General features: G+C 41.0%; 1 protein-coding gene across 1 annotated transcript; it reads left to right on the top strand.

Moving 5' to 3' along the window:
• The first annotated feature begins 36228 nt into the window (after positions 1-36228).
• On the top strand, positions 36229-88022 carry KIT (KIT proto-oncogene, receptor tyrosine kinase). The gene is made up of 21 exons (XM_085223142.1): positions 36229-36436; positions 53703-53942; positions 57445-57723; positions 60990-61126; positions 63252-63411; positions 66246-66435; positions 66834-66949; positions 71342-71456; positions 72516-72709; positions 73742-73848; positions 73938-74064; positions 74324-74428; positions 74514-74624; positions 76287-76437; positions 78192-78280; positions 78618-78745; positions 81554-81676; positions 83784-83895; positions 83982-84081; positions 84682-84787; positions 85844-88022. The coding sequence occupies exons 1-21, from the start codon at positions 36370-36372 to the stop codon at positions 85967-85969; spliced, it is 2883 nt and encodes a 960-aa protein (XP_085079268.1). The 5' UTR covers positions 36229-36369; the 3' UTR covers positions 85970-88022.
• The last annotated feature ends 49528 nt before the right edge of the window (positions 88023-137550 follow it).

The raw sequence follows: 137550 nt of genomic DNA, 5'->3' as shown, positions 1-137550 counted from the left end.
AACTGTACATGGTCACTGGGAAACAGGGTTCTTGCAAAAGCTCATTGTGGCTTTCAGCAGGCTTCAAACTAGAAGATATATATGTAGTAAGATCCAGATGCAGTAAATCTATGATCAGCTTGGTGAGCTTTGAAATATGCGGACTTTAAAGGTGAAAGTGGTTAACTACCAGAAAACCCTGTCAGATCTGGTGGATCCAATCTTAAGAATTATTATTATTTTTTACCAAAAGTGACAGTTTTCTGAAACTGTTCCTCTAGTTCAAGCAAGAACTGACTTGAAAAGATTTGGCAGTTGGTCTGCTAGGTTATACAAGACACCAGGCTAGTTGATCACAACTGATCTTTGCTACTCTACTATTAATGGAGAGAATACCTAGCTATTATCTGGATACTTATATTTACCACGGGTTAGACAGGTTCCCCTTTGCACTCTGTGTGCTGATATATGAACCTGAGGCACGTAAATATGTGATGTCATGCTTCTATTTTCCTGAAAATCCATCAGCATTTCCTTTTGAACATCCTTCCCTGAAGGTAGATGTCTTTCATCTGCCACCAATTACAACGTACACGTTTGATTCAGTTCTTACTGGTCGAAGTTGTTCGCATTTAATTACAACAGGGGAAGATTTTCTCTCCTGCCTCAACATGTCTAGCTTACTCTGTTTCCTCAAATTCAATTCCAGTTTACTCAAATCCTGTTACATAACATATTTCTTCCTTCAATATGAAGTCACAACAAAAAACATTATTGAAGAGCTCATGGCAGTCTTTAATTGAATAAAAACCGCAGGCAGATTTTTAAATGTAATATGCTGCCCACTTTTGTATTTCTTCTCTCAGCTATATACTGAAATGTCTATGTGAGTACAGGTAACTGTGTTGTAGCTGAATTTGCTACAAACTAACTGATCAGGAGTCCATGCTTCATCATAGGAGTCTGCAAGGAATTTCCTGAATATGAAAGATACCATATCAGCCCACATTTATCATCGTAGTGAAATCTGATCATGATATTTTTAGATGCTCTTTTTTTTTTTTTTTTTTGGTCATATAATCCTGAAGTTTGTTGCATGAAACATTACTTTTTTCCTCTTCAATTCCCCAAATGACACATTTCCTCACATTATAAACCATCCTGCCCATTTCCACATTAGTTATTCAAGTTTTTTTTATCTACACGCTGTGGTACGGTTCCAGGTGATGTGATAGTTTCTGCAGACACATATTCAAAGCCGTATTTCCATCACAATGCTATTTGCTTGATCCAAATTGTTAATTATGACATGTTAAAGCAGAGTTTAGGAATTAGATCAAATCCATAGTTCATTTAGTCAAAAATCCTGGTTTTATAAATGGTCACCATGGTGTATAGAAAAGCAATGAAAATCTCCAGCAGATAATAATGAGGTAACCAACTCATCTTATTAGTTATCACTACTCAGTGTTGGTATAAATTGCAGGACACAGAGTAGGAAGGGATGCCTGAACCATTTAATTAGCTTTCTGACAATCACACAATCACATTCAGAAAAGAACAGAGTTCCATCTTGAAATCATTTTCCTCTTTCTCAGCAGCTCAGCTGCTTCTTCATCTCTTTAAGCATTTTCACTGGGTGCATCCACCCCAGGTCTAGAGAAATTGCAGAGTTTGATATGAAGTCTCTGACTGTTCTCATTTACTTTATGTTACTTGGTTTCCTACAGGGGTTTTGATGCCTGAAGAGCCCTTCCTTCCATGTACATGACCTGTAGGCTGGAGCTGCCTTGAGATGCCTTGAGATGATCACTGTCTCTCTCCAAATGTCTTCTATCTGCATAGTGGATGAGTGCACAGGGTTTGGTCCAGGAAATGTTGAGGAGCCAATCTTGATCTTTGCTTTACTGTCACAACTTTCTTTCTTACCTGTTCCACTTTCTTCCAGGCAGCTAGAAAATATTTTCCTGTTTCTTTTAATATCCTCTACAGGTCTGATTCAGCTTGAGTTTTGGCAATATTCCTTTTATTGAATACAGATTTCATTGCTGATCAAATCTTTTTGCAATACTTCTGACCTCTCTGCTGGTCTTAATGACTTCTGAGATGCTGACTCAGTTTGCTTAGTCTGGAGTCCTTCCTAAAAGATTTTCTTTTACTTAGGATAAAAGTTCCAGATGTACAGCAACTTTGGCTAAAATATATTTCTTTCCATTCATGTCATTTACTTCTTCAGATGGTTGAATTTGTTTCATTACACGAGTGCCCTTTCATAATCGAAAAACTTTTAAGTCTTTCACTGAATTTAAGCTGAGTCAGGTTGCAATCGTGAACCACTTTATAACTAGAAAATATAGAGCATACACTACATTTTTTAATAACTTCTCTATTATCTAAGCACCATTACTGAGCAAAACTCTATGATATCCCTAGAGCCCATTTCTGCCTTCCTTGCCCCATTATCAGAGGCCAAGACTCCCTGCATTGCACTCCTCAAAGGCATCCTGTGATTCCTCTCTGCTTTTCCCAGAAAACCCTGCCTACATGCCTGATCACAAAATCTGGTGAAGAATCTGCTGTACCTCCCTCTAGCCATAAACTGGTAGCATTTGGTCTCTAATCTATATGTAGGAAATCAGGTAGCACATTTCCCACACATGCTTGCTGTGACCTGTACTCACATACTGACCTGAGTGTGCTAGGTTTGTGAAGCTACTGGAACCACCTTTTTCTCCCAGTAAACATCCCCATAAATCCCCAAACATCCCCTTATCCAGGCTTTTCCTGCTTATTTCCCACAGTCAGTTGGTTGTACATACACTCAGGCACAGCCTTTCGCAGCATGGTTGAAGCCCAGGCTGGGAATGAGTGCTCTAGCTGCTAGACAATGCAGAATGGCACAGTGTTTTTATCTTATTTCCTGATGCATATAGTAAGTCCCTACGGAAGATTGTGATTCCAAAGATGATGTCTCATCATTAGCAAATTAGATGCTATAATCTGCTTCTAAATGAATCTTCTTAGGAGGGCATTACTCAGGGTCAGATTAAAATTAAGTGAGAGAAAGACTGATTAAAATGCAAGGTGAGCTTCCGTTATGTGCCTTTGGTGGGTGCAACACAAAACCCTTGAAAGGGTAAAGGCTATTTTAATCTACTTTATTTATTTATTTATTTTTAAATGTGACAGTTTGGTTTGCTCTGCAACTGCCTTTAAATTACAATGCTTTACAGATCCTACAGTAAGGTGCATCTCCTCCTCTCCTTTGGGCCCCAACTTTTGGACCTGTGGGAGACAAGGGATTTCTTCTGCTGTTTGAGACTGTGCCTAGAGCAGAAAAAGATCTTAATAACTGCAGGGGGGTTGATGGCTGTTGCAAGCACTTGTCCTGGGGCTACAATAAGCAAAATGAGCCCTTCTTATGCTCTTCCAGCCACGCTACCACTATCATGCAGGGTTATGGGAAGCTGGGCTAGCCAAAGGTTTTGGCTGTATTGGTGGTGTTTCTTTTAAAATACAACATCCCAAGTTAGATGACACATTCTTGAACTTATTAGCCTATTTGTTGAGTCTTGGTCTGGCTTCTGAGAGGGAAACAAGCCAAGCTAGACCAAAGAGTCTTCCAGAAGCTGGTTGAACCTCACCAGAGACCCATCTTCTTCTCCAGGGGCATCACATGACCACTTCTGTGCTCCTTGACCCTGATCAACCTCTATTTATCTTTTATAATCTTGGATTAACTCTGTCTGGATGCGATGACTGGGATGCCATGCTGATGCTGTTAGGGTAATATGGAACACTATAAATGGGCCAGTAAAATAGTATTTGCTTTTCATTTTGACTAAAATAAATGACTTAGTGAGCCGTTGCATTTCAAAGCTTTGCTACAGCAGATCAAAACCGTCCTGCTAATTAACTGCCATGTTAATTAATTAGACGTGTTTGGCTGCAGAGTATTTATTTTTCTCATGCTTTACAAATGGCATTAGCATTTCTAGTTCCTTGTCTCATATCTGCTATGACTGAGCATGAAGGGAGTTCGCGATAAATAGCATTTTAAACCATTCTTTCACACACTCCTTTCTGCTCCTGCCCCCTCCACTAGCTTGTAAGCTTCTCCTCCATGATCTCCATCCACTCAACCTCAAGGCCACTGAGACAGCCTCACATATACGGCCAAACAGCCCTTCCCCACATCTTGAAAACATTCTCCTTTATACGGGATTGTTTGCAAAGTGCTCTCATATCGGTCACTATGCAGTGAACACTGCAAAGCAGAGGGACCAGCCTTCTTTTTTCAGGTGGGTAAACTGAGGCATGGAGTAGTTGCCTGTGATTATACAACAGAGAACATTTGCCACCATAAGTGCTGTTACTTTCTTCCTCAACACAACAACATGTGAGGCACCAATTCCCATCTCAGCACTAAACCCTATGCTTCGGTTTTACTGTTTCTGTTCCATCCCAAAAGAAAGATCCTCCATAGTCTTAGTAACTGGAGAGGAAGTTGCTCTTCCTCACCATCAGGTCCACACAGGGCTCCCCGAGTCAATTAGTGGTGTCTTCTTGAAAGGCCTCCTAATCTAATTAGGTGTCTCTCATGAACCTACCAACAAAGGCTACATGGACTTGCACAGAACAAAGACCATTTGGTTGTTTTCCTGTTCAGGGTTTTTAATTTCAGAGCTCCAGATTCGCTGGGAGATACATGACATTTTCATGCCAGCGAAGCATGATCCAGTTCCTACTATAGTTCCATAAAAAGGCTCCTGCTGACATTTGGCTTTAACTCAAGGCCTACAGCTTTATCAGAAAGCCCTGCTGTCTGCCCAGTTTTGGAGTCTAATTCACACACTCAGGAAAACAAGGGACAGCTACAAGACACTAATGAAATCAGACAGGTATATCAATAATCCAGATTAGGTCTTTTTAGGCAAATCTTTGGCACAATGGGCTGTACCACAATAGATTCTTTCCTTTTCTCTGAACACTCTGGAAAACAGGTTTAAATTATGGCTGATTTTGTAGACATTATAACAGCATTAGCGTTTATTTCCAGACTTTCCAGGATAATTTGGTCTCCAGGCTGGTCTGGTAGTGAAATGAGATGTTGGTAAGCAAAAGCAAGGTCTCACCAGGAAATACTGAGTATTACTTATTAGGAGAAATAACATAAATGCAGTATTTTCTTCTCAGAGTCTGCTGGAAGTATTTTACCTTCACTGGGAGGTCACAATATCTTCTGCTGTTTCTCCTGTCTTGCTTTTAAGTGTAGATTTGAATTAGGTAGAAATTTATTGTGTTAGTAAAAGTCATTATGTAGGGTAAGATAGTAGTAGATGTAATGTGCATGTGTGTATCAGAAACCTCTCTACAGAACTATTTGAAGCATAAAATTAAAAAAAAAACACAGGGATATTAACCAGCAGGATAGATGAAGACAGGTTCAGATGAGCCTCATGAAAGCAACAAACAAATGGAGAGGGACAAAGCAGGCTGAACACAACCAGAATCTTGAGACAGTAAGAACTACGGACTTCTGAAGGACACACTTTAGGCAGACTGTAAACCAACTCCAGGAATACACAGCTATATTCTGTCAGCTAAGTGAAAAATGACTGGGGTGTCAAAAGCCTTTTTTTTTTGGATACATTTTCATGATATATTTTTGTGAATATATGGAGGAAGTCAATTGCAGAAGATAGGAAGACATCTTTCATGATCAGTTAATAAAAGGTCCAGGATGAACGAGCTTTCTTTGGTAAACAACTGGTAGAAGTTATGGGCTACTCTACTCTGATCTCCAGTGGTATGCAAATAACTCCACTAATGTCAGTGGGCTAAATTAGCAAGAATGTAAGAATTAGTGCTTTGAGAATGATTCCCTGTTTCCCAGTCCTACTACACTTCAGTAGTGGTTCAGGATCTAGTGAGATGAAATGAGCAGCATGGATGTAGATGTGTCTTAGTATTAAGTACCTGCTAATTTTATTCAGGAAAATGACCCTTGCTGCTCTTAGTCCAACTGTGATTTGCATAATCTCAGCTAAGTGAATAAGAAGTGTCTTTTAAGAAAAAGACTATACCATAAAGAACTGAGAACAGGAAAGGGCATTAAATTATTCTGAATTGCCAGTTGCTTTTGCTTATATTTCCTCTTTCCAGGGACATCTCACTACAGCTTGGTGAAAGAAATAGAGGAAAGGGAGGAAGATGAAGAAACAAGAAGTAAGCAGTATGTTTGAAGGAGAAATAACATAAATGAAGACTGAAGAACTACAAGGGAAAAAAAAAAAAAAAGAAATACCCTTAAGAGCAAGCATTGGTTACAGAAAAGTGACGTTTATGGCATCATAATTGGATAGAGAACTTTTTTCTAGGAAAAACAAAATTATTTAAGCCCCACTGTAAAGCCATATTTTTGTTTCGATGTGTTTCCTGATTTGCAGAGCGTTAATGCCCTTCTATCATCCTACTATGCCCTGTCTCCTTCCCTAAGATGCGGTCACTAGCAGCAAGCAAAACTACACAAGTACTAGAAACTGTCAGAAAAAAAGAAACTTGAAATCAAGGACTGTACTCACCCTGCCTTGACTTCACCGAAGTCAGAATCATCCAGGAAATAAAACTACTGAACAGAGCACAACTCTTCATATATCTTTGGTGCTCATACATCAACAAGGTTGTTTTCTCTAGAATTTACATATGGCAGAATATCTACAAGAAGCAGGGACAAGGAAATTAGCTAGTTTCAAAGTGTTTGAGGTTGAGGTGAAAAGGAGCGCCCCTATCTCAAGGCTGCAAATGAGAGCAGCAGGTGATTTTCACCATCACTGGCAAACAGTTTTTTGTTAATGAAATGTTGCTATTTCTCTTTTGCCTGCATTCTTTCAAAAGGTAAAGGCAGGGCATATTAGGAAGTTGTACTCTCATTTAGTCATAACAAGTCCATCTTTAAAAAACCTAGAGATCTTGCTTCCTTATTTCAATGTGTTCTACAGCATCTAAGAACTCACTAATTCTAATTCTCACTCAAAATTATTCATTGTCACTATACTCCCATTTGCCTTTGTGCCAGTGTTTCCATCTTCTTAAATGTTTCTTTATTTTTTTAATCAATACCTGGTGATAAGCCATTTAATAGATTTTATACAGAGCAATCATACCCCCATTTTCTAGCCTAACTCACACATACTCTTTTATTCTGTTCTTGTGGGATGAGTACTACATTTACTTTTTTTTTTTTTTAATAACCATTCTTTGTACTTCTTCCTCTTAGAATTCACATTATTTTAGAATGGACAAGTGCAGATCAGATTGTTACAGTCAGCTGTAGAACAGTATAAGCAAGTCTCCACCTCCTATAAACAGTGAGATGATGCACCCCGCAGTTGCTTCTGTATTTTCTGGCTATATTTGATTTATCCCATTGATCCCATGACTGCCTAAATACCCAGAACATCCTTTTGCTCCTCTCTAGCCTGGCAGTTTTGCTTTTGTGTGTCCAGTCATTTCATCAAGGATGACATGAGGCGTAAGCATACTGTGTCATTGAGTTAGCTTCTTTCATCCCAGTCATCTGCCGGGCTCTGAAAAGTTCAGTCCAGGCTGTACCTCTCACAAAGGTCACAGATAGTTCCCATTTCCCAGAGCCATACACAGAGGGATCACATATGAGAAGGCAATTCCTGCTGTCTGTTCCAGTCCTATTTTACTGAGTCTTCTCCTAGTGCTTTTCCAGGGGTTGCACAGCAAGTTCTGTCTGAGAAGTTATTTTAAACTTACCTGATTTTTAAAAAATTATTATTTCTTTATATATATATTTTGACTACTAGATTATTTTGGTGCTCGACATGGAGCTACCACAGTGAGCTCCACCTCCTGCACTTGTATGCATTGTCCTCCAGTGAAAATTTTCTGTCCATCTGAGCAGTCTTGTTCCTGGCCTGTCTTTGTGGCTTTGGGTCTTAATGCAATTCAAAGAGGAGTTCTGTTATTCCAAGTGAAAAATGTCTGTTATGGGAAACCATGAAGGTCAAAGAGGCTTTGTTTAACTTCCACAAGGGCAGAACTGCAAATTTGGGAAAAAGTGCAATCCCTTTACTCAAAATACTATACTGAGCCTTATGTACTTACAGAAGATCTGATATAGGATCACGAAGAACCCAATACATTGCAGTGTTGGGCTCTACCAGTCTTTTTAGAAGTTGTGCTGCCACTCAAGATGCTGCTGGGGAAGTCTGAGAGTTTGGGAATGAGAACTATTACTAGACTAAGAAAGATGAAGAAGTTCTTGACTGTAAGATGCTAACAAGGAGTTACCTGCTGGTAGAACCTTCTACGCACTACCTGAATCACGCTGCCTGATAATACTTTCACAGAAGTGTCCCATTTACACTGGCAGTGTTCACATTATTTAAAAAACAAAAGCATGCTATCTTTGTGCTCCTGAATCTGCAAGTGATAGATGTTTGCTTGTTGAAATATTTTTGAGAATATTTTCTGTTACCATTCTTCACACAGACGGTGGCGAAGCTCTAGAACAGGTTGCCCAAGGAGGTTGTGGATGCCCCATCCCCAAAGGCATTCGAGGCCGGGCTGGATGTGGCTCTGGGCAACCTGGTCTAATGCTTGGTGACCCTGCACATAGCAGGGGGATTGAAACTAGATGATCATTGTGGTCCTTTTCAACCCAGGCCATCCTATGATTCTATGATTCCTTTCTCCAGCTGTTCTGCTACCATGTTTATTTAACATAAGAGGTGAAGATTCTTAAAAAATAAAGGATAACTATCACACTTTGGGAGATGTCCAGCACTGTTTCTAGGACTGTTATTTAGACTAAGTCTCAGGTGTCTAGTCTAATCCTAGTGAAAGTTGACGAAAATTCAGACCTAGCTGATGTAACAGTGCCAACATACCAGGTGGGTATGTTGTAGTTAACAGCACACGTGGGGGGAGTTGCAAATTTTGAGTAAGGAAATGAGCTTAAGTTTCTTCATCATGAATCACTGTTAGAAGTAACCTATGCAGGTCACAGTCAGAAATGCAAATCTCAAAGCAATAGTTGCTATCTGTTTTTATAATGTTTTCTTTACTCAACCATTGGAAAATCAGTAATGATAGAATGAAAATAACAATGCTATCCACATGAAGCAATGCCAAGCATGAGTTTTAGGGAAGACAATGAGCATGTTGGGAAGGTCATTTTGAAAGGAACTTGTGGATGGAAAAGGCCATTTATGACATCTAGAGTACCTGCCAGATCAGAAATTAGTCCATTGGTGTGGACTCAGATCAAATGTAGATGTTCACAGTGACAATATCTGTATTTGAGCTCGTTGTTTAGTATATTCATTGGAAGAAAAGAAGTAGGGTGTATGATTCATTTAATCCAAAAGCAGATGTCTACAATACAGATGAATTATCCTCTAAAAATGCTGGTTTTCTCTATTGACTCTTAAGCATTCTTAAATTGGTAGCCAGGAGGCACACATCTGTATTGTAGATACAAAGACGTATGAGATGATCTTATCCAGGTGCCTGTAGCTCAGTAACAGTTTGGAAAACCTGGAATAGTTACTGCTGTTTAACAAATAATCCTTTGTACTGTCTATCTTGTGAACAATAGGCTATGGGACTTGTGCAGGATCTTTCCTGTTTCACCTTTTCCTATAAAGGGACAGATGTATCACTGAGGCATAATGGGAAAGATAATCCACCACAAGAGAAATCCAAGCTGAAAAAACACAAGCTGTAGATGAACAAGTGTCCAAATGCTACATACATGTACATGCTTTTATCACAGGTATGGAAAAGGAAGCCACTACTGTGAACAAATTGGAGTTCAAGGAGACAGACTAACTCCAGCATCTTCAACCCTACAAGGGATCCATGCTCACAAGTCCAGAGGTAGGATCCAGGTCCTGGTATTTTCAGTACGGGCACTTTCTTTTATAGTTGCATCAAACCCTGAAGGTGTTACCATCCTTGGTTTCCATGTGCTACCTATTGAGGAGGGAATTCCAAAACTGGGGGCTCACAAATAATCTGCTGAAAACAGACAAACCAACACTGATCTACTAGCAGCTATGAAAACATAGGGTTCCTGTTATTTACTATCCTCCTTTTTCTGCTCTTTGAGGCTTGTAGTATATGCGTGGCACATATTTAAGCTTTTATCTACAGCCATTAGGACTGGAACTTTTTAAAATGAATGCTGAGATTCTCACATAATGACAAGAGCTGGGGAAAACATCAAATATCATGAGACATGTGAAAAACATCTTAAGTTGGCAGCACTGCACATAAAAAGAGAGTGCTCTTGCCTTGAAGAGCTACAGTCCAAACACATGAGACAGAATGGTAGAAAGTAGCATTACCACAATTTTACAAACACAGCAAGATTAAAGAAGAACTTGTCAAAGGTGAAACTGAGCAAAAATCTGTCTATCTAAAGGCTAGAGTCCTTGCTATAGGGATATATTTCTTCTTCGGTATAGTTTTAGTTGTCATAAAGAAAATAAAATATTTTGAATGCTGCCAGAGGACTGTTTTCCTTCTTAAAGCAGGCAAATTATGTCATTGTTGTGACAAATCATACTAACATATTGCTTCAGTGGGCCATAAGCTTCATAAACAGCTATTCTTGCAGTATGGGTTATTCATATTTTTCAGTGAAACCAATGAAAGCAACGTTATAGCACGCAGTGAAAGTAATTTTGAAATAGATCCAGTGCGTATTTCTCAGATTATTTGTGTGGGTGTATGAAAAAGCAAACAAAATCGTATGCTCTGCAATGCCTCAAAGCATCAGGAAGGTGACAAGCTGTGAACCTTCTTGCACTGCTCTGCAGAATATGGTCTAAACACTGACCAGAGCAATGCACGTAATAAGCCATTTTTACCCACGGAAGTGACAGCATCATTTTCCCTGAGGGGTTAATTCCTTTCAGTTTGCCGAATTATTTTAATCAGAAACTTAGCCAGTTCTCAGCTGTAGCTTATTTTGACAGTCAGTGACAACACAGTGTTCCTTCATGTTGTGGAAACATTGATTATGGTGGCTATAGAGATGAGATAAAGCTATATGTACTTGTTCTGTACATATAATACTGTATTATTTAATGAGTCATTGAAATTAATAACTGTCGTGTTCTTATCTTACATTGCAGTTGAGAAGCACATTGGTTACAGCCAACAGTAAGTTGAAAAGCTGGTTGTTTTGTTAATAGATCTGTTGCACTTGTGAGCTGTACAGTCATCACTCAGTCCCTGGAATTTTACTGTCTTCGTATTCTTAAACAATCTTGTAATATCCAGAGGCTATTTTTTAATTACTTGATTATACCCTACTTCAAGCCAATAGAAGTGAATATTTCTGTGTTAGTATTAACATAATTCAATAAATCATATTTTAATTTATTTGGTGGTAGTTGCATGGAATAATAATTGATTAGCATGGCAGCATATGCCATTTTTGTCAATGACTGACTTGAAAAATAAAACCAATACTGAAGTGAGACTTCATGCTTTAATTCTTTTAAAATCTCACAACATTTTACTGATTAATGGTATTAAAATAAAGCTACTGAATTAAACACAACTTAATTCTAATTATACTGTAGCACCTCCTGACACTTACTGCTTTGGCTTTTGTCACACTCTAACCCTATTCCATTTAAGTTTTTATTTTAAGTACGAAACAATGAGTGTGTGAACTAGTTGATAATTGTGTGAGTGTGTGTGTGTGAGTGTGAAAACTACTTGATAATTTCATTATTCTTCTTTTTCTTTGCTCCTCCTGTAAAATTGTCTCCAAAATCTCAGGGTGACTGTGGAAAAGCCAGCGCTGGTAAGACACAGCATGAGATGTAGAGGGCCTGGAGTCCATCAAATACTTGATCTTGGCGACACTTAGTTTACTTCGCTGGCTTTATTCAAGGAAAGCAGATCTTTTGAAACATGCCATTGCCATATCTGTCCCTTACTCATGAATCACAGAATCACAGAATCACAGAATCACAGAAACACCAAGGTTGGAAAAGACCTACAATGAGCAAGACTCATGACTCTACACTACATTCCCTGATAAAAGCACATGCGCAGAAAGACTTTAAAAATAATAGAGCACTTTTAAGTTCTTTTTGAGGTTGGATTTGTCTTTTTTTTTTTCAAACTTAATGGCCAAATGCCTTCGCAAATCACTTGTTCAGTTGCCATAGATAAATATCATAAAAATGTTCAAGGGTATATGGATGTTTCACACCAGTTTTCATATCCCTCCTAATTTTCTCAGCTCAGAACTATTTCCATCTCTCTGTCCCTCAAGCAACACTCCGGTCAGTCAGGAAATCTCATTGTTACAAAGTAGGCCAAAGAATTCACTTCTCTAGAAGTCAATCTGATTGATTTTTCTTTCTGTGTTTATTGATTACAAACTTCAAAGAACATTGCTATTGTCATAGTTGCCTCAATAAGAGAAAGCACAAGGGAGATATAATAACTGTCTTCAGGTATGTAAGAAGGACGACAACAAACTTTTCTTCTCATCCCTGGTGGATGAGGCAAAAAGGTTTAAGAGGCTAAACTGCAACAATAGCAACTTATGTACACAGAATCATAGAATGGCCTGGGTTGAAAAGAACCACAATGATCATCTTGTTCCAACCCATCTGCTATGTGCAGTCACCAACCACCAGACCAGGCTTCTCAGAGCCACATCCAACCTGGCCTTGAAAGCCTCCAAGGATGGGGCATCCACCACCTCCTTGGGCAACCTGTTCCAGTGTGTCACCACCCTCCGTGTGAAAAACTTCCTTCTAATAATACTCGTCCTAATAAAACTTCCTCCTAATGTTGGGCAACAGGAAAACTGTTCTCAGTGATGAGATGATTGAAGACATTGCTAATGGAAATAAAGGTTCCTTAGGTCTGGTGGTCTTCAAAATGCATCTGCACAAATGTTTCTGGCAGCTTAGAGGCTGCTGACATTGCTGGGCACAGGCAGGGCGGTTAAGTTACCTTCCTGTACTGGTCAGTGCTACTGGTCAGTCAGAAAAAAACAACACCTTTAGATGATTCAGTGTACTGCAAATAAATATCATGAGTTAATGAAATGATAAAAATAATTATGTTAATTAAGCAGTACCAGTCAGTGCAACTTTTCCCAAAGGAGACTTTTGCCCACAGCACGAAACAGAGCATCTTCAAATGTAGCATCTTCCTATCAAGTCACACGGGTACAGGACAAGGAATCTAATGAAAGTCTCCTTTCATGGTCTGCCAGATAAGAGCAATGCCACTTCCCATGTCCATCCCAATCCTGCATGACCCCAGGGCCCTTTCTGTCTTCTTCACATTGCAGTGGGAAGACCTTGTACCTACGTGTTTTGTGGCATCCACGCAGCTTCATGGGCAGCCTTCGCCTGCTCCTTCTCCAAGCCAAGCACAGAGCTTTCCCACATCTCCAGCACTGATATTTTCCTGTGTTACACCACAGGTTGAATGTCTTCATATTCAAGGTGCTGGCAGTAAAAGCAGCTGAGACTCAGGCAGTTTGGTGGCTGTTGTCAGACGTCTCAGCACTGCGTGCTGAAATGACATCTCGTCATCACATGCAGACAGGAAGCAGCAAGCAGGCGAAAGAGAAAATATAACAAAAAGGATTTCTGTGCCTGCCAAGGGAACAGTCCATGTGCAAAATCCTGGCTGCTGAAAAGGTAGGCAGCAGAATCAGAAATGACAGCTTGGGATTTTCAGTACTTGCTTTTAATCTAAATTTTCATGATGTAACTATTAACTAATAAAATGTAGGTGAATGCAGACGTCACATAAATATCCTTACAGGTTTCCACCAATTAGCTTTTTCTATCTGGCAATTTGTACATCTACTTCTGCATTCATGCATCTTGATTTCAGCAAGCTCTATCACACTGCAAGCACATCACGTTTTCTCTCTGTTTTTCAATGGATTTTTTTTTTTAAACAAGAAAAATGTGCAAATTAAAATTAACTCCTTTTTTAACTTACAAGTGGAATAAAAATTATCAACATTGTTCTCCATTCATTTCTCCTCTGGATCTAAATTCACATTCTTTTGCTCTTAAAAAAAAATTCCATACATTTATTTTGTGACAGTAGTAAACTGCAGCACTTAGAGAAGACCTTCTGTTTTCTCTTTTAATATAGATCCTGCTCCCAGTAAGAGTTATGCATAAGCAAAATGGAAGTCATGATAGGTTTTGTGGTTAAAAATTCCTCCAGATTTTAAGCACTAAATTGATCATAGGCTGAAAACTACAGAAATGAAAATCTCACGAGTGTTATCAAACTTACAGCTTTCCAAAAAATGTCGCCTTCTTTTGAAGCAGCCAATCTTCGAAAAAAAATTCAATGTAGAATTCCATTTTCCTGACGAGAAGGATTTGGAATTTTACATTTGTCAACTGCCTAACTGGTTCCTTAGGCACATTAGGAAATAATTGCTTTTAGTCACAGATGTTGGGAAGTTTGGCGAGGAATAAGCCATCCCGCAGAAAGCACTCTATGCACTGTGACTCAAGACTTCTATCTGAGGAATGCTTTGTGGTGTTTCATTGCTTTCTCCTGTATCTCTTATTTTACTTCGTGATTCTTTTCATCCATAGTAATTAATCTACGTGAATATGCAAGTCCTTTAGTAACAGCTGGAAGACAGAAACTCTTTACAGAAGAGGAGCACATCAAACTAGTGTGGGACCATGGGCAATGCCTACAGCAGCAACAATGTAGTGCGCTATAGGTGAAGGGTGATGCAAATTAGTTTTGGGGCAGAGGAGCTGACATTCATAATACAAACAGTTATGGAGGTTTTACTTCAGACTAGTTCTGATCTGGCCCATTCCCTCATCTATAGCTGGGTTCCAAGAGGTGTGTTTCTGTCCCAGAGGAAACAAGTCTGTGCTCTCCAACACTGCTACAGAAAGCATGCTGAACTGAGAAGTTCAGCTCTAAAGGGCACTCCTGATATGAATGGAAACACTTGCTTGGCAGCACCCTGAACTGGGCTTGGTAACCTCAATGAAGAAGTCATTACACCATAATAGAATCATAAAATCATTCAGGTTTGAAACACCATTAAGATCATCTAGTCCATCCATCAACCCATCACTGCCATACTGCTCAACCGTGTCACTCAGTGCCACATCTAGCTTTTTCTTGAAAACCTCCAGCTCTGGGGATTCCACCACTTCCAAAGAGTCCTGTGGCAATATATGCCATCCTGTCTAAAGTCCTCCTTCTTCCAGTCTAAGCTGAGTGTTGCTGGAGTTGACTAGTGCATTTATCCTGGCAGTTACAGTACAGGTAAACTAAGTGATCTCTCACTGGCATAATTAAGGGGTTTGGTTTCATCTCCAGTCTCCAGTGACATTCATGTCAGTACGAAGCAGGTGTCAAAGTATCTTCATGGACCTCAGATGTGGACCTCCTCAGTGGGATAGGTGGCAGCAGGCAGTTCTTAGAGTACTGGAGATATGACTGCCCTAAACCTGGGCTTTTCAGGCCTGTGGAAAGTGGAATCAGCTTCACATTTCCAACATTCATTTTGGCAACTCTCAGGCAAGAAGCAATAGCTTTTTACAGTGTGACTATCTGATTATTCCTGTTCTTTGGACTATGGTTATTTCTCATGGGATCACCCACACTAGGAAAAATAGGCATTCAGCTGAGGTGGAGAGATGGCTGCTCCATCTGCCAGTGAATGAAACTAGCAAGCAGTAAGACCAATTTTCTTTCACTTGGAAATGTCTGTACAGGATTCTAACAGGGATTCCTTCACTTTTTCTTAATTTGCAGGTCTGATGACCCTACATCTACATGAATGCACTTGCAGGCTTATTCCCATTCCCTTCAGTACCAGTGTGACTGCACTAATCTCCAATACTTTCTCGGACAGTGGGGAAATGCAGCCCTTCTGCCTCAAATTAAATGCATCCTCCATAGATAAAGCAGCCACTGCAGCTTCCTGCATGGAGCCCAAAATTTTCATCCTATTTAATAATCAGATACTGTAAAATGGCATTTTAAATGTATTCACAGCTTTCAAACATCTGGTGCACATTACTGATGTGCAGTAGATGACTAAGTTCTATTTATTTTGGAGCATAATGCCACAGTCTGGCTATTTAAGAGAGAATATATCACAAAGAACATCCCAAACAAAGGCTTATTGGTGAACTTACCTGCCACTGCCCTTTATTCATCTGTTGAAATAGTATGTGTACGTTTGCATTACTTGAGCTACTCAGCAGCAATCAAAGCCATCAGGATTCTGCTATCATTGGTTTTTGCCTCATTTATAAAAAAAATAATAAAATTTACATAGGTGTGCAATACAGAACTTTCTTGTGTTTCAAAACCGCTGGCAAAGGAGAAGCATTTAGTCATTTTTTAAGCTAATAACTATTTACATATATTTTGGCTAAGCAATTTAAATACTTTTTTTTTTTGTTTCAGTCTGAACAGTTTATGGAAAAATAATGGTACCATGTCTTCTCCCTTTATTTTAATTGATTTTGTAATTGATTAATTGAATTTGTGTGTGTTTTAAAGATGCATTTTAATCTGAATGGGCATTTCAGTGAGCAGGTACTAGGTCTATGGATATCTGCATTTGGGGGTTGAGATGAAAGAGTTTGCTTGTATCAGCAACCCAGCATTCATGCCATACAGAACAGTGAACACATAGAGCCTTGAAAACAATAATAGTATGTAAGTCATCATTCCTAGCTTTACTACTAGAAGAATCTCAAAAAGGAAAAAAAAACAGAAACAACTTCAGTAAAAGATAAAAAACTGCTTGTGTGGTATCAGATCAGAAGAATAGCCATACAGTTTGAGCATGCAACAATGCTCAGTAGTCTCGTTTCACAAAGTCATTATTTAAATTTGACAGATTTGTTTTCCACAAACTAATTTGGATTGAAATCAGTTTTATTTCTATCCTTAAAAATCAAGTCCTATACTCCTGATCCAATAATTTGTTTTACTACTATATAGTGCTGACACATTTGTAATATCTAAGCTTTCTGATACAAGTTTTTAAAATACTGACACACCATTCACTTTCTTCCAGTCTTCTGGAAATGACTGGAAGATTTCCAGCACACTTAAAATCACTATTTCTGCTCCCCGTTTCTCTTCAGTCAGCTGTCTTAAAAATCACAGGTGCAGTTACCCAGACCTGCTGATTTGAGATGTTTAATCTTTGTAGCTGCTGTTTAACTTCTTCTGGCTCCATGCTTGGAATGACAGTCATTCAGAGCTGCAATATCACTATAGTTAAAATAGTACAAATTTGTACACATCCTGGACCAAAGTTTTATCAGTTGTAGCCCAGTAGAAGGATTAGCACTATATCTGAGAGCTTAGACTGGGCTAATACACTGATCTACAGCATATACATACATCTTAAAAGTGAGCTTGTCTTTCATTTTTATGAAAAATAAGCTTTTTGCTGTGAAAGCTGAAAGAAAATCCTATGAATGTGAAATGGATGTGTGTCTGAAGCTGAAGGGAGCCATGGACAACTGCTTGGAGAAGCTGGGGGTGCTTCAGTCCATCACAGTCAGATGTGAGCTCTGATGATGAGGGACACTAATCCTTATATCACAATGGGTAATGACCTTGCCCTGGAAGAGGAGACCACTTTACTTTTGTCACTGTGTTACAACAAATATCTCCCTGATGTATTCCATGAAAATAAGCCATAGGAGAGTCGTGGCCCTACCATGACCTTAACCCCAAGCCCTGTGGCCCAAAGACTGATCCCTCTATGATGTCTCCACACCTATCACTGACACTGTGACTCTGAGTAGACAGAGCTGAACAATTTCAAATGTCATTTAAATGCAAATTAAAATGGAAAAAGACTGATTTGATCTGGAGGGGACACCTCACTATCCTTTAACCTAATTAATAGTGCTGTTTCCACCCTCTCTTCCCATTTGCCTTTGTAGGTATGTTTTACCTACATGAGGAGGTGAGGACATGAGTAACCTTGCACAATGTTGTCTTTGCCTCTCCAGTCACACTGCCCATGTGTCTATTTGCAGTACCAACTAGGAGCCAGAAAATATCCAGACCAGGGACATATTCAGATTTCTAGACAGAGACAAATAGCTTCTGCCCTGGCACTGCTCAAATATAACTGCAAGCTGGCATTTCAACAGCTAACACCCCCCACAAGCACTGCTTTATCTGCATGCAAGCAAGAAGAGTTCATTAAGTGTATGGGCTTAAGCATTATTATAGACAGCCAACACTTTGTTAATACCACAGTTTACGATGAGAAAAAAAAGTAAAACCACTCCAGGTCACAGTTCTGGTAATGATGAAAGTTGCATACTGTCAGTGGTATTTTAATTTAATGTGGTTTACTTCAAATACTTAATGCTGGGCAATACGTGTTGCATACAAAACCAAAAAATAGCTCCTTTTAATATTCAAGACAAGACATCTGACTTAAAAATTTCCCAACATACAGGTCATGCCATAGCATTTGCCTTTGAAGTGAAACATAACTACAGCTGATAGGGAATCCTTCGGTGGAGCAGTTTCTCATGAGAAAATGCAGACTCATAAGCATGGAAATTTTTCATGGAAATGTATAGGGTAAGAAAATAGTTTCTGACCAGGAGAGAAATTCTGGGACAGAGGCAGACTCTCAAATGTGGGTGAAGGGCTGACTGAGTGGAGGGGTAAGTGTCTCTCTGGTGGTATCGGTGATTTATCTCGGGCAATGAAGCAAAGTCAACTGCTCATTTGGCGATTGAAAATGACAGTTACATTGTTAGATACAGGTAAAGTTTTTCAGTACAGAACTGGCTGTAGGTGTTACTGATCAGGAGTGGGTAAATTTCTGGGTCTGACAAACGAATTCTGATGACAGTGAGTATTATCAAGCTTCCACAGTGGATAAGCTGTTGGTCTTCTCTTGGCTAAGAAAATTTACCATGCTGAATTATGTTTGTCACCTACAATAAAGGAGAAATGTTTTTCTTGTCCACTTTTGCAAGTTACTCAACTACATGCCACTGCAGCAGAAAGAGACTGTTCATTACAGAGCTTGAGAGTCTTAGACGAGAAGCACTGGAGTTGTGACTGAAGGTGTTTGTGGAGAGACCTAAAATTTAATATCACCAAAAGGGCTGTGGAAAAGGGGCAAGAACAAATATGCTATGATATTGTCACATCTCATGAGAGAAAGTTTATCCTTCAGCCAAGCTGCCCTTACACACTCTGGTTCAGCCATGGAGGTGGCTGAGCATTGGCAGCATGCCTGGGCTGCATCTGAGTGAATGAGACCATGAACATCCTAGCAGACATGCTGAATGATCTCTGAGAGATGGGGGATATGTCCTGCCAGCTCTGGGTGCTGGCATAGCTAAGGTGACAGCACCCTCACCAAGCTGGCAAGCCCACAGATCATCATTAAATGGTACCTGTGTAATAAGTCCCTTCTGATAAATGCTAGATCCACGGAAAAATCTGTCTGCAGACAGATTTGCCTTTTTTCAATCAAGGGTATTTGGAAAAAGAACATAAGTTTGCAACTTTACTGAATCTTGATCCTGACAACTCTCATTCATGACAAAATCAGAGGTAAAACATTGGTAACTTCCTTCATAGGCGGTTCTAATTTCATTGCTTAACAAATTTCAGACAAAGGTACTGGTAAATGCTTATCTACATTCAAAAATCACTCAGTCACAGAAAACTCTCCCTAATCCCTGAGACATTCCTGAGCATTATCCCTAATTGGAGCAGTGCATGTGGGCTTGCAGTGAAGTCACTAGGTAGGCAGAGGGGCACATGATGCTCCATGTCCTTCTACATCAAACTTGTCATGTATCTGAATGATGAGCCCTCAGATGTTCTAAAAACTCCAAACTGCTTCTGGAGGTCAAAGGGTCAGTCCCAAGTTTCAGAAATGGTTGACCCCTATGGCCTCTGTGCTTTACAATACAAGCGCGAAGGTATCGTTCCCTTAGCTTTCTTTCTCCTCCTTTTTTCTGGGAGGACACTTGTATAGAAGGACAGTGTTTGTTTTCTCATCTCTACAGACAAAGTGATGAGCCTTTTTCTCCAGATAAACCTCCTTAATTGCAGGTAGTTAGCATCAATCATTGCACCTCTATTAGAAGCAACTTACCCTTTACCTGGCACTGGGAAGACTTGCACTGTTGTATCCCAACAGTACCATCTCAGACTGTCAACCATTTTTATGACCTCTTGCCTTGTTTATTTACAATACAGAAGGAATGGATTAATTCTTCAAACATTTAAATGGTGAGGAATCTCTCTTTTATTCACTTAAACCATGATTGCTGCACTGCAATATGTTGCTGTTCAAAACAACTACACCTGAAAATACACATCTAATTTGACATGTTCACAATGAAGTGCACATAACTACAAAGCCATATATGTCTGAAGGTATAGCTGTTATATAGCTGTTACTGAAGGAAAATCCAAGCCTTATCGCCACAGGTTCTGGAGATCTAGAAAATGCTCAGTTGTACAGTGACATATTAGTGATTAATAGTATCTGCAATTCCAAAGAATCTTTAACACACTTCAAAGGGGGTAGCAAGAAAGGTCCTTTCTTTGAAAATTAGATTTTCTTTTCAGACATGTAGACAAAAACAGAGAAGTGTATGTCTAAAAACTTGGCACTTTGTGCATATTATTTATTTATTTGCTTGTACCATAAGTAATATCAATAAGAATACACACAGAATCAAGTAGACTAATCTGATGTGGGGGATCTTGAGATGGCAAGAAAAACAAATGAAAATAAGGCATGTGTCAATCAGAGACCTGAAGATGTTCCAAATAATAGAATCCCAGTAAGTCTAGATCTCCCAAAAGGTCAGGCAGTATCACCACGGCTGAATAGCAAACCATATTGCAATTGCTGGTATTGAACACTTACGGACTCTGTAAGCTTTAGAAAAGCCTTGAGCTCTTGTGTCAGGACTCCAGCTCTACAAAGAAGGAATGATCATTTCAGAAAGTTTTCCCCATGGAGGAGGAAAGGCCTTTTGGTTGTGAAAACACTAAAAATGTCCAGCTTGGTTATGCTTTAGGCTTTCAGTTTTCAATTTGCATTGCAATTTTTATGTCCAAGTCAATTTGGATTCATTTTGAAAGTAAGACTTTGTATGGTGCTCTATCAAATGTTGTTGTTATTTTAATTCAAATCACAAACTACCATGTTTTCCTCAGCTGCTTGTTTATCGAAAGAATTAAGAACCACAGAAGAAAAGCTATTAAGTTCCCCAAGTGAGTTTTGATTTGTATGAGAAAATGCTTGCAAAACTGTGTTGTTATTAAGCGCTGCTGAACGTGAAAAGGTAATGAAAAATTAAGTGACGTCTTCCTGATTTCAAATGTGTAACTCAATGACAAAGGGCACTTTGAGGACACATCATGCAGACAGTGGAGCTATGAGCTTGATATTAATCGTATTTTTTGCTGTCATGCTTCATGCCTGCTATATTGCTACATTATTTGCATTATGCAGTAAGCCACAGTCATAAACAAATATATCTGAAAATCTGTATAGAGAGGGCTTCAGGAACTCCTTGAAGACATAATTCATACTGCAACACTTAGAGGCATTGGAAAACTGCTGGTAACTGTTGGAAACACTTTTAACATTGCAGCAATTTCACTTTTCTCTCACCTTTTCCTTCACAACCACTTTCCTTTAATTGAACGTCTTATTATTTTAGAGTTGCTTGTAAAAAGCATTCTGCAAAACCACATTAGAAACGTTTCCTCCAAAACTATGTCTGCCAGAGACACACAACATACGCAGAGGGAAAGTTAATAAAATATTGCATATCTGAATCCAAAGGTTCACGTTTCTTATGTATATATATATTTTTTTTCTGCAGGAAATACGCTCTGCAGAATCCACCAGCCCCAGATGTATGACAGCTTAATAAGCAGGAAAATGTAGGAACCTGGAAGCTAACCAGACTCCCCTCAGGCCCTCATTTTTGTTGGAATGATTGCTGGGCTGAGGGCTGGCTGCCTTTCTTTCAGAGCTTGGAGGGCCAGGGCCAGCCTTGTGCAGCACCACACAGAGTAACCTGCACTCAACTCTGAGAGGGGCTGCTGGAAAGGGTCTCACCTCTCTAGTTTCTATGCAGGAATTATGGAAATTCTCTCAAAATGTGACCTTTGTGGCGCAGGAGTTAAGAGAAAAGTGAGGAAAGAGCCTGTGCAGTTTACACGCACGAGGTCATTACTTCTGCCCTTTTATGTATGGATCTATGCTCCTGTCACTGCCCGCAGTCCTGTTCTTTAAAATGACCCCATAAAACTCCAATCCACTTGAATAAATGGGATTCAAGCAACACACCTGCCTACAGGCTCCTCTATTTCACCTGGAGGAATACATGCAGTTACTTGCTTCCTTTCTTCCATCCCTAAAGCAGCAGTGCAAGAGGTGAGGACAGATAACAGTGGCCCACTTATAGCACAGTTCTGCTTTCCAGGCTTGAGTGAGCTTGCAGGGTCACCATGCCTGGCAGAAACTCAGCTGTTTTTGCTAATATTTGAGGTTGCAGTGGGATTCTCATGGGGGAACTCCTGCTGCTCCATCCCATGATATTAACAATGAAACAATGCTGCCAAAGTACATCAGCCAGAAGAGGATCTGCTAGAATCGTTATTTCTATAATCTGACATCAGTTTTAGTAAACTTTGTCTGTCTAATGTGCCCAGCGGGATTTTGCAGAGGTTAAATCCTTCTCACATACAACTGTGGCCTTGGCTTTTGCTTGCAATTTATAAAAATGTGACTAATACCACAGCTTCTTACTTAACAATCTCCTAAAAACATGAGCAGGAATCTCACCACTTACGTATATATTATATTGATGTAATTGTCATGTATATCATACTACCAAATTATCCCTTCTTCTTTTCATCTGATTTGTGTGTCGTCACTTTAAAATGTGTGCTGAGTTATTAGCATGCAACTTAATCTTTAGCACATTATCCGTGAGATTTAAACACCATGCATGCTCTTTTAATTCTGGTTATAGCTTCTGCGACATTTATACTTACTTTCCCTTTTTCCTATGCTGATAAGTTAACAATGCCCCCAAGCACTCTGCAGTTTATGTCTATGTGTTTGTTTCCATGGAATTACACATCACGTGCTACAAGGAAATATATTTATCTGGAGACTTAATAGCTGTTTTGTTTTGGGTTTTGGTTTTGTTTTTTATTTTTATCTTGCAGATATCAGTAAAACCAAATCTCTCCGTGTCCCTTTTACATTAAAAAAAAAAAAAAGCAATTCTCTTTCTGCTAATGATCATTTTTAGTGGTGTTTTCCATCCTCAATTTAATAGCCACCTCCTGTGTTTACAACTCCTTCCTCACAGAACAAAGCATCTCATCTAGGCTGAGTCATGACAGATTGTCCCTTTGCTAATGGGGGCTCTAGATACATGGCTGAGACATTTGCTTCAGAAATGGACTGCCTGAACCTAAATTCTTCCCACTTCAAAGCCTGGGGGTGACCAGATCAATTCACAAATATACCTTCCTTTTTTTCATTTCCTTACTGTGTCATCATCACATGAAACTTTTAAAGGGTTAGATCAGAAATAATTAGGAAAATCTTGTTTATAATGGAGTAGAGAAGCAAAAAAAAAAAAAAAAAAAATAATAATAATAAATAAAAAAAATCCTGAGAAAACTCCAACAACCAAGAGATGAAAGAAAGCAAAAGCAAATGGGTGATGTTTCTTCTGCTTAAAGGATAAGGAACAGGTCAAACAAAGCGGGCAATTCATGTGTGCCTGGGAAAGTTTTGCTAGGGTTTGCAGAGGCGCAGATTTGCTAGGAATATTGCAAACAGGACAAGTTACTTTCTCAAAGTTGGATGTACACCACAAGTCACTCTGGGGAGCAGTTCCTCCCATTCAGTTCTCAGGAGCATCCCACCCTGAACGCCCACAGACCTGTTCTTTTTTCTCAGCAGATGTAATAACCTGGGTAAAGCCATCATTGCTTTTAGCTTTTGACAGTTATTAATGAAGACACTGGTTTTGATGCCGGTGGCTGACGACTACAGCACGATGATTTTTAGGGGCAAAAACAAGGTATCTTTGTGACCAGACTGCTTATACCTACACTTGTCTAATTGAAATCAAGACTTGGTGCTAGGCATGGGCCAGCCCTTAGTGTGCCCAGCGACCCAAGACAGACCCGGGAAGAGATATATTTTGGCAGTAGAAGCTGCAGAGACCCCAAGTTCTCCAAGACCTGCAGTAATGTAAGAGGGAGTTGAATAATCCTGTGAGGCTTCCCATGAGTCACGGCTCATATTAGAGGTAAAGATCTAAGGCTTAATGTTAGACTCTAAACATCTAACTCCTTCTATAGCTAACCAAGCACAACCATGTGTCTCTCATTTAGCTCACATGCAGTCTTCAATCAGTGCTGACTACTGCCAGAGACATCAAAGTCCCAGATACTGTTGCCTTCCTCTGGGTCACAGGTAATGCTCCAGTTCCTTAACACCATGTGGGGTAGGAATTCAACACTGAATTCCGTATGTGGACCTTAATATCTTAGCATCATTCTGAAGACAGTACTTCAACAGGGGATGAATTTTTGACCTGAGTCATCAATGGCTGAGGAATCTTTCACAAACAATTTTGGAAGGGTTTTTAGCTAAATGCTATATAGCTAAATGGCTTTTAGCATTCTATGTTAGTGGAGTGGGAAAACTGTAGTGCTGTTTACAGCAAGAGACACTGGTCATATGTTGTTTCTTTGTCCAGGAAACCCAAGAAGTTGCTTTTCAAAACTCCAATTTTGCCACAGGCTGTGTTCTCAGAGAACAACGATGTATTTGAAGGAAAGTTATGTACATGCAATGTGTAGACCAGTAAAGGCATACTGTAAAGGAGCTTAGGCCCAGCACATAGTTTTGCAAAAGCAACTGGAACATCAGTCTGTCTACAAACTTAATATTCTAAAAGGAAAAAAATATTGTTGCTTCTTTTCTGCATACTTCTTCCATGTGTAAAAATGAAATGTGACTTATATAACTCTGTTGGTTTAAGCTCCTAATCACATTGTTTATCTGGGTCCAAAATTTTCACAGTAATAATAATGTCAAGGAAAGGTGAATAACACACAGCTCTCAGCAGCACAGTCATGCTAGCAAAGGCTGTTTGGCTAGCAAAATTGTTCTTGGTATTGCAGCATTGTTCAGCAAAGTGGAATAAGCTCTATTGGGAAATCATTTATTTTGGTGAAAGAGTTGGGGTTTTTTTTTGGCACATCTCTGCCAAAAAAAGGCACTTCTGGGGTAGACGAAGACTTTCCAGTGAATTCATTTCTCACAGAGATGTCTTACAATTCTGCATTGTACTTGCATGTCTTGATTCTAATGACATTCTAGTTAAAAGAAAAAAAACATTCCCTGCTGCCTGGTTTGATTTAGCACAGAAATTAGATACAGTTTGTTTAAAAAAGAGCTTTTAATTGTAGCTCAAAATAGAGTGAAATGGCATAAAAACTGATGTCATGGTCCAAAAATATGATTCTATTTTGAACATCTAAACAGTATCTTTTCTTATAAATGTTTAGATTATCATAAAAGTAAAAGAGAATCAGAAGAACAGTGAAACTGCTCTTTTATAGATTGGGAGAAATCTATAATAATTTGCTTAACAAAAAGATGCCCTCTAAAGATACACTTGCTTGTTAAAATTGAAATACCTCTTGTATCTGTTGCATTTTTGTCTAAAAAGGAGTTAGCAAACATTTTCCTTTTTATCCAGCTGCATTCAATCAAATAGTTCAAGAAAGCTATAAATGAATATAAATTAAAGTTGTCTGTGGAAAACATAGGCTGTGAATGTGAATTAAAGTTATCTGGAGAAAACGTAAAATATAGGTTGAGGATTTTCAAAAACACTATACCTGAGAATATACTAACATCTACCAGCTCAGATGATGCATTTCCAAGACAGTTTTAGTTATGACACTACTTAATGTAGCACCACGTAGACAGATCATAGAGCTGAGGGGACAGCTTTCTGGTAATATCCCCTACAAGGGTGGCCAAGCAGCACTGAACCAGCTGTTACAGGTTCTTTGGTGTATGTTGGAGCACAGTCAACAGCCAGCGCCAGGAAGAAATTGTTTTTGAAACATTTAATGCTGCCTGCCTGTTGTGCAGAGCTTTCTGAAGCCAGACCCTAGCTGCAGCTGTAGGAAAGGTAATCCAGTAGTGTTTCTAACTGCTAGGGGAGCCGTCTCCATATCCTCCTCTTCTCCTGCCCCAAAGGGCAAACAGCTGGGGAACTCTATGCACCATTGGCCATAGGTTACTCAGTGCAGATGAGATGGGAGGAACATTCCCTGTGTCTGCTTTCTCTGATAGAATTCCTGTGAAAGAGAAGCTGAAATTTATCTCAGACATCTTCAGTAGAAGGAAATTAAAAAGTGTGTGGGACCTGTCTTACTGAAGGAACTGAAAACTTTATCAGAGGCAGTGGCCAGATGCTGTCATATGGGGCTTTTGTGGATATGGAATGAGAGGACCTCTGCTACACACAGACTTTGTGCTATGTTCTCCAGCTGGGCAGTAGTGGGTGCTCCTAAATCCCAGTGCCATATGGCAACTGCAAGGCCCTTTTCATGTCCCACTGAGCAAGGGAACCCACAAAGCTGCATAAGGCTGTGCCATCCACAGCTGAAAGCTGTGAAGTGTTATGGAGGCCATGCAGCTGGTACTGGTGCAAGACTTGGATAAATCTGTGCTTATGATGAATTCACATCTAAATATTTTGTTAGCACCAATTCATATTTATACACAGAGGAAGCACCTTGTTGATCAACATTGTCCACTTTACTGTTCCACTTAAAGGACTGTTAACTCTTGAGACCAAACAACATATGCAACTTCCATCTCATTTCAGTCCCCTACAAGTGTGTTATTACCAAAACCAGCTGTTTAATTCTCTCTGTAAAGAAAGACATCTCTGGAGGATGGTTTGTTCCCTGCTGCAAGTTGGATAACTATCACCCCAGCAGTATCTGCATTTCTGCATTGGATACAGAGAGCCTCTAGCAGACACCCAAGCAAACCTCAGCCCCAGCTGGTTCTTTGCAAAGGGAATCCAATGTAGCTGACCACACAGCTGTACAACATGAATACAAAACAAATGGACATTTGACACACGGATCCAGGTCCCTATTATCACTCTGGGCACAGGCTGCAGCTTTCTATTTTACCAATAGCATCAGCCAACTATTAAAGCAAGGGCTGAGGGGTGTTGCTAGCTCTGGATATCTCCACTATTTGTTTGTGGAAGGATTTCTGAAGTGTTTGGAAAGGAACTTGAGATGCTAGTGTTCTTCCAGGCTTTCAGGGGTCAAAATGGCACATGCTTCATCATATGATCATGTAAGAGAAACTGAGAGACCATCTGTGAAAGAAGATGAAAGAGGAATTCTAAATATCGTTTACCACATTTTCTGTGCATTTCTGGTTATCAGTTGCACAGTGGTTGCACAGTGAGAATTATTAACACGGCATCAAAGTTCTACATATGAAATGGCCCAAGATTTAACCTCAGGTTGATACCCTGACTCATATTTAGCAAACAGCACCCTGTTAAATTTGTCTTTGAAAGGAGCTATCCTACCATGTTATTTGACTTCTTATCACCGTCATAAATCCTGTGCATGTCGCCATAGACTAATGAGTGGACATTTACCTCCACCACATCCTAATTGCTATACTAATTTCATTCCCGAGACCCCAAACAAATAATCCTCTTTCTGACACATGAACTTAGCCAGAAGCTGGGGGGAAGATCTTGGCTCTCTGAGGTGCAGCTGGACATGCAGCCTGCTCCTGAGCTGACATCTGTGTTAACAAAGGACCATATGTGGCCTTCACAGAGAGGTCGATGGCAGCAGAGACCACACACTTCACATATTGCACCTACATCTCGTGTAGCAGTGAATATAGGGATAAATGCAGGTGGCAGCGGCCTGGACTGGGCATGGTGCAATTGACCAACTGATATGTGGCAGGGGAGACAGCTCCCTGAAAAACAAGAGGTACAGCCTGAGGAGGAGGGATTGCCCCTGCTAAGTGCTCCGGCTGCTCGGGTGTCCACCTGAAATGGGGAAGTCTCCTGTAAATGCCTTCATGCCTGGCTTCAGACAGAGACATTGTGGCATTTCCTTTGGTATTAGCAGACTCAGTCCTGTGGAATAAAAAGGATTTACCCATGTGTGGGGCCAGATCTGGCAGTAAGCCAGCCCAGGATACTCCTCACTGCTTGTTCTTATCACTTGTACTCCCTCACTGTGGCAGCAGAAGTGTTTGCAAAAGCCACATAGCAAAACAGATCATGGGCTAGATTAAGGGCAAAAAGTAATCTTTTCTGTGGTTCCACATAATAGCTGTAGCAGCAAAACAAAAAACAAACAAATTGAAGTGCCATAGCAGGGACAGAAAGAGGGACAGAAGGGTCAGAACCTACTTAAACCTATTTTGCAGCCAGTGTCTCACAAACCAATGTGACAAACGCAGGCCTGAATGACAAGGTGTGGTTCAGAAAGGAGGCAAAGGCAGATGTTGTGCTATGAACTGTGCATGTTGGCTTCCAGGGGAGGCACATCCCCTCAGCAAGAAAGAGTAGAAGGCTCCTGAGGTGAAACAAAACCTGACTTTTACATTTGTGTCATTTACAACCAGGAGCAGATGGCAAAAGATGCTGTGTATTTCTGTGTGAACCCCAAGGAATCCCAAACCTCAGCTTTGCCAAGATACTTTACTGTCTCATACGAGTCCTATGTGCTGCCAGGTGACATGTGCTTCCTTCCCTGTGGCAGAGCACACTTTATAAGGAGTTTTGGCACCTAGGGTAGAGGAGGGAGGCTACTTCGTAAAAAATTCCTGCAAGTTTTAAGAGAGGTAGAAGGGAAGGCAGGGCTTTTATGCTGCAAGAACTAAGACCTGGTGAACTCTGAAGATGCACCTTGGTCCAAGCTCTGAAAATCATGTCCTGGTACAGTATCGTTCAAGTACATGAAACTGCACACAGGCATGGATCTGGTCTCATACAGAGCCACCAACTGGAATGAGCCAGCAGTGTTCTTGAATCTGGGAACAGAAACAAAATCAAGAGAGAACAAGATGAACACATCAGAAAAAATAGATGTGGTTCTTTAGAAGGTATCTTTTACAGTAATGTTGTTGTTTATGCCAGATACATACAGAAAAAAATGTGCAGAAACATCTGGATAAACATTGCACACTTGGGTAATGCATCATTTCAATATCGACTTCCAAAAAGAACTGAGATAAAATAGGAGATGTATCCTAAAACTCTTTTGATTGAATTTGAGTATACTAAACTGTTATGACCCCACTAAATCTTCTTAAATTCAGAACAGGAGGAGAAAAATGGAGAAGCGGCCATCCCATTTGACAGAATATTGCTTCCTAAGGTCCAAATTCACAAGCTTTCTAAAACTAGATGATTTCATTAATATCAGCAGGCTTCACAACACCTGTCTCACAGTGACAAATAACATTCTGATTTCTGGCCATCTTCATGAACAGAGTTTTTATTTCTGGTTATCCAGCCTGAACAAATTAAGCCATCACAATGCAAATTCATCAAGTGACAATTCCAGGCATCCTTCCCAGGATACTGGAATAGCCAACAGCCAATGAGGAGGTGATCAAAGGTTCCTGCAAAAACTCACTTGCATTGAATAACAGGCTGCACATGGAAATTTGTGAAGATGATGGAATCATCTCAATTTGAAAACTCTTATCAAAAAGACTGAAAAACAGTTCTCCAGGTGGAAAAATTTAAATTGAGGATTGGATGACAAATGTGGAGGGCATGACCTTCCAAATGGGGATGTACCCTCAGCTGCCCCTTAGTCCACCTGTGGCATGTATGTTTTTCTTGACATTTATCAGCACCGGGAGCTTGGATCATAATATATACTGCATTAGCAAAAATACAGAGCTGACAAAAAGCTCCAAAGGCCTCTGGCAGTACAAGATAGCTGTATGAAAATGAAATAAGACTGATAGGAAAATAATCTCTTAGAGACTTTTGGTTACCAAGAACTGTGAAGCTAGATTGCAACGAAAACATAAATATGTGGAAACATGTTGCACAGTGCTCTAGGACACTGAGGCACTGCCTTGCTTTGGGTTGAGCACAGAAGAGTGACAGTGTCTATGGGATATCCCTAAAGTATTTTAATTTCATAGGGGTTACTCAGAAAAAGTTGTGGAGGTGGAACAGAGAGAGGCAATGGAGAAGCTGCTTGCTCTGCGGATCCTTCATGCCATCACCTCAAAGACCAATATGGTAACTGAAAAGTACAGTGGTTTCTAATAAGCTCAGTTGTCCATGACTGTCTTGGGAACTTAAAAAAAAAAAAAAAAAAAAAAAAAAAACAGCAGAAATTGTTCAGCTCTGTAGAGAAAGCAGACAGGAAAAAGGCTTCTTGGTCTGTCTGTGAGAAATATTGAGCCAGTCACATGAACCAGCAGTCTACTATTTTGAGATCTTCCTTCTCCAAAAGACTTTGATGCTAATAAATACCCGTTGTTTTTAGGGACAGACACTGATATCCTTGTTCCAGACAAAGTGGTAGAGTGGTGACAAATCTGCCCTGGTGTGGCCATTGTGCCTGGCAGGGACAACACTGCGGTAGGATGGAGGCTTCCATGATCCTCCCCTTGCTAGAGTTGAGGCCTGAAGGCCAGGCATGTGAGAGAAGCACAGGCTGAGGGAACTGAGCACTGGGGTACAGCCCAGGTTTTGAACTCGTAAAAGTGAGCAAAGGGCAGCCGACACATTTCCCTAAAGTGCATGGGGATGTAAACAAAGTGAGATCTTTTGAATTTCGAAGATGCCTGACAAGGCTCAAAAGGATCCAAACAAGGTCTGACACAGCTCAATAGTGATAAATTAAAATATGGTAAATAAAGATACTTTGAGAAGTGATGCAACAAGCAAGCGATAAAACAAGCAAGCTTCTCAGTCCATCTACACAGGGAATGCAGAAATGACACCCTCCCTGTTCCCCAAAGCACACATTTTGACACATGTAATTGCAACCAATTGAGTCTTATTCTTCTTTCTAGGTCTGCATGCAGGTGGATGTGGCTTCTTACTCAACCCCCAAATTCATACAAAACACTATAGTTTAGCAAAAATGTCAAGGGAGTCAACTGGATCTCACGTGACTTTAATCATCTCAGAAATGCCTGACAGAGCTTCTCTACAGCCATTTATTTAGATTTCAGATACAGCTGAGAACTTTGAGAGAACATAGTAGGATTCTTTATGAACTGCAAAGCAAACTTAGTTCTTGTCACACGATGCAGAGCCTGGATACATTTTCAGCAACCGAGAAATTAATATCCTGTTCAGAACAGGCAGAGGGGGCAAGGAAAAGGCTCGCTGGGTTTGCAGGTCCAGCTCCCACTAATGGGAGGATGAGCAAGAACACAGAGTAACTAAATGAGAAAGAAGAAGGCTTTCGGGGAAAACAAACCACAGAATCATGGAAACATGGAATCGCAGAATGGCTTGGGTTGGAAGGGATATTAAAGTTCATCCAGTTTCAACCCCCTGTCATGGATGGGGTTGCCATCCACCAGCTCAAGCTACCCAGGGACCCATCCAACCTGACCCTGGGTGCCTCCCAGGATGGAGCATCACAGCTGCTCTGGGCAGCTGGTGCCTCACTGCACCCTGAATAAAAAATTTCCACTGAAGTTCTAATCTAAATCTTCCCTCTTCTCATTTAAAACCACTCCTTTGTTTTCTATGAGACATTTCTCTACAATTGTTTTGATATGTTAAGCTCACTCAAAAAAACATCCCAGAAGCAAAATGAAGTAAGACAAGAAAATACTTGAGAAGACAGAGTCACAGAATTGAAGAGATTGGAAGAGATCTCTGGAGATCTTCCAGCTCAACCCTCTGCTAAAGCAGGTTTCCTATGGCAGGTTGCACAGGAAAGCTTCTAGGCGGCATTTGAATATCTTCAGAGAGGGAGACTCCATAACCTCTCTGGGCAGTCTGTTTCAGAGCTCTGTCACTCTCAATGTAAAGAATTTTTTCCTCATGTACATATGGAACTTTCTACATTCCATTTTCTTTCCACTGCCCTTGTCCCATTGCTGGATACCACTAAAAAGAGCCTGGCCCATCCACTTAACACCCACCATTTTAGATATTTATAAGCATTGGTGGGATCCCCTCTCAGACCTTTCAAACTAAATTACTGCATGAAGTAACAGTACTTTTACAAACAAATGATGTAGTTGTAATTCTCAGCAGTGGCCTAGGCAAGTAAAGCAGTAAGTGATAAAGGCAATAACCATGCTTTGCAGTTCATAAAGACAAATCTCTTTTCTTAGTAAGACTGTGGGCTATAAAGTAACAAAAAATGTTATCAAGAAGATTAGAGCTTTTATTTTCCACTTAAGCTTATACTGATAAGACAGCTTTTACAATAGTGTGTTATGCATGTGATAATACAAGTTGTCTTTTAAAACAGAGTACATTTCAAGCTTCAATGATGATTGTATCTAGGCTCTTGACATTTGATGCTAGAAAACTCCTTAATTAATTGGGATAGCAGTGTTGATTTAAGATCACAGGCACAATGGGATTTAGTGAGCATTTTACAAAATTGGATTAAAAGGGAATAAGAGATACTTCCCACTTGCAAGACCCGATGCATTCAGTCTGAAGGCTCATATTCCTGAGGGGAATGAGATAAGGTGTCCACTTCATCTGCATTAATTTTAGAGTAATTCCTGCTAAAAATAACAGAAATTCATTCAGTTAAACTGTATGGAAGACATTAAAATCCTACTATACAGAGATAGTCTAAGTCTAAAGATATATGCCTCTCAACTCATCCCAGTTCTCTGCACACACTCATCCTTGTGTTCTAGTGTGAAGATCCAGAAGGCTGGAGTTTAGTAAAATTGAAGGCAGTAGGACATCCAGAAACCTCCAGCCTTCTAGAAAATCATTCCAGCTGGAATACACCTTGCTGTGCCAACAAGATAGACAGCAGCCTTCACATTATATTTTTAATTAATAAAAAAAGTCTTGGTAAATTCAGTTACACTTTTGTAGGCTAACATTAAGATATAGCAGAGTAATGAGTGCAGATGGCTGCACCATGGTCATATGACATCCCTGACAGCCAGGTTTCAGAACTGCTGTTCCAGATGAGCACAAGAAGCAGAAATTGAGCGGCTTTTCACTTTAAACAAGTTTAACAAACTTTTATGCCAATGATTAGACAGCTTTTACAACAGCATTGGTAAATCGATAGACATTTCTCATAATTTCTCAAAGCCTGCAGGAATCACAGATGAGTCAATTCTGGAACTGCCTGCTTTACTGGACATTCCACTTTATACAGGATAGCAGAGCTCCAGACTAAGATCTATTAATCTGCAATTTAGAGACAGAAAAGCATAGCCTTTATAGAATAACACATTATCACTGAGTTTATCAGGTGGGATTCAACTGGCATTGATTGACTATATCGGAAGGGCTTTTTCCTCTCTTCTCGTTGGATATGTCATGTAGTAGATAAAATAAATCCCATAGATTATTTATGCTATAAGTGTTTAGAATAAAAAGATTTTCATAGCCCTGCAAATAAACTGCTCAAAGCACTGGTTAATTTCCAAATGAATTTTCATTCAGGTACAAAGATAATGCAAGTCTTCATTAGGTCACCAATTGTTCAATGACACTAGCTTAGTCTCACCGATAGAATCGATCTATGAGATGTTTATCTCAGCGAGCAGCAACAGGGATATGTAAAAGCAATCTTGGGAATTGACTAGTTGGAGGATCTGGTCCCCAAACGTTCTATTACTTCAAGGATTTTAAACTGAAGCAAGCTTTCCAAAAAAGGGTTTCATATATTTCTCCAAGCTTACAATTTTTATCCACATCTGTGTCCATTCTCTGCACAGTTTGCAAATCTCTGTTTTTTCTCTAGCATGTCCACCTACTGCAAGGCGGTTCCAAGCAGGTAATGAGATGAGATGGTGCTCCCCCTCCTGACACACAGCCACAGTGTGTCTGAATGACTGAAGAGAGGAAGATGTGAGGCCGGCTGCAAATGCAGGCAAGACCCATGTTGCCTTCAACCCACATACTTTGGACAGGAGTAGAAAAAATACATAAGAAAGCCCTTTACTGTTTAAAAAACTTCCTTTCTCTTCTATAATGCAAGCAGAATATGGACAAGAGAACTTACATGTTTCAGTGCAATACACTGGGGTGATGGAAAGGTTGACTACATTATCATTAATTAAATTATTCATTAAATCATTATTAAAAAAATGAAGTGGCAAGTTTAAAGACGATCCACCTATGTCTCCCTCTTACTATAGCTATTTGTAGCCAGGCAAAATAAGTGGAGAATACTGCTGCCATTCTGATCTTTAGACATCTAACTTTCAGCTGATGCTCATGAAAATGAGGCACATGATGCAGGGCCACGCAAGCGGGGCTTCATGTGATCGGCGATGTGCAGGACAGCAAGGCAGGCCACTAACTGAAACAGCACTAATCAAGCAGAGCAGGGAGAAACCTGTCACAAAAACAACATCACGTGCTCCTTGATAATGCTTCAGTGGAAACCTCTTGTAGCATATTCTGCTCTGCTTTGGCACCCGCAAGAAATTAAACTACAAATGCCCTGGGAAGTTATTAAAAAAAAAGATACAAATCCCATTTTTTTCCCCTCTTACAAAAAGAAACCTGGAAAATCTGGAAAGCACTGAGATTTTAAGTGTTTTGGCCATTCTGTTTTCACTGCTCATTATTAATTTGATGAGGCAAGTACCTAGTGAGAAAGATGAGTTTAAAATGATGTTTGATTTTGAAACTGTCAGAGTGCTAACAAAAATGCACTCCGTTTTGCAGTGAGGGAAAGATTCACCCATCAAAAGAGACTGCTGTCAGAGATGAAAGAGAGCAAAGAAATGGAGAGAGCCATTTTAAACATATAAGACAAGACTTTCATCTAATGGGGGACCATATGGGACTACGCTATTAACCTTGAAAAAAATCTGACAATAGTGAAAAAGGAAAGAAGTTGAAGAGAAACAACACAAAAAAGGAATCATTTACCTTCAGTAACTTTTCTGATCTGTATTGCCACGTTTCACAACACCTACATCTATGTTTTTCCATGGGCAAAGGCTGTGTCATGTGCCCACTCCATCCTCCTGTACGCTGGAGGTGTGACAGCCTGCTTGATCCATCGCCACTTGTGCTTGCACATCTGACAGTGCACACCTGGGCAGCACACACCACATGTGTGGCACTGACGGCATAGCAGAGCCAAGGCACACGTTGCTGCAATTTTTAGGGTTTTTTTGTCTGCAGAGCTCTGCCTCTCTAGCTGCATATGCAAGTGCTCCTGGATCCTTCCTGACAGTTGTCTCACCCGTACTTAAAAAACTCCCTCTGCGGGATTCCACTACCTCCTCTGCTCGATGCATTTGTAGACTAAATTCTCCTTACTCTTTGCAAGTGCTTTCCTAACATTTAAGCTATTTCTTTTTCTTTTTGCTGGGAACTAAATGGATTACTTTTATCTTGCCCTTGAGGGACGTGAAAAACAATTGCTCGCAATCCTCTCTGTAAGAACCTTTTCCACGTTTAAGCTCCCTGTCAGCTTTCTCTTTTCCATACCAGTTCTTTCCATCTTTCCTTTTGTGTCACAGGACATGCCCTGCATCTCACTTCTGTACTCTGCCCGATCCATAGCGCCGGGTCAGCCCTTGGCGGGTCAAGTTCGCAATCCCGGCCGGGCAGAAGCGCCGTTTGGTGCTCACACGTCCACCGAGGCTCTGAGTGCGACATAAACCGCTCTGCACCCACCCTTTGGGGGATATTTCCTTTCCCCGAACCCTGCGCCCACCCCCACGCACGACGAAGCTTCCTCCCTTCTTTAAATATTTTTTTATTTGGGTGCGTAGGTGTGCGCGGGTGGTCGGGAGTGGGAGGTAGGATTAGGTTCCTTCTTTTCACCGCCCCCCCGCCCCGCTCACCACCCCTTCGGGGGGCAGCTCCTCACCTGCGCCCATCCCGGCGCGGCGGGGCGGGGGCCGCTCGGCGCGGCGCGGGGCGGGCGGCGGAGGCGGGGCCGCTGGTGGCGGCGGGGCCGGCAGTACTCCGCAGCCTCCCGCGGAGCTCGGGCATCTCTGCGCGCCGGGTGGTGCGAGCGGCAGCCGTGGCGCGGCGGGCTCAGGGGGGCGGCATGGAGGGCGCGCACCTCGCCTGGGAGTTGGCGCACGCCGTGCTGCTGCTGAGCCTCATCCCCGCAGGTGGGAGCCGCGGGCGGGCGCGGGGCAGCGGGGCCGGGGGAGGCTGCAGGGAGCGGCGGCGGGCCGGGGGGCGGCAGCCGGTTTCGCTGGACGCCCCGCGAGAAAAAAAAAAGAAAAAAAGGAAAAAAAAAAAAAAGAAAAAAAGAAAAAAGAAACTCCTTTGTTTGTACGGCGCGGGGCTGGAGGGGGGTCAGGAAGGTGCACACCCCCAGCTCTCCGAGCCGGGCTGTTTTGACAATAAACTATCTCTTAATCGGTACAAAATGTCCCCGTGGTGAAGTGCTGCTGGAACAATAGGCTGAGGGCGGCCGCCGCCGTCAGGTGTCCGCTCTGCCCGGCGGGGCCGAAGCGTGCCCGGGGCGCCGCGGGGGACGCGGGCTCAGCCCCGGCTCGGAGCGGAGCCGCGTCGCTTCGGCACCGCCGCCTCCAGGAGAAGGGCCACCCATCCCTTCAGGGGCACCGCGGGCAAAAAGTTTGGTGTGTCGGGTGATGGAGCCGGGGGTTCCCTTCCCTGCAGCCGGAGTTTCCCGCTCCTGAGTTCATTAAATGCAGCACGGGGCTGCGGCGCTGGAAGGGTTCGCACATGGCTTTTGGAGCAGCTGGTGACAGTGGGATCCGAGGAGCGCACGCGGCGCGTCAGAGCGGAGGACGAGCAAGGTGTATTTCTGTGCTGTTAGCTCAGCGAGAGCTGAGGAGGTGCGGAGGGATGCCGGGCGACCACTCGGGCCACGTTGCAGAGCTCAGCGCCGGGAGCCGACAGCGGCCGGCTTTGGTGTGAGCGCTTTGCCTGGGATAGTCGTGGAGCTATCAGCGTTTCCGTGAATATTTTGTTTGGGTAATGTTTCTGTTTTGCTTCTCTTTGTTGATGCTCGCAGCTAGAGCGTGATTGCTGACGGTTTGGGCTTTCCTGTTCAGAGTACCCACATGCAACTGCAACATGCTGTTTGGCCACAGCAAAGGAAATACCCATCAGTGGGTTATTCCTTGACATTTCTCTCTGGAATGTACTACTTTTGCTCATTAATACCCACCAACTTTCCTTACTTCAAGTACTTCTAGCTTGTGCATGAAGGTTTTCCTTCCTCTCACGGTTGCCAGTGGGAAGGAAAACTTGGGCAACTGTCAGTGTCTTGGAAGTCATGGGAGTACACAGGGGCAAAGAGGGACCTTCCTCTCCATGCTTCCTCTGCTTCTGGGTCAGATGCATACCTGTGGGAGATGTGTCACCTCGCAGCCACGTCAGACGAAGTAGTGTAGACAAAAATACATGGTGTTGCAGGTGGAGGGACTTGCAGAAGACAAGTGCCTCTGGGTAGATGCATGTAACATCTGTTTATCACACAGGTGTAGGATACTAGGGATAGCTTTGAGCTGCAGGAAGCATCACAGCGGATGCTTGTGTCCTGTTGTAGGACACCAGAAGTGACAGGCAGGGCAGAGCTGTGGGACTGCTCCTGTGTGTCCTTGCAGACACTTGAACTGGGTGAGCTCTCTCTGTCCTGTTGTTTACACACATACAAACTTATATTAAGTATCTTTTTTTGGCTTTTAGTCAAGAGCTTCTTCCTTTGGTTGCAGATAGGAAAGGAGGATGTAGAAAACAAAGCTTTAAGTAACTTCTCAGAGAGTAAACCATTCATCTCCTCTGTCCACAGCTCCTTCCTATTTTTTGTTTTCCTTGCATGTGCATCCATCTTTCCTTCCATTTAGGGATGCAGTTTTCTGAAATGATCTCTTCTGCGTTCCTCTCCTGTCCCCTCAGGGCTCTCCCTGTCTCCAGTGCTCCACCAGAGGCTGTGCGGTGTTTCCACCCGATGGCCATGGAAGACTGAGCACGGTTCCTTTCAGCATCCATCAATCTCCTCTTTTTGCAGTCAGCTGCAGAGTAGCAGGAGGCTCTCTCTGTGCCCAGAGGGAAGAATGTCTGTTTATATGCTTCCCATACCTGGCAGCTGGGAGGGAGGAAGACTGATGGAGAAAGATGGAACCTGGTGCGGGTTCTGATTGCTGTCACTCAGTCACTACCCTGACCCCCTCAGACTACCCAAAAATTCTGCCTTCCCTGCTCCCCCATTTCTATCTACCTTCCTCTCTCTCCTGCACATAAATGTGGCCTAAGGCCACTGCCAAGAGTAGAATGGCAATTTCAAGGATTGCTCAATACTTGACTCTTTTCCTTCCATTACAACCAGGAACCTTCTCCAAGCAAGTGCCTGACTGATTTTCTCTTAAGGCTTCATAACAAAGAGTGTGTTAAATTTGGCAAAGATTGAGGCACACATTTGCATCTAGTCAAAATACCATTTGCAGGGACTGAAGGCGTTCCCTGTGCTCTGTTTGAAGGTAGAGCCTCTTGCTGCCAGATGTGTGCAGCTGCACGTTGCTTGGGTAGTGCTGGCTCACCCCGGGCTTTCCACCAGAAACTGGTTGATTGTTGCCTTCTGGAACAACAGTGCTTCTTTGCAGGTGTGGATTGAATGCAGGATCCTTACTTGCCTCCAGCAGGGACATACTACACCGGGACACAGGTGGAATCATAAGGAATATGTCTTAAGCACATGTAAACAGCAGCCAGCGGCAGTGGATGGGACAGATCTCAGAAGAATCTCTGAGTCAAAGTCAGGAGTTTCTCATAGTTACAACTTGTCCTTTCTCTGTGTATTGTGAGAGGCTCTGATGATACCTCTGTGTTCTCTGCATTTCAGCCTGCTGTATTCTTAAATGCTTTGTTAGTGCAAGCTATTACAAAAATTTCTAAAGCATAGCTGTGGTTGTTGAGCTATATACCAAATATTGTGTGCTTGTAGTTTGAAGGAAAGCTTCTTTCCAGCCTGAACTTTCAGTGAACACTCCGGTGTAATCTGAAGGCAAGGAATAACAGATTCTGGATGAAACCAGTACTGCACAGTACCAAATTGTTTCAACAACATATATGTTTATCTACAATACATGACAACTGATCTAATCTGATAGCAATCTTGTAGAAGAGAGGCAGTAATTGCTCAAGGTTAAGGCACTTTTCAGCTGTTTTCTCTCTGTGCTCATGAAGATGAATGCCTCAGCAGAGATCAAGCGCTGCACATTGTCTTGCTCCACGTATGTGACACGCATTATTTTACAGATGTTGTTTTCTTTTTGGTGTAGTACAAACATCTTCCAGGATTTTGACTCATTTCCTTAAGTCTCTTTCAGCTGTTCAAAGAATGGCTGGAGGAAATGAGGTCTAATGTCCTAATGCATTGCATTTACTGTAAGAACCCTCTCCGTTTAAGTATAAAACATTGTCTTTTTGTAATTTCTTAATGCCCTTCTGAATATTCCCCTGCATGGGAAAAAAACTGTACTTGTTTCTGACCTTCAGAAACTCAGTGCCTGCTGTTGAATCTCTGACCTTAGAGCCTAAGATGTTTGCTGTGTGTTTTGTGAAAGAAGAGATCTGATGCAAAGACCAGGCTTATTAGAAAGAGGTGATCCATATTCAGTATGTTACATCTTTGGGACATTTATTAAAGCAAGTCTGAAGAGAATGCACATGCACAAGAAGAACTTGAGCACCAAATTTTCTTCTTCTATGTTACCTTACTGCAGAAGTGTTGTGCTTTGTTTTTTTTCAAGGAATTTTAGGAAACAAGAAGAGGTTCTCCAAAAGGTGCCTGACCCTCCATAACAGTGCAGCCTGCAAACAGGCACAAACGAACCCAGTTTTAGACATGTGAGCAGTCCTGCTGGTTTGTTGCCAGGCACAGTGGCAACTGAAGTGCATTGTTTGTCCACTGGCCAAGATTGCTGCAGTTAGTGATAAAGGCACAAGAGGAGTGTAGACATCTGTGTTTGAAGGGAGAAAGCAACTCCTGTTTTCTAGGCTATTCCAATTAGAAAGCACAGTAACTGTTAATCTCTCACTGGATTTACTCACGAGGATTGCACTGATTTATTCTGTAAACATGGGTTTTCAGATATACCTTTAAATGGATTTCTAATGTTCATTTTAATGTCACAACAGAATTGTTTTGTAGAGCATGTAGGGCCCTTGGTTATGTTATCTTTTATAGAAAAGAGGCACACAAATAACCGATGAGTTTCTAACATTGCTAACATGCCATGCAACTCCAAGGCTGCTCTGTATAGATCCTTCCTAGAGACCGTGACTAAAATAAAGCATCATCTAGTAGTGTTATCAGCGTCAGGGAGTTTTGTCACTGGGGGGATGACAACATTAAAAGTCTATGATTTGATATGTCATCTGACAGCTGAGTCCCTAATCATGTAATACAGTCATTAAATATCTGATCAGAGAGGAACTTGTAAGTCAGCTAGGCACTGACAGCTGTAAATCTGAGTGATAAAGAGGACATGTGGGCTGATTTAAAGTAAGAAGATGTGAAAAATCAAGGGAAATCAGATAGACATAACACATCTCTTGTACGTTCCTTGGAACCTTGACAAATGCCAGGTTAGTCCTATATTTCCTTTCTTTTTCCATCTGTCATTAACTTACGCCAAGAGTGCTCCTCCACTCACACTGGGTGACTGTGCATGTCATGAAGTGGACTTGCAAGAAAAGCTTTGTACAAAGCCACTCTGGAAGAAGAAATTAAACTAGCTGAATAGGACAGACACTTTACAAGTATCTCTGTCATGCAAAGTCTGCATGTTTGGGAGGGGGAGAAGCAATCTAGGTCAGTTGTGTGATAAGTCAGCGCTGTTTCGAGCATTCACAACCTAGGCCATTCAGAACCAAGGCTCCTGCTGAACAGCGTCATGAGATTTGAAAACTAGCGCTTGGCTCTCTTAATCTGTTTCTTTGTTCAGGATTTAATGGGTGCACCGATTTCACGGATGGAAGCCTTTGTCTTCAGCCCTCAGGACTGGAAACTTCATTCTTTGCTAGATAAACTCTGTGCATTACATCACATTAACCTAACTCCAGCAGTTGGGTTTCTAAGAAATGGAGCAGGTACTAGAAATCCCTGCAGAGCTGTAAGAGTGAGGCTGGAGAGGCTGCAGAGATCATCTGCTCTTTGCTGGGCTCAGATATGGTACATCTTGCCAGGCAGGCTCCAGCCTCATTTGCTCTAAGATAAACTTGTGGTAAAGATTTTCCCACCTGTTTTTGCTGCTGCTTAACTGATTGTTGAAGTTCAGAGCTTTTCTGCTGTCTAACATCTCCTTCCTTGCTGTTGCTTAATTCCTTTTTTTTTTCCTTTTTTTTTTTCTTCCATATTCTGGTAGACACAATGAACTGCTCATCACCTTCCTCTGGATAACAGCGTTTCACATATTGACAACTGATATCACTTCTTTGATTTTTCTACAGTAATCAAGTACAGCTTTTTTAGCCTCTTTTTTTTTTAATCTTCTTTTCTTTTAGTACATCTTCTGTAGCCCATCCTCCTCCTGTTGTCTTCAGCCTTCTTTAACTTGCTTGCATGTCCCCCATAGAGGATGTGTAAAGTCAACGCCTGATGCCAGATGAGCCATGTAGTGCTTCCAGGTTTAATGAGGTGGTTACCTCCCCTGTAGCATGCTGCCATTTGATTCAAGGCATTGCAAAGCAGATTTTAATCATGATTTAAATCAGCCAACAGTAAGCCTCGTTTTAACTGTTTTGCATTTGTACTTAATCATTTTGTAAAGAAAGGTTTAACCTCCTTTATTACCACTGAGAGTTTTAATTAAATATTGCCTTTGCACTTAATGTTATACTCAGTTTGATTAATCACTGTGCATGTATTTAAGCAATTATGTAGCTTCTTGTATATACACGTATTCTGATTCTTCACGTGTATGTTTTAGTATGAAGACAGAAAGTGTTGACATTTCTTATGTATTAGATAATTGATTTTTTACTTATGATTTGCACTGATTACAATGGAGGAAAACAGAATTCTGAAATGTTCTTCTGTTGAGATAAATAGCAGCACTTAGAAGCCAGCCAATTCCAAAGAAAAAACTCATTGAGAAATGTTTTGAAATAAAGAATTAATGTCTGAAAGCCCTATCTGTAGTCAAAACTGGCAGTCCCTAATCACTACACTGCAAAAATTTCAAAACTAGTCCATCTCATCCTTTTTATACTTAGAAAAGAAATGGGAAGAAGCATTCATGTTTATTTTTCAGCAGCTCATCCATGAATGGACAAGTTGCTTAATTGAGTTGTACTGCATGAACTGAAGTAAGGAAAATAGTTTCTCTGCACCTGCTAGGAAACTCTGAATGCCAAAGGCTGCTTGGTTCGTCACTGCAGCACAACCTGCCTGGAGGTGCTCAGCTGCTGGTTCCCATCAGTTCAGTTATCTGATTATCTTTAAAATGTTGGTGGCAGATGTAAAGCTTGAGTAATATTTTGCCTTTATTTTTTTTTTAATAGAACGTGTAAGTTGTAGTTTGTAGATTCAAAATTTGTTCAGAATATTTTTGATTCTAAAAGGAAAATATGCACTATAAATGCTGCACTGTCATTTTTAATGGAATATTAAAATACATATGCACTGTAATGTGATGATTCTGATGGAAATGAGTCTGTTTGCCTTAGAACTGTAGACGCTCCTCTGCACTAGCAGCTGGTGCTAATGCCTTCAGTTTCTGCTTCTCGGTGACTGCCCAGTTCTTTTCATTACTTTTGCTGCTCAACTCTCTGTTTGCTGTTTTATACAGCACAGAAGTTCTTTCTGGGCCTGGATGAGCATAACTTTTTAACATTGAAAAGAAATCAGATTATCTTCAACAAAATAAAAGCTTCCTTCCAGCAGTGTTCATAGTACCACAAGCTGTTGAAGTTTCCTATTCCATAGCACGTCTGACTTCCAGGTATTAAATATAAAATTACTGATTAAGCAGTAATGCTAATGCCATCATACCTAGGAGTTGGGGTGTGCAGCACAATAAAAGAGGTCGGATTGAAGGAGCAGAAGTAAACTCTGTTTTTCTCTTCTCCTCCCGTATACTAAATACCATCAAAAAAAAATGTCAAAATGGGATTCCCTGCTTAAGCAGGTACTCAGACCGTACTCACAGCGGGGTGCTATTTCGTCCATCAGTCTTTTCAAGAGCAGGAAGGAGGAGAACTTCTTCAGAACTTCTTCAGTAAGTACCTATCCACGTGTATGCCATGTGTGCAGTGCGTGGTAGGGCTGTGCTAATAACTAGGAAAGAAAGTACAAATCGCAGGCAAGATATATGTTAGGACTTCTGCTGACACTGGAGATAGAGTTAAATGGCTGAGTTATGTATCTCCTTGCCAGAAAAAGACTTGAGAAATGAAACTGGATTGTCAGAAATATATCCTAATCTCTGTACTCAAGGCATTTCCAAGACATTGTCACTGACAGATCTCACTGTGTGTCAGCATGATTACCCAGGGCTGAATTAGTTCACCTTGGAAATTCTGAAGAACCTGCCAAGGAATCAGAATCATTTGAGATGGAAGGGACCCCTAAAGGTCAACTAGTCCAATGCCGATCCTCCAGAAATCTTCCGAACTGCAGTATGTGTACATGAAAAATATCTGTGCCTTTTCTGTAAATTTGGTGGACATGTTTATTAATCTGAAATTCTTATTTATTGCTGTAATTTCTAGGAAAAAGTACTGAACTAAATATTTAGAGAAAGTAAAAAGCAGTGCTTCTCTTTGTGGTATTTAATGTGGTCCATCATAAGAACAATGATAACAGAATTATGCAATTATCGGTAAGTTTTCCTCCCTAGAGGCCTTGTGTAGATGATTACCAGTGCACCTTTTAATGAAATTGCTACTATTTGATAAAATTACTGCCAAGATTTGAAATAATTATAATTCGCATTGCCAAAAGTCTAACATCTCCTTCCTCAATTGAGCCTTTTCCAAATAGGCATTAGTTCAGATTGCAAAATGATTCGTTTTTCTTCAGTTTCTCATTTAACTCCATTATAACCACCTTTTCGATGGATTTCAGAAAACACACTTTCAAACCCATGTTATTCATTACAAGGAACATTCATTCAAAATGGAAGTTGAAACATACTGCACCTTTTAATGTAAATGTCAGCAAAAAGAAGTGAGAAGGAAAAGCTATTAAAGAAATAGGTTGGATGAGTGACAGCTGCATTTGAGTAACCTGTGCATTAGTGCACTTCTTTTAATTGTTCTCTATACGTACTTTATAATTTGTTTATTTATTTATCTAATTGCTGCAAAACTGTGGGAACAGCTGTTTAATAAGTAATTTTGGAAATCAGAGGGGGAAAAGGAAATACTTCTGTAGAAGTAAGAATCAGTCTAAATGTTTAAATCTCTGAGGCAAGCAATTACTCTTTTTTTTCCCCCCTGTAAATTCTACTTAAATGTGTGTACATACACTTTTATTTATCTTTCCTCTATAATTTTACTTTGGACAAGAATTAGCAGGTAGTTGTTCTAAGCTCAGCCCATTCTTTTTGTTCAGAAAACTGAACTCTGGTTTTGTTCATGCGCACATTGCCTGTAGCTTCCTCCTGTGGTAGGAAGTTTGGCTGCAGGAGACCGCAGAGTGTCAGAATAGGTCGTTGCCCATAGCACGGCAAGATGAGTGACCAGAGTGCTGTAGCACATACGGTACTCTTACAGACAGAAAAAGGCCCAAACCCATGAATTCTCAGAAAAATTCAGGCGTTGTCATTTGCAGCTATGGGAGGAGCTTGGTGTTTGGTGCTGCTGTGGTTTTTCTGTATGTGTGCTGGACTAGAGTTGTGTTTAGCTTCGTGTCTGCCTTTGCAAAATGCCTTTTTTGTCTGCACTAGCAGAGTAAGTCATGTCAGTCAGAAAGGACATGCTGCTTGGTGTCCTTTTTGCATGGCTTGAGTTTCCTTGCTTCAGCAAGGAAAAACAAAGCTGGGGAAGAGGAAGGTTCATCTCCTGCCTCTGGAAGGTGCAGGTACTTCCTCCAGCCTCCTGCCTCAAGCAAGCTATGCATTAGCTTCTAAACCAACTCTTGCACATTTGTGTTGTGGGTCATGTGCAGCACTTGGTCTGCTCAGCCTGCTTCTGAAATGAGAAAGCCAAGTGCAGTTAGGTGCATTTGCTAATTGCTGACCCTTCAACAGGACCTGCTGGCTTCTACCCACTGCTGGCTTATCCTGCCTGAAGCTCAAGTGAATGTTTCTCTCAGAGATCTGCAGGGGCTAGGGGATGAACTGGCCTTGTGTTCTTCCCTGCTGTGTGTTGCTACCTTGCCCCATGCTTGCTGTTTCTGCTTAACCATGTGTCATTCAGAAGGCAGGTGAGCTCTGTTTGACTGTAGCTGTCTGAGCTGTTCTCAGTGCTTTTATTTGACCTATGGAGCAATTCACAGAGCATGAGATATTTGGGGATGCAGATCTGTGTAAGAGCAATACCAAGACACAGAGTCACCTTCCTGTGGAATGTCACTGCAAAGGGAGGTGGCATGGCTGAGTGTTCTCCCAGCCCAGACCTCTCTGCTCCTGTGGTTCCTCACACTCCGGCCTCCATGGATGATAAAGACAACCTTTGTTCCAGGCTCCATCTATTTCCTCCCTGGAGTTTGCCTTGGCTGGCTCCACACTTGCTCTTTGTGTTGGGAGATACTCATTCCTCTGTCATGCTGCCTGTAGAAGTCTTTCTTGGTGGCTGCTTTGAGCACTAGAGAGGTGAGCACCAAACTCCTGCCCTCTCCAGTTCTCCACTGCTGCTCCCTTCCCCTTGGGATGAAGGGCTTGGGGCAATGGGAACGCTGTGTGAGGAGGCATACTCTCCTCTGCTTTTCTGCTTCTTAACTTGGAGCCTCAGATGATCCAAAGCTTCAGTGAGTATTTCCACACTGGAAATGTGGAGTATTCAAGAGAGTTCGGTGGTCTGCAGATGACACTCCGTCTGATGGGCTATAAGTAAAACACTTCGGTCTGCAGGGCAGTTTAGTCAGTCTAGACCCTAAAATACATGCTTGGTGACTGTTAAGTTAGCTTTCAGTCTCCAAGATGAAGATGGGGCAGGTCAGCATTTCTGTCAGCTAGGAGTTGTGTTCACATATGCTGAGGTTCATATATATGCAGGAAACAGTTGTGCCTTTGGTCTTTTTTGATCTATGTCTTTGAGGACACTAGCCTGGGTGCTGGCATGGATGGTTTCTTCTGCAGAGAGGCCATACTGCTGGCCTTGTTTTTCCCCGCAGCATAGCTGCAGTGGTGTGTGGTGTAGCTTTCAGATCAAATCATTGAAAATTGACATTTGCCGTTGCTAAACTTTACATCTAGCATAAGGGAGATTGTCTGTTTAGTGAAGCGGAACAAAACAAGTAAGCATATGATAGCATCTCTCCTTTGAAAAATCTGGGAGATTTATATACACCAGAGTAAATTAAATTTGCTTCAGTATGATTAACATGTAAGTTTTACACTTTGGTTTCTTTGGAGCATAAAATGAAAGGACAAAACAAATCTAATTGAAAAGGTCTTAAATTCAGCTTCACAATAGCACGCGTCAAGAGTGGAGCAGCTTTCAGAAATAAGAAACAGAGATGGGACAGCAATACTTTTCAGTCGGACCAACTGGTACTGCATAGAAAAAATGGACTTGTCTGTGACTTCTGCATGTGAGTTTGAATTGCTTTTGCTTCAGCTTGTCTTTCAGACCTGCAGGAGACTTGTTGATCTGAAAACATGCTCGTTGTTGCAGCAGCACTGGGCATGCAGAAAGAGGATATTACCTCTCTGCAAGCCATGCCTTGCTGATATCCCTAGACCACTGAATCTTCGACAGTGCTACTACTTTAACTGATAAAGCCTATCTCTTGTTTCTGCTCTCTTGTGTTGTTGCAGATGAGAAACTGAAAAATGCGGTGAGTGAGGTCTGTGCGATATCCCTTGAAACAAAGTCAGTGCCCAGAAAGATCAGGCATGAAAAGAGTAGTGTAATTGCATCCAGACTCTGCAATCTTACACAAAAGTCACTTTGTCCTTGAAGTTTAGATCCTCAGTGTGTTTGTCATGCAAAAACGTTAACTGGCACAGAAGTGAGGGCACTGTGTTCACTGGGCGATATTTGCACAACTTCTGGGGGACGACCAGTGACTGTAGAGGTTATGGAGGTCCACGTGGGGAAGAGGCAGAAGGCTAAGCACCCCTGTGCCCTTGCAGTGCCTCCAGCCCTGGGAAAGGCTGGGAGAAGGAACCTGCTCATGTGGGGTAGCAGTGTGTTCTGGGCTTAGCAGATCAGATGAGATGGGACATGGGTGGCAGGGGGGACCTGCCATCTCTGATTTCCTTTGAGTCCAGGAAGATCTGAGAGGTAGATATGGAGGGTTGGGAGCAGAGGACCCCAAGCTAGGCCATGCCTTGGCATACATCGTGGTGGTGATCGAGACAGCTTGGTCCATGCAGGGCCACCACAAGCCCAGGGAGACTGGCTGAGTCCCCAGGTCAATGTGGTGGCTCCTTAGCCAACAACCAATATGGTAGTAGAAACATAAAGAGAGATCCTTATACTTAGGTGTTGATATATGGTGGTTGTACTGTGAAGCTGTGTTGTTGGGCTGTGAAGCCTAAGTCCTGGAAGGTGTTGGAGATAAATTTAAAGTGAAACGGAGTGGGGCAAGGCATGTTTGGTGGGTTTTTTTTGTTGTTTTTTTTGTTGTTGTTGTTGTTGTTTTGCTTGTTTTTTGTTTGTTTTTTTTTTTTTTTTTGCTCTGAATGCAATCTGTTGTGTTATAAAGATACTACAAGCTTCTTGTTCTTTTTAATGTTTAGATAAGAGTTGGAAAAGAAAGCAGGGAGTAAGCTACTGGCCTAAGGTTATGGTAGAACTGGGAATAAAATCCACACTACCTGACTTTTCATCTTATCCCATGGCAGTCCCATGTCCTTATTTGCTCAGCAGCTGGAGACGATCTCCAGTCACTTATGAGTATGACGGAGTTGTGCACCTGATGTGCGTTTCCCTGCTATAGCAGTATTGTGGCTGAGGCCAAGAAAACTCCCAAATAAGCCACTTTTTTCCAGGATGGTACACTCCTTAGCCAAAGCTTTTTTGTTTGCACATCCCTTAATTGTTATAGGAGCATTCTGCTGTCCTTAATCATATCCCTGCAATTTGACCTGAATTTCCTATCAGTATTATCTAGAGCTGTTTCATTTCTAACTCCTCCAGCCTGGTTTTCCACATGTTCTTTCTGTATGCCAAAGTCACTAGTGCTATACTCCCCCTCATTCCTCATTCTCCCTTCAATTTTTAGGACTTAGGAAGCTTCTTGTAATATATTTATATATTCTGCTTCTTTTTTTCAGTTACACAGCCTGGTTCACAAGCGATTCCAGCATTGTAGTTTTCAGCTCTAATTTGTTAGTTTATAAAGAGAAGCTGGCCATAAAAGAAGTGCCTTTTCTAGTTGTAGGACACAGATTTAGAACTTCCAAAATGAGTCTTGGGCTGTCCAACTCTGAGTTCTGTGATTTATTTTATAGGTAATTATTTTTACTTTGTAAATTATTAAGTATTTGCTAGCACATTATAATTACCTGCTGGTTATTACCTGCTGCTTGCTCCTAAGGACAACTCCAGAGGACCATCCAGAGCCCCTCTGTGGTATTCTAGCTATGCAGCGCATGGGGAGGGTTGTATGTTTCATGGTGGAACCATGGCCAACAGCACAGTCATTTGCGCCCCCTAGCCCACAGGAGCCATGGGGGTAGGAGACAGAATGCCTAGCTTCTTGTCCTGCAGGGTCCCTGTGGTAAGGTGGGCTTCTCTGAGGCTGGGGCACTCAGCTGAATAGTGGGATTGTAGTTCATGTCCTGTTTGAAGATATAAGAAGGTAATGAGAGAGTGGAGACATGCCAGGATCTGCCCCATATCTGCAAATCTTCAATTGAAACATAGCTGTGAGTTCCTTTATCCTGTTACTCCAAGAGTTGGCAGTCCCACTGGTGACTGGCAAAGTCATGTTTCTTCCTTGGGTGAACATGGAGCCTCAGAAGGACGGCAGATTCCATGTCTCATCCCCAGCATATAGCCTGCAACAGACCTGTAGTGCAAGTTATTAGTGTTACCATCATGGTTGTACATTTATAATTGGTGTTATTGGAATGCAGAAGAGCAACAGTGAGCCTGAAGAACATCCTCATGCTGCAGGTGTGGTGCAAGTGGAGCAGTCTTAGACTGAGGCATTAGCAATCTGAGAAAGATCAAGAAATGGCAGATGGACATCTGTTCTGGGGATTAATACGTTGGATTACAAGTTGTTGGTTAAACTCCCTACTGCTACAGATTTCTGCTACTTAATTATTCCTCCAAACGGAAGATACAAAGTCATTCCCATCTTTCCAAGCATCTCTTTAAATCTCTTTTAAACATGGTTAATATTTAGGAACACAATAATAAATGCATCTGATGGTCCTTTCTTTTGCCACCTTTTGTTCTTAACGCTGCTGTATTTGCTTTTTTTGAAGATACCTTGTTTTTGGAAGGTGACTTTGGATTGTGGAAATATTTTTGCAGAAAGCATTAGTTAAATTTGTAAATTGTTTTGCAGAGAAAATGTAGGCTGCATAAAGGAGCCCATAAAAGATTTTCTTGAAATGTGTGTGGTGACTTTGACTGAAATACCATGGCTTATGTTTTTAGGATGCCATGGTGTGCTTAATCTGTTTTTTAACTTTCTTTCACCAATTCCAGTGTGTAGTGTATTTCTTTTGCTCCCAGACAGAGTTATGCTTTGCTTTGTTGTTTACAACCTGTAAAAACTACCCACCAACTTGCATAGATGGTCCTGGTAATAAAAATTGGAAAATTTGAACTCTTAACCTGAATGGTGATCAATGCTGAGGAAAAGAGTAGATAAAAGTCACAAATGTTACATGACAGTATGAAATAATGTGTTTTTTTTTTTATCTTTCTGGCAAATATTATTTCTAGAATGCTTGTTTATATATTCAGTTATGAGTTTGTGTAGAGGATTAGTGGACCTTATGTGGAAAATTTCTGGTGATGCTGGAAAAACAGGCACTGGTGGACTGGCTGCCTGTAGGGTTGTAAGTAAATACATAAATCAGAGGGAGATGGATAGAGAACAAGGACTCTCCCCAAAGCTCAGACCACAAAGGAATTAGACTGTAGTGGTCTGACCTTCCTTTGTTTCCTCGGATTTGTCAGGAAGAGGGGCAGTTACCTGAGCTGATCTCATCCAGTATGCACCTTAAGAACAACTAAAGCTGTGAGATAAGTGAATTAAGTCTGAACTACATAATCTTGTCCCAAGTAATTATCCGATTGTTCTGCTTGAGAGTCTGTTGTGGGCAGGAAAATTCAGCCTCTGAAATGAGCCCTAGAGAGTGATTAAAGACTCAAGTGGTGATGTTTTTTGAGAAATGTTTCTTTCGGACATGGATATCATGCATCAAGTCCAACTGTGCAATATTTTGCTACACATTAGAAGGGCACGAGGTCATGGTTACTGGTAGGATTAAAGACTGATCTTTGGAAGGGGCAGGTTTGTTGCTGCGGCACATCTCGGCATTTGTGCCCATCGCAGTGATGCGTGTAGTTTAGGCAGATCCACACTGCTTTTGTAGGTTGGTTAAGACTTCGTTCTGTGCAACACCTGCCTGTGGTCTGTCCCTTACCTCTGTGAACCTGTGGATTAAGTCTTACGTTTCACCTCCATGCACCCTTGTGCCCTAGGGCAGTGGGTTTGGGAAGGAAGAAAGCCCCATATCTAGCTGCACAGCACATTGCACTACAGACAGGTTGTGTGCGGACTGTTTGGAGCCTGCAATCACTGCATGTTGTTAATCTGCTGTATAAACACTCCTGGGAGAAGCGGAAGCAGAGGGAGCAGTTCAGCAAGCCAAGCTGGCTCAGTGTTTCCTCAGGGGCAAGTAAATGAGTTTACTCTCAGTATAGTTCTCGAGTTCCTTAAATAAAGTTATCACTTGCTCCACCGAGTGTGCTTCTCCGCTGACACATGTGGGAGATGCAGAGGCTGCAGTGAGACCTAGTGAAGGAACATCATTTGCGTGCACAGACATTTGGCTGCAGTGTTTCTGTTGCTGCGAGTGCATCTCTGTTCACATGGCCATGGTGTCATATTGAGATAGTAGTTGTTGAATGGGGAGTGTTAGGTGGAGATCCTGGTGGCCATCCCGGTGTTTTCTGAGAGGCTTCCAGTGGGTTTCTCCTAGCTCTTTTGATGAATGATGCTAGGAGTGGGTGATGGGCTGCCGCCTTGTGTATCAACCCTGGTGCTTTTGAATGAGGGCTGCCTCTGCATGGTGTGAGTGGGTGAAGCATTGGTGTTTGCATCACAGCTGCAGCATGAGGATGTTGTGCCAGAGAGGCTATACAGCACTGCACTTTGGCTGATTTGCACAGCTTGTGTCATCTGTCACTGGAGTACCGGACGCCCTGTGGGATACATCAGGGAAATCTTCTAAGGAGATCCCCATGAAGCACGTTCACAATGTTTCATGAGACCTTCTAAGAGGTCTTTGCCCTCTGCCTTTTCAGGTGCTGCGTGTTGCTGACTCTCATCTGAGGGGTTTGCAAACCAAAGGTCTTCATGCCTCTGTCTGCATCAGGCTGCTCTGCCCAGGGCAGTGGGCTCTTCCTGCTTTCCTACCTGCAAAGTCACTGCTGGCTCAGGACTGTTGCTCTGGAGGTGCTGGACTTCACACTCCTTGGTCTAGCTGCTGCATAACAGCTCACAGCTGCATTTTGAGGTTTCTGCAACATTCAGTTGCAGAAACGTATATGCAGGATTAGTGGACTTCACGTGGAAAATTTGTGGTGGCGCTGGAAAAATAACTGCTTGTTGGGTTGAGCTCTAATAAACAAATTTTAATCAGAAGAAGGTGAAGAGAGGGAACTCTCCAAAATCCAGTCTATGAAGGAATTAGATTGTGTTGGTCTGATCATCCTTTGCTTCCCACTCTGTTCTGGCTACCGGGATTGCCAGGAAGGGGGGCAGTTACCTGAGTTGGTCTCAATGCAGTATGCACTCTAAGAGCAACTAAAGCTGTGAGATAATTGAATTAAGTCTGGACTACATAATCTCATTCCAACTTATTATCTGATTGTTTTGCTTGAATATCTGTTGTCAACTGTATAGGCAGGAAAATTCAGCCTCTGAAATGAGCCCTAGATAATGCTTTTGAATTCAGCTAGTGTTTTCAGTGACTTAACTCTGCTACTAAATAGGGAGGTTGTACAGTTTTGCACAGTTGTATTTCACATGGGAGGGACATTAGCTGTACTTATTGTAAACTAAGGGTCATTTGTAGGACTAAAGAGCTGCTCTTGAAGGGGAAAGGCTTGTTCATTAACACTACCTCAATATTTGTTTACATCATTGTGATGTTTATGCAGGTCCATGCCAGTAAGAATTTATCTGATTTTTCAGCTATGAACTCTGTTTTGTACGTTCACTAACGCTTTCCTATCAGGGTATGCTAACACAGCGAACCCCTTTTTGATGGATCTAAATAATGGAGCCAGAGAAGCCTGAAAGTGCTTCTTTCTCCACGTACACATTGTAATCTGGGAGGTGACTGGGAGCTGTGAGTTGAGGCTGCTAATTTTGCACAGATTTATTTCTGGAGAACTCAAAAGTTGTGTTACTGTATATTCAAAGAAAGACACGGTAAGAGCTCACAGCTGTGATGCTAGGAGATGGGTGCCTCAGTGACAGTAATTCAGTAGTGTTGGAATGGAACACTAATGAAGGAAATTTTGCGTGGTTGGTTTGTTTGTTTGTTTGTTTGTCTGCTTAATAAATGACAAATTACTACCTCCACAAAAGAAATAAGCAAGTGTGGAAAGTATGTGACAGTGCCTTCATTACTGTGGACATTTCTAATTGAGTGGAGCTTCTGAGTGCATGAGAAAACAGCTAGAAATGATAACTGTTGAGCAAGGAAAGTTTAGTTCTTGGCAACATACTGAGTAAATGACAAAGAATGATTAAAAGTGCTGCCATGTAGAATCAGGCTCATATGTTCTTGAATTTAATTTTTAAATAGCTTGGGTCTGTTCCCATTCAGAAGCCAAACCATTGCAGAAACGGATACAGTTTTTTAAAGACCACTTTCCAACTGCAGTGGTTATTTAATGTGCAGAAGGTCATACAATGCAAAAGGAGTCTGTAGAATTGTACAGAATACTCTTGCAGCTTATTATTTTTAAAAATCAACTCCAAATATATTAACTATGTGTATATAAATAGCAATTTCATTGCTGAAAAAAAAAAAAACAACAGAAAAAGCATTGTGTTGACAGACGTATTTTCTGCTTTTGTTTTTTTAGGTGGTTCATTGCCTCATGAAGAATCCTCACTGGTTGTGAATAAGGGAGAGGAATTAAGGCTGAAGTGCAATGAGGACGGACCCGTGACTTGGAATTTCCAGAACTCGGATCCATCAGCAAAAACAAGGATTTCCAATGAGAAAGAGTGGCACACCAAAAATGCAACGATCAGAGACATAGGCAGATATGAGTGCAAAAGCAAAGGGAGTATTGTCAACTCTTTTTATGTTTTTGTTAAAGGTAAATATTAATGAATTATTTTTGCTTCTCCCACCCTTTCTCAATCCCAAAGTAACAGGACAATAAATGCTGGAAGAGAAAATGAATTTGAGGCAAAGGGAGAGAACACAGTCTGATAGGAGAAAACTTCTTCCCTGTCCAGCAGACAAAAAAGTCATTGCTTGCAGTGGCTTTTTCATTGCTTCGAAGTTCTGGAAGAATTTTGTTTTACATCATTGTTGTTTTGTGGTGAGATATAATACCAGAGCTCTTGATCTAGAAGCCAATCAAGTGACCTAAGTCAGTTGTGTGTGTCAGTTGTACTGTGAGGAAACAAACAGTATGTATGGAAATGTCTTTTTTAATTCCATGCCATCCATCAATATGGAGTCATGTGAGGTTTGGCTCCCGGCTTTTGATTTATTGAGGCAACTAAGAGATTTGGCTTTTTGAGGCTGCACTCTCAGGGTTAAGCCAGCAGGTAACAAATAATACCTCTGCATCTAGCTCCTGATCTACCTTCTGTCTGCTCAGAAACGTCTTGGGGAAAAATGCCTCTGCTCTGATATGCTTTCCCAATCCTTTATTACCCTTCCTTTTTGTCCAGCATTTTATTCAGGTTTCTTTTGCACTTTTGTTGGCTCTTGATCTGTGGCTTCATCAGCTGTCCTCAAGCTGCCAATTTACTGACAGCTCGGCATTCCTGGCATTCTCTTTTCCTGGTTTCCCTTTTTCTTTCTAAGCAAGACAGTTGTTTTGTATCTGCTTGACCTAGCTCTGGAAATGTTGAGGGAAAGAAGTTCTACAGCTTCCACTTGCTCAGAGATAGCATTCCTCATCCAACAGCATTTACCTCAGAGAGCTTCCCTTGAAACCTGCCAGTCCTTTAGGAATTCCTGCAAGGCTATTCTTCAAGGCAGGGAGATACAAGCACAGCATGGTGAAGAGTGTCTTCTCAAGGAGAGATATCTGATATACTGAGCATACAGCTTACACAACTGCATAGCCCCTGAGTTGTCCAAATAACCATGCAGCTACCATGGATGATTTTTCTTGACCTTTTGTGTTTCTCTTAGACTATGACCAAAGGAAATCTGGCATATATTTTACCCATACATGACATATGTTGTTGACTTTATCTTCCATGACTGTTTTATGAAGGTCATGGTAATTATACCAGACAGCTGTGATCATAGATACATTTGTGTCTTCCATTATGCCAGTGACTCCTTCACCTTAGCATAGCAGGCAGCCCTCCCACTGAGCATGGTTACCAAAGCATCAGAGAAGCTGTGTAGTCCTCATGCAATTCGTTGTTAACTTCTTTGTCTTAAGGGTGTGAAAAATGTTCAAGCTTCACTTTGTTGGTTTCTTGACAGTAAATAGGATGGCCACTGTAGTGATGGTTCAGTGACATCTCAGGACACCTTGAATGTGCCATGAGTTCAGATACTTGTGAGGCTCTGTAAGCACCCCATATGCTTTATGCTTGTAAAGCTGAAAATGAAGAGAAAACTGGACCAAGAGTAAAGCTCTAGAAGGAGACCCTCAGTCCTGCACAGCCCCAAGTGACACGGAAGATGGTGGCAGGTCTTTATCTCATAGCTGATCTAGATCTACTTGATCACAAGGATGCTACAGTGTTGACAGACTGTAGGCACATACCTCTTTCACCTCTCTGCTTCAGCAGAAGGTGGCTATATCGCATCTACACTAGCAGTTTGTGCCCCTGCCCAAGTAAGTTCAGTGAAGATCCAGCTAGTTAAACGCTTTCATAAGAGATCAGGTTGTCTGTTCTTGATTTCAAGTCTTTTGAGACATGGGCAATGTCTTACATGATAAGTGTGTAAGCACTTCCACATCTTGTGCTGGAAATCTGAGGTAAGCAAAGAAGGCACACACCCAAAGTATGCTTTGGGTGGTGAGCTGTGAAGAAGAGAACATGAATACAAGCAGCTTTATTTGTACCAGGATTCCCTATGGAGAATCCTTTCATGTCTTCTGAATGTAAGGTTTCCCTTCCAGGAGGAGATAGAAGATGGAAAGGGAACTTCTCAGTGAATCTGCTTAACCCCACAAAGCGTTTTCTGAAATTTCAGCTGTCTTTTTTGCAGTGTTCTGTGTTCAGGAACACCTGTTTTTTTTCCCCTAAGGAGCCATGCTTTCCATAGAGTGAAGATATCATGGCTCTGTTTGTACTGGGAAGGAAGTGGACTCCAAAGAAAGCAATCAGTTATGTCTCTGTGAGGAAGGACATCTAGAAGAACCGTCTAGTCCATGATCCACAAGCTTAGGAGTTATATCTATTCACAGCTTGTCGCTGTGTAAACCAGAGTGCAGAGTGTGACACTTCAGATCTCTTCAGACAGGCTTTGCGTTTCCATTTCTGTTTGTGGTCTCAATTCTCTAGCTGTAGACTAATGCTTCAAAGATTTTAGTTTGTGCGTTCTTCCAGTATCAAAAGAGACTAAATCTACATCCTTATTCTCCTAGAAAACAGCTTTTGTAGTTAACAAACTTTACCTAAACACAATGTGCTTTGTATTCAACCTGATACTTCTTGTCTTAAACCAGATTAATATTGTTTGTCATCTGAACTTGCTTCTCTAAGTCTTCTCAGTTAAATCATGGCTTGTTTGATCTGTAGCCACTCAAGATGTACAAGGCCAGTTTTGTGAAAACAAAAACTTTTTCCTCTGTTTCTACAGTTCTAATTCATGCTACCTTGTAGGGAGGGCAGATGAGAACTGAAACATGCTTTTACAGAGTGTTTGTCATCTCATCATCCTTTTTTGTTGTGTTTGCTATTAATGGTCAGGTTCTTAGCATCTCAAGGTCATCAGCTGTGTGCTTGGCCAAGATGAAATGCTTTAGAGAAGTTATCTTGGAAAGAATTACCTGACGATTTTTCAGTCAGATATGCTGTTTGTATGTCTAGGTTCTTCTATAGAGGCTAAAAATACCCCTGGTTTAGGGAGGAGAGAGAGAGAAATTGTTTGGTGCTTCCTCTGGTAGAAATGTGTGTTGATTTAGATTATGTATTTTACAGAAGTGAAAACCGTAATTTTGGTGTTTTTCAACTTCCATTTGCTCATAAATTTCTTTGGAATCCTCTTGTGGGCATGAAACTTTACAGCTCTGCCACAAGCTAAAAGCAAATTACTTTTAATGGTCTGTGAAAATCTGTTTACTGTTGGTGAGGGTGGACGGTGGGGGTTTGGAGCTAAACAAGGCAAAAAAAAGAAATAATTTCCATCTCCAAACAAAGAAGCAGTGGGATTATTTTTAGTGCACATTATTCTTTAGTGTGTCTGGTACTGAATGCTACTGCACATCTCCTGTTGTGCTGCTCTTTTAAGACAAAAGTTAATGTCTCTTGGAAAACTTCAATTAGGTAATACTGAGTTTTATTGGCTGAATGTAAAACTTTCTTTGAAGAAAGTGCCCAGTTGCATTGTTAGGATGATCAGAAATACCCTCTACAGTGTCAGCTTTTCTAACAGGTCTTTGTGTTTCCTCACAGATCCAAATGTGCTCTTCCTTGTTGATTCTCTGATCTATGGGAAAGAAGACAGTGACATCCTGCTGGTGTGCCCACTAACAGATCCAGATGTTTTAAATTTCACCCTGAGAAAATGTGATGGCAAACCTCTCCCCAGAAACATGACATTCATTCCCAATCCACAGAAGGGTATTATTATAAAGAATGTACAGAGGTCATTCAAGGGCTGCTACCAATGCTTGGCAAAGCATAATGGAGTTGAGAAAATATCAGAGCACATTTTCCTGAATGTGAGACCAGGTAACACCAGAGTTTTTTCTTCTTATAGGGCGCCTGATTTTCACCTTCCCTTCTTAGGAGCTGAAGGGAGGTGCTCTGATGAGAAACTTCCCCTTGTGTACTGACTTTCCCATGGGTGGTGATTCTTCTGGGGACATATGGAGTCTTCTACTCAAAGCCTAATGTGCTTCCGCACCAAGTGATGGCTTTGTGGCATGTCTGACTGCTGCAGGCAGCAGCTGTGTGAGGGCACATGTTGTCTTGTGAGACTTGGATTGTAGCTGCTCTGAGCATTTTGTTTGGCTACAGTCACTTCTATCTTATGTTTAAGGTGATTTCCAGATGTTCTTTTCACCATTTAAGAAATGTGGGTTGTGCTGTTTAACTTGGAGGACAAACCAGTGCCCTGAGGTTTGAACAGGCTTGTGCAGGCAAAGTGGAGATTTGTATGCCTGACTCATATGTCTGTTGCCCCAAGTGACAGCATGAAGAACCTGATGGCACTGAAGAAGGGAGATTAAGCAGATGCAGAGCTTGAGAGAGCACAGGGACATTGTTTATCTCTGTCTTCATGGTCGTGACAGCAACTGTGCTCCCAGATCATGAGTGGATTGTGTTGGCTGCTAGATGTACCACTGACCTCTGCAGACCTGTAGATTAAGCCTTACATTTCACCTTTGCATACCCTGGGACAGTGGGTTTGGGAAGGAGGAAATCCCTGTGCTTTGCTGCAGTGTTTGTGTGGAGAGTTTGGAGCTTGCAATCATGCTGTGTGTTTTTAATCTACTGTGTAAATACTCCCAGGGGAAGCAGAAGAAGTGGTTCAGTAAGCCAGGCTGGATCAACTACATGACTTTACTCTCCATGTAGTTCTTGAGCTCCTTAAATAAAGTTATCACTTGCTCCAGCTGAGCATGCATCTTCATTGACATGTGTGGGAGATGCAGAGGCTGCATTGAGGTCTAGTGTGGGAGCATCCCTTGTGTGCACAGACATTTTCTGCGCTGCTTCTGCTGCTGCAAGTGCATCTCTGTTCACATGGCCATGGTGTCACATTGAGATAGTAGTTGTTGAATGGGGAGTGTTCGGTGGAGATCCCAGTGGCCATCCCTGTGTTTTCTGAGAGGCTTCCAGTGGGTTTCTCCTAGCTTATTTGATGAATGGTGCTAGGAGTGGGTGATGGGCAGCCGCCTTGTGTATCAACCCTGGTGCTTGTGAATGAGGGCTGTCCTTCCAGCAGTGAGAAGAGGGGACATGGAGTTGTTTGCTTCATGGCTGTGGTGGTTTGACCTGTTTCAACCTGTGTTCCTCAGCTGTGGTTGGGCAGTAGGGGCTGTCTGAAGCCTGCACTTTGATATGGCAAATTGAAAAAGCCTTTTTCCTGGTTATTTGGAAATGAATACTGAGAATTTTAATGGATTTTAATGACTAATAAAAGATTTTAATTAAAGAGAACAAAAGTTTAATCTGTGCAGGCATCTCTGGCATTCTCCTTTGACTTAAAAAAAAGTCAGGTCCATTCTTTCTCTGGTGTTTATTCTGTACCAAATTTTTTTCTGTTTTTTCAGGGATGGCACAATTGACATGTCTCTGACATGGTAGAATGCAAGTTGTCCTATTGGTATATTTCACTTTTATGGGCTAGAAGCCTGTACTTGCTGGATCTAGTGGTGAATTCAGACAGCAGTGTGCTGGCTTGGAATCCGTTGCTGGCAGCCATCTGATGGTGCACAGCAGTAGGTGGCCTGCCTGCAGGACCCAGGCACCATGTTCCCCTTCTGGGAAGAAGTGTTTAGTGAATGGAAGCATCTGCTGGAGGCCACCAGCAGCAAAACAATGCCATGGTGTTGTCATCCTCACTGTTGTCATTATTGTGCTGTAATGCCAAATCCATAACAGTGAGAAGTCCCACTTTATCCTTATCTAAAGTTTACACTTTTAGTAGGCAGTACTTTTGTAGTCATAACCATGACACTTAAAGCCTCCAGCCTGAGCTTCTGGTGCTGAACGACAGGAGAGGGGCCCATGAAGCAGGGAACTGTGCTGCGTACTCAGACATACACTACCCTGTTACTCTGACACAGGGAGTGCTTACGTCTAGCCCTTTTCTAAACAATGAGGGGCTTTATGGCTTTTTTTTTTTGGTCCTTAGATGTTGCTGGCGGGTGAGAACACAGCATGCATTCGGCACTGGCTTCCTCGTGTCCCTTGGATACTGCTGGGGGGTGATTTTTTATGTGGGCATTTATATCTCAAGAGACCAAACATGGTTCTTTGTTCCCTCCCATAACTGCTTGCAGCAATATGAGGAAAACATTATTGTTAAAACATGAATGGACGCAAAACATGGCATTTTTCTAAGTTTTATATAATTTACTTAATACAACTACAAAGTCTGTGTCGGAGGCAGGAAGAAAGTCTGGAATGCCTTATCTGATACATTACAGTCACAATTTAAAAGTGAGTCTTCCTGCATAAAAGCCACAGTGAGAAGTTCACTTCTACCAGCACAAGCCTGGAGTCTCACAAGTGAGAAAAACTTAAAGAAAGTATTAAGAAAAGTAAATTGTGGAAGATCCAAAGAGGTAAAGAGCTTTGCTGGGATAAGAGACACGTAGTCCTCAAGTATACTTCAGTTATGACTGGGGTATAGCTAGCCCACAGGGTGACTTTTTCCTGAACAGACCCAAGTTGTGTAAGCACCTAACTTTCTGGTGACTGTGGTGTCACTGGCCATGGCTCTAGCTACCCCTGCTTCTGTGAATACTCATTGTGAGCAGAGGACATGGTGCTGTCAGAGGCAGGTGTGCTGAAAGCCTCGAGCTGCATGTGCCCTGCCTGGGGACAGAAGCTTCCAAGTAGGTCAACCTGCTTGCTATGGACCTGGCAGACAGTGCTTTGTGTCAGCTGCTCTATTTTATCTTTCAAAGCTGCAGTTAGTATAAGGCTGTGGTTTTTCGGTGACTGATCTTCACTGTGTTTTTAGAGTACAACATTTTAATTGCTGTCAAGGAATGAGTTGTCTCACTGATGGTTCAACATTTTCAAGTTTATCATGCGAGCTACTAAGCTCTAACAAGTATTACCTAACTTTAAATTTAATTTGAAGGGAGATTGAAGCAGAAATGTGCTTGTTGTGAAGAAACAAGTGTGTAATATGTTAAAGAAATTTGAATGCCTCTTGGAGACCTGAAATTTTATTGGAAAGTTAATGACTGTTGATTTTTATCCCCCTTTGGAAACTCTGAAGCTAATGAAAAGTAATGCACTTCTAAATTGTTTTCCAGTTCACAAAGCTCTTCCAGTCATTACCTTATCCAAAAGCTATGAGCTTCTCAAAGAAGGGGAAGAATTTGAAGTTACATGCATAATCATGGATGTGGATAGCAGCGTACAAGCTAGTTGGATTTCTTACAAAAGTGGGGTGAGTGCCTTTAGCCTTTAGTATGCTTCAGTGCAGTACACAAACTGTGAACGTTCATGTGCTTGCCTTGCATCACTGGCGTGCGGTGGATTTGCTGCCTTCCCGAAGGGAAACATACTACAGACTGGTGTGGTGAGCGTTCAATGACTGTCCCATGCCCATGTGGGCCTTCATGATCACTGAGCATGGTTAGAGGGCTACCATCAGCACTGGCTTCTCTTCACAAACAGAAACTAAAGTTTGGCTCTTCAATGTGAAGTTTAGGTGACCTCTGTTGGGCTGCCTAAATACAGAAGCACGGAGTGCCTACACATCACATTGCAATCAATGGGAGCTGCAAATATTAACACATGGACTGCAAATTACATATTCTAGTCGTTATCATTAACAGAAAATACCTGCTAATTAGCATGGGATTGTATGTGACAGGAATAGTAGTAAGCAGTCACAGGAATGATTAATTCATTTAAATTATATGGTGTGCCTCACTAATTAGGAAAGTCCTGAAAAATGAACTAGTGAACTGCCTGTAGTGATCACTGAAGTTGCTGCTGACATGATGGAATTAAATTATTGACAACTTAAATATGTCAGAGAGTTAGCTGCTGGCAGCACAGCTCTGCTGAAGACCATCAACAGTGAGGTCCCCTCCCCTGGTCACCTTGATGCTTGAAACACAGGGCTGGGTTTCAAAAAACTATCTGTAAGAGAGGGCCCAGAAAACATCAGGCACTGGTTTGTGCTTAAGGGCACCTTCTTGGGGTATGCACCTTCTGGGCATACCCCAAAATTTAAACGAATTAAAAGCCCTTGTGAAGACCTATTGGTAACTTCTGCCATATATGTTCCTACGCTAATTGGCTGAACCTTTACTGTTAATACCAGTGACTTGAACACATCATTTTCATTGTACATGTGCATGTAAAAAAAAAAGGCTTCTATGATTGTGTGGTGTTTGGATAAATAGCACAACCTCAGGCAAATAGCAAACTATGAGGCTCATTCCCTGGGGCCACGTATCTGGCACAGCTTCTCTCACTAAGTGCTTGTGGCGCTATAAATCCCATCACCCAGCTCTGAGGGCTAGGGGGGCACTAAGTGAACCAAAGGTAGCGTGGGACCTGCTAGATGGGGCTTCTGGTTCTTTGCCAAGGTCAACCGCAAGTCTTTCATTTGAGGACTGTCCTTCTTTTCTTGCTCCTCCCTCCGCCTTTTTGTGTTAGAATGTGACGAAACTGGAGTCTTATCTTAAGTTTTCATGCTTTTTCATTTTATGAGTAAAAGCCACGAAGAAAATATTTTTGGCTTAAAAAGTTTGACCTTTCTGTTCCTTCTGGTAAATAACAGGAGATGCTATTGTTTAAATACTGACTGTCGTCACATTAAATTTGGTACAGGAACAGAATACATAAAATTCATGTATGAAGAATCTCTCCTGAATAGGTTAAAGATAAGAAATTGAAAGGAGTTATCACCACTTTTGAAAACTGAGGACTTGCTGTAAGCGAACACTTCCACACAGAACAGATTTCTATTGGTGGTTCGTATAGCTCAGAAGGAATCAAAACTGTATAGAGAAAATAAAACTCAAACCATACTGTGTGATTCTGTGATTTGTACAAATAAAACCTTCTATCAGTTCCTCACCTTCATTGTCATTAAAAGTCCAGCCAGAGTGAGCTGGATCTGGCTTGGGCATGGCACCCTTTTCTCCACAGGACTGAAATATTTAAAGAAATCAGGCTTTCCGCTCTGTATTTTGGGCTGGTCTCTCTCAGGTGGGTTCTCTGGGTCTTTGTGGGACTGGAAGCACTCTATCTTGAAACATCAGATGGAAAAGCAGTGAAGTGCAGCATAGGTGTGCCCTAGAGTGGGGTTTGGAGTCGGGAAGAGCGAGGGGAAAGGGTAGAACTTGGGAAAGGACATTGTCTCTCAAAGACAGCTGATCACACTCTTGTTTTGCATGGAGAGATTCTAGTGACAGGTTTGTCATGATGGCTTATTATTCTGGTTTAAAGTTATGAATATTAATGTAGTGAAGTCATAATTACTTCTATTTTTAATTTATTGAGGAAAGATGCTGCATACACAATGTTTTAGATGTTAATTGTTTTTTTACCGACAGATTGTTACAAGCAAAAGCAGAAATGTGGGTGATTACGGATACGAAAGGAAATTAACATTGAACATCCGTTCAGTGGGAGTTAATGATTCTGGAGAATTCACTTGCCAAGCAGAGAACCCTTTTGGAAAAACCAATGCCACAGTAACCTTGAAAGCACTAGGTAAATAGTTCCTGTAGAAATCTTAACACTTCTAATTGTGGAAGGTGGAAAGTGAAGATACTGAATATATTTTCCTTCCTTTTCTCTTCTTTTCTCCAAACTTGAATGTGTAAGTTACTTCATTAAAAGGTTAATGCAGACTTGGTGCCATATGGGGGTGGTTCAGAAAGGGCTATGGAGTGTGCAGCTACTTCAATTTCTGCAGCCCTGTGCATGTTATTGGATTGCGATATTAGAACAACCACCCAACAGTGTACCCATCTCTCTGTTTTTTTCTTTCCTGGTTTAATTTAAAATTTAATCCAGTCTTAATGAAGCAAGTAATTTACGTTTGCCTAGTACTTTTCCTACGCTTTAGTAATTTGGCAGCACAAGTACAAAGCATATCTTCAGTACCTGCCTTCCAAGCATGGGAAATTTCACTGACATCGGCATGTCAATGTTTTTTTTATTCAGGAGGAGCTATATACGTATTTGTATTTAAAATAATGCTTTGGGGAACATTTAAGTGTGTATAGGCAGCATGAAATGTCTCTGGAGCTCGCCACCGTGGTAAATCCAGCATCCATCACTTCCCTAGGTTTGGGGATCCTCCACCCATTGTTTAACAGTGTCAGTTAGACCTCTGCTGCTGTGTATTAGCTCATATGGTATACAGCGCAATTCAAATTTTAAAGCTGCCAAAAAATACTAACTTGATTGACTAATTAAGGACATATGCTTGACAATTCTGACCAAGTCTGTGTAGTTGGTTAAAATAGTTTCAGTTCCTTAAGGACAAGACAACCAAGGGCAACTGAGACTGTAGCTGTGTGCCAGGCCTTGTATTCTCTTTCTTAGTAAATCTGTATTTCTGGAGACAAATACCCCCATAACGTTGCTTGATTTGCTTTCTCAAGTAGCCTAAAGAAAACAGAAGCACTTGTCTTCTGTGGATAGATCTCCAGCCTAGCTGCAGAATTCTGACTGCAGTTAACCTTGCTATACAATTTGAGGGGGTAGGGCTCATGACACATTTTCCTCTTTTTTTTTTTATTTAATATAAGAGACTAGATTCATATGTAAAAGAGTGAAACTGTATTAAGTATGAAAGAAAATCTTTTCCCCGAGGAGAATAATGTGAAAGCTTTTGTTACAAGAGGAGGGAAGTTCTTACCTAGAATTTTTAGGACTACTATGCATGCAAATATGGTTTTAAAAAGGATTGACTTTGGGAAGTCTGATGACTAAAATAAAGCATAGCATTGTAGAAAGCAGAAGATAAACCAACAAGTTTGTATTTAGTAAAATATAAAGTTCGTGCTTAGTAAAAAATAACAGAGAAAAGCTGGAATATTTTATTTTTGAGATACTTTTCTCCCCAAAAACCTCTCAAATTTGTCCTAAAGTAAAATAAACTCTGTCTCCTGGTTTCCTTTCACCATTCATTGTCAATTTAGCTGTATCTTTCTAAACCATGCCAGCTCCCAGCATCATGGGAAGTGATCTGTAGAACAAACTGGAGGGACCCTGGAATTGTCTCAGAATCTAAATCACTGTGGCTTTAGTGTTAGCCAAAAGGTTTCAGATAAATAAGGTTATGTTGGTACATTTCCTGGTTACTTTTTGAAACGATTGGTTTATCTAACCATAAACAGTTTCTAGAACAGTGTTTTGGACATTGACAGAACAGTAATAAATTTTTTTTGCAGGCTCTTGGATACCGTTTTGAATATGTGATTATACAGAAAACAGAAAAAAGGTCTCAAAGGGAATAAAAATCTTAAATTTCCAGATTTAAAACCACCTCTCTCTCCCCCTCTCTCTCTCCCTTTTTTTTCTTTTTTTTAATAATAGAAACTTTTATATCATACCTGCTTGCTGTGAGTATACATCTTCCTTTCTTAGAAACATCTGTCAAGTGCTCTGTCAGCTCCATATGGTCTCACCAAGGCCTGTTGCCTTCGGTTTTCATGAGCTTGGGTGCCCAGCTGGCCACAGCAGTTTGATCACCAGAAAGTGGGAAGAGGTAGTGATTTGAGATTGACTTGAGGCTAAATTCAAGCTTTCCCAGCTTTTTCAAGCTTTTTTCCTTATTACTGCAGTCTGTCTGTCAGACTGATAATTCCCATATGAATTTGTATAATAGGACTGAAAAAAATTGTCTTTCAAAGTGAGTAATCCTGAAGCTGATGAGTTCGTTAATGAAATTATAACCACTGCAGTAAGGATGCTGCTCCATGTGATATTTTGGAATGGAACTACACAGTGATAAATGGTATCCGCCAAAGAAAAGATTAAGACCCAGCAGTAGATGAACAGAAATGCCTTAGCTTAAGACAATTGCTATCCAGGCCTGTGGACTTAGTGCATTTTTCTCTAATTACAGTCTTTAATAGCTTCATTTGTAATGTCATTCTTAATTACAATTGAGAAAGAATCACTGAGTATTCTACTATGTTGTCATAAGTGATCAATTTATTTTGCTCTTTTTTTAGTATTTCTTTTGTGCCATACTGTTAGTGACTCTGATTTTTTGAAAAAATGTAAACACTGGAGTAGGATCAAGCACGTTTGCATTCTTCCAGAAGCATTTAAAGGCTATTTATCACCAAGAGATGGAATCCTTTATGTTAAAGCATGTGAGGTTGCTTTGTTCTGTGCCTCATTGTTACCATTGTTAGTGGTCTTTGTTTCAGCAGGTGAGGGCTCAAGTTATGCTTAGTAGATCAGGTTTCCTGTTTCACAGTTGAATGTGTGATCACTGATCTTGAAGTAGTGTAAGTGTGGTTAGAGTGCCAGCAATCTCCTAAATGGCCCTGAAATTGTTTTTCTTTTCCTATTATGGCTATCAGCTAAAGGATTTGTCCGTTTGTTTGCAACAATGAATACCACAATTGACATAAATGCAGGACAAAATGGAAATTTAACAGTTGAATATGAGGCGTATCCAAAACCGAAGGAAGAAGTCTGGATGTACATGAACGAAACATTACAGAATTCGTCAGACCATTATGTCAAGTTCAAGACTGTGGGCAATAACAGGTAATAAGAACGGCTTTAAGTGCTATTGATTTCACTTTGAAACAGCAAACTAGAGTCTGCTCCAAAAAAGATGAAAGTGGAGGTGGCAAGAAAATTGTTTCTGAAAGGTCTTGCCAAAATGAGGCTTACTGCAGTACCTGGTGTGAAGTCTGCCAGCCAAGGTGTGGAGTAGTGCTGAGCTGAGTGCACCATCTGAGGGACCAGCGTGCCTCCCAACTCACCTACATGATGCCATTGCTGCCTGTAAGCTAAAATAAGAATTCAGTTTGAACGCGGAGGCCCTGCACCATCACACAGTGTATGCAGAAGATGGTGCACTACTAATTTATGTCTTGGCTTTTTGTGCAGCAATTGATGGCAAGTTCTGAGCATTGCTAATGCTTTTTTTTTCTCTGCAGTTATACTAGCGAACTTCACCTTACCCGATTAAAAGGAACAGAGGGAGGCATTTACACATTTTTTGTGTCCAACTCAGATGCCAGCTCCTCTGTAACATTTAATGTCTATGTGAAAAGTAAGTGAACAGTCTGAAATATTTCATTATCACAGTAATTGTATTTTATACAACATAATGTATGCACAAGATGTCACAGTGTGGTTCAGCATATGAGAGGCTTTCTGAAGCGAAGCACATGCTGCAAAACTATTTAAATGTCAAGATATAAAAGTGCAGAGTACTTACACAAATCCACCTACTATCCAGTGTGACCTTACGTTCTGGCAATCATCCTCCAGAGGTTACTGGAGAGCAGACAGATAATTTATACAGGAACAAAAAAAAGTAGCACTTGGAAAGGTGGTCTCAAAAATGAGCCATGTACCATAAACCTTTGATAATTTAAGGTGGAGCAGGAGCTAGAAGGATTGCATACATATAATTTGCATTTTTGGCTGCCAAGTTAAGCTACTAATTTTCTTCAAGTTGTTTGAGTTGGATGTACAATTTGAAAATTGTAAGCAGAACCATTCATTTGTGCCTTTTGGCATCTAAATACTTCTTCATCATAATATAGATCTCCATTGTTTTAGAGAAATCTGCATAGCTTTACCAATGCACATGCTGTTGTCTTTATGTACTTGTAAAAAAAAAGGGATCAACCTCAGTTCCAAAAAGTATTCTTCAAGGCAAAAGTTAAACTTGAAAATGAGTTAAGTGAAACCTTCAGGAAGCTGCCCTTTATGGCAGAGCTATCCTGTTAGAGAATTTCTTACTCTCAGATATTGGCAGCTGCTAAAGGCAAAGACTAAGGATGGTACGCAAACTGGAGAAATTAATGCAAGGTAGATAGTGATGCCTTCAAGCCTGGGACAACAAAAAGTACAGGAAGTGTAGTATATGCTGCAAATATGTTGTTGCAATGCTTTAGCAGTAATAGGTCTTTCTCTGGGCGTGGGCTCATGCGGACGACCATTGAGACTTCCACATATTCACAAAATCCTAGATATTAATTTCTGAATTCTTCCCATTTGACAATGAATATCAGCATCTGAAACATCAGTGATGTATTTGCAGTGCTGTAGTTTGGGTCTAGAAATGTCATTTGTACTCCTTTTGGAACATGGCGTTTCTTCAGTTCTCCATAAATGCAGTCATTTGTGTTGTGCATTTCACTTCCCTAGTTATGATTTTTGAGTTGAGGGCACTGGCAACCTCAGCTATCCTTTGCCATGTTGAATGAGTGTGGATCACAATCAGAAGGGGGAATTTGACTGTTGTAGAGATTAATGGAGCTAAGTACTGAGCTAGTCGTTTACTTTCTGGGTAGAAATGGAAGAAATCACAGGTTGTCTGTGGAGCCATCAGTTCCCGGGAGGCTGGGTGATATTTCCCAACTTGCAGCATCATATATGTGCTGGGAGCAGGGCACTGTGGGCTCTTTTGGCTGCTCAGGAGCAATCTGGGCAAAATAACTTCAAAAAACGGCGGCAGTTTTGTCATCATCAGATGCCAGTTCTCAGTGTAGTTGATAAAGGCTGAAACCCCTTCAGGTCGTGGTCAGGGAACCACACTAGGAACAGCACGGTGAAGCATTATGGCCGTGGCAGGAGAGAGTGTGCATGACTTAGTTTTGAAAGGCTTGCCTGTGCAACCAGCAGCATTCAAGTATCATTCATTCTTGCTTCAACATGGAAGTTATCAACTTGGAAGTCTTGAAAGCAGTAAGATTCAGATAAAATGAAGAGATTGAAGCCACCTCAGCAGAGCCTACCAACGTTGTTGAAATGGATGGATTCGATGCACTTGGCTCAGAAGGAGTTTCTTTTGGTGTTTTGACTCAACTACTGCAAATATTTTTTCCTTTTGAAAAGGGAAATTGAAGCAGATTGATCCCTCGAAGAATATGTTTTTAGGAAAAATAACCTCTTTTCAGTAGCATGTAAGATGCTCATCACTTAGGTGTGAAACACAAACTGCAACAACAAAACATTATTTCAGATAGCAGAGTAACTGCAAAAGGTTAGTCAAGTGGGGGTGGGACAGATGCTGATTTAATCATGTGTCCTGATTTGGCCTTGCCACTGGGAACTGTGCATAAATAGCTGGGATCTAGCTTCTGCTGTTTACGAGTCTGGCTCAGGTATGTAATCAGCAGAAAGCAATCAAACAGGTAAAACAGGATTCATAATCAGGGGGATATCTTCATGTAAACACAAATCGATGCTGAAGCGTTTGCTGAAAGATGTGAAAAACCCTGTGCAGAAAGACTTTAAACACATTTAGCAATTGCATAGGCTAATCTGAAACAATACTAAATTGTTAAAGTGTAGTCAGTCATAGAGAGTGTTACACAAACTAGGGAGGGAAGGAAGGAGCTTTGAAATTAGGAGCCAAAGGGAAAATTACAACTTGACAAGCAGTATGCTGAACTGAGCTACAATTAAAAAATTGTACAAATCTCCAGAGTGGCAAGTTACCATGCATCTAGCAATTAGTGGAGGAATCTTCAAGCTGGTATCTGTGCTTAATGCAAAATAATATCTGGCTATAATTATAGTCAACAAAATACTATCTATGCAGTTGGGGATCGTGCTGCAGAGAAAAAACTGGTCACAGCGTTAGAGGTCATGTGAAGTTCGGCATTTTTCCTGTCGTTGCAATATGCGCTGAACAAATGGGGAGTCACTGTGGTGCTGTGGAAAGATTTGGTCCGGTCCAGAAAATGTGGCTGCAGAAGGAAATCTCTCTATGTGCTGATAGAAATTACCTATTAAATGTTAGTTTTTAAACATTTGCTTTTCTGTGCTAATTATGAAGAAATTGGTAATAAAAAGCAACTGAACCCACAATGTTGTTATACAGAGCACTGCGAATTGACCTCTTTCTCTCTGAAAGAGAATTGACCTCTTTCAAATCTTTGCTACATTCAGAATCAACACTGATAAGAACTGAAAATCAGAAATGGTGAAATGAGAAGTTCGGGGCATCTTTAAGAGAGGACTGCAGGTGCTGGGACATAGCACAAAATTCTGTGGTGCTGTGACACGCTACCTGACACACGTCATATACCTAAGCACACAGTTACAATTTCACAATTCAATCTTGTTGATAGGAGATAGGGAAGCTGAATTTCATATAATCCATGAATACTAAGACTATGTGAAATACTGCCTGCTATCGAAAAAGTTCTGCTCCAAATGAGTAATGTTGAAAACCCGTCTCAAAATTTTGCGACAGTGTTTGGTTCTGGGTGGTTTGCATAAGACACAGCATGCGGATTTAGAAATGAAAGAACATTTGGTTCTTGTAACATGACTCATGAGGAGATGCTACATTATTGAGAGTAGATGTGTGTTTTATTGCCTCCAATTTAATCAGCAAGTAGAATATTCATTAAAAATGGTGTGCAGTCTTGTCACATGGATTTTATCTGAAATAAATTGCTTTTTTCCACAGTTGTCAATAGAGTCTCACAAGTTCCTACAGTATTAGAAACTCATCTTAGATTTCTGTAAAGTTAACAGACTATTAATTTGTGCCAAGTGAGCAATATCTTGGCATATAGTCTGACTTTGCTATTGTTGTTTTGTTTTTTTTTTTTTAATTTGGAAGGAAGCTAATATAGCTGTGGCTTCGAATTCTAGTTCTTCAAGAAATAAATCATCCTAATATTCACCAGAGTCATGTAGGTGTTGTCCTTGCCTGAAGGCCTGTGACTTTGGGCTAATGACTGCAAAATCCACCTAATTGCTTTGTTTTCCCATCATACTTAACACAGCAGCTCTGAGCTGCATGCAGCACCAGCCCCAGTGCAGTGACAGGGAGTGCAGCATCATAGCATAGGGCACCAGCTGGCTGCCTTGCTGTGTAAACTACCAAAGCAATCAGAAATTACAGCTTGGGCAGCTAATATAGCCAGCCAAATATCGGCTTCCTCTACGTGCGGCATTTCAGATGGTGAGCCTGTTAGGCCAGTGTTTTACTGGGATACGTGCCCTCTGTGGGACAGGGATAGGCATCGGTTGCATTGCGCTGCAGTTTCTTTTCTGACTGTGGTGGTAATGTTTAATGGAGGGCAGATGCAGGAGAGGTGGAGTTTGACAGGTGTAGCACACACAGCTGTGGATAAACTGTCCTTGTTAGAAGCTGGTAAAGTTCCTCTGCAGGAACTGGAACTGCCTTCTTGTTTAAAACAAATACTTTGTTCTGTACAGCTCTTGGCTTTGCTCCTGTAGGATCTTTCATCTGATCAAAAACATTGAGGAGATAAAGTGCTCTGAAATCCAACGGAGGCATTCAGTGTAAGAACAGAGATTTTCACAGCTGGTCAGTGCTGCAGGACCGTGGGAAGCTCAGTTCCCCTGACTCTATGGGTAGTAACACACACAAGTTACTGGGGTGATGAGCATGTGGCAATGCAAATTCTGTGTTCCTTTAACGCAAGACTCTCATTTGTGTGTGTTGCAGCAAAACCGGAGATCCTTACCTTGGATATACTCAGCAATGGCATTCTTCAGTGTGTGGCAGCTGGATTCCCAGCCCCTACCATTTACTGGTATTTTTGCCCAGGAACTGAACAGAGGTGAGTTAAGTAACCAGAGTCTTCAAAACCTATTCTAGATACAACACACACTAACAAACAATTAAAAATTAAGACTGAAAAATGACTTGGTAGCAGTTACATTGCAACACTGTCTTTATCAGTTTAAGTATTGCATTATTTGCAGTGGTTTGAGGGGAAGGGAGCAGCATTTTGCTGTGGAAAAGTTAAAGCCGAACTTTCTCTCTGCTGCAGGCTAGCTAATGTTTATATCTGTTTGGCCTCAAATGACACACATTCTCTATCCAATTTCACAGAATGACAGTCACAGAATCACTTGTGAATACAGCTGTTATCTTTTGTCTTATTGTGTAATGATATAATTTTTTAAGACATAAAGTAATTAGATTTCTATTCACATGAAGCGTCTGACAAGTAAACAAGTCTGACATTATTATGTGTAAAGCCTGATGCCACATTTCCAAAAGGCCTGCAGAGTTCCACTGTGAAGTGAGCATCTGTGAAGCACATTTTCAGATTTTTGTTGGCTTGCACTGTGGTTGCAAATCTTAGACTAGCAAGTCATGGATCTCCCACCTGCATCGTTTCATTGGAACAGGTTGCCTAATGAAGTTGTGGTAGCCCCCTTGCTGAAAGCATTCAAGGCCGGGCTGCATGCAGCTTTGAGCAACCTGATCTAGTGGGAGGTGTCCCCGTCTACAGCAGAGGGTTTGGAATGAGATGATCTTAAAGGTCCCTTCCAACCCAAAGCATTCTATGATTCCATGATTCTATGCAGGTTTAATGGTTACAAAACCCATAGTGGACTTAAGAGTATGTACCCCTAGCCAGCAGCAAGTGCAGACCTCAGAGTGTCCGTACAGCTTGTTCCATCAATTTCACTCGCTACATGGAAGATAAAAAGGCATTGTGAGTGGGATAAGCTTTTAGGATAAGATCTTCAACTGAGTCTCATTGTGAAGCCGTGTTGTTTGAGTTGCTGGTGGTCTGCCTTTGGCTGCCTGCCATCCCAGCAGCACCAGTCATTCATTCCTGAGAAAGCAGTCTTCAGCAGGTAACTGACAGCATTGTTTTTCCCAGGTGCTTTGACTCACCAACGATATCCCCCATGGATGTGAAAGTCAGTTACACAAATTCATCGGTGCCATCCTTTGAGCGGATCCTGGTTGAGAGCACTGTTAATGCCAGCATGTTCAGGAGCACTGGTACCATCTGCTGTGAGGCATCCAGCAATGGTGACAAGAGCTCTGCTTTCTTCAACTTTGCTATTAAAGGTAATGTCTGGAGTGAATGCCGGTGCTGTCCACCTCTTGCTGTCATGCAAGAATTCATCTTTTAAGTGTGTTGCCTTTGCCACAATAAATTTTATGGTTGCGTGGCTGAATGTATGAGAATATATTACAATACGAGGTCTGCCTGTAAAAGCATCACCTTCTCCTTTCAGTTAATAATTTGTGGTAATAATCAGACTGCAGAGCAGTAGTTAGCTGGTTTTCTTCTGCCTGTGCAGTGTGATCTAGACCAGGGACGCACCACCTGCAGCATGGCACTGGTCTGCCTTCTCTCTATCATTTTTTCTTCTCCTGTCTTTGTTTGACTGTCTAGGTCCTAAACTCTAGGCCATGATCTCCTTCAAGATTTTTGTCTGGCTTTTATCACATCTCAGGAAAATGTGGTCTCAGCATTGACTGGAGAGTAAGGGCTCTGCTTTTGTAAAAGGAGTAACATACTGCAAAAGTACTCATGAGTTTTGTAGCAGTACTGGTGGGTTTGTAGGGAAAAAAAAAAGCACTAGAGCATAGATGACTCAAAATGTGTTTGTAAATCTCTGCTTGCTTTGGAAAAAATTGCATGTTCTGCTGATGCTTTTTTTCTCAAATACTCAGTTATAACATACAAATAAGCTACAGTCAGGGTAGAGCCATATTCCTTCTCGATCCTATACAACCTCTGCTTTCAAAGACTGGGTTGTAGAGATTGTTTTCGGAAGAGGAAAAGAGAAATTAGGATTTAGGAAAAGTCTCCTAACTAAGCTTCCTTCTTTGACTGTAAGCTAAGATTAGCTGATCTCAGTGTCATGCCTAGAGCTAAGGCTCTAGGGAAGCAAAGGATGTGGATTCTGTGCCAAGGCCTTCCTACTATATCCTAAAGATGGACTCTGATGGACTCAGAGCACTTCTGGGAAAGTGGAAACCTCAAACGATGTTACACAAGGAAGACTCAAGGAAAGCTTTTTCACTTGATTGTTTTTAGGGTATTTTTTCCTTTTCAGTATCTAGGCAAGATTTTCTCTGTTTTTTTTCTAGAGCAAATCCGTACCCACACCCTTTTCACACCTTTACTAATTGCGTTTGGGGTCGCCGCTGGACTGATGTGCATCATAGTCATGATCCTGGTGTACATATATTTGCAGGTAAAATCAACAGCTTCAGTTGAGTTAAGAAAGAGTGGGAGCTCCCTGGGAGAGTGTCAGTACTGACAGCTGTTCTCTTTCCTTCCCAGAAACCCAAATACGAAGTCCAGTGGAAAGTTGTTGAAGAAATAAATGGAAACAACTATGTTTACATAGACCCAACGCAACTTCCTTATGATCACAAATGGGAGTTTCCTAGAAACCGGTTGAGTTTTGGTTAGTTTATATTGATTTAATTCCATCTGTGGGGTGAAATCTGCAGGTCTCATATGAGAGCTTGGTCAAACATAGCAGGGTTTTGTCAAAAAGATGTTGTGCAGGAATGCAAATAGTGATAATTGCTCATATTTACCGTGGAACACAAAGCAAACAGATGTATCTACACTAGCTTCCCTAATACCGTGAAACAAAAGTCTAATCCCCTCCCAAAAAAGTGCTTCAATTTGCTACACGGTGTATTGTTTTACTTTATTAGGTAAAACCCTTGGTGCTGGAGCTTTTGGAAAGGTTGTTGAAGCCACTGCTTATGGCCTATTTAAATCTGATGCCGCTATGACAGTAGCAGTGAAAATGTTGAAACGTAAGTGGCTGTCATCTGCTGCCCAGTTTTTTCTATCTTCCTTCTGGTAGGTGCTATTTACTGAGCATTGCATTTTGCCTTGCAGCAAGCGCCCATTTAACTGAAAGAGAAGCCTTGATGTCAGAGCTGAAAGTTCTCAGTTACCTTGGTAACCACATTAATATTGTGAATCTACTTGGAGCTTGCACTATCGGAGGTATAGTATCAGCAGATTATTGATTATTTCTGCTTTTTTTTATTGTTGGAAGGAATAACCTTGCAAAGGAGAACCACTGCTGCTAAGTATAAAATTCTTAAATACATGTATTGCATAGGCAGGTTGCAGATCATCACAGCTGTCATCTGTGAATTACTAAATCTAGGTTTAAGGCTCATCCTAAAAACAATGATGAGACTGCTGTAGGTGCAGCTGAAAATGAAGGCTGTTGTTATTCTCCTTGTGAGCCATTGTGTGTTTTTTTTGGAGAGTCTACAAAACTTAAGGTATTTTTCCTCCATCACTCTGTTTCTCATGAATGAGAAGAGATATGTGAACTTGCTGGTATCCAGGGTGTGCAGTCAGCAGCCCTGCTGCGTGCAGCGTTCCACTCTGTGTGGGTTGCAAGTATATCTGTTAAGGTACCGGAGTCACAAAGCCTGAAAGGTAGAAAGCTGAGAAAAAGGATTTCCCAAATAAACCCAAGTATTTTGTATTTAATATTAACTTCAAAAATAAATATAAAAATAAGAAACTTTAAAAAGTTTATTTTCATATATAATAAAAGATACCAAACAGCTGCAGTATGTGATACAGAGTGATGCTGTCCCATATTTTTAACTCAGGTGCTTTCAAGTATGAAAGTTGGTGGTGTTTCTTGCACAGATATTTGCTCTTTAAGTTTTTTTCTTCATTTTTCAAAGAAAATGAGCTTGTAAGAATTCGTAGCTTTAGGTAGATGCGAAATGTTTCTTACTTTCACTTATAATGATTTAAAAATAGGCTGAAGCGATTTCAAGTAGTCGACAAAGCAGAGCTGCTGGCTCGAGTGTACGTCTCTGACAGCTGAAGGAATGTGGTCTGGGAGCAAATCCCGCCACAAAAGCTGTATTCTCTGTTATAAAAGCTGTAATTATTAACTGCAGAAAAATGGAAATAAACTGTTGAGGTTAAGAAATGGTGGTGCAGAATAACCTTACAGATGAAATAACACGCAGCGTGATTACACATTCAAGGGCCATAGCTGCAGTCATTCACTCAGAAAACGTATATTTGATCTATAAACATCCGTGCTGGAGATGACTTGATTCTCCTTTCCGATTTCATTTTAATATTCTAAGACCTTGTGCAGTGTAGTTTTCTGTCTCAGCAGGCTGTTCTATGTGAATGATTTTTCTTATTATACTAAGGAATATAACACTCTACATCATTTCCAAAACATCACTGAAGGAGTGTGAAGCTCTACTGTAAACAGAAGTGAATCAAAAGGATTAATGTTTGAAGCCTGAATTACTCGAACGTTTGGAACAAATAACTTCCTTCAGGAAGTGAGCAAAATCAAACAGATGTGTCTGGCCAGAAACATTATCACAAGAAGAAAGAGAAAAAGACTTATTTGTTTAATTTTTTTGTACAATGCAATTCTACTGGGGAGGGTGGAAATTAATTGGGAGTGACACAGCTTTCGCTGGACAATAGCTACTTGCCTGTGAAAGAGAAGAAGCTGGGTCGCTTGTCTTAACTTTTCATGTTTAGTCAGTGTAAGGCGTTGTGATTGTTAATAGACAAGTCTGTGTGCTTTGCTGAATGGTATCTTTATGTAAGGTTTTCTGCTTTGGAAATAATGCCCACCTGCTTTCTCAACCTCGTGTACATCTACAGGGCCCACACTGGTCATTACAGAATATTGCTGCTATGGTGATCTCTTAAATTTTCTGAGGCGGAAGCGAGATTCATTCATTTGTCCAAAGCATGAAGAGCACACAGAAGCAGCCGTTTATGAGAACCTTTTGCACCAGGCAGAGCCCACAGCGTAAGTGTGACCTGCCAAAGTGTGTGTGTGTGTGTGTTCAGGAGATTGAGAAGGAGGAGATGCTGAGGTTCATTAGGGATGAGGAATTGGGAGGACCCTTTCATGCACCAGACTTTGAAGGTTCTTTGCTGTGTAAGGAAACAATTTCGTTAAAGAGATGATTTGTACAGTGGGTGGCTTATTCTAACAGAGCTCAGTTCATTGTATACACTCTGTGTTTTACTTCTTTGTCAAATTTCCTGTAGTTATTTCATGCAGCTCCTTGGCTCTGATCTTCATATCTGTTTGTGTTTGTCATTACTGTTAAACATTGGCAGTGCTCATTTAACATCTTGAATAACAATCCCCCCAGTGTTATGGTGTTAGTATTCTGGGTTCTCACAAGTTCCTGCCTTCAGAAATGACTTTCTACATCCCAAACAGTGTAATCCAGTGTTTTAAGCGAGCTGCCACTGGTAACCCATTAGATTGTGTGGTGCCCTAACCTGTATCACCATTCAGAGATTGCTCTTGTGCTTTTATTTTTCAGTTACTTCATCTGCATATGTTTAGCTCTTCTGTTTTAGATACAAGCCTAAGTTCTGTGTACATTTCCAAGCAAAGTTCCTGCTAACCTCCTTCCTTTTGCAAAGTGAGAGATATGTAATTTACCAACCTGGGCCTGTGACAATACCTATCCATTTTTATTTTCAGTCCATTCACTGCCCCAGTGGGCCCATCACTCTTAATTAGCAGGCACAAAAGAGCCAGGAAGCCTCTAAGGAGGTGTTAAAGTCCTTTCTTACAGCTAGGCCTAATACTGGTGAAGCTGTTTGTGACAACGTGTGGATAACTGGTGATGCCAGGGGCACTGATGCCAAAGTAACCATGAACACACAGATTTGAGTTGCTACAGTGTGTGTGTCCTCTTCTCAGTGCAGGAATCCCGTTTGCTTGAGCATGTTTTGTAAACTGAGGTATTAACTAGAAGGTATTGTCCAAATTCTTTTGTTAGTATTTACTGCAACATTGCAGCTGCTGAATGCTTCAGATTTGTTTGTGGCTTAGTGGTGACTAAACCTGTTAGTGATCTCATCGCTACTTTCCATGTTAGCTATGTGGCTGCATTTATTGTTCATAAACTTGAGGATCAAGGACCATGTGTGTGAGTTCTAATGGCAATGAAGTGAACTATGCTGATATGCATCCATCATTTCCAAAGGGGCACACTTATGTATGTATAAAATGTATAGCATAAAAATATATACATTTGAATTATATATAACAATAAGAAGACCTAAAAAATGTAGGAGATAACTGTCTCGGGCCTCATGTAATACTTGTGAATCCCCTTTGGGACTCAGGAAGATCCAAACTAAGTATTTTTTACCATTCATCTTCTGCATTTCAACTACCACCTCATTTGCAGAAACATGCTGATAGAAGCCAGCCTAAGCAGAAGAAGGAAGCAATAACAAGTCCCATGAAACATCTGGTCATTCATTTATAGACTGAAGGCTAGAACAGTATAGATACAAAAGACTTTGTTTGCTTTCCTGAGCCAAACTCCTAACTTTGAGGTATTTTGTTAACTGTACTGATAAACCTCTCTCTATGTACAAGCCTTTTGTCATCTTTGTTACATGCCCACGATTCTCCAATCATTTATAAAGCATTATATTCAGAAGGTTGGTGCAACATCAGCTTTTTCTTTGGATGGCTTTTGAGATCCTTTCCCCCTAAATCATGTTTCATTTCATCTGCTGCCTCTGCAGGGATGCTGTCAATGAGTACATGGACATGAAACCAGGAGTGTCATATGCAGTTCCCCCAAAAGCTGATAAAAAAAGGCCAGTGAAATCTGGTGAGTACAATTATGAGAAATTGTTTTCTTCCGAGAGTGTAGAGAGAAAGGCTTTATGGATATTTTCACATGAAACTTTCCTATGGTGGATGGGGACAATTAAAACTCATGAAGTGGTATAAGAAGGCTTAAAAAAGAACAGTATGGTAAATTACATTGTAATCTATTTTTCCACACTTAATTGGAGTGTAAGGTTTATATTTTGCTTTTTGGCAATGGGCTATTTATGTGGCTCTAGTACTTTCTCAAATGGCTGATGTGTTTAATGTAAGATAAATCTGTTTCTAAAAGAAGATACCTCGTCCACTCAAAAGCTGTTGGTGTTTATATTGCATAGGATCCTATACCGATCAGGATGTTACCCTTTCCATGTTGGAAGATGACGAACTTGCTCTAGACGTTGAAGATCTATTAAGCTTCTCTTACCAGGTGGCAAAGGGCATGAGCTTCCTTGCCTCTAAAAACGTAAGTTCATTTTTTATGTTAGGAGGTAGCATACGAACACTTCTGATCCTGGGTGGTGCCTCCTAGGGCTCAATCTTCAGCCCTTCACTTTCTGGAGCACACAGTTTCATAAGCACTCCTGATGGCTTTGGAGACACTGAAGCCCATGGGAACTTTAAGGAGCTATTTTTTTCAGGCTTCTCTGCTGTATGGCAATTGGATGTAACGCATGTCAGAACCAGAAAAGCCTAACATGTGAACATCTTCAAAAACAATTAAATCTTAAGATTTTAAGATTTCTTCTCTGCACTGCTGGAGAGTTTACAAGCTAAAGAACAGTGAAAAGCTATCTGTTTGCTTAAAAGTGCTTCAAGTATCTGTACAGTTTTAAACAAAGCTGCACTTGTTACTTCTAACAGTGCCTTAAACAGGGGAGTTATCACACCATGTGCTGGTTGTTTTTAGCATTATGGCTTAATGTGCATGGTACATCTTATTTTTAATTTTCTGAAAAGAGAATCAGCCTACAGACCCACAGATGATCTTCTTTGGCTACAGGGAGCATAGCAGACGCTTTCTGTGTTCTTAGGAGAGGTACTGCCTAACAGAAAGGGTCTGATAAAGAACACAAGTCTTCAATGATTAATGAATGTGATCTTCCTACAGTATTTCCTACATTTTACTTTCAAAATATTACTAACCATGTAAACCACGTGACAGGATTGTACAGGGTGCACCTTTCATAACGTGCAAAAAACCCAACACTTGAGCAATTTAAGGTAATCCTGTGATCCTGCATTGATATTGGGAATTCTGACCCACAGCAAGTCTACATTGAAAATTGCACTTCCTTTTTCTCCTTCCCATTGTTTTTTCCTTCAAACCCTTTACAGTTGTTGTTGTTGTTGTTGTTGTTGTTGTTTCCAGTCTATTGCCAACTTCAGAACAGTCCCTGTAGACAGATTTTTATGGTCTTTACCAGACTGCTCATCCTGCACTTTTCAGGGCGTCCAGTGCTTAGCACACACATTCTTTCTCTCATTTTCCTACAGAATAGCCCCAGGAGTCACTACACTTCATTCCCAGTGATGGTTTTTGTTACATTTTTTCCACTGATACAAATAGGCACTGTAGGACTGAGTAGCAGAGGCAGTAATGAATATAACACCACAGCCCTAAGATCTTGGGAAGTAACACACAGTATTTGTTTGGCAATGCAGAGTTACTGGCTTTGTTGCAGCATTAAGATACAGTGTGCTAACAGGTTACTGCACTTGGTCTTCTTTGGTCATTGTTAGCTAGGCTGGATAGGGCCATGGGCAGCCTGATCTGGTGCGTGGCAGTGCTGCTCACAGAAGGGGATTGGAACTGGATGGACTTTAAGGCCCCTTTGAACCCAAACCATTCTATGATTGTGTGCATACAGGCTCTTAGCTTCATCTAGGGAGCGCAAAGTGGCTTGGACTGAGGATAAAATGCTTCACATTGCCTCGTGCCCTCAGGGATGGTGATACTCAAAGCCCAGCATCATGGAGTGTACCCAGCTTTCTTCTGCAACTCGATTGTATATCCAAGCTCAGATGCATAAAAGTGCCTCTGTGAGGGAGGGGGATTGGAGTCTGTCCTAGGGTTATAAGTCTTTTATTGAGCACACGATGCCTTTATCACAAGACAGTTCCTCCTCCAATGGACAAAGCCTTTATTCAATGCCAGTTGCGCTGCTTTGGGAGGAGTCAGGCAGAGAAACTGGACATTTGGCCATTCCTTCACTTCACTGCTTCAGTGCAGTTGCTCTCTCAGCTTTACATATGCAAAGTGAAGATATTGGAGTGCAGTGTGGATCAGAATTCCTTAGGACAGTAATCATCCTTAAAATTAGTTTCTTGTGTAAGCATACCAGGGGGACAGAGATTCAGTTGCTTATGTAACTGCAGCTATTGTTTTGTGAGTATGATTTTCTTAACTCTCCAGATATTTTTAAAATATATATATTTAGTAGGGAATTCCACAAGTTTTGTATTTCGAGGAAAAAAAATGCAGAGAAAAATGGAACCGTCTTCAGCTGTTTTTTAGACAGCTGTGCCTGCAGATTGTGTACCGTCAGCACAGCAGGAGCTTAGCACTGTCCTTTCTAGATGGAAAAAGAGATTATTTCATTAGAGAAACACCTCAGTTCTCTAGCAAATACAGATGAGCTCTGGCTACATACAAAGAAAACATGACTGCTGGAAAACTCAGCCACCCCTCTGAAGCTGCAGCTACACACACACACACACAAATGAGTGCTGGAACATAACCTAGCAAGGTCATTGAATGTGTGGCTGTTTCTAGAAAGATTCTGATATGAAGATTGCCACTGTTTTTAAATATTTAGGCCTGCTTACAAAATTCTCCTAGGTACTTAATACCTTATGCTTTCCAAAGGATATGTTTGAAGTGGGATTCAGTTTTCTAACTTGTCTACCTTGAAATTGTTACCATGATTTTCTCAATTTTTAGCTTTTCAGCGCTTTCTCCTCCGTCACAATGGCTTCTTTATAAAAGATTATTTCGGAGACAAACCACATTCTCTCCTTACTCATCTTGTGTTAGGAAACAGGCCAGTGACTTCTTGATAAAAAGCTGGAGAAAAAAAAGTCTGTCCCTAGCATAGTACAAAAGTGTGTTAAAATTTAGCTGCATGAATTGTACGTGGCTTCATTATGACTTTCAGCTTGCCACAAAATGCATAATGTAGTAAGTTTATGCTAAGAAAGCGTGTATAACTGAGCAACAGGCTGTGATGAATATTAAGAAATAACTTTGTTTGTTTGTCATTTTGTTATTTAGTGCATTCATAGGGATCTGGCAGCAAGAAATATTCTTCTCACTCATGGTCGAATAACAAAAATCTGTGACTTTGGCCTGGCAAGAGATATAAGGAATGACTCAAATTACGTGGTTAAAGGCAATGTAAGTACATGGTAGTTTATCCTCTGGGTTTACATTAGGAACCTTCCTATTGACTTGACTTGCAAAGAGTCCCTTTCTTATGCAGAGATCTAGATTTCCCAGTTCTGCTGTAGATTTATTCTGGTCAGTAGTGTGAAAAGGGGCAATAGCTGATGGAGATTTGTGTACTACTACATAGATGTTGTTGCTCTTGATAAAACAACCAAATACATGTCACATGGGAGGAGACATTTTTTCTGCATCAGTAAAAATGCACCATCTTCCTGTTAGATACAAACATATAACTAAAGCTCTCTTAGAAACTGCAGGCCTTACTGTTGTGATATTCTGACAGGCCAGTCCTAAAAATAATTATTTAACAACTTTTGCTATATTTATACATTACTGAAATATCTAAGTAATCAGGGTTTGCAACTTGATTTTTGCTAAAAAACATAACTCAGAAACTGGATTATAAAGCCTGAGTTAACTGATTAGAGCACAGTGGGAGGCAAAATTTCATACACAGATCTTAACCTCATGTAGGTAAAAAATACAGCTTTAATTTGCTGCTATAGGTCAAGCCCTTTAACAGAGCTGGAACAAGACAACGCATGAAAAATGCTTAAAACCTATCAGATGAGTACCCATTCTATTAGTACCTGCCAGCCCTCTGCAGAGGTACAAAGAAATACTGAAGTGATGCAGATTGCATTGGCAGAATTTGAAGTCCCTCTTTAAGTCCTAGAGTAGTAAATGAGCCTTGCTACAAAAGAAAATCTAGTCTGTCTGAGACTGAAACTGGAGAAGCATGCTATGAAGTACAGGCCTTTTGCATCTCAAACTGATTTTTGCCGCCTGGATGAATGTTTTAAATCTGTGTCAGATACATGCAGCCATCCACTGCCTTCAAGGTACACAAATTTTTCACTTGCACCATTTTTCAAATAAAAAAAGGTCCTCCCTGCCCCAGCTGTCTCCATCAGCTGCTAGAGACATGACGCATGCCCAGCCAGGCTTTCAGCACACTGATGAAGAGATTAAATTCCACCCCTCAGTATTTTTTGCTCAGTAGTTTCTGGCACCTCAGGTGTCTCGAGTATCTCTGCTGTTCTGCTCTCAGCCTGCAGTCCTCTGAAGTCCTGCATACCTGCAGCATCCCTGTTGTAGGCTGCAGGAGAGGGGGCTGTGTTTGTTGCATTCAAAAACAATGTTCATACCAGCTGCTGGGTGCCTGACGGTTGAGGTTAGGGAACAACAGGAGCCCAAAGAATTCAGGAGTGGCTGTCCTGGCAAAATATGGAGTAGCATTTAGTGAAAGAAAGCTGCTTTTGGGCTCAGGGTCAGATTAAGAGCTGCTTGATCAGCCAAGGCTGCTCAGAGTGGGAGGTACAGACCAGCAGCTTAGGAGGGAAGTGAGCAGTAAGTAATTAAGTTTTATGCGTCTGGGCTACACTTTAAGTTTTCTGAGTCATCTGACAACAGGATTTTACTTATCCTGAAAGGGTCAGAGGAGGATAGGCTGCATCTGCCCAGCAGAGGAAGCAGAGGCTGCGGGAGGTGTCTGGGTGCAGCTGGCTCGATCTTAATGCAGAGGAAGGCAATTGGGGCAGGGCAGATCTTAAGGGCAGGAGCCTGGCTGGCTCCCACAGGCAAAGCAGAGAGTGGAAAGACAATTTGTGTCTGTTCCCACACAAACGTGAAAAATGTCAGTATATATTTCACGCGAATTTTTGCTGAGAAGCTAAAGCAGATGTCTTAACTGTTGACTAAAGCTTTGAAGCATCTTGGGGATGGTAGCCAGTCCACAGAAGACTTGTGCGTTTGCCTAAGGAACTACGCCATGTGCATGTAGATTATTTTGCTCTCACTTCCTGCCATCCCTTGTAAACCAGAGGGATTCACACAGTATACAAAAAATCCAAATACAAGGAACTGCACAAGTTTGGTAGACCTGCAGAGAGGTGGATCTGTAATAGTGCGGCACGTGGAGACTCTGAAATGCAGGGATTTCCATCTTTAGTTGGATCCTTCTTTTGACTTAGCATGTATTGAAAGTACATAATGGGTTTAAAAGGTTGATTCTGTGTTGCCCATTGTCTTAATTGAATCCCTTTTCCCTGGACAGGCCCGTCTCCCTGTGAAGTGGATGGCACCTGAAAGCATTTTCAACTGCGTTTACACCTTCGAGAGTGATGTCTGGTCTTATGGAATATTGCTTTGGGAACTCTTCTCTTTAGGTAAGCTCCATCAAAATCTGTACTTTGGGGGGTTTTTGTTTCACCTTGGCTTTACTCCATCTGCATCTCACCTGCTCTCTCAACAGGAAGCAGCCCTTACCCAGGGATGCCCGTGGACTCCAAGTTCTATAAAATGATCAAGGAGGGATATCGGATGTTCAGCCCCGAATGCTCACCCCCCGAAATGTGAGTGAGCAACCCCTACTCACCAGACATAAGCAAAGATGCAAAGAAAGGGAAGCTTCCACACTCACGTGTAGACTTTCTGTATTCACCCACCGTCTTTTAAAATTTCTCTGAGTCCTAAATAACAAATCTAACTAGTGTAGTAGATGCCGTTGTCGTTAAAAGCTGTGTAACACACTCGTGCTTCGTAGAACCTGATCATTTTATCATGGTATGTGCTCCGTGTAAGCAAATTATTGACAGATTGCAGCACATACTACACATATTTAATTCTGATAAAGCAGTCAGTGTCTGTATGTTTGTGCTGTGCTTCCCGACGGCAAGGGGACTGGCTCCTTATCTTCGTCGTGATCTGTCTCCAGTTCTCTATGTTGGAAATGGCTCGGCACTTAGCAAGCTGTCAGAGAAAACTGTCCATTAGCACCGAGGCCTTTGTTGTCACAAGCACGGCTGTTAGCAGCACTATTCTTTTCTTAAAACTCATTTAAGAAAGCTAAACTGTGCAAGTGGGTCACGTTTTTCTGTCAAATAATAATGCAGGTGGGATAAAAGCTCTCAGGCTGCCCTTCTCGGCAGTACCTAATTGCAGTATCTTTGCAGGTATGACATAATGAAGAGTTGCTGGGATGCTGATCCCTTGCAGAGACCCACATTCAAACAAATCGTGCAGCTGATAGAACAGCAGCTTTCAGATAATGCCCCCCGGGTAAGTTTGGGCTCTATATGGGTCAGCAGTTTTTTGGATCAGAGCTGGGAGAAGCAAAGATCTTCCATTGATTTTCCAGTATCCATTATCATTTATGCATCTTTGGATGGTAAATTTAGGTGATAGGAGGGACCAGCTAGACAAGGCTCTTTGCATGGTTGGTGTTTCTCACTTAAAACATACTTGACAAGAATTTTGATGTTACAGAACACAGTGGTACTACCTAGATTCATCTAAACTATGAAAAAGAAATCTATTAGTCTGAGAAGAATCTCAGACATTAAGTATACTTAGCTTTAGTTAGAAAAGCTTTCTGGAGGAAGAGGTTGAGCTTTTGATGTCCTCCTCCCTCTTACCACTTACTTCATCTAGCTGTATTTATTTAACCTTGGAGGTATATTGTGATCAAGTGTATATTCACGGTTCTTTCCACCATACTCTAGTAAAACTCTAGTATAAGAGTACCCTGTCCAGAGGGTAACTGGACAAAAGAGTTCAAAGAGAAAGTGGACCCATCAGACTTGGATTTTTTCTCACAATAACACTGTGTGCAACTGAGTTTTATAAAAGCAAATTTAATATCTGGTTTAAAAATAAGGTTTCCTTTCACCTTCTGGATGTCGTGTTTGGGTAGAGTGTAAGGCTTCCTGACAATTTGAGAAAGAGGAAACTGAAAGCTGCTGGTGTTCGATTGCATCCTGTAGCATATTTTTAGCAGGTGCAGGCATCATTAAGACAAAAACAAAGACTGTGAAGTAAACATAAAAGAGGTTTGTGGGGGCATTTTAGGAATAATCAGAGCAGTATTTTTCAAGCTTGGTTTAAATTAAGCATGCAATTGTAAGATGAAGTGTTTTTAGTAAGTGAGAATGAGATTCTTGACTCTTAAAAGAGTGTTGAGCCCACAACATGTTGAAGCAACATGTTTAGGTTTGTCAAGAATTCTTTGAGTTGGGTGCCATTCATGTCAGGTAGCACAGAGAGGGAGATGGCTCACTGAGGTGCGAAGGGATGGGGCGTCTGCGGGGTATTGACAGCAGCGTTTGGCTTCTGCAGGTGTATGCAAACTTTTCCACTCCGCCTTCCAGTCAAGGCAATGCTACAGATCATTCAGTGAGGATTAACTCAGTGGGTAGCAGCGCTTCATCTACTCAGCCCCTCCTGGTACGTGAAGATGTTTGAGTGGCATCTGGAAGAAGAGGAGCCCAGCTGCACTTGCTGTTTGTACTGTGTAGGGGGTGAGAGAGGGAGAACTTCTATTTCTTTTACTTTTACTCACTACTACCACTGTGTAGCTGAAATGTTGTTGTAATACTGTCCTTTACCACACACTGTTACACATAAACTTAATGTGCTGAGCACGGTTACAGGCATCATTGCAGTGTTTACCTGAAGCTGTATATATTTTGCTATATTGTGTGTATTTGCAGTAGAGAGCCAGATCTGAAGAAGAAAAACAACAGAAAACACAAAAGAAACCCTGTGCCAGGGTGTTGAATGAGATGACTACAGATCAGACCGAATCTGCAGTGGTTCTCCTCTGGATCCATGCTTGGAAAGCGTGTAGTCATTTGCTAGTTAATCTTGTTTTGTTGAATTTAAGAAATAAACAGATATAAAGCAAAGTACTTCGCAAACCCCTTTCCATATCCAGCCACACCTGAGAGGCTTTCCTCAGCAGAAACCACAGGTTGAAGGCGAGAAGGAATAGCACATCCCTGGGCAAAAAGTGGGCAGCCAAGGGATGGACAAGAGAGAATTTCCAGAGGCTCTAGGGCATGAAGCAGATCTGGAAGGGAAAGACCTCAGTCTTTCCTACCTGGGCTGTCAGCAGTGCAGAGCAGTCAGTAGGTTTCTGTGGGTATCTGCACCACATCCCGATGACATTCCACCACGTAACACCCCCACAGTCAGAATCGCAGGGATGAGATGTTGGTTTGCTAAGAGCCATGTCCAAAAGCATTCACCAAAGATAGGTTGGCTCTGCTGAGCTGGTCAAATGACAGGAGGAGGGTTGCTTATAGTAAATGGAGCGTCAGAGGAGCAGAGGCCGTTTAACGAGACATCTTATCTTGGCAGGAACAGAAGCAAAAAATTCTGTCCTGAGGGCCCTTTTCTTATCTTGTGATATGCAGGTGAATATTTCCCACAGGCTGGCTTGGATAATGCTCTTAGGAAAGGGCTATTCCTCCTACAAGTCATTTCATCTTTCTATCTCTGTGGTGGTGCTGAGATCTCGAAGAAGAACTTAACTGGGAAGCACCGAATTTTTAAAAGGAATAGAACAGTGTATACCTTCGGTTTTGTTTGGTGGCACATATGAAACTGTGGGGTCAGTTTCTGTTGTGCCTGGGATTGTGCTTAAGTATCTTATAACTCCTTTTCTTCCTGTTGGAAACACTGTTGGTTCTTTTTTTTTAACCTTTGTTCTGTCACCTTTAAATTAGTAAATGCGACAAGAGAAGCATTTTTCAGACAGAGAGTACAAGTTAAGTACCTATTTATTTACATTGCACTTAAGCACTCTGTAACTTATATTTTATCAGGATTTTGGTTGAGTTTACATGCATTTTAAATGTGTAACTAACTGCCCAAAATGCAAGACAATTGTAAATACACACACTGCTAGTACATTTTAGGTAGTGTTGAATACCACACTCTTTATATGCCTGTGCATTTGGTTTATTGTTACAGGAATTCATCTTTCAGAGTTAGTCAAGAAGTAGCCATTTGCACTGATCTTACTTAGGCTGTTGCACCTTTCCAAAGTTAGCCAGTTGTTTGGAGGCACTCTTATGCATACTTGTTGTTGAGCATTTTCAGTTTAATGCTATAAAAGCTCTTTCGTAGTGTGTTGGCTTTCAGAGCAACTGTAGACAAACTAGTTTTATAATCATAGATGTCTTGGTACTTTATGGACATTTAGCTGAAAAAAAAGTTTGGGTTTTTTCTTTCTTAAAATTTATATTTTTATAATTTGGGGGGGTTTGAAACTTATTTTGCAATGGCTTAGTGTTTGAATGGTTTTATGCATTGTTTTTGTAAATATGGAAATGTAGCAATAATGTCCTTTTGACTATTCTCAGTCCTTGAGTCTCAAAAATATTTTTTTATATATATATATGCAAAAACTATATGTATAAATATGTAAGTGTTCAAAAGTTTATGAAACACTTATGGATATGTTGCTCGGTTGTAGAATTGCAGTTCAGAAGACTTCAAATAAATCTGTAAATATGTATTCAGATGGTACCGATGTGTACTATGTTAAGATGGAATATTTTCATGTAAGTCTTAATAAATTCTTGGGTTAAGCAAAATATTGATGTCTGGCCACACGGAGGTCAGGTTGGGTATTCTAAAATATTTTTCAGATGTGTACCAGAAAACCTTAATGGTTTTTTGTTAGGAAAGTTCTTTACTTGTATAATATGGGTATATGGTATATGGGACAATTGCCTGGATACTTGGACGCAGCTTTATGCTGGAAAGATCTGCAACTAGAAGATTGATCCCGTAGACTGTTGATACAGTCTATATGTCATGAATAATATTATTTAAAATTGAACAAAAACATTCAAAAAATCTCCCTTATTCAAAGTATGGTTGTAAATTGGAGCCCCTTTGTACGCATTTCCTGCACACTTGGGCTGGACTGGCCATACTCAGTGTCTCAGGGAGAACACACCGTTTGGTTAATTCATCTTCTTTAATGAGTCAGTTCCATTGTACCATGTTGTTTTCCCAGTGATACTAGATGTAATTAATGACCTGCGTTTTGTGATGTCTATCTTAGTGAAATCAGAACTGGACAAATGTCCATTAAACTGAAAAAATGAATGGCAACTGCATTGTATACCTAGAACTGTCTGGATTTGGAAGCCATAAAAAGGGAACGTAATCCTTCCCTTGCTGGGCCAAGTACCACATTTCTAAGGGGAAATCCTCTGCTTTAGTTACTGCAGTACTCAAATCTTTGAGTCCAGACCTGGCCCTGTGCTGCCGTACGTTTTGCATCGGCATGGTTTGTACATGATTTAATTGCAAAGCAGTGTTTAGAGCTATCCTGCCGAGAGCCCTGATAACTCCTGTGAGAGACAGACGTCAACCGTTTTGGTCCCCTGAACATTTCTGTTCTGTCTGCAGACCTCCCTGAAGAGCACCACTTGTCAAGAGTTTCCCTTTTAAATTTTCTTTTTATTTTTTCCAACCAGGTCATAGCTCTGTTTGTTAGAACTTATTACAGAAATAAAAAAATAATGTTCTCAGGAGCCAGGAGTGCCAGCTTCACTGCTACCAGCATTGACATAATGTTTTAATAATGCTTCAGAAGTTACCAAGATTATGAATGAATTTGAACCATTCATGAATTCTCTTTCAGCATTTTCCAAGGAACTATTTCATGTATTTATTGGGTAAGCACATTATCACTTTCATTTTCCTGAAATGTTTTTCTGAAGCAACCTAAAACACAGCATCTCTGCTTTTTGAAAAAAAAAGTTATATTTTCTTTTACTACAAGGCTGGCAATGATTACTGCCTCAGTTCTTGTTCATGGTCACACAGACTATTTTCTCCTATATTATTTTCCTGTGCCAATTTTAAGCAATTGCTTACACAGAAAGGCACAATAGGAAGGTATTTAATAGGTATTATATTTGTCCTTCAAAGCATTATTATACCCAGATAGAAAGATCCATGTTACCAGCATGGATCATCAAATGCTGGAAGAGAACCTGTAAAGGGAATGTAGCCAGGCTCTTCTCACTAGTGCCTGGTGTCAGGACAAATGGCAAAAAGTGAAATGCAGGAGGTTCCCTCTGAACATCAGGAAACAGGTTTTGATTTTGATTTTTTTTGCCCAGAGACTGTGGATTCTCTTCCCTGGAGATCTTCGAAAGCCACCTGAACATGGTCCTGGGCATCTGCTCTGGGTGTCCCTGCTTGAACAGGGATGGGACCAGATGGGCCTGGATGTCCCTGTCAATCTCAGCTATTCCGTGGTTCTGCAATCAGCAAGGGCACTGGGAAATCTTGGCTGTAATATTCACTGGGCTATAAGTCAAAAACAAAATCCCACTCATGCTGAACACGGGAGAACAACTCCTCCATTCACATTACTAGCTCAAGAAGAAAACAGTTATAGGATGATTCATGGGAGAGATGAATAAACATCATGGAGACACTACAATATATGTGGAGGTTCTCACCAGTGTCACATGCATCTTCACCATCAGTCCTGCAATTGCCAAACTAGACACAGATGCAACTGAGTGATAGTAACTGAGTGCTGACTATGTATAATGCCTATAGTCCTTGTTTAGCAAAAGCAGTTGAGATAATGAAGAATCTGTGACCAGTTATGGTTGGAATCTATTTCACACTTCAGAGCTCTGGAAATGAAATAATCAGTTAACCTATGCATCCTGAGCCTACAAGTCAGAAATAACTATCAAATTATTCTTGCCCATTACTGAATATATAAGGCAAATAGAAGGCTGTCTGCTTGTGGGCTCTGACAGCAAAACGTAGAAGTTATGCTGGGGAAGAAAGCCAACAAGTGGTGCTGGATTTATGAACAAACTGGCAAAGCCATGCCAAAAGAGAAAAAGAACAAGGATAGATGAATGATAGCTAAGGGTTAGCTTAATGAAGGGGACTAACGGTCAGGCCATAAGCTATGATCACTGTGAAAGTCAAGATTTCTTTTTTCTGGTTCTCCTTCACATCATTAACCCATATAGGTCTTTGGGAGAATTGTCTGTAAATGGAGATATGATGCTGCTAGCAAAGTCACTGGAGAATGACCTGTCACATCCTGGAGACATTCACAGCAATCACTGAAAAGGTTGGACAGCAGAATTCTTAATTCTACTGTGTCATAGGCTGAAATGGAGAAAGTGGAACATTTCCCTCTTCCTACACATGGATTAGGAAACTTCCTGCTTATCCTGTGGAGAGGTCTGTGTCCCAGCAGAAGACGAGGATCAGTTGCATAGATTTTTTTAGTCCCTGGTTTAGGACTGAGAATGTAGTATAATAGAAATATGAAAAATTACTCTGCAGTTCTGTTGTGATTTCCACCTTCAATTGCCATGCTTCTGGAGCATTATTTTCTTATGAGATTACTCCATAACTAAGAAGCTTTTGTATAAAAATTGCTGTGAGGATATTTTTTTCTGAAATATTGTCTGTATTTCTTCAATTGATTATCAGTCACTCTGATGGTAACTATTATCTGTCAGCTGCCAGCCAAGCAGCAGAGATTATTTACTAGCAGCAATTTCTTCAGTGCCATGATTTTTCTATCTGTGTCCTGCAAATAATTTCAGTAGACTTGTGATGGGGAGCAGAAATTAGCTGACCCAAAGGCCCTGTGTGTGGTGGGTTTAGTGCTACCTAACCACAAGGGAATAGCTTCTGCAATAGATCAGTGTAAATCAGTGTGAGCTGCAAGTTATTCCAGTATTTTCTTTAGTTGCTGAAAGTGCAAAATAATCTTTGGCTTCTCCCAAATACATATTCTGAGAAACGCAAGCACCTTTGTTTGTTATACTGCTTTGGGCTGGTCTAAATATCCTTACCAAGCTGAGGGGCTTTCTGTAGATGCGGCTGTGGTTTGTTTTAGGGTTGTTGTCAAAAAAAGAAATCGGCTTGGTGGGACAGCTAGGCTGTCTGGGTGGCAGTGGAAACATGTGACATCTGGCTTGCAAACTCAGGAGTGCTGAACAGGCAGGCAACATGCTCATCCTGACTGGTGGGCTGGGAGTGAAGGGAGTGAAAAACTTCCCTCACGTCTCTGGGGCAATAATAACCCTTTGAATGCTGAGTTTTTCATTTCTCTTCAGAGTTAGGAGAGCAAAACAATTCAAACTCATTTATGAGATGAAAATATTTTCGTATTTTCCACCTTCAGTCATTTTTCATTCAAAATCTGTTTGCAATATACTTCTTCTGCAGGAAGGCAGTAACCAAACATTGCCTTGTCACGTTGCTCTAGAACTAGGTTTTTCTTGGACATGTGCAGAGCTCCTATCTAACTTGTTCTAGTTTTCAGCTCACTCTAGCAGACAGAACTTCACCAAAACAAAACTCTGCATTGCATGCCAACCTGGGTGGGGAACAATAGTTTTTCCACCAAAATCAGTAACAGGTCACAGAGCCATCTGCCTGCCTGAGGACATTCTTTAGGTGCTGCATGGCTAAGAGCAGCAGAGGAGCTGCTGCAGGCACAGCCTGCGCTTCTACTGCTGGGAACCATTTCTTTCACCCCTTCCCTGCTCACACCCATAGAGGTGTCCTTGCTTATCCCTTCTTTGCACGTGTCTTCAGTTTGAGGGACAGGAGGATTAGTCATGCATTCCCCATGACTACCCTGCCTCTCCTCTCTCTTGTTCCCCCTTTTTTCAGAGATGGTAGTTTTCATCAATAATTTGCTTATTTGTGTTTGTGTTTCCTAGCCAAGTAACAGTTCTTGTACTGAGACAGCTATTTTCTTGTGTGCAACTCCACTGGCCCGTGTAAAGCCACGCATATAGTTTGCAGACCTTAGATTTTTAGGTCATTCACTGTGGCAAGAAAATTCTTGGGCAGCAGACTTGGGAGATAACTCTTTAACCATTTATAATGCCCAGAAGCAAAAGAAATTTTAGTTTTTAATCCAATAAGAAATAATAGCCAGTTTCCCTCCCACCATTTGTCCTTAAAGCTTTGAAATCACAACAAGAGCAAAACTGGTGAATAAATATTCAAGCTGAGAGAAATAAGAGTAAAGGGGGGGGGAAATAAGTAGGTTTTAAAATACTTTCTGTTTAAAAAAATACAAATTAATAGAAATAATAGAATAGAAATAAATGTTTACACAGTGTATTTGTTAGTATCCTTTGAACTATCTTGATGAATCTAAGTAGGGTAAAATCAAATTTCTTTATCTCAATTAGTTATCTCACTCATTTTGGAAGTTTCATTCTCTTCTTGAGCTTCTAACCTTTATGGGAATGGAGATTTATACAAATATGAGCAGTATTGATACAAATCCCCTTAGGAAATTAGTAGGATCCTGGAGTTATAATTGCTTTCCAGAAGCCCCTTGGGATATCAGAGGGCCGGGAGCACTGCCTGGGGATGCTGAACTGCTGTGCAGCACAATCTGGGTTGCAGGGAGGCAGCTCCCATGGCAGTCAGGGGACACAGCTTAGTGCTGCAGAGCAGTGCCTTCCTGCAGCTCATGCCATTCACTATCAGCTCTCTGGAGGCTCCTCAGGCTTCTCAGGTTCCTTTGTTTGATTAGCAGCCGCTGTTTGGGCTTCACTTCTAAAGCTGCAACAGAAAGATCCAAGCTGATTTTGACTGCATAAGCAAAAGCTGCCCGCATGGCATTTCACCAGCCACTATTAGGAAAGCCACCAGGCATGATGGGAGACATATGTTTCTCCAGGACTGGTAGGAGTTAACCCAGTGGATTTACTCTGCTCCTCTGCCAGTTAATCCCGACAGGAAGCGTATTACCTGCTTCCTTACAGGTTCTGTCCCAAATAACTGGGAAAAGAAAAAAATAGCTATCTGTAAATGCTTCTTTCCTTTCCTTTTTCTCTTTTTCTTTCTTTCTTTCTTTCTTTCTTTCTTTCTTTCTTTCTTTCTTTCTTTTCTTTCTTTCTTTCTTTCTTTCTTTCTTTCTTTCTTTCTTTCTTTCTTTCTTCTTTTCTTTCTTTCTTTCTTTCTTTCTTTCTTTCTTTCTTTTCTTTCTTTCTTTCTTTCTTTCTTTCTCTTTCTTCTTCTTCTTCCTTCCTTCCTTCCTCTTCCTTCCTTCCTTCCTTTCCTTTCTTCTTTCTCTTTTCTCTCTTTCTCTCTTTCTTCTTTCTTTCTTTCTCTTCTTCTTTTCTTTCTTTCTTTCTTTCTTTCTTTCTTTTCTTTCTTTCTTTCTTTCTTTCTTTCTTTCTTTCTTCTCTCTTTCTTTCTTCTCTCTCTTTCTTTCTTCTTTTCTTTTTTTTTTCTTCTTTCTTTCTTTCTTCTTTTTTCTTTCTTTCTTTCTTTCTTTCTTTCTTTCTTTTTAACTACTGTTTAATTAAGTTACCTCATAAGTCTCAGATCTTGCTGTGTTTAACATTTTTTTATTTTTCTATTAAGGCCCAGCTATGCAACCCTGGGGAAGATGCTGTTTTTAGGCAAACTCTTCAGTGCCTCTCTAGCAGCCAGAAGGCTCCACTTCCCTCCTCGTGCTATGTTATTTTGCTTCTTAACGTACCACAGCTGCAGAAAACACTATCCCACAGGCAACTGCTCAAGGAACAAATCCCCTTTTAATCGTCTTTCTCAACTTTTGTGATTGCGTAGTGTTCCTGGGCCGTGTGATCATCATGTTTGCTGCTCACCACCCGGGCCCTTTCATAATCACAAGTGATAGATGGATTCACCCCTTGGGATCAAAGCGGCTTTGCCCTGAGCAAGGCATTTGTGGATGGCCATATGACAGTGGTTTGGATCTGCTCTAATCTTTCACTCAAAGTAAGGAGCGCTTAAAACATCAGTTCCTGAAGAAAAGAAGGGAGGCGGAAGGCAGCGGGAGAAGAGTGTTTTATCCCATTTGTCACTGCAGAAAATAATTCAGAACTAAACACAGTTCACCTGTTTTCTCACACACTGGTCTTAGTTCAGAGACAGAGAGAAAAATGGGGATCCTGAAAGAAGTTTGAAGTGTTTTGCATTGCACAGTGCAGAGCCACTATCAATGAGATCACAAACAATGAGGGAAATAACTGCTAACCAGCTAAAAAGAAAGAATTTCATAAATCACCCTTACTGACTAGGGTCTGGACAGCCAACAGAGCCACTTATGTTATGTAACAATCACATTAACAAACAGCACAGCAGTATAGGTGAGGCCATTTTCTGACCTGCTGCAGAGCAGCACAGAGATGGGGTCTTTTCCAGATTTTCTTTTATGATACAGATAGCCTCTTTAGAGAAGAGCCCACTTTTCATAAGGTCCATGGAGAAGCACAATTAGAGTTGTGGACAGGGATCAGCACACATAGAATCATAGAATCACTAAGGTTGGAAAAGACCTCTAAGATCATTTAGTCCAACTATCCATCTACCACCAATATAGCACACTAAATTCTACTTGCAGTGCACAGGAAGCACACAAAGGCTGCAGAAGCTTTACACTTGTGCTTGACCAGTGCAAAAGCCAAAAAGGTGTCAGAGCTAACTGTGCAGAGTGATCGTTACAGTCATATGACAAGCCCTCTAGGTTGTTTGACACCCAAATTGTGATCTGTGGTTACGTACAGCCTAACCACAGTGATACCTGCAAATATGGTTCAAGCTGATCTACAACATATCAGCTGGAGAAGGAAACGTTTCTGGTCCTTTGCACAAGGAACTTGAACAAAAACTGTTTTGTTTCTCCCCCTGTGACAGAATATAGCCTCTGGGGTTCAGTGGAAGTTTTTGAAAACAGTCTAAAAACAGCTTTCCTGTACTGAAGCATTATTATACTCTAGGATGGACACTTCTCCAGCTGCAACTACTAAATAGCTCAACCATCACATAGATGGTTATTTTGTATTAAAAAGAGTAATTTTTTTCTAGTGGCAGATGAAGCTTGAATTACACACTGACACATTTGTCCAGACTGAAATTCGTATGAAAATATGAAATCATAAAAGATGTGAAGAAGAGGGAATAAGAGGAGGAAAGCCAAGCTTTTCAACAAATGGGATGAATTGGTGGGCTGGCTTGACCCAAGAGTGAGCAGTGGGGCTCTTTCTTTCTGGCAGCTGGCAGGCCAGATAAACATCCAGTGCCAGTGTGGTTGGGTGTCCTGTAAAACCAGCAAAGGTCATTTTCACCCTTTGGGGAAAGGAGGACAACTGCTTGTGAACATATGTGGAAGGGGAAGCCACACAGCAGCATCTTGCAGGAGGGAAGGAGCCCCACATGAAGGTCCTTATATTATGACAGAGTTGTGTGGGTGGTACTGAGAGTGGGGTCTGTTGAGTTGAATACCCAACAAAAGCCAAATACCTGGGGAGAATGGGACTCAACACTTGTCATCTGTGTTGACAGGTTACATCAGTCATAGAGGGCTAGAAAGCAAGCTCACATGGAAGCAAAAAGTCTTTCCTAGCATCCAGAAGAAAATCAGGGCTCTTACGCTCTGGACTCTGCTGTATCTGTCTTCCAGGGTGGTCACGGGGCTGAATTTGACATTTAAACAGACAGACACAGCTGCAGAAAGTTACTAGGAATTAAAGACTCAAAGGCACTCTGAGGGCAAGGGCTCCTTCCTAGGCTGCATCTTACTGCTCCTAGCAGTGGACTTGGCACCGCAATCTGGTGCTTTTTGCTTGTCCTTGTCCCTGGTAACTTGACAGTGACAGAAACCTGCGGGGATTGCTCATTTGGCTGCTGACTCCAGCACTCTACAGTGCACCATGCCAAAATGTAAGAGATGGGCACTGTCTTGAATGCTGAATCTTGGGATAATTACCCCTGTCTGCATCCCTTGAGAGCCCTCTTGGCTGGCAAGGCAGGATGGTTGCATCATTTAACACCATGAAACTTATATAGCAGCATCTGAAACTCCTGACATTCTCTTGGAAGAATGAATGATGTCTTTCAGTGCTGCAGACTTGGGCAGCAGCCCCATCAGCTACTCCAGAGGAGGCTGGGAACAAGTCACCCATCACATGCACCCTGGGAAAAGCAGCCTCGTGGAGGGCTCCTTGACCCAGGCATCAGGTGATGGTTAGCACCCTGCAGCATGAGACTGGATCATTTGAGGTTTCCATCCTGCCCTGTGGTGCTGTGGTTCTTTGTGATGGATATCTTCTGTGAATTTTCTCTTTGAAGAGACCGAAAATAAGCAAGGCCTCTTTCAAAACAAAACTAGTCCAATATTCTCCCACTTCCCTGAGCAGTTTTGTGCAGATTGTATGCAGTTGATAATGAGGTTCCAGGTCATTTCTTATTTTGGGTACCATCTGCTGCAGTGAGAAATAACCAAATGTATTTTATAAACACCATACGGATATGGTTCATTTTGCCTAATAACGTCAAAATCCTCTTTCACGGCAAAGTATATTTGAACTTGAAAAGACCATTCTGAACGTCAGTACAGCTCCAGAAAGTCTATCACTTCCAAGCAGACACATTCAATATAATTCTTTTGCAATATATTTTAACATTTTACCCAGAGTGTAGAAAATGGGCTGTACAGGGCTGCTATGACAGTCGACTATGAGACTATGAATTATAACTTATGCATATCATGCATATTATGACATGACTATGCATGGCAGCCTTACTGTAGAGACCACAAAAAAAGGAATGTTTCAGAATTCCCATTGTTTTCCTACTTAGTGTTTGTGCAACATTTTTCACTGTGGTGTCCAAAGGCTTTTGTCATGAAAAAAGATGTGATTATTTTTGAACCATTTGAGAGAATCATGTACCCAAATGCCCACAGATGTGGCAGAGAGCCTTGCTAGACAATCCGTTTGCCTCCGAGGATGCTCTCAGGTACCAGAATAGTTCCTGCTGACACATTCTCTTCGTTACATCCTCACCAGGCTTCCCAGCACCCACTTCCCATCCTTGTACATCTGCTCCCTTCTCCATGCCTTGCTGCTTACCAGTGGGCAGGTGGAAAGGGTGCAAACAGTGGTGGGCTGCAAGGGAAGACTCTGTGTGACTGATGGCGTTTGGAGGTGTGCAGTGAGACTGCTCCAATTCTCAGAGCAATTTTGGGTAATTGCAATGGCAGTTTTGGCTGGAAGGAAAAATGTCTTCTTGGCAAAGAAGTAGTTGGCTTACTTTAACTACTGGCAGCAACATATTAACGTACCTTTCAGTTTAGTTTTTCTTTTTTTTTTTTTTTCCCTGCAACTGTAATTAATTGACTCCTTTGTAAAATTCTAGATCATGAATAATGAAATACATTAAATAAAGCCATGTCTAACACTGATGTCTATGTCATTTCATTAAAGACCTTACTGAAACCGATAGTTGCTACTACATTTTGTTTAGAGAAGGTTTCAGTTTATGAGGCAGTGCTTGTATGCAACACGGCCTAACACCCACCCTGTGCAGAGGCAGGATGAGAAGGAGGCAGGAGGTTATGTCCAAAAGTAGGAGCAGCCTGGCTTGGGAGCACCACCTCTTCTCCTCCACCCAAAATGTCATTTTTGAGCACCAGCATTTTCCACCAGCCATGAACCAATTCTCTTTTTGATGCTCTTATCTTCACTCTGCATACCCTGACTGACCACACCTTTTGAGGTATTTGCTTCTCCTTTTCCAGCCCAAGTTCCTGTTTAGAAAGAGATCTTAAGTAGCCTCTTGCTAATCTTCTCGCGGCCACTTCTTTCTTGCAGTCCCCCCCTCCAACACAACATTGCATTTTTTCCATTTCTGTGAGATACACAAAAAAGAAAATAAAAAAAAAATCCCCAAACAAGATCATTCTCCCTCTCTTAGTCTCAGACATTACTTCATCTAATTGCAACGCCCTGAATGAAGAACTAGGCATAATCCTCAACATAGGTGGAGTGGAGGGGAAGGGAACACATTTAAGCTGCCTGCTACATCTGCTCACCACACTGTTTCCGAAGTGCCTCCACTTTCAGATTTGTCCATGGTGAAGATACACTGGGATAGATAAGCAGTCAAGGGAAAAATAGCTTAATCATAGCTATGCAAAAGATGAAGCAGTTTGCTGCTTGTGTGAAAAAGTCAAAATCGGACAGGAATTGTCACAATTTAATAAAGAAATCAATGGACTGTGGTATTGTCTGGTTTCTAAATTACCTTCTTAAGTGCCCTCCTGAAGGAGTGATGTCCCAGCACTGGAGAGCTGCATGGCACCAGGTCAGGAGGGAAGAGCTTCGCTCTTGAATTCAGGCAATGAAAATACAAGGGAGCACTGAAAATGAAAGCTGGTCTAGACAAGGCTGTCTTTACAGAGAATTGTTTTTTTGATACCAAAGCACGTGGAAATAGCAAGGTGGTGACTTTGGAAACCTCAGGCAGAGAATCCCTATAACAGCCCCAAAAGTGAAGCAGATAAGCCAACCAGCTGCGGCTTTGTTCTGCTTCCTGCTGCTGAATTTTTCCCTATCTTTAGGAGAAAAATCAAGGAAGACGAATTTCTCTTTTTTTCTTCTTTATTAAGCACTTGTTTATCCCCAGATACAGATTGTTCCCATTTTGGAGGCCAGCCTTTGTGTAGTCCGTTAGCTTTCAAATCATTGCCCAAAAATATTTTCAGATGTTAGTGTAGTCGGGATCATAACTTGTGTTTATTTACCTAAGCGAAATAGGCACATACTTAAAAAATACGCATACAACACCATCATGCTGGAGCATAGAATCAGAATCAACATTTGAAGATTTGAAAGGCAGAACGTGTGCTCATGTATGCATACAAATGTGTGCTCTCTGGGAGCACGATTTGTCCTTTTTGGCATGGTGTGATGCTAATTGCAGTGTGCTGAGTTCTCTGAGTGTGGACTTTGTGTGGGGATTTTCCCCTCCTGAGTATAAGACCATTTAGACTGCGTGAGTTTCTAAAGTAAAATTAGATACCTGCGAAAGGTTTACAGTAATTCACTTTCAATTTAGAGCTGGCTTTTGAACCAGAACAAACAGATGAGCATCTGCTGCCCTGAAAATTATACAAAATGTAGACACCATGAGAAAATCAAACTACTCTGAAAATGATTATTTTGGCTACATAATCAAGCAAGCAATTATTGCATTATCTACAAAGTATGATCATACATTATTAATACATTTTCAGAGAAAAAGGTTTTAGTAAATGCAGTTTTTCTTGCTTTTATGATACTTGAGGCCCAAACGTAATTCTAACTGATTGAAAAGACTTCACAGCTTGTCATTTCCCAGTTTAAGATTCAATTTGGTTAGGCATGACAGTAAAGAAGGAGCAGGAAGAGCAGAAGGATATGGGCATTTGTGCAAATGATTACAGACATCCTTCCTATGTGTCATGCATATCCCAGGCTGAAGAGCCAATTTTCCAGTGAAAGAGGATTTAATGAATGCAAACAGTATAGTATTCTGTGCTATATACAGTGCTATATACAGTGCATTGTATTCATAAGTTCAGATATAGAACCAGGCATGCATTTTTCGCCAACCAGCAGAGTTTCATGTGATGCAAGCAGAATAGGGGGAACATTTTCAAAACTGGGAAAAGAGCTTAAATTAGGTGTTTGTTGACCTTTGAAGTTCTGAGCTGCAGCGACTTTACAAGATAATTCCCATCTTCAAAAGCATCTTAAAGTGGGATTAATTGCAGTTCATTTCAGCTGTCTGAAAGTTAGGCATCCCATCCAAGTCTCCCCAGATTATTTCTGCAGCTAACAGAGAGAAACTACTTTACCTGTCTTGGATGCTCACCCTGTGACTGGATGAATCACTCAAGCCTGGAAATCTGGCATTTATGCCACCAAAGTTATGGGACAGGGATTCTTTAGTCATTAACAGTTTCAACGAGTTTGCAAATGATTTCTGGAAATGGAAACTTGTTTTCCAATTAATCTGGGAAAGTGGATGTTACCTCAAACCTAACCTGAGCTAGCCAAGCTAGCCACACATGCTGCTCACTGAGCTGTATAAGCTAATGCCAACAATGGGAAGAACCATTTGCAGCCCAGGTTTGGATCAGGATCTTTCTGGGTCCCATTCTACTTCCTTTTCTAAAAGGTGCTTGGAAACACATCCTAAAATGCCAGCAGGAAAGACTTGCGCCTTACGGACACATGGCCCAGACTGCTTGGGGACTCATTAGTCAAGATAGTTTTAAAGATAAACTTTTTTAAAAGAAAACATGAGCAAAAACAAGCTGTGAAACTGTTGGCCCAAACTTCTACCAGTGCCAGGAAGTCTACTAGAAAAATGTAAATGTTGTGTGTGCATGTGTAGAAACATTGGCAGGCAGGCATCACAAGAATTAGTTATACAAATTGCCACTAATGGGTGACAGTACCAAATGCCATGGGATAAATTCATCCTTGGCATGAGGAGGGGTAATTAAGTCTAAATGTACCCTTGTGATATAGGTAAGCGTTATTATTCTGGTTTGACAGGCAAAGAGAGGTGATGTTTTGCCCTAGGCAATTCAGCTTTACAGAAGACTGACAAACATAATTTATGATGAAGGATGATGCTATGCTCTTCAGATGGGATTTCTGATAACATCATCACATTATCCCATAAAGAGATGGCGTGAGGTAGTTAGTGATTTTGGAAAGCTTATCCTCAGAAAGAAAACTCAGAAAGCATGTTCATGATGTATGTGGTGTTATTTGAAAAACCTTTACAGACACAACACTGTTGTGTATGTTCTGACACTAATGCTGCTGTAAGGAAAACCTGCTCTTTGGGAACTCAGTGACTGTCAGCTCACAGTGCTCCCAATAGAGTGCTGCTAGGCACGTACCTCTTGGTGGATCTCCCAAAGGAGGGAACATTTTAAATCCATGTTTCCAAAGGTGCATTGCCCATAGAATGAAGAGACTTAAACCGTACTCTGAATATTTAGCATATAAAAGTTTCAACATGCAGCAACTTCCTGGAAAGCTGGAAAGGTAGATTGTATGGGGAAGGGATTTCCAACACAGTAAGCCCCCAAGCTATTTGTCTGCATTTTCTATAAGTTCTCATCTAGTGAAAATAATTCTAAATTATAATAATAGGCTTCTAGGACATACAAATCTTCCTTGACTGAGAATGAAACTTGGAAGCAAAAAGATCAAACACTAGTTTGACAGGAATGTAAGCAGTACTTTTGGTATATGTTTCTAATGTTAGGAAATGTTGTGGAAAAAATAGATGTTATTACAAGAAAACAAAACAAAACAAAACAAAAAACAACTACAAAGAGCCTGAATTATGGCTGCATAATCTTTTCTCAATTACAGAGGAAAAAATAGTCTTTTTAATTTTTTTTTCCTACTCATGGTTCAACTTTTGACTATTTCAGTTCAATGGTCCGTCTTGTCAATCTTGTCTCAGTTGTCCGCAGGGCTCTTTATAGCCTCAATATCAAAGGCTCTGAAAATGCTGGGCTTTCATCCATGCTCAGAGCAAACAGCGATGTGAGCCACCTCAATAGCTGCAGCATCTAGGGAAAGCAAAGTACTGGACAGGCATTACCCCTTCCTCAGGGCCTCTGAGTAAAGCTGGAGAAAAGTTTTGCACTGAAGAAAGAATAAACACCTACGAATTCTAAATTGCACTAGATTTCAAACAAGGAATACTGTGAACGATGATGTAGGAACAAGACTACATTTTCTCAAGATTAGTTACTACTGCAAAACAAAACACTGCTGTGCGTTGGTATTCCTACAAGCACATATATGAGAGGGATGAAAACTCCCCAACTTGGGCAGTTTCAGTTTATCCCCCCACAACCCAGTCCATTGCAAAATGTAGGTAGTTGGTTATATTTTTGGCTCTGCAGAAAGGAAGTCAGAAGACCTTTGCCAGGCAGGCTGTGGGGCCCGCCAATCCCGTGAGCTACAGATGCTCAGGAAGCTGAGCGCCCATGCAGCTTGTGCATAGGAAGCAGTGCCCGCCAGCTGCCTCCCGTGGGGCCCTGTTAGTCCTGGCCTTGTCCCCATCTCCAGCTCATGTCACCACGCTAACCCTTACTGCTTATCTAAGGTAGGGCCAGCTTCCTCACTCTTGCCTGGCATGTGGCAACCTGCCGCTGTGTCATTGCACAACCCCACGGTTACATAAGAGGGTCTTAAGAAAGGGTGGGATGAAGAGAAGTGAGTAACTGCCACAGCATGTTCTGACAATCTGAACCCGGACAGTAGTTAGGGGGGAAAACAGCATAAGAGGATCTGTTTCCTGAGATGGTGCATGGGTGATTTAAGTCCCGTGTCATTTCTCCCAGCCAAAGTTCATACCTGTGTTAGGGCAGTCCAAAACAGCAGGCACTTAATCATTTGGCTGCTTCAGGAGTCATTTTCTGATCTTCAGAGATGGGCATTTATCTAATGATCGGTTATCATTCCTCAGCCCAAGCTGTGTGAAAGTAGGCAGGTGAGTCTGCAGGCAGTCATGTGGCACTTACAAACCCCAGGACAGAGTGATGCTGGAGATCAGAACATACCTTGAATTTGGGTATTCATAAAGACTAATCCAGTACTATGTTTCAGTACTTTCCATTTTCAAAGAACAAAATATTTCTCACTGCAGAAAGCAGCCTAACTCCTAGCATCAAGGAGCTGCATGGCTATTGATACTTGTGTGGCTATTGATAATCCCAGCTGACTTGTACACAAAGCAGAAATGTTCATTTCTGCTGACAAAGTGTGAGACTTTGGAGAGGAATGCTGAATGGAGTAGACTGATAGGAACCCAAAAAAGTTCAACCTGGGAAGCCAAAAGCAGATTTCAGTCAAGAGCCTTCTGACACTACATTGCCGGGTTTGTGTTTTGCATGAAGCAGGTGCATTCCATGGCAGGAGAGAAAAGCCAGCCTCAGCTGCTCACCACTTTGGAGAGTTATCCCTTTCCTTCCCACAGGGTTTCCAGCGTCAGCCCACAGCATTTGTCACCTGGCATAGAACCAGGTGGGACATTTGGGACTCTTCTTCAGTCTTCAAGGAACAATGGAGTGTATTCCATAGAAAACTGATTCAGGATACTACCCTAATCTCAGTATGAGGGGCAAGTGGTCAGTTTCCATGGGCAGGATGAGTAATCTATCCTGGTTATCCTAAGGTAGCATTCAGGCATATAAAGAAAACCTCTGGTATCCATCATCTGTAATAAAATGGCATTAAGCCAGAGCCTGTTATTAACTCTTTAGTGGCTGAACACAGATTTTTCTAGCATGAGCTACCCACTAATGCAAAGTGCATTATGCTTTTATGGCAAAATCCCAACAGCACCAAGAGGTTAATTAAACTAGAGAGAGGAAAATAAAGAGGCTTTTAAAATGAATTATTCAGGAGATCAAAAAAAATCAGGCACACATGAGAAGCATGATACTTAGAATCCTAAATGTAAACATGCATTCATGGATTAATGTAAGATTAAGAAAATAAATACTAGTTATCTTGCATTACTGCTATATATTGTTAAACAGCGCAGTCTGCCTGCACACTTTGAAGAAATGCTATTAATTGTGATCAACATTATTGATATGGAGGACTAAGGAGGGTTAAATAGATGCTGCAAGGAAAGCAGTGTCAAAACTCAGAATGCATCCTGGTATGGCTGATAGCTAGGTCATTCCTCCTCGTGGACATCTTCCTCCTTGCTCCAGGTAGCACGCACTGGACCCTAACTAACTCTGAGGAGTTGATGCCAAGCATGGTGGCCCTGCCCACCTTTGCCCATGGTGGACTTCCCTTGTGATCTGTTGGTTGTGCAGTCTGAGATGCTTGTGCAGGCCCCATGGCACTCAGGTGGGGATCCATCCAGCTGCTCCTTGACTGAGAAAAATGAACCGTGTGAAAGCTCACGCTTTCTTACAGGAGGCAAAGGAATACAGCTGCCATCTCCCACAGAAATGTCCCCAGCCTGGAAGGGGGCTCGTTTGGCAGGGCCGTAACAAGGAAACCGCCTTGTCTCTCATCTCGCTACTGTTGGAGCTGGTTTTGCCAAAATGTGCCAGTGGGGGAGTGCCCCCATGGGGGAGTCACTCCCCAGCCACCAGATGCATGAAAGGACACGGATCCTTTTTTTCTAAGAAGGCTTTTTTGGACAGGTGGTGAGGAGATCAGCAGACCCACCAAGATGGGTCCGTATGGTATTTTCTGAACACTGTTATTTGTCTCGTCTTATGAAGCCACAGTGCTACCATTGGGATTTTCAGCTGCATAACTGCCATTTTACACTTTGAAGAAACAACAAATGCCTGAATTAATGTGAACTTTCTGGGCCTAATTCTCACGTTTAGCAAGCCTCTATAAGGCACAATAAAACATGAGGTACAATATTATTGTATTCATGTTGAAACGCAATTAGAGAACAGGGCTTAGGGATCCCAGGGTTATTATGAACTCTTGTCCTTACATGGCAGGTCAAAATGATAAATACTTTGCAAGTTCAGGCACCTACATCAAGTTTCTGCCATCTCCAGGGAGGCATTCTTGTCAGGTTAGCAGCTGTCATGAGATGTTTGCTGTGATCCTCCCTCCTAAACAGATTAGTGTAGGCACTTCCTCAGCCTGGATTCAGCCTGGGTAAAAAGCCAGAGGGATGAGCTTCTAGGAGAAGCCTGAGTCCATGTCTCCAATGCAAGGTTTTAGGGGCTAGTCTTCTCTGATATATGGTTGTGCTTTTTGATGTTTCACCAAATCTGTACTCTCCAGAAGAATAACTATGATCTACTAGGGACAGTTCTGCTTCTCAGTCAAGCTAGGGACACAAACTTTTAGTTTGGAAAAGTCATCTTTTTTGATCACCTTTTCTGATTTCACCTGTGATTTGCAAAGCAAACCTTGTTTCTGGAGTCAGAATCAGAATCTTTTGAGTTGGAGGAGACCCTCAAAGGTAATCTAGTCCAGCTCCCCTGCAATGAACACGGACACCTACAGCTAAATCAGAATGCTCAGAGCCCCATCCAGCTGACCTTGAACATCTCCCAGGACAGGGACTTTCATCACCTCTCTAGGCATCCTTCTCCACTGCCTCACCTCCCTCATCATAAAACATATTCTTCTTGCAGCCAATCTAAATCTCCCCTGTTCTAGTTCGAAACTGTTTCTCCTTGCCTTATCATCACAGACCCTGATAATGCATCTATCCCCTTCTTTCTTACAAACCCTCTTTAGATACTGAAGGGCTGCTATCAGGTCACCTTCTCTTCTCCAGGGTGAACAGTTTCAGCTCCACCAGCTTGTCCTCATAGGAGATGTATTCTGTCTCTTGGATCTCTTGGTGGCCCTCCTCTCGATATGCTCCAACAGGTCCATGTCTCTCCTGTACAGAGGACTCCACATCTGGATGCCGTACTCCAGGTGAGATCTCAGCAGCACAGAGCAGAGAGCCAGGATCACCTCTCTCAATGTGTTGGCCACACTTTGAATGCAGTCCAGGATACAGTTCACTTTCTGGGCACGTTGCTGGCTCATGTCCAGCTTCCCATCCACCAGTAAGATCTTTTTCAGCAGGGCCAAGCTCTGTCCTCTCAGGCCTCAGCTCGTATTGGTAGTGGGGGTTGCCACAACCCAGATGCAAGATCTTGTGCTTGGCTTTGTTGAATCTCATGAGATTCTCCACTTGATTTGCTCTACCAGTCAGGTGGCACACAGTCACTGCCATGCTGCCCAGTACAATGACCCAGAGATGTGATCTGCAAGGCAAACCATGACATGCCAAAGGATTTCTTTAGAAATCATGCTCTGATCTCTGGTCTAGAAAGGGCAGGACACAAAACACTCAGTAAAAATACATCCTCAATTTTAATTTTTTAAGTGCACAGCCTTCTACGTTCCCTGTCATTGTGGCTTTAAACGCAGCTGTCTCACCAATGTGCAGAATCTTTTTGCTCTTCAGTTAAAGAAAATAAGGCAAATGACACGACATGTGCTGTGTGCCAGGGTTTGTTCTAGGGGAAATGATGGGGACATGTGCCAGGACAAGGTGTCATCATTTAAATAACTTTCCTGAATATTCAAGTGAAGCTGGTGGCACAGCAGCTCTCTGTTCACTCTTGGCATGGAGCTGGTCTGCTCAGTATCTCCCCGTCTTCTGCTTGTTTGCTGTCGAGTTGTCTAAGTTCATTCATCCCATCAAGGTGGCATGAGACGTGCTCACGCTGATTTTTCTGTTGAGACCAGAAATCTTCAAATGAGATCTTATAAAAGTGGAAAAAAAACAACAACCAGACACATAACCAACAACATTTTAGCTATTTATTTTCAATAGTGCCAATTGTTAGCACAGTTATCTCCAAAATTTCAAGAGCCTCACACATTTGTGCTGCAGTGTTTCACCGTATGGTAGAAAGTATGGAATAAAGTTTAACTTCAGTTTGTTTCACTGACATTTCTTGTCCTAATCATAAGGCATTTGGAGAGTACTTTTATTATGGTAAATTTTCCAATTATCTTTTTGGCGTTTGCTACTTAACTAAGCTAAGTAAGAAGTCTTCCTTGAAGAAGTGCAGCTATAACGAGTGTGCCCATACAATAATGTAGCCAGCACAATCTGGGGGAGCTGAGCTTGCTGCATTTCAGTTGGGAAAGATTCTGAATGAGTTTCCTGCTGTTCCTGTGCTAACTTGTCTGGTTTGAGTTTGCCATTCAAACTGGTAATCAGTCTGAAATAGCCTTTGGGAAAAAAAAAAAAAAAACAAAAAACAAAAACAAACAAAAAACAAACAAACAAAAAACCAACACGTAACCACTCAACCCCTTCCATGCTAGACAAGAGCATGGTGCTTGCCTTGGATCCTGGTCCTGACAGGTTGCTCTCTCTGTTTCCTTTTTGGTGATGTTCTTTGTATAGCAGTTAAGTGGACACAACTTCTTTTAAGGAAATTAGCAACTCAGGGAAGCAGTAGTCAGCCAAAAGATGAATTATGAGTAGAGGCCAATGTGTACGGTAATCTTCAGCCAGGTGCCAGATTGGTGATGTGTCAGGAGGGCAGGGGAAGGAGAAGAAGGTCTTGCCAGAGGTTACAGTGCCTGCTGATTGCTAAAGAAGATAGTTGATAGCAGTTGAATACAAGGAGCCTTGAGGATGCAGAAATGCCTCAAAGAATCTGGCAGCTGAGGCTCATCTCTCCCTAGGCTATCACCAATGTGAATCCAGGATAGCTTTGAAAGAAATTGTGCTGACCTTGGTAGAAACCAAGCTCTTAAAATAGTGAATGACCTTATTGATGTAGATACCTGTAATTTCAAAACAAATGGTTCCTGCATGGCACTGTGTGGGCTTGTGCAAGGAGCACAAAGGCCTAATACTATATTTGTAATGATAACATAAAAGGACATTGAGAACACTACAGAACAAGATGGAGAAGGCTCACCTCCTGTTTTCCACAATTAGTTACTGGATCAAAAAATATTTAAGTCATGAGAAAAAAGTTCTTTTCTTTGAGAAGGGTAAGCATTTCCTTTCTTCCTCCAGCCTCTCTCAGAATTCATCTGAAGAAGGTGGACTCCTACATGGAAAATAACATCCTCAAACTGACTGAAATTTAATAGTTTTTTTAGCAACTGAAGACAGATATTAAAAATGCTATTCTTGAATGGCTCCATGGAAAGCCATGGCTATAACTATCTTTTGAGAATAAAATCAAGTCTTCATTATGTGTCCTATTCATCAGTCCAGAAATTTTCTGATGCTTTTGTGATACCTTTCCAAATCCTTTTTTTTTTTTTTTTCCCCCAACAGTCTTGAGAACTGGAACTAAATCATACATCTGCAGGATGCTCTTTAAGCAGAGCATGTAATTCCCCGTACTGAATTCTGTTAATTTTATCTGCCTGATTACATGTAAAGGAAAAAAAGACCTTTTTTTTTTTTTTCCTCCCAGGACTGAAAAGGTAATTTGTATACTGGGAGATTCACGATATATATATTTTTAATAATACTTATGGTGGTGGATGTCTGGTACTGTAGAACACCGGAGTAGATTGATTTTTAATAACTACTGATTACCTCCCATGCCTTACATATCTGTGTGATAGGAGCATTAAAACAGTAATATCCTGTTACATTTCGACCTTACACTCTTCTGAAGAACAGTTTGCAGTCATAGCTTTTCCAAAGTGCTGCACAAAATTAAGCCTCTGGGCTATGTGTTGTACACAAACCCCCAAAGTAGCTGATATAATTGTTCCTCGTCAGCTTGAGAGAGGGAGCCAAGAGAGAAATGCTCTATCTTAATAAATATTTCAATGCATGCTTTAATTAGTACACAACTTTGCAAATAGCACATGAAATATTTTTGAATATCTTTGAAGTAGAAACCTTGAAGTAGTAAGCACCGCTGTTTCTTCATCTCAGCCTCTCCTTCTCTCCTTTGCTAAGATCATAGATACTAAATACAAGCTCTTAACACAATATTTACATTCCTATTCTTAAACATAGAAATGCAGACTTTTCCAGAAACTGAGCTTCATGCTTTCCTGAGTCTCAGACAAGGATCCTGCTCATGCACCTCACTTAGTGAGTCCATCCTTATGAGAGCACAGCAGCACTTCCCCCAGAGAAGTGTTGTCTGAGACTCAAAAGGGTTAAATGCATTGCAGAATACAGGTGCCTGTATTAGGATTTTTTAGGAGAAGATAACTTGTTGGAGTCTTTCCGAATTCTTGAAAAGAGTAAATAAAGTGGGGAGCCTTCCCTGTGAAAAACTCCATTTGCGTTTTTGTGTTCTACAAGACGTGATGCATATCTGTGCATAGAAGCATGAGGTAGACACAGAAAAGAAATTTGGTTCTCCTTCTCAGGAGAATCACTAAATACCACAAAATCCCTTTTGTAAGTAAGGAGGGGAGCAGCAAATAGAGCTAGGGGAACTTTCAACCCTTTTGCTGCTCATGAATCAGAAATTTGAAACAGAGCAATGCAGAAGTGCTAAGACCCAAATTGCATGTATTTTTACAGATTCTTTTTTGATGGGCTGAAGCTATTAACTGAAAGAGCAGAAGATATTCATGTTAACAGGATGTTAGGAAGGCTCTGCTTTATTTGAGTCTAGGCCAATAACAGTGATGGTGAAGAAGCTGTGTACTCCAGAAAAGCTACAGAGCATCTTCAATTCCTTTTTGTTCTCTTTAGAGCATGTCTTACATTTGACTGTATTTATAAATCTCTGCTTTAAAAATAGCTGGTTTCCTTCCTGACTGGGACATATTAGCCACATATATTGGCTATCCTACATGTTCCACATTTTTCTCCAGTCACGTTCACAGCATGTAAACATGTACATATAAGGTGGCAGGGTGATCACTTCCAGAGAGAACATGCATGTGTGTCTGGGAATACATTTATTCATATGTCAATGCACTCACTTGTGTGTGAATACATTTTTATATAAATAAAAAGCTCCTCTCAAATATGTGTACACAGAAATATTTTCATGAAAGCCAGTGAAAAGGAAGGAAGCAAGGCATATTGAATCATGAATCCTTGGATAATGAGTTTTCCATCAACCACCTAATACAATCTACTAAATTCTTTGAGAAGTTTGTCTCAATGCACTGGGTACCGCTACACAACATGTCCACCTATCACGCAGTCACACATCACCACCCTCTAACTACCATTCTTTGGCACCACTTCAGCGGTATTCCTGCACCACACAAAGAGCAGGGAGACCAACAGTAGGTGGCAGCTTCAACTGACTTCTCTGCAGAACAGATCTTCATTATTTCCTGCTCACAGAGAGATGCAATCAGTGTAAACCTCTATCAAGCTGCTTAGAATCACCAAAGCATTCTAATACCTCTGTGGAAAGAGGGGTACGTATGGTACCACCATCACCAGCAGTAGACTCTATGGGAGCTCCTGACTGTCTCCAGTGGGAACAGCTCTGTGGCTAATCACAACTGGGAGAGTTGCTCAGCTCAAGAATGTACAAAAACATTATTTTAATTTCCCTTACACCGATCTCAGTCAGAAACAAATATTACAATTACTGATCTTGATTCTTCAATGTTGTGGATACTGCATACTCTTTTACTCCCCAAGCAAAATGTGCATAGCATGCTCCTAATCTTACCCAATTGTTCACTGTTTTATTACTTCTAGGAGAGAAAGACAGTTAAGGAGGATGAGTAGAATGACAGCATATAAGTTTGCAGAGAAATGTCACTTCAGTTTTCATTAACTAAAATTTGAAAGGAGTGCAAATAGACTTATAATAGTTCCTTATCATTGCAGAAGAAAGCATTCCACTAACTCAAAATCAGGGAACAGGTTTGGCTATGCCCTTGATAAAGTGGTACTGATATCTACTATCCCAATCTCAGATTTCTCATTAGAAAATCTGACACATATCAGGAAACATAAGCATCTGCAATGAATAGAGTTTCATTGTCTGTGGCGTTATAGGAGCAAAAGAGAATTGCTATAGATTCAGTACAATTTGAATTAAAAAGCAAGATGAAGCCTCACAGGCTTTTCAAACTGATAGCTAATCTCTGCGAAAAAGGGCTATGAAATTAAATGATAGTTTCAGGGCTAGTTCTGTTTGCTTACTTAACCCAAATGCCTTGTTAATGCCTATTAAAAAGAAATCCAGGGAACAACAGGCTGTCATGTATGGGCTGTCAAATTCATTTCCATATAGCTGTGCTGTCTTCCTTCTTGTTGTTGGCCAAGGGTTAATTCACTGCAGGAAAAAGTGCAACAAAATACATCACTTTAATCCCTTTCTTCTGTGAAGATGAAGCAATAGAAAAGGAAAAGTAACAACTGGGAAAATGTAAGATCCGGAATTTTTTATATAAACTCATCAGCCATTCTTGACGTCTGCAGAAATAAACACTCTGCAATAAACAGTGAGGGCTTTTCTTAAACCTTTCATACGTAACAACTTTGAGAGAGGAAAAAAAAAATGTTCAAAGACTTTTTCTGAGTGTATTTGCATTTCCAGGCTTTGTTAGGTTATCTACCTAAAATGAAGCAGTTGCTCTTTTGCTGCTTAACCCTTTGCAGCACACTCTCTAGCACTGAAACCAACTTCCATAGCTGAGCTTGTCAGAAGCTGTCAGAAATTAAAATAATCTGGCTGCTAAAATCTTGACCTTTTTTTTGTCCCCAAACCTTTTCAGACTCCTCGAGCCTGTGTTTCATCTTCCATTTATTTCCTCAACCCCTGCAGCCTTTTTCTCCTGAACTCCTGTGCTCTGTGCTGAACTCAGTAAGCCAGTATTTCCAAGACTCACCATTACTTATACCTTCAATAATCACAGCACTGAGCATCCTATGGTCCTCTCTTTAGTGAATCTGTTGGTCTCCATACGTTTTCAGACCCTGTGTGGTTCTTGTTTTCTGAGAGCACATCCTACTGAGTGAAAGGCAAAAGACCTCTACACCAACATTTGCTTTATTTATTACTGAGAAAGGCTGCTAATGCTTGGGCAGGTTTTTCACCAAATAAACCAAAAGAATGAATGAAATGTTCAGAGGCCAGATGTTTTCAGAATAAGATGGGGGTGTTCAGTTCACACAATTGTTCTGCTTTTTTTGTTTTCCTGAGCAGTTCTTTCCTGTGGAGTGTAGGATATATTAACTTGCAGCCACAGAGCACTTGAAACGCATCTACTGGCTCAGCCCAGCACATCAGTGAGAGATGGCTAACAGTCTTCCTTTTCCTGTGCAGCTGTTGTTTGCAGAAAGGGATAATTTTTAAGTTGATTTATTTACCTTGGGCACTTTTTTTTTTCTCTTAATCAGCGAACATCAGCATGCTAATTGTTATAGTAGCTTTAAAACAATGAATAAGACTCATTGATACAATTATGACTGTAATAGAAAAACATCCTTGACTTGCAGGTGGAAAGCTAACAACTTTTGTCTTCAGGAATGTTGATATCATAGAGTTCCCAGGTAAAAAATAAATAAATAAATAAAAATGATTAAAAAGAGCAAAAGCCCATATATTCAGCTGAAACAAGTCAGTAAGTCTTCAACTTGGTCTCTTAACGTAAGGTACAAAATTCATATATGGTTATTGTGTTTTTAGTAAACCCCTACCTGCTGTATCACTCGGTGATAAAATAGAACGTTCTCCACTGGGATGATCCTTTAATTGCAGCAAGTGTGCTCAGGAATCCCCTGAGCCATTCAGTGAGGGCACAGCAACCCACTTCTCTCCCTATCCTGAGAACCAGCTGCCTCAGACACACCATCATTTCACACCTGTCTTCCCAGATTTGAGAAAGTGCACCTTGTTACTGCATGTGTAACACCTGGATGAAATGCTAGCTCCATCCACAGCAGAAAGCACAGGTGGAGAGGTGCTTTGGGAACAGATTAGGCAAAGACTCACAGCCCAACCATATTCACCCTACTCTCCCATTTACTGGTGCTCCAGTTCCTTTTTCACATTCACTGCATCTTTTTTCTGTCTTACTGGCAGAGGCTGCCTCTCTGTGGCAAGAGCTTGTATGCAAGGAGGTTTTGAAATCCTCCTGCCCAGAGCTTGAGATGCATGAGGGAATTAGCGCGCTCTGGGGACATTTTTCATGAACTCGCAACTGAACCTTGGAAACCACCTTAGAAATTCCCCTCCCAGATTCTGTGCTTTGAGGAACTGAGAGGGCTTGCACATCACACACTCATTGACCATGCAGAACCACTCTGCATTGTGATTGCCACAAAGATACAGAGAAATACACGTGGATTTTATCATTATAAGAGGAATCAAGACACAAGTGGCATTGAAAGCAAACAGAACAGGGGAAACAGCGTGTCTGAGTTTAGTCTCTCCAGCAACTTTGGGAAAATGTTTTGGGTGAAAGCAGGAGAATGGCTTTGGTCTGTTTGCAGACTGAGGAGAAATGCAGGAATGCTGCATAGCCATGGTGAATCCACCCCAGGAATGGAGCCTTGGTGAAGGCAAACATCGCTCTGATCCATAGCCTGCTAACGCATAGGATTGATATAGATTATCTTAGCAATATTAGCTTGAGAGCCAATGTATTAGTTTAGCAAAGGGCATCAATATGCGCTAGTTTTAAAGCTTTTCAGTTTAGCTTTGCCTGGTATGTGAACAGACTTGTTTTTCTCAGTGATCTCATAACAGGATGGAAATGCAAGGAGCAGATGCAGACACCCATGCAGTTTTTTGTGAATAGGCAGAGTGAGGTGCAAACCCAGAACAACCATACACAGGCTGGGGATCAAAATTTCTATAACAAGCTTCCTCCCCAGTGATTAAAGTCCCTCCAAACTTTGCTTTGAGCATTTCAATCTTCCTTTCATTGTAGCCTCAGTCCTCTCTGGGATTATAAAACTGATAATTTTTTTTTGGCTGCAATGGAATACTGAACACACTGATGCTATGGGGAAGGATAGGGGCCTCCTATCTACATCCATTGAAGTGTATTTTACCAGCTGAAGAGTTCAGAGCAGCCAAATCATCAAAGGGTTTTGCCCTTGCAATAAAAACTATCTCTGCCAAATGAAGCTTTTTGGTGTTTAACCTTCATCTGCCTTATAGATATGAATATGGCTGTACAAAAAATTTATCAAATTTCCACTGAAGTGTCTTGTGTGGGAAAGTGCCAGAATATCAAGATGGAAGACCTTCTTAGGAAACGTGTCCATTCTGCCATCTCACTTTGTCAGAGCTGTACCACATCTTGCTGCTGGCCTCACAGCAGCAGGACAGACAGGCCCTCTCTATCTTTAGTTTCAAATATCTTTAATTATCGATTACAGTGGCTAGCTATCAGGGTACTATCAGGGGATGGGAAAGAAGGCCAAGTCAAACAAAATATATTATTGGTCTGCTTTTCAATGCTCTTCATTGATTGTAATTGACATGACACGGCCAATGTAACCGTTACGTTCTCCCACAAGGCTGCTTTTATAATTTCAGAAGAAAAAGTGGGAAGAGCAATTGTTAATTCTTGTCTGATCATGAATGGAGGCTGTGAAAGGCAGGACTGTCTGCAGCACACTGGGATGAGGACTTGGCAGGAGTCACCGGTGCTCTTTATCTGTTTTCGCCACTCGGAAGAAGGAAAGCTTCTTTTTTTCCCTTTCCTGTTTCTTTGCTTGGAGAAATCTGTTGCTTCCCCTGAGATTTACATCCTGACCTATGTAAATCTTTTAACTGTTCTCTGTAACATTTCACTCCAGGAGCCTCCTTGCTGAGAAATGAGGCTTCAAGAGCAAAGGACAGCATTATTTACTCATCTGACATTAGTAACCTATCAGGCAGGATTAATCAAACAATTGCTAAAGTCTGTCAGTCCTATAATCATGCAGTGTTGCTCACAATATGGGGTAATTTTCTTTAATTAAGTCTCTTAATATTGTTTAAAACATATGCTAATTTAGCTCTGGTTTCACTTACTCTTAAAAAAAAAACTGAGACAGAACTGAATACAGTTTTAAGTATATTTTTAAATACATATCCAAGACATAAATAGTAGATAGATGTATATGTGTGCATTCTGTGCAGGCCAGTAGTGATAATACTGTCCTTCCTGGACCATAGAAAGTCACTATGGATGTTTAAATAATTCACTGCTGGAATAAAAAATAAAAAAATAAAAATTCAGGAGGGAAAACAGCGGAAGAGTATTTCCAGGTTTAGAACACGCATCCAAACACACATAGATAATTTGTGATATCATACGTATAAAATTTGTGGCCCTTGGTTAATTTAGTTCTGTACAGTTAACAAATGTACAGTTAGAAGAGTGGTGCGGTTAGGATAGTAATTTACAGATTCAGACTTAGAAAGATTATTGTGATGGAAAGAAACAACCAAAAATGAAATGCTCGCCCATATAGCCTAGGCTCAAAGTAGAAAACTCCAAAAGAAGAAATCTCCAGAAAGAGATCCTTCCTCAGTGGCTGTCAGCCCTTAAATGGGTTCTAGGAGAGGTGCAGCCAGACTCCACTCCTTCTGGTCACACAGGTGAATCTCCTCCACTCGTTCTCCCATGGCTGACTCAGTGCTTTCCTCAGGTGACCAATCAGTGGTTCAGGCCGTGAGTAAACAGATCCCACACAAGTTCATCTGTAAATAATACAGCCTTCTTGTTTAAAGAAGGGCACAAATGAGAAGCACATAAGAAAATAATGAGGATTTTTTTGTTTTTGTTTTTTTAATCTCAAAGAAGTTTTGTCCTCTGCTCATGACCACAGGGCATCTCTATTTCAGCTCTTGTGTCAGTCCCACCATCAGCAGAGCAGAAAGGAAAGGGATTCCTGAGAAGGGATTCATAGAATCATTAAGGCTGGAAAAGACTTCTAAGATCATCAAATCCAATCATCAACCCATACCCACTATGCCCAGTAACACATGCCCCTCAGTGCCATCTCTATACAATTCTTGAACACCTCAAAGACAGTAAGTGATTCCACCACCTAAGCAACCTGTTCCAGTAAAAATTTACTTCCAGATGGCTTCTGAGTAGTGCAAGTTTGCAAAATGTACATGACTCAGCCCAGCAAAAAGAGCAACTGTAAAGCTTCTTTGAGCCAGCGTTTTCTCCACAAGTTTCTCTTGGAGAAAATCCATGGGGCAGGGCCAACACAAGCAATTGGCCTTAACAAGCCTTCACTGTGGCTAAAAAACCTCTGTCAACGTGCTTTCTGATAACCTGAAAGCCCTATGAAAGGAAAGTGCAAGCAAAGGAAGGATGAGCTTCAACTGGTAAACAACTGAGAAAAGTACAGCCCTAAGGAAAGAAAAGCATAATGTAGCATGGATTGAAATGTAGCATGGATTAAAATGGAGTGTGTTCAGAGAAGGGCAGCGAAGCTGGGAGAAGTCTGGAGCACAAGTCTTATTGGGAGTGGAGAAGAGAAGGCTTAGGGGATACCTTATTGTTCTCTACAATGACCTGAAAGGAGCTTGTGGTGAGGTGGGGGTCAGCCTCTTCTCTGAGGTGATAGTGATAGGACTAGATGGGAATGGGCTCAGGTTGTGCCAGGAGAGATTCAGGTTGAATATTAAGAATTTGTTCTCAGAAAGAGTGGGGATGTATATTGGAATGGGCTGTCCAGAGTGTTGGTGGGGTCACTCTCCATGGAGAGGCTTAAGAAGAGGGTCAATGTAAAGCTTAGAGACATGGTTTAGTTGCAGTATTGGAGGTAGGTGAATGATTGAACTGGTGATCATAGGGGTCTTTTCCAGCCTTAATGATTCTATGAGTCTATAGTTGCTCTTTACTGTTAATGAGGATTCTTGTCTTCATGTTGGTGCAGCTGCTCCTGAGATGCAAGCAGAGCAGCCACAAGTGTGTTTTGGGCAGTGCTCAATGCTGTGCAACCTCCCTAGGCTTGGGGGTGTGAGTGAGCAGTGGCTGCTTCATCTCACCCTCAGACTGGCTACCTTCCTTCCTCCCAGAGTGATTGACGAACTCTGCACAACCTGCAGGGGCCCAGGGAGCCTGGGAACATGGCCCCATCACACAGTGGGCTTGATCAGAGTGGCACTGCCAGTCAGGGTGAGCTTTGCTTTGGGGAGAGGCTGGTGAGCTGTCCCTCACCTTGTGCTGGATCTAAAATGAAGGCATGCCATGAGTGCTGCCACAGACATGTTTTCACAGTGGTTTATAAATAATTTAATTCTGCTTTCAGACAAGGCCTTCAGTTTTCTTTCTGTTTAAGCTCTCTGGGGTTTATGTTATTCTCAGATTCTCTGATTTGTATTCCTGTCAGCGAGCAGTGGAGAACTCAGGCCTTTCAGGAAAGCTTTGGCACCAAATGGTTGCTTCTAGTGGCACCTGTGTTATTATTGTCATAGAGTTGACCTGGTGACCTTGAAGGAAGGTCTAGATCTCTGGACTCGCTCATCTTGCCCAGTGTTAGAGGTCTGTTGTGGTGGAAACTGCCTGTCTCAGCTCTTGGTGCCCTAGTGCTCATCCTGCCAGCAAAGAGTGTCTCGGTAGAGATCTCATAACTCACTTGGTCAGATCTAGTCCACTTGGGCTAGAATACTTGCTCTCTCTGCCTTATTGACTGTACTGACTGAAGGGTGCTTAGGCACTAAGCTACAACAGATGTGCCTCAGAGACACCTAAAGTTAGGTCTAAGCTATCTTTCTGTCATGATCCTGTGGCACAGAACTGTCACCTGACCGCTGACACAAATACTTTAAAATCAGAGCTTTTATTTACTCAATTTTGCTTAAAAGAAAGGGAAATCTGTTTGCTTAAATGTGTTCATATGCAGTGTAAAACCTACAAGTTTGTAATGTGGGAGAAGCAGCGGCAGTCCCGTGCCTAGTTTCAGCAGTTCTGTGATGCTGCTCAGTCCCACTTCATTCTGTTACTCTAAAACCTACAAAATGCATTACTGTATGTGGGAAAGATGTCAAAGACTTCTAAGTCTTGTGTTTATCTCCCTGCTGCAGAATGGCAGCTCAAAATCTTCAGAAGAATGGCAGTGAAACTTGCTGACAATGAGTCTTTATTAATTCAGAAAGGCTTGAGGCTTTGATTGCATGTGATTATTCAGAAACAATCACTTAACTTCAGCGTACTGGGATAAATGAGCACCCACTGCTCATGCACTAGCTGTTGACATTGTTTGAAAAACAAAAGGCATAACTTGCAATGTGCTGAGCTTTTTACTAAAAATGAGCAGTGATCTGCTATCATATCCTTTCTGTTGCTATCTACACCATACCCTGCGGAGGGCAGGAGGAGAGCCTGTAACCTGCATAGCACAAACATTGTTTCTTTTTCATGGGAAACAAGACTTGTCAATCAGCCAAATGGCATTTGGTCATCTCATATGACCTAACCAGACTTCTGTGTGTCACGTGGCTGTGACCAGCCCTCAGGTGCAGACAAAAATGCACAATCCCATATCAAATATGTATGCAGGAGGGTGAATTGCAGCCTTGGCTACATCACCTCATATTTCTGCAGAAATGCACAATGTTGGGTGTGACAATTGTGCCTTGATGAAAAAAGGGAAATGGAGCTGACTCATGGGGCACTATGAAATAAAACAACTATTAAGCTTGCAGCTGATGTGACTATAAGGATCCCACATGGACCAAGTAGATTTTGCTTGCAAACTGAAGTTGATTCCTGGGGACAGGACTCCCAGAGCCTCATAATAATAGATTGGAATGGATTTTTTTGTGGTGAATTAATTTTTGGGCTCTTTCCTTCCAAGTGCTGTCACTTGCTGGAGAGGAAACTACTTGGAGACATGCAGGTAAACATCAAACAGGGGAAAATGCAGCATGGGCTTACTGAAAGACAGACAGTACCACCCTAACTTGATATCTTACTTTGACAAGACAACTGATTCCCTGCAGATTTGTTCTGTTTTGATTTCAGTGAAGCATGTGACATGGTGCCATGCAATAAATATCTATTAAGAGTGGAGCTGTATCGGAACTGCTGTGAGTGAAAATTAAGTTCATGACCACCTGAAGAACCTGAATAACGTAAGTGTACGTTGAGGTGCATCCCAGAGTTCTGAGGGAATTGGCTGACATAATCACCAAGTCAGTCTCAAGGACTGTTGAAAAGTCCTGGCAGTCAGGTAAAGTCCCTGGTGCCTGGAAAGAAGGCAGTATAATGCCCATTTTTAAGAAGGTTAGAAAGGATCACTCAGCGAACTACAGACCTGTCAGCCTCATCTCATTGCCGGGGGAGATCATGGAGCAGCTCCTCCTGGATGCTATGCTAAGGCACAAGAGGGATGTGATTTGGAATAAGGGTTTTGATGTTTGTATGCTGTATATAGAATTATAGAACTCTCTGAGGTGGGAAGCTGCTTTAAAGGTCCTCTAGTCTAATTCCCCTGCAGTGAACAGGAACGCTGACAGCTAGATTGGGTTGCTCAGAGTCCTGCCTGGTGTGACCTAGAGTGGTTCCAGGGACAGGGCTTCCACCACCTCTCTGGGCAATCTGTGCCAGTGCCTCACCACACTTAGTGAAAAAAAAATGTTCTGCTTGTATCCAGTCTAAATCTCCCCTCTTTTAGTTTGAAACAATTTCCCCTTGTCCTGTCACAACAGACCCTGTAAAGAACCTGTCCCCTTCTTTCCTACAGCCCCCTTTAGATACTGAAGGGAAAGGATACTGAAATAGGATGTGCAGAAATATAAATTTTACATTGTTTACTTATACTACACTCCAGATTGTCACAGGATAGAAAAGAATAAGGGTGAAAATAGTGTTTGTTGTTGTTATCTTCTTGTAACAATCCATACGCTTCTCTCAGAATTGCAACAACTCTTTATGTACATTTTACAGATAACAGCCCTGCAGTTTAACCTCATTCTGTGGTCTTGAAGTTTGCTTTCTGATCTTTCTTCAGCAGTAGGTTAAGGTTATGCTCAGGAAAAAGCAAAGGAGGATATAATAATGCCTTCTCATCCTGACTAGATGAGACAAGAATCCACAAAAACCAGCAAAAACACCAAACACGTAAGACATGGAGACGAAGTATTGAAAGATACAGTTTGATAGATAGAGTAATTCTTCTCGTGCTTACTTGCACTGAAGACTGTTATTGTAGTGACAGCTTTAATGACATTTGTTTTCCAACAAGAAAAATAAAGTAAGACTGCACCAAGTCCAGTTTTCTGTGTCCTGTTCAGCTCGGCTTTGCCTGTGCCACAGATCAGCCTGTGGCAAAACCGACGTATCTATTGTGCACATTTTGTTGTCACAGGCATGCAATGTGTTATACTGCTGTTCATCATCTCTTCTTTAAATCAAAGTGCTACAGAAATGTTTTTCAGTGAGGAAAAAAGGAGAAAAGAGGAGAATTAAAGAGAAGTGACCAATTAAAGAGAAGTGACTGAGGGAGAAGTATCTGGGAAATGGTAGAGAAAAGAGAGCAAAAAGCACTTTACACATATAAGGGACCAGCTTCTGCTGTAGTAGATTTCCAAACATAGCTGTTCTACTCACCTGAACAGGCATCTTCTTTGCTCAGAAAAACAAGGAAACAATGTTCAGGTGGTAAAACTTGTTTGCAAGTATAACACCTACCAGTATAGAAAAATAGATGCTCCATTAGCAGCAGTACTTTTTTCCACTTCTTTGTAGTGTTTGTTAATGGAGGTATTTTACTCAGGGACATGGTTTCTTTTCTCTATTTCTTCCATATCATATTTATAAGGTAGAGTTTTGTAATATGACCAATCCTTTGTGAAAAGGTGCATTGAGAAACATAAGTCTGAAAGATAATCTTACTGTTGGGCAAATACAATGCCAAACAACCTTAGCAAAGTTTGGGTAGATTTGAACAGGAATTATCTTTGTTTATTCCACGTTTTGTCCATCACATCAAATTCAGTGTCATGGAAATGAAAATCAGCTCCAAAACTCCATATGAGCATGACTCCTAGCCCCATTTTGCTACCATGAGTACTCCTTTCACCTTTGGCTTGCTGCTTCTTATGCCAGAAAGCTGGTGATGTGTGTTTTCCCAAATCCAGCACTCCTGCTGATCTTTGACTGCTGCAGCAGTTGTCTCACCGTGCATCAAGGGAGTCCTCCAGTGGACATATGTGCAAAACACCATGGTTTTGCCCATTTCTGCGCTCTGCTGAGGCAGTTGTCCACCTTGAAATGATATTTTATTTAAATAAGTAATGCCATTTGGTAGTATAGTGGAGTAAGCAGATTTCTTATTTACATCACTGCATGGGATCTAATATAACATTTGGAGACTCAAATACTTCCTAAATAAGTACTGCCAAAGAATGGGCTGTTGGTATACAAAATGTATTAAACTTTGAGGAAGTATCTGTGAAGCTACAAATCAAGGGCAGTAGTGCAAATCATAGGCATTATCTTGGAAACCCTTCCTGATGCAAAGTGCTGGGACTGGTGAGAAAGTATGGTATCTGTGGTATGTTTTCAGAAGGGATTTAGAAAAGAAGGAAAGAGGGAGAAAGTAAGAGAAGATGAAATAAATGTTTAGGTAACCCTCCGATAGCATGCTACCACAAACACCGAGCTGACAAAACTTAGCTTCCTGCCATGTCCAGCATCTTCCATTCACCAGCAACAGTGACAGTCTTTCATACTCCTATGTGCAAATCTTCTGCCTTCCAGTGCCATCATCTCTATGCTGTCACCCTGGCCAGCAGCTGGATAAAGATGACCCGATATACCAGTGCTGTGCTGTGACTGGGTCTACAGTGGGTACATGCTTGCTTATTTATTGGCTGTCCAGCACCTACATACTTCTTGTAAGCCAAACATAACAGGAATAGCCTCCTTCATCAGATGACTTGTCTCTCCGCAAGAATATTCACTTAGTTCTCTTTCCACTACCCACCAACTGACTTTCATGGAACATACAGGAATTTCCTATCTTTGCAATTTTTGGCCTTCCATCAGAACTGACCAGCTTCAGAAGTTATTAGTGGGAGACAGACAGTGGGATCACACATACTTTATTTCTTAAGAAACGAGCCTAAAAATAAACCATTTCAGTGGAAATCAGAGTTAACCACCTCCTGCCAGGTTGTCTTTCAAAATCCTGTTGAACCTGGTATTTCCAGATACATAACAAAAGAATAAGTGATAAATATTGCTCTTTATTTAACATGGATATTCATATGTGTATGTAACTGTGTGCATCTTGTCACTGGGCCTTTTCAGCTCTGTATGTTTGCCCTGTTCTTGCCTACTTTCTTTACTTCCTCATTGCTTCCAAAGTGCATTTCTGAAACCTACTCTATCTGAAATTGATATCAGTCATCTCTTTGACACCCTGCCTTGCTTAGAATACAGTTATCTCTCTGTTGCAGATCATGTTGACTGACATACAGCACTATACATACAAACAAAACACATTATCAGCAATGCAGGTTTGAAATAAGGGTGCTTTCCACTCTAAACTTCTCATTATTCTTCAAATGAAATTTTATAGACCCAATAGACAGAAAAAGCAAAGGAGAAGGCATCTCCACTGTTTGATAAAAGTTACTGTAAGACAGTTTTTATCAATTTTTTTCTGCAATTAGCAGGGCAGGGAAAAAAAACAATACATACATTTACAAGAAACAAGACAAAGCCAGACTTCAGAGAAAATTGCCCAAGTAAAAATGAATAAGCACAAGGGAAAATGTGTCCAGAGAGAGTATGAAACTCTCACGTTTGGAACAGAGCTGCTCTGGGTGTTGTAGGACAGAATAAACAAAAATCTACTATCAGATGTCCTACTCCTTAGATACAGCAGAATGTTATAAAAAAGAAGGATCTTAGCTCAGCTCCATCTCTTTATTTCCCTGTTTTCTGTTTCTACAGCTTTTATATTCTGAAGAAGAAACCAATAGAGAAAATACGAAGTTGAATGTACCATAATTTTTTACCAAGGATGAGGCAGTCAATATGGTGAGGCAGCTCTTTCACACCCAAAGACTCTTAAAGACTAAAAAAGGAAGGAAGAGAAAAGAAGGTAATGTAGAGAACAGAAGCGACCCTGAGAAACTGTGATCTTTAATAAATGGAATAGGGAAACGATTGGAGAATCAAGAATAAATGGAAAAGGTATGTATGGAAAAATTTTCGTTCAGACACTAGATGGCTCTGCAACTCCGAGAAAAGCCTGCTGTGCTGGAGTTGCTTCCTTTTCCTTTGTTTTACTAGAGTTGAAGTGCACGGATGACTTGGAACTCATGGCACTGCTTATACAGCACTGGAAGAAGGTAACATTTAAAAGTCACTAATGTAATTTCAGTTCGGTGAACTAGCAGTGAGCAGTACAAGAAAATTAGGGAAGCTGAATATAGTCGAAGTGTAGGGAACATGTGTGTTTATATCAGAGACTGAAGGAGATCTATTGAATTCAGAGAGCTTTCTTTTTTTTCTGCTGTACAGCGTCAGTGCTCAGAAATCTGTTAACATGAAGGTAGCAGGTTATCAGAGGAGAAGAGCTAGCAAGGAGCTCAGATTCAGGATTTGGTTTCACTTGGCACAGAGATTGCTTCTCTTGTCTCAGCAAGTTTCAGTAAACCATTAAGAAATAGTCTTTTTTTTTTTTTTTTCACTTTCCAGTTGCCTTTCCATATTTCTGTTGGTTTCCCAGTAGTAACTACGTCTTTATCAATCTATGCTGAAAACTGCTGCTAGGAAAGATCACTTTCCCTTATGCTCTTTTTCCTTTGTTGCTTCTCCATGAGAGCTCTCATTGGTTTCTCTTTTTCGGTGCACCATATTTAATCTGTTTTCCCATTTTCAGGGGCTTCATGCTGTATATCAGAGAGAAGAAAAGGCCTAATAAAAGGCCAGGAGAAATGTGAGTGAAGAAGGAGGCTGCACAAAGCTAGGCAGGAGAGCAGTGTGCAATAGCGTCGAACTGTTGCAACTGCTTCGTAGTGTTCTTCAGCATCATAAACATGGGTTTCAAGAGAGAGAGTACTTCATTTATTCCCCTCTCTTCTTGTCAGATGATTCTCTTTAAGTAGGTAATTGCTTACATTTGTCACCTCCTATACACCTACTGTCTCCTGTTTTTGCATTACCAGCTGGGAAATCCCTGCTGAGAGTACAAGATTCTAGTCTGTATAGAGCATGCTCTTGTGGGGGATGTGATAGGAGTGAGTACTCATAGAATGATTCTATGATTCTATGATTAGTACTCTCCACAATGCTGTTGTTCAAAGATTCCACTAGTTAATAAATATCCAGTACCTCTTCCTTGGATCTCAGCTGTAGTCCTATATACAGCACTAAGAACTTCTTCCTGCACCAGGAAATAGTTCTATATATCTAGAAATAGTATATAGCTATACATTTCCTGGAGTACTTACTTAGTTTCTTGTGCTATCCTGTGAAACTACAGTTTTGTCACTACAGGATAAAGGCCCAGCCCATTCCCCTTGATGCTGTGGAAGAAAACTGTGAAGCAGATGATAGAGAGTTGTTGGTCCCATTTATTAGCTTCAACTTTACTATTTTGCATTTATGTGTCATTGCTTAGAAGTAGGGTATGTTCATTTAGCAGAAAGTAAACACTGTACATAATGGCAAGTGAGATACAACCCCTACGTCCAAAAGCTGTACGCTGGCCTGTTTGCATATCAATATAGAATCACAGAATCATAGGATGGTTTGGGTTGGAAGGGACCTTAAAGCCCACCCTGCCATGTGCTGGTCGCCATCCATCAGATCAGGCTGCCCACGGCTCCATCCAGCCTGGTCTTGAGCACTCCAGGCATCCACAGCTCCTCTGGGCAATCTGTTCCAGTGCCTCACCACCTTCTGAGTAAAGAATATTCTTCTAATATCAAATCTAATTTTTCTCTCTTTTAGTTGAAAGCCATTCCCCCTTGTCCTATCCCTATTACACCATACAAAAGGTTGGTTCCCCTCCTGTTTATAAGCTCCTTTCAAGTACTGAAAGGTCACAATGAAGTCTTCCTGGAGCCTTCTCTTCTCCAAGCAAAACAAGCCCAACTCCCTCATCCTTTGTTCAAAGCAGATGTGCTCCAGCATTGTGATTGTCTTTGTGGCCCTTCTCTGGACCTTCTCTAGCTTGTCCGCATCCTTCTTCTGCTGCAGGACCCAGGACTGGACACAGTACTCCACAGAGCATAGCAGAGACATCATCAGATGAAAGTATGTTTGTTACTAGCTTTTTTTTAAATTTCCATGAGTGGAAAGCAACATAATTGATAAACACAAGACCCTGCTTTGCTATCTTCGGCTTAGACGATTCAGTTCCCCAGAATGAATTTCACCTGAGAATATAAGACCTGCAGAAGACCTTTGAAGGCAGCAGATGAAAGGTTTGGTTATTCTGAATTTACCTTTACAGGGAGAAATATCTGAGGCCCAGAAGCAGAGCAAGAGCAGAAGCTGTGATACCTGATATTCTTGTACATACGTTGAATTACCATTGAGAGGGAATTATCCTCTCTGGCTCTTTAGCAGAGCCAGACTGGTTGCAGTGGAATTATCAGAGATCCTTGGGACACCATAGTCATTATGTCTTGCCAAGTAGGCAAGAGTGTCAATTGGACAGAGAGTTTATGTGATATTGCTTTGCCATCTCTATCCAGGCTGAGCAGGACACTGTGCTCTTCATTCCATGGGATGGAGGAGCATTCAGTTGAGTGGGAAAAGGAGATTGTTCTGTATCTGGAGGTAACCACCAAACCTGCATTTTCGTTACTCTTGCTGCTATACTTGTGCCTGAAATGTGGCCAAAATATCTCAGTTTGAATTTTCTTTTGATTAAGTAACAGCTGTTACTTACTGTTTTTTCTCCCCTTCAACTTTTTTTGAAAAACAAACTTTCCAGCACCCCCACATTTGAGAGCTGACCCAGCTGCAGACTCAACTGAAGGCCAAGTGGCTATGAACAAACTAATTCTGTGCTGCAGTTTGAGGAAGAAGAAACGCAGTGAGCTTGGTCTGGTTTATAAAGCTGCATGAACTTTAACATTATATTGTTTGTTATGTTGTTTTCAAAATTAACCACAGATGTTTTACTTTGGGTTTTTTCCCCCCTGTTTGAGTCACCTATTATTCAGGCCAGATCTGGGCAACTCAAACAGAAATAACAATGAAGAATTCTCCAAAAGGTCAATAGTTCCTTTGATTTTTAGTCATCTTCTGTACATACCTAAAAAGATAAGGAAACAAACACAATATCTACTAATGACATTATATAAAATCTGGGAAGCAATTGATCCTATCTGAACCGTTTGTGTTCCCCATGACTGAAACGAAGTCACTGAGGATGCTTAAGAACTGAATTTTGCCCACGACTTGAATCTTGTCTTTAAATTTTGTCTTCTGTTCTTGCTTCGATTTAAGGGTGAAGGAAACTGAAAAGTCTTACAGGCAACCTTTGATCCTAATAATGTTTCTTCAGCCTTTTGAGCAAGTGGGATCCCATCAAGCAAATGAAGTCAAAAACTTTACGTAAACTGTCAAGATGACAAATGGCAAATGAACAGACACATGATCTGAAAAACACCATGTACCCCAGCAGGACATGGAGAAACCCCTTACATTTTCTTTCGGAAAAAAAGGGTCAGATATTCTGTGACAAAACAGATCTCTCTCTCTTCAAAGACAGCAGGTTACTGCAGCATCCTTTGGACAAGATACCAGTGTACAGAAAAAAAGAGTTAATGACAGGAATTAATGTCACCCTTGTTCAGTATCCTGCTGAGTCCTTCCTAGAAAAGAGAGCAGATATCTGGCTATAGAGTGCTATTTGAGAGTACTATCTCTCAGTCCATTCAGATCAAATGTTTCCATCCAAACACATCCACAGATTTTTTACTGCGTGCTTAGTATGTTTGTTTTCAAAGAGCTTTGTAATAATACATCCAGATCCCCAGAATATATGTTAAAGTTTTAACAGAGCATTGTCCTTGGAAAGTTTTCAAAGTGTTTCTGTATGTTTGCAGTATCTGCAGTCAGCACGCTCAAAGACAGGGTGATTCATTTCCTGCCCAGTGGTCATTTGTTGTTTTGTATATTTTTTTTCTTGGCTGCACCTTTACAAATTATAATGGAAAAATCACTATTTGCTGGTAATGAAAGTGAAGGAACTAAAAGTTAATACAGCAGAGAATGCCAGCCACAAACACTAGTAAATGCCAGTGCAGAGCAGTACTTTGTATTAACCTGACATGATGAGTGCCTGCATCTTTGCAAGTTTGGGACTCAGTGTTTGGTATTGGCTAGAGAATTGGGTTGTATCTACAATATAAGTTCCTGAGCAGTGAAAAGAAGAAACACATTGCTTAATAACTCATATATTTCAGAATATTTTAGTTTGGAATGCGCCTGCACTGTCCAGTAATGTTTTGGGTATCTAGTGGTTGGTGATTTCTTGTTTGAAAGTACAGTATCTCTGGAGGTTGTTAGGTGCTACACACACAGGTGAGCTCTGGAGAATAGAACATTGCCTGTGACATCTGAGTCTTTTTAAGCCCAATGTTTGTCAAGCCCAGGTCCATGACAGTAAGGTACATCTTATTACATGTTGGACAACTTCCCTGACATTTTTCCTTGAAGAAAAACTTAAATATGATATTAAGCTTTTCTAGGCAGTTCAGTTGAAGAAGCCATTGCCCAGAACAAGAGGTGACAGAAGCTTTTAACCAAAGCATTCTTTTTTTTTTTTTCTTATGGTTCACCTTGTATGTGTGCTCTTGAGTCCTAGGAAATGATTGCTTGTTTGAACTGATATTGGGAAAAAAGCAGCAGAAAGGTAAGAGGTTCTTAAAATGAGAATATGGGAAACACTGTACTTTTATGTTATTGCCCTCAGAATTCAAGCTGAGAGAAAGCACAGTTGGACTAGATGATCTTAGTGGCCCTTTCCAACCTTAATGTTTCTATGATACATTTGAGGAAGGACTTCTGGGTAAAGGAACTAACCTCCTTCCGATATTAATTAAGGAAAGGAAAAAAACAGGAAAAAGAAATAAAGCATTTGTTAAGATGAGACAAAACTGTAGCTAATTCCTGACTCCATCCTCTGATTTTGTCTTTCTGGAGAGCCCTGAACTTCAGCAGCTATTAGCCAGTATCAAAGACTGTGACTGGTTTCTTGTGGAAAGTTAACATGACCTGGTCATCCTCTTGAATTAAGAATGAAAAAGAGGTCCTTAGATACCTTAAAAGTGGTCCATGATGTATGAATGTAAAGAATAACCCAAATAATCACTGGATTTTAGTGAAAATGTTTCAAAGTGTATCTGAAGGCTTCACAAAAATAGCAGAGAAAAGGTATTTTCTTTTACCTCAGATAGGCAATATGTGCAGTGCAGGGCAACAGCAGGGAATGAAGACAAAGGCATGCAGGCTTTGGTTTGGGAGGGAAACAGATGACTACCTGAACTGTTGGAGGACCCCCAAGCGGATAAGAAATCTACCAAGGATTTCCAGCATAAACTGGCAATGAACCGATTTACAGGCATTCAGCTGTCTTCAACCTGTGGACCAAGGTCAGTGGACGGAAGCCAAACAACTCAGAATGGCTCTGGAATTTGCCATCTTACATTATTTTTCAGTTGTAGTGGTGTGCCAGAAAAGGAAGCAGGTGTTAGCAAGGAAGATGGGTGCAGATCACTGAGTCTAGTAACTTCAGTTCTGCATCTTGCTGAGGAGAATCAGCTGTTCTAGTATGACTTACTAGAAAGTATGAAGAACCAAAGAACAATTAAATTCAGTTTGTGAAACTAGTGAAATCAATCACAACTGCCTAGACGAGGGCACTCATTCAGTTTTAAAAACAAAGAAATGGTCACAAAAGCAGATACAAACCAGATGAGAATGAACATTGCAAATACAACTCACACTCTGAGGTAAGGGGACGGACATTGAGCAGAAATAGAAGCATCTAAGAATATGAAAATCATCTTTATGGTTAAGTCTCGATGCATAAGGAACAACTTCAGTAATTTCACTACTGAGCACATAATGTACAGAAATAATAAACACTATAGTTATAAGACAAGACATGCAAGGCTGTGTGGAGACTAAGAGATACCAAAAACCAAACCATCTTTTGCATTTAAAATAGATAAGAAATGTATCTTGTTTCAGAAACAGGAAAAAAAAAAAAAAAAAAAAAAAAAAAAAGGGTGGCTGAAAACCAGACCTCTCACTGCACAGAAAAGAGACACACAAAAAATCCATTTGGACAGCACTCCAGCTTCTGAATTTGTAGTAACAGCCAGAAGTAGTATAATGCACTGGCAAGTCCAAAGGCAGTGACTATTTTTACAACACAGTTTGTGTAGTGTCTGAGCAATTTTCAGCTAAACTATTTAGCCTCTTTTCAGAAATGACTATGATGTCTGCTTCCTGTGAAAGGTACTGTGCAGAGCAAAATCAGTGAATGACCAAGCCATGCTCTGGCACCAGCAAGCTGGCTAGTTTCACCTTTTGAAGTTCTTATGGAGCTGAAAGAGGGAATGTAACTTTCTTGTAGATATTTAGTGTCCCACAAAAGCAATCAGCTCCATCACTGGGTCTTCCTCCTAGTATATGCTGGGCCCATGCATCGACCAGCCACCTGTCCCAGAAAATGTTCTACATGCAGCCACGCACGTAACCACTGCTCCCTGCTCTCAGGGCCCCGCACACTGTGCTGCAGCTGCCACAGAGACTGCGTAAAACCTGGGGAAGTCTCTCTGGAGGCACCCTGCATGGGGCAGCAGTCTGGACAAGAATCTGAAAAGGATGTTCTTGCTATATTACAAGCATATTTACCAGGTCATGCCCAGACTGTGTTTACACTGCTTTTTGCTGTGTGAGAAAAAAAGTTGTTTATCACTGATCTCGGTTGGAGCCATTTGATGGTTTCTCTCTGAGCTCACTTTGCGTCCAATTCAATAAGAACTAAAAATAACAACATGGATAATCTAATTGAAGATCAGTAGATATCCTGACCGCAGTCTTGGAACATACATCCCACGTACACTGGGTGCACAGCGGTGCACAGGCCTTCTAGCAGCGTTAGCTTTTCACCTAGAACAAGGGTGACACTGGTGAACCACAAAGCGTATCAGTGTTGTCCTGCTCCGTTGATGTAGTGCAGAGACTTTCTTAAAATAAATAACAAATGTTGATCTCTCTCCCTGATTGCATACCGTGTCCAAGGAAAAAATAAATGTTTAAACCCTTGAATTTCACAGGCACTGGAGAAATCTTGGCCAAAAGAAAACAGGAAAGCATTTGTAATATTAAAAATAGATTGCTTCCTGGAAGTAAGAATCCTGATGGTCTTGTTGACTTGTTTTTTTCACACTAAATGCCATATCATGCAGAGAAACAGCCAGCCAGCTCCTGATATGATTTGAAATTTACCTGAACAACAAAACTTAAACGATATAATTTATAATATGTTATGATTTTTTAAATATTTATTTTTCTTTAATATGTTTCAATGCAAAAGCTTCAGAAAAAAAACACAGCTACAGGCCATGATGTGGATTCGGAGTCCACAGATGAGTACTGTAGGCAAATATTCCTGTAGATAATTTACGTCCAGGCAAGTAAGTGTTATTCTGAAGAGCTGGGATTTTACAGGGGACTCCCCATAAGGAATATTACTGGAAAGGGCAGAGATTTAAAACAAACAAACAAATACCCCAAACAACTTTAAACGTACCTACAGGCTACAGTCCTGTCTAAAACATGCATGAGCAATATACATCCACCTACATACAGCAACCTCATTTATGAGAACTTTACTGTCATGATATTTTTTCAGTCACGATCATCTTACAGTGTGACACCCTGCTGCCAGAAGCTGCCACAGCATCATCACATTCCACAGCTGTTCATTAGCATAACTTCTATACAGCAGATGAATACTGTGTGAATTTGCTATAAAATAAGACAATCAGCATTGCATGAGGACTTGCAAGCCAGTAGGTGAATGAATACCCATTGAGCAGCAGTCACCCAAATGCTCCTGGTTGCATTGATACCTCCTTGTCCTTATTTTTGCCTGTCCAGCTTTCAAAACTTATAACCTAAAACAGAGTAGATAGAGGCAAAATCTGGAAGTGGTTTTTGGTCTTGATTCTCATCAGCTTCTGCTGATATTCTGAAAAGATTGAGATAGAAAAGACACTTTTCCAGTTAATATCTCTTCAGAAATAAGCTTGGATATTAAATACACTTTTTGTCTAAAAATCACAGTAGATGTTATTAGTGCTGCTGTACTTTGCTTCTTATGAAAGACTGAATTGAGGGATGTTTTTCCCTTAAAGAGATACTGTTGCACTAAGAATCTCTTTAGAATTTCCTTTGAAAAATAATTCTAGTTCACTTGAAACATTTCCTCTTTCAGTTTCCACTCAAATCCTCCTCTCAGGTTTTTTAAGGCAAGGAAGGTAAGTTTTCTAAGTATCCTTCTGGTCACTGAAGGACTGTGGGCTCTCTTTCTCCCATTGATATCCCAGTACAAAATGAATGCCGTGAGGAAACAGAGACATTTCTCGTGAAGCTTTTTCTGAGTGCAGGGCTTTTGACTGCTGGAGAAGACAATGGTTGCTCCGGTGCGTTCCAGCCTAAGAAATCTGACAGTCTGCAACTGTCACTAAAAATGTAGTGAATATTGGCATGTGGGAGTCTTCTCACTCCATCACTGGGATACATCTAGCTCTGGACAGGACAGTAATGTGAGGCTCAGCTGCCAGAACAGTCGTGTGCTTGTTCTGTCACTTCAGATTTCCCACTGTAAAATGAGGAGAGGACAATCTCAAACCCTCGCAGGAGCAGCTTCACATGAGCCTGCAAAAGTACAGATTATTCCTATTTTGCTGTTGTTGTTTGGTTTGGCTTTCGTTTTGTTTTTGTTTTGTTATTACCTCATCTGTTTTCTGGTCTTATTGCAAATAAAAAAACTTCTATCACAGTGGAAGAAACAGCTGTAGAAGTAAATATTGTGAGTAACATTGCATATTCTACTTAAATTTTTGCCAAATTTTTAAGTTCCAGTGCCAGTTTGAAGCCCATTGTGCCTTACTGCCCCTGTTGTTCCCTGAAATATGGACTGACTCCCCAGGAAATTAAGCATTTATACACACCTAAATTGTGTCCTCATACTTTGGCTTGGATAAACACTAACCAAAGTGGTTTATATGCTGAGGTTGTTTTTCTTCAGAAAGATGATCCCTAAACTAACTTCAGTCAAGAGAAGTGCGAAGATGAATGGTGATTTTCTTTTTTCAAGGGTCTTCTCAACAAATCGGTTTAAAGTGCCATTCTTAAGTCATGCTCAAGTGTTAGATGAGTGAATCACTTGTTTATTGCTGCTAATAACAAGCTTTTATTGGTCAAATTTATTTTTCTGTGAAAATATTACACCTCAAGATAAGAGCAATTCCAGTCACTTCTATTAACTAGACAAACACATTTTTTTAAATGCATACAGCTTAATTCTGGGACAGGTGAGGTGAATGCAAATGGCATCCAAATGGTAATGGTAAGAATGGTTTGTCTACATGCAGTTCAAACCTTGTCCCTCCAAGCACATCTCACTTCATGCCCTTCAGCCTCCGCAACCCGTCCCTGCTTATTAGGAGGAAAGCCCTGGCTAGCCTTTGCTATTTCCATTGCAGTTGTCCTTCTCTGCTAATTCCATGTAAGAAAAGAAAATAAAGACACACACACACACACACACACACAAAAAAAAAAAAAAAAGATTTCCAGCCATCCAATTAAGCTGGAGGTGAGAAAGACTCTCTTACATTTTTTTTTTTATCTCTTCTCAAGCCTCTTGAAGAGATTGTCCCAACCATAACATTCATCTTGGCCAATGTAACAAGACAGCCCTCTCATTGCTGTTATTTTGGACTCCTTTTCACTACACTTCTCCTCTCTGGATATAGGGCCAGCTGGGCAGAAACATATCTGCTATACATGCTTCTTATCTTTGCCTGTCCTCACTTTATCCAGGAGCTGAAGGACGTCATTCATATGGTCAGATTTCTCTCCATCTCTGAGCTTACGGTTGGTGGCTTTTCAGCCTCTCTTAGCAGGGGGAGAGAAGTGAACGTTCAAGCATGATTTCAAACTCCCTTGCACATGTGAACTGGGTTATTGCAAAACCTGTCTCCCTTGTGTTCACTTATAAAATCTTGAAAAAAAAAAAATCAAAGTAAATCAAGATTAACACCAAGAGTAAAAACACAACAGGAGCTTGGCTTAAAAAAAATGGAAGAAAAACCAGCTAATTGGATGGATACAAGTGAACAAGAGCAGAAAAAGAAGCAATCATCCGTTTTACTGAATGAGGAACACTAAGCGTTGGAATCAAGATTATTAGAGACCCAGTGCCCAAAATCTAGGGGTGGTTGGATTGCCCGCTTACAAATAATTGAGTTTATCTTTTCTTTGAAGGATGGTTTCCTGGACTGTTGGCAGCAAAAGAAGATCCTATTACTTTGAATAATGTCCCAAAGGCTTTGAAAAGGGCATTTGTCAGAGCTTCCTAATCAGAAGGAAAAAGGTTCCGATGAAAATTTTTTCAAATTACGAAGCAGAAAAAGTTTCTGCTGTAGTCCGGGGGCACATCTCTTTTATCATTCAGATAATAGAGAGATCAGAATGGAAGCAATCAGTGATAACAATAAATATTTTTTGTCTGGAACAAGAACACAGGTGGCTTCTGCGTGATACAACTTTTTTAGTGAGACACATTTTAGCATTTCTGTGAGTTAGTATATAATAGGATATCTATTATCCTGTCTTCTCAGGAAAAAAAAAAAAAAAGTAAAAATTTACAGAAACTATTCCAAAATTCGTGGATTTGGGTACACCAGCAAGACCTTATAAAAGTAATTGGAAATGCAGACTTTGCTCATTTTCCTAATAGCTTAATGTTTTAATAGAAAACGTATCTTATTATGGTACAAATTTATAAAGTGTTTATAGTTATAGAGATAATGTAGCAAACAAAATAATATATCCCATCTCGATTTGGAGTAGTTCAGAAAGCTTACCTTGCCATTTATTATGATGGGAAAAGTCCCACTTACCTGATATACTACCTGATGGAAGAGCAAGGAAATTTTAGAAAGGTAAGCAGTAGTAATAATGATTGTAATGGTAGCAATCAGAAGCCAATAAAACACATCTGATGCTGACCTCAATTAACACTAACACAGACTCTCATTTGAGCAGCAATATCAAATGACCTCTACAACATAGTTATAGCCCAGAGCTCTGATTTCAAGGGATGCTGGTGACAGTTCTGTTTTGAAAACAAACAATTAGAGGCCACAAATCAGGATACCAAGTTGAAATGTGGCCTCTTGAGGATCTCGCAATCCTAAGCTTGAGTATTCAGATAAACAGAGGACTGCTACAAAGAGAGTCACGTTGCTTTTCTCATTCCAGATGATAAACAGGTGTAACCTGCAATGTTAAAACCCCACCAGGAATCAAGCAAGTATCTACAGCTGGGCTGACACAGGCCCTCTTCCAGTTTATAAAGACAGATAATATAAGACACTCACTGAGTAGCAGGCTTAACCTTTGAGGTTAAAATGTTCTAACCAATTTGTTGAGAAAACCCAAAGGCTTACATTAACAAGTCTCAGGGAGGATCTGGCCAGAGAGTGGAGACTAACAGTGATATAGAGACTGCTACAGAAAAGAGCAGTATTTATGCTGGGCAACTCTGGCTGCACCTACATCTGTCCTTCCCAGGATGACAGCTCACATAAAAGGAAAATGGTTCTCAGAAATTGTCTGGAACCAAGCCAAACACTGACATATCTCTTCTCTTGATCTCAGCTGGACATAGCAGCTTAAGTATTTCCAAGGATCCAGGCACCTGTTTTGAGATTTCCAAGGATCTAAATACGAAATTCCATTTAGTGATCTCCCAGCAGCTGAAAAGCAATAGATATATAATATTTTAGTGTATATAAGGGTGTAATAGCGGCCTCTGTCTGGGCTGGCTGCTCCTTTCTGCAATAACTGCAGCAGAAAGCTTGCAAGAGCCAGAGCAAGAACAGTGCAGAGTCCAATCTTGCAGTGCAGCTAATCCAAGAATCGTGGTCAGTGCAAGAAAGTAATGAATAACTCAGGACCAATTGTTACATAGGGTGAATGGGCTGGTAACAAGTGGAATAACACAGGGATCTGTCTTGGGATCTCTTGTGTTTCTCAGTGACCCAGAGGAGATAGCGGAGTACATTCTCATCTGATCTCAGAGCTGGACGCACTTCAGTGGGAGACAGACCTAAAGGTCTTCTACGGTGCCTTCCAACATGAGTTACCTTGTGATCCTGCGAGAATGCATTAAATCAAGCCTATGCTGTTCCTACAAAGGATATTGGTATTTGAAATGCAATACGTATCAGCATTCTTTGTACTACGTTACAGTGTATGCTGCAAGCTGCATTCCTTCCTCTTTTTCCATTCTATGGATTTGTTAATCATGGAAAAGAGTGGGTCAGATTACTCCATTGAAGACCTCATGCTGAAGCTGTAATTGATTTACCCTCTGTTCTTATTCAAGCAATGAACTTCAATGTTCAGCTTTTACTTCGTATATTCTAGCTATCAGTATGGGCTCAAAGGAGTTAAAAAGAGGAGAAATATTCCAGAACTTATGAGTCAAGTACTGCAATCAAAAAAGGACTGTATGTCCTGAAATAGATGGGAGAGGAGCAGTGCTGTAACCAAGTTTCCGTGTGAACCTCTGACTTTTCTAAATACCAGAAAATCTTTCCTCTCAGATCCCAAGTTTACCTTCCTCATCGGGCTTGTTGCTTCCTTTAACTGCACTGGGAGGGGACAGTTGCTTTGTAGGGTGAAATCCAGGTTATTGTTGTCCAATTTGCCTTGTTGTTCTTTTCCACAGCCATGTCCCATGGGCTTCAAAAACTGTGAGACAAGTGAAAAGTGACTTTTGTATGCACAGTTTGTGAGATCTTGCAGAGACAGCAATGAGTAAAATCTTGGCTGGATTAAAATGAAAGGTGAAACAATCAAATTCCTATGAGGACAGAGTTTCACCCAGTTCCTTTTACAAGATGATATTCCATGCAGGGAGAAGGCCTGACTGAAAACAAGAATGAAGTGAACTTCACAGAAGACACTGAATGTTTCCTTGAAATCTATAAAAAATATATTAAGTGGTTGTGGCATGTTGTACATCAAAGTTCTGGCATTCAACCTTTTGCATAACATTGATGATTCAGGCAGATCCCAGCCAGAAGATTGTTCTAAGGTAATCTCTTAGTCTTCCTTTATTTCTTCTAACAGTAAATCTAATTTTATTGGCTATTTAAATTCATTAGCTTTGCATTTTCTTTTATTTTATGTATATTTCAGTGTTGGAGAAGCGCTTCAAGCAGAGTTTGACCTAATGGGCACTAAGAAACATGATCACAAGGGGCCATTCCACGCTCAGGGGGCAAACAAGATGGTACTTCTGATAAGGGATCACCCACCAGCCATCCTGAGGACCTATAGCTCGAACTTCATAATATGTGACGAGGAGGAGGAGGAGGAGGAGTAAGAGGACGGCTGAAGGAAAGCAATCTCTCGGAGCTCTGACAATTCCAGTCACAGCCTTTCTGTTCATCTCCATCTATCCCCAGCAATAAGGAAAAGATGAAATTCATACAAACCATGCTTTAAAGACTGAGTGGGTGGCTGAAATATTGAGATGTCAGTGAGCATATGAAACAAGGAGATAAGAAAGGAGAAAGCTTTTTAAATATATAACATTTATGGGCAAACCTTAAACTCTGAAAGCATAGTCTTTGTAAAGAGAGCTAAAGTAAGTTTTTTTCCTGAAATTTCTGTACAGGAATATTTGCAGAGAAAGCCTGTAAAAACTGTTTATTTCTCTCACACCAGAGAATATTTACAGTGAGACACTGGGTTGCCAAATTACAGAGTGCAGTGTTATAAGAGTTATAAGCCTTATAAGGGTTTCTTCAGCTTCATGGAAGTGGTTTGGAAGGAGTCAGACAAGGTGACTGCTGCACTGGAGTCCTGTGAAGGTCTAGCCAGCACGCATGGCACACAACTGATACAATACCTGCATCCTCATCTTCTCAATTGAACCATGTCCTGTGTGTAGAGTGGCAGAGATGTAGCACCAGCAGAGTGGTGCTCAAAGCTTTAAATATCAGACCTCACATCTGAGGGCCTTTCTGCTCTAACTTGTATTCTAGGTGGTCATTTTTCTGCAGAGGAACTGTGGATCTGGTTAACATAGCAGGGAACATTGTGACACAGAAGTAAACACCAGTCATATCTCACTGACCTTCAGAAGTTTTTTGCAACCTCCATGCTTTTATGTCCATGAAGTTTTTCCTTATAAAATTACTACCCGCATATATTTCCCCAGTGATGTCAATGACTTTTTTTTTCCTCTTCACATTGCTGAGCAGTCTGGTTTAGAGTTTAGTGAACTTTAAACCAGAGGCATGGAGTGTTAAGAAAAACGTAATTTAGTTTTTCCTTGATTAATTACATCTTTACATTCATCTTATGTTTTTTTTCTTTCTTTTTTTTTTTTTTTTTTGCTATCTTAAAAAAAGAGTAAACATGTCAACTTGTTTGCCAAGATTGTGTGGAAATGCAGGATATATATATTTAGCACTAGTCACTCTGTTCAGAATGAGTAGGAAA

Source organism: Meleagris gallopavo, chromosome 4 (assembly GCF_905368555.1).
Source record: "Meleagris gallopavo chromosome 4, MGAL_WU_HG_1.1, whole genome shotgun sequence".
Taxonomy (NCBI): Eukaryota; Metazoa; Chordata; class Aves; order Galliformes; family Phasianidae; genus Meleagris; species Meleagris gallopavo.
Note: the sequence above shows the minus strand (reverse complement) of the source record. Positions and strands in the feature narration are given on the sequence as shown.

Bases quoted from the DNA above. Each gene is read 5' to 3' on its own strand.
- KIT (XM_085223142.1), top strand. From the start codon at position 36,370: ATGGAGGGCGCGCACCTCGCCTGGGAGTTGGCGCACGCCGTGCTGCTG. The intron at 66,950-71,341 runs GTAAGTGAACAG...TGTGTGTTGCAG, and splicing joins ATTTAATGTCTATGTGAAAA to CAAAACCGGAGATCCTTACC. The intron at 74,065-74,323 runs GTTAGTTTATAT...TTACTTTATTAG, and splicing joins TAGAAACCGGTTGAGTTTTG to GTAAAACCCTTGGTGCTGGA.